Here is a 141843-nt window from a genome sequence, read left to right as displayed (position 1 = left end):
AACTGAGTAGCCAGCAGTTGGAGCCCCTTCATTCACTAGTGGCAACCAGTGGCTTATTTCACCTTTGTGAAGTCTAGTACCTCCATCTATCCATTGTTATGAGGAATGCATATATATCTATATCTAGATATCTAGATATAGCTATATTTGTCACTTGAAATACATTGTGTTTAAGAGCAATTTCCTTCCTGATCCTGAAAGTGAACGGTATATGTAAAGCACTAGCATAATTAGAAACGTTAACTATGGTTGTAAAATTATGGTATTTTCTAAATAATCTAGTCAGTGGGTGAAGTGACCTGGAGCCATGAGTACCAAAGTTTTACCTATGTGGATACTTAAAGCAGTAGTGTCTTTTATTTATTCTGTTATTATGCCTTAATTTCACAAGTAGCTCATTTGGCCTTTAGTTGAAATAGGAGATGCTTGCCATAATATTTTTACTATTATTAGAAACTTTAATTGATCTGCCTTTTGGTATTAATGATTTTATTTACTTATTTTTAAAATAAATTTTATTATTTATTTATTTACTTATTGGATGCGTTGGGTCTCTGTTGCTGTGTGCAGGCTTTCTCTAGTTGCAGAGAGTGGGGGCTACTCTTCATTGCAGTGTGTGGGCTTCTCATTGCAGTGGCTTCTCTTGTTGTGGAGCACAGGCTCTAGGGGCGCCGGCTCAGTAGCTGTGACACACGGGCTTAGGTGCTCCACAGCATGTGGGATCTTCCTGGCCCAGGGCTCGAACCTGTGTCCCCTGCATTGGCAGGCAGGTTCTTAACCACTGTACCACCAGGGAAGTCCCTAATGACTTTAATTTTGTAAAAATTAATCACTTTATTGTGAACACTACAGTGAGGTTAAGAAAATACCACCTAGGGAATTCCCTGGTGGTCCACTGGTTAGGACTCTGTACTCTCACTCCCAAGGGCCTGGGTTCAATCCCTGGTTGGGGATCTAAGATCCTACAAGCCACGGGGTGTGGAAGGAAGGAAGGAAGGAAATACTACCCGTTTTCTTTTTTTTTGCGCACGGACTTAGTTGCTCCGCGGCATGTAGGATCTTCCTGAAGCAGGGATTGACCCCTACCCGTTTTCTTAAAAGAGCTCATTTACAGATTGTGTGGACTAAAGTGAAACATTTATGCATGTTTAAAATATTAGATGTCTTTAAGCAATAAAGCCATGCCTTCATTGGCGAATGTTTGCTGACAGAATCATCACGTGTTTGAAAAGACACTGACAGCAGACATGGTTATACAAATTTAGTGGGGGGGTTTTGGGAGAAGTATGGGTGTGATTATAAACCTTCTCTAATCACAAAAATGTTTTTTTCTAACATTTCTAAAGACAAACTCTGTAGCCACACCAAGAGGTCTCTAGTAGTGTGAAAACGTCCAAGGAGGTGAAAAGCAGTGGGGTGTGTACAGAGCCTAAAGGTTTTCCAAATCATACTATTATGATGGCCATAAACGTAAATTTTTTCACTTTAAGCATTTCTGTTTTGGAAACATTTGTTGGTAATGTTTCTATCTAAAACAAGGATTTTAGTTTTATTGTGGTTACTGTGCCTGAAGAAAATGTGTCTGAGACAAACATTGTGTTTGGGAGACATCCATATCATAGCTTTAGGTTATTCAAATACGAAATTTGTATAGTATAGATGCAGCTATAGTCAGACTACACATCATCAGGTAATCTCCAAGTTCTGACACCTACCCAGGGGCACTGAGACCTAGGAACTACTACCTGGTGTCAAGCCAGAAACAAAGAAAGTCTTTTTTTTTTTTTTTTGAATCCCCATAAGGGACAAAGATATCCTCCAAGAACCAGATGGGCACTGGAAGCAGCAGGGGCAAGACATATCCCTGGAAACATTTCACTGCCTTCTCGTCGTGCTGCAGGCAGAGAATCTGCCATCGCCTGGACCATAGCATTCTTGGGCCATTCTATTGACTCCTTACCTTAGACTGAGGAAAACACCTCTCCAACTGAAGTTGTGTTTTAAGTAATGATTAGTAAAAAGAAACACCCCAAAACAGAATTAAAGATTGGATTTGGGCAGAATTATAAATGATAGTCAACTTTTCCTTATTTTGAGAAAACTGTGTCCCAAAGGTGGTGGTTAGCTAAAACATTGTAGTAAGAAGAGAAATCCATAGAGTCCTCGGAATAACAGGCAGAGATCAACACAAAGGTGACAGTGTTCACTTCTGCTACGTTCCTGGTTCAGCAAGCCTTGCGGACCCGCTGGGAACTTCACCACTATTTCCATGGGAAAATAAATCCCAGGTTCCAAGTAACTAACTTACAGTGATATTCCAGAACACAACCCATTAATGTTTGGACTTCCTGTACTGTAATATCTTTGCCATATATTTGTTACAGGCTGCCAGAATTCAATAGTAAGGATGGGGGGAAAGGGGGAAATCCTCTCATTCAATTAAAGTAAGGAATAACTACTTAACACAATTTAAACAGCTTGATTTAAATTCAGGTAAGGAAGATTATTGGAGATACAAAATGGTGAAGCCGGTTGTACACCAGGAAGAAAATGAGACCTCAGTCAAAAATAAAAATTGGACTGTGTACCTTAACTGTATACACTGGTGTTTCTGTTTTATACATATCTGGGTGCTGTATGGTCTTACAGTAGGTATTTGCATTTTGTTTTATTCTTAAGGAAAACCAGAAAGAGAAAGAAATGAGGGCACAGAAGTAGATGAGATTCTACTGACAGTTAGCAACCTAGCCTCCTATTAGGCTGATGCCATTTTGGCCCCACAGAGCAAGCCACGGCCGTCCTTGTCATGATGGCTCTGTTCTCAGCTCTGCCAGTTAAATCCCACTCTGCTCTGATACCTTGTTCCAGATCTTATTCCTGAAGCCTCCTGGTGCCAACCTGAGTGTACAGTGACCTTATTCTTACTTTAACGCCTTGAACTGTTTTCTAGAAATTTTCTTTCCCCACATGTTCCTTTTGTGCAGGAGGAGCTATAGTGGTTTAAGAGCTTAATCTCCAGTCCAGGCCACCTGGTTTAGAAACTTGGCTCCACCAGTTTCCTTGGTAGTGTGACCCTGGGCTATCTACTTAACCTCTCAGGGATAATATTAGTACCTACCTCATTGTATTGTTGAGAGGATTACAGGGCATAGTGCATGTAAGGCACAAGGTGGGGTCTTAGTGCCATGTAAAGGTCAGCTGCTCTCCCTGGTTGCTTGCCAATAAACACCTTACAGGCAGCACAGCCCAAGGTCAGGGAGTACTGTTTTGTTTGTGTTTTGTTTTGCTTTGTTTTTAAACACTACCAAGACAGTGGACTTAACAGCACTAGTCACAAGTTAAATTAATTCAGTACAGAAAAAAATAGAAGGCTGTGATTATGGCATACCAAATACCTACAGAAACAATCCACTGATTTTTTTTCCCCCAGATATTTTTGAATGCCCAGATAGTTGACAATCTGCAGCAAAGAATTTTAAGTTTAGCTGAGATTTGGGTGTCCTTCAGACTCAGTCGAGGTCTGGAAAAAAATACCAAGTGGGATACAGAAAGAGTACATACAGAATATACGAAGAATATACAAGAGAAATATTGTGACCAGTTAACACCTTTTCATTAGCCATTCTAAACAGAGAGAGATGCATGTAAATTTCAATACGAGCTGTTGACGAAGGCTTTAATGACAACACGGAATAAAAAGGCTTATGAAACATTTTCAAAACAGGGCATCCCACAAAGGGAATAGTAGGTGTTTGACATGTATAATATTTCCAATGAACTGTTTGATAAGGCAGATACTAGTTTACTGTTTTAAAATGCACATACAGTGGTAAGTAGTAGACAAAGTGTGGGGTTTAGGTCAGAAAACCACGTGTGAATTCCAAAGCTCATATTTATTTACTAGCTGTGCGAACTGAGGCAGGTTCCCTAGCCCCTCAGACCTCAGTGCCCTCATTCTCAACACAATTGCTTGAATAAGATGATTTACAGGACCATGTGTAGTATACTACATGACACATAACAGCCGCCCCACAACTGTCCATTTCCATTTTTTGTCACTGAATTCATAGAAAGTGCCTGGAATTAAGGTAGGACTTTAGAAAACTGTAAAAAGGAGTCTTGCTCTAGAAGCAATTTCTAAAGTATTAAAGAACATATCAAATTAATTAGAACCCTGTTTACATATTTACTATTTCCTTGCATGATTTGTGTGAGATTTCTTTTTGAGTAGTTACCAGTACTCTTGAGAAAATGATTATTTAAAAAAAAAATATGATCAAACTGTGTTTTCACAGTAAGAACAGGCTCAGTCAACACAAAACCACAAGCATTTATTCACTCAGCCATGTGCCAGACAGCTATGCATTTCCCTGGCACTTGGCTTTAACAGAAAATGATTACTGGGCCTTCTTATTCAGGGTACTGGGTGATACAGTGGCAAGAGACCTCATCTCAACTCTGTGGCATAGAGGGAACTTGAGAAATCACTTTGGCAGCGTATGACCTAAGAAGAATAGTGATATAAAAAGTATCCAAAGTCATTGTGGTCGAAGTATTATTTCACAGAAATGTTCTCTTCAGTTACAGTTGCATGTATGCTTATTTTTATGGTGGGTTAAGGCAAAAAGTTGAAAAAATACTGCTATATCTTATGAGGCTGACATCTGTAGCGCCCTACAGTGGTTAAGTAGTGAGCAAGACAGACAGTCCCTGTTCTCATTGGCTTCACAGTCTAAGTACAGGATAAGGGTCTGAACTGCCCTGGTTCAAAAATATAGGGGAGATGGGGTCTGAGAGGAACTTGGAGACCGCTGGGCTTAAAAATATTTTAAATTTCTTTTTTTTTCAACGCCTGGCCCAGCTAGACACGTCTGTGGCAAATTTGCTGGCTAATGAGAACATTTGACCCTGGACAGGTTATCTCATCAAAATACAGCTTGTCCATGCAATTTAGCTTGCTGTACCTCAAAGGCACGAAGGAGTGGTTCTGTGGTCAGAAGAATGAAAGAGAACCTGGAAACACTAGGTCTTCTTTGCTGGGAAAAATAAACTGAGCAGGCTTGTGATTCAAGTCAGTGAAGGAAGTAGATCAGCTGAACATTAAATTGTTTACCTACAAGTCAAAGGTAACTTGAATCTCAAATGAAGTATTTATGACTAAAAGGAAGTATTTTTTCACACAGCAGGTTCTGACCATATAGAACTTAATTCAGAAGACAGAATTTGTCACAAAGGTTAACTTTCTAACAGTTGAAAGTAGGAGACTTAGCCCGAGTTGCTTAACCTTCTCAGTTAGCAGGGTATTTATTGAGCGCTCAATGTGCATGGTACTTGGTTAGGCTCTGCAGGGAAGTGAAAGAAAATATAATACACGGTTGTGCACAGGGAGCTTACCAGCTAGTTGGAAAGGTAAATAACATCCGGGAAGCCCTTGGAGAACAATCAAGGGCTCCTAGTAGGGACTGGAAGGGGCAGCATAAGAAGAGAAGGCTGCCTTGGGTTACTGTGGGAGATCTGCCCCAACTCAGTAGCTGAGGGACCCTGCCCTGCTCTCAGAATTCTGAGCTTCTCCCACTCCTTCTAAAAACCGATGCTTGTGTAGATTTAAGAAGATCCGTGTACATCTCTAGCACAGTCCTGGCACATTTAAGATACTAGACTAGACCAGTATTTGCTGAATCTAGATGGAGAGAGTTTTTTATTTACCTGGACAAAGGAAATGGCATTTGGTAAAGCAGGAGTGAGCATGTCCCAACAGAAGGTGTGTGCGGAAAGATGGAGGAAAAGAAAGCAGTAGGGTAGGGCCTAGTTAAAAGGATTTTGAAAGCCAAGCCGAAAAGTTCAAACAGATGTAACAGGCAATGAAGAACCATTATTTGTCCTTAACAAAATGATCTGCTATGTAATTATTCAAGGAGTACCTATGAATCATTCACAGCGTGCTAGGCACTGTGGTTAGGATACTGGGGAGATGGCAGCCCCTGCCCACAAGTGGCTTAAGTCTGGCAAGAAAGGAAAGAATTATTGTTTGGGGGATGTTTTATTTTTTTAAAAAGATCTTTTTTTTTTTTTGTACTTTATTTATTGGCTGTTGGGTCTTCGTTGCTGTGTGTGGGCTTTCTCTAGTTGTGGCAAGTGGGGGCTACTCTGCAGTGTGGTGCACAGGCTTCTTATTGCAGTGGCTTCTCTTGTGGTGGTGCACGAGCGCTAGGTGCACAGGCTACAGTAGTTGTGGCACACGGGCTCAATAGTTGTGGCTCGAAGCCTCTAGAGCACAGGCTTAGTAGTTGTGGCACACGGGCTCAATTGCTCCGAGGCGTGTGAGATCTTCCCAGACCAGGGCTCGAACCCATGTCCCCTGCATTGGCAGGCAGATTCTTAACCACTGCACCACCAGGGAAGTCCCCAGATCCTATTTTTAAAAATGTAAACTCTGTGAAGACTAGGGGTTTTCTCCTTTTTTTTCTCTCTTGATCTATTTTGTTGACTTAGCATCTAGAACAGTGCCTAGCACAGAATATGCACCATAAATATTTGTTAAATTAATGAATATTTGAGATTTTGAATTTTTAAGCAGTATAATCTCTTTGAGACTGTTAGATAATTAAGATATGCCCTCTGGTTAGGTTAAATGAGAAAGGTTCTAAGGAAGCCAGTATGGACTTTCTGTTGTCAATCTCAGTACAGGAGTCCAAGAGGATTAGTAAAATATGTGCACAGTTCCAATTACATCAACCTTTCAGCATTATATTCCATTCGATCAGGTTCTAGTCCAGCTAAAAAAACCTGGGAGTGGTGTTAAGTATTCTACTTTTTGTTTTTTGTTTTTTTTTCTTTGGCTGCATTAGGTCTTCATTGCGGCACGTGGGATCTTTTTTGTTGTTGCAGTGCACGGGCTCAGTAGTTGCGGTGCATGGGCTTAGCTGCCTCTCGGCATGTGGGATATTAGTTACCTTACCAGGGATCGAACCCACATCCCCTGCATTAGAAGGCAGATTCTTAACCATTGGACCACCAGGAAAGTCCCAAGTATTCTACTTTTTTCTCTTGGCATATTTCTGTTGTACCTTTTTTTTTTTTTTTTTTTGGCCACACTGTGCAGCTTGTGGGGCTTGCGGGATATTAGTTCCCTGACCAGAGATCAAACCTGCACCCTTGGCAATGAAAGCTCAGAGTCCTAACCACTGGACCTCTAGAGAATTCCTTGATTGTTATACATCCTTTATTGCTAAAAACACTTAAAATGTGTGCTCTATTTTTATTTATTTATTTTCTGTATACTCTATTTTTAAATGACTAATGTCACTTAATATCGAAAACTCGGCAGGTTAAAAAATAAAAAATACAATGTAAGAGAATCACCTGAAGTAAAAGGCAAACATACTAGAGGGGAAAAATATGGCTTTCATAAAAGCCTTTTGTGTGGAAACTCTCAAGCATATTTGAGCAAATGTCTTCGAGTATTCCCTTCCTCCGTTTTGTAGGACTTGATCAATCATACCATCTGCTCCTCCAGGTAACCTGGCAGCTGTTAATTAACTAACATTGTTCCCTGAGTTTTGCTGTCACCATAGATGGTTCTAGAACATAAGAACAAAAGGTTTGTCAGAATAGCTTTCATAATACAAGTTTCCTTTAAATTATAGACAGGGGAAATCAATATTGACCACCTGGGAAGAATTAAATAAATATTTGCATAGTCATAAATCATTTCAGTTTTCTCAGAGCTTATTACCATGATGGTTTATATAGCTAAATGTTTTAGGTGTGCAAAGCAAGAGGAATTAAGTCATTTAATACCAACAGAATTTATACTTCAAATGGGGAAAGAGTGGATCATCTCGGTTTGTGGTAAGATGCACAGATGCTTCCTGTTGCTCCGTCCAGGAGGATGTTAACATGAACCTCAGAGGAGGCCGTTAAGCCAGCCTTGAGCGAGATGGTAGGCACTAAGTTTCTCTCTATGGAGGAAGGAGGGAAGAATTACATTGCCTAAAATGTATGAGTAGCAAAGTCAGAGTACTTCATGCAATAATAACTGATGTGGTGATACATTATCACTCAGTCTCTATAGTATGTGTCCAGTTCTCTGAAATGTAGCTAAGAAAAAAATTATAGGGAAAGGAGACTCATGATACCATTCTTAGAAAACTCATGTAAATATTCCATGCAGGTCGTTTGTCCTTTTTTTTTCTATTGGAAGGGCATTTCTATCGTGTCTGAATCACACTGTTCAAATAGTGTGTTAGTTTTCTTGCTTCCCTCTCTCTGTCTTATCTTGAATTCAGAAAACTTCTGAAGTGTTCATTTTTTTAAGCTGTTGAAAGGATTTTGTGTACTTATAGTTTTACATGCTAACTCCTTAATTTGAAATAAAAGTAAAAAGCAAACTTCAAAGCAACAACCACAAAATCGTCCACAACATACTAAGTTTTCTAATTTTTCATTTTTGAATCGCATCCACTGTATTTGCTTTCATTAATCTATACTGTTGCACCAAAGCCATTAAAATGTTGAAGCGTATTGAGTCTTCCAAAACACAGCAACTCTTCCAAAATTTAGCCATTTTAAAGGAAAGTAGAAAAGACAAACAGCAAGCAACATAACTGTTACTGTTTCAGCTAAGAATCTTAAAGCACACTACAAACGCTTTTTGTGTTACTTAATAATCAGAAAAACATTCTAGAAGTGAATTGCTTAAGATGACACAGAGTCCCCCAATTCTACAGAGAAATAACTTTGGGTATGTTCTGTTGCAATTTTTGTTGTGAACTAAATTACAGACTTTATGCTGATTGTGCCGGTTTACCACTAATGTCCTTTTTCTGCTTCAGATACCCAGTCTTTCCTTTGTCTTTCATGACTTTTGAAGAGTACCAGTCAGTTATTTTGTAGAATGTCTCTCAATCTGGGTTTCTCTGATATTTCCTCATGATTAGATGAGGGAATGTATTTTTTGGCAAGAAAATTTCAGACGTGACTATATCCTTTTCAGAGCATCCTATCAGGGAGGACGTTACATATTACAACTGGTTGTATAGTTTTGTGCTGTTGCTGTGACACATCCCCACAGACCTAGCACCGCAGAACAACACCCAGTTTCTTATCTCACAGATTCTGGAGGTCAGAGGTTCAAGCCAAGTACAGCTGGGCTCCCTGGTCAGGGTCTCCCGAGGCTGACATCAGGGTATCAGCTGGGCTGCGTTCTCATCTGAAGCTTGTGGTCCTCTTCCAGCTCATTTATGTTGTTGGCAGAATTCAGGATGTTTTCTTGCTGGTTGGCAGCAGGAATCACTTTCAGTTCCTAGAAGCCATTCTCAAGTTCTCACCGGTGGCCCCTCCATTTACAAGGGCAGCAGGAGAATTTCCCTCCCCTACAGTCCCTCTCAATGCTTTGAGTCTCTGACTTCTAGACCCAGATTTAAAAGGCTTATATGATTAGGTCAGGCCCAAACCCATAATCACCCTTTTTTAAAGTCAACTATGTCACGTAATATAACCTAGTCACAGGATTAAAATCTATCGTATTTATAGCCTGGATGGTTATGAAAGGCATGTGTCCCAAATGTGGGGAGGAAAGGGAGGAAGTGGGTATCTTAGAATTCTGCCTACCATGCTGTAGTACCATTAGCGTGATTACTTGGTTTAGCTGGTGTCTTCTGGTCTCTCCACTGTAGCATTACTGTTTTTGCCATTTGTAATTAAAAGATATCTTGGAGGAGATCCTTTGAACTATGCAAATATTTTATTTCTCCTCAAACCCTCCTACACTATATTTTTTTTACTTATTTTTTATAAATTTATTTATTGGCTGCATTGGGTCTATCATTGCTGTGCGCGGGCTTTCTATAGTTATGGAGAGTGGGCGCTACTCTTCACTGCAGTGTGCAGGCTTCTTATTGCGCACGAGCTCTAGGCGCTTGGGCTTTAGTAGTTGCAGCGCATGGGCTCAGTAGTTGTGGCTCATGGGCTCTAGAGCGCAGGCTGAGTAGTTGTGGCGCATGGGCTTAGTTGCTCCGTGGCATGTGGGATCTTCCTGGAGCAGGGATCGAACACGAGTCCCCTGCATTGGCAGGTGGATTCTTAACCACTGCGCCACCAGGGAAGCCCCCTAATTTTAACATTCATCAGTAGAATTGTCCATTCTCCTCCATTTGTGTATCTGCTTGTTTGTTTATTTCATTGTGGACCCATGGATATATATTTTATTTGGGGAATTATAATCCAACACTATCATTATTTTGTTCTCATTGTTCCAGCTTTGGCCATTGGGAGCTCTTTTAGGTTAGCTCCTGTGCTCTTTCCATGTGCCCTGATCCTTTTTCAGCATTTCTTTACTTTCTAGCACCATAAGACACTCTAGATTCACCTTGTATTTTTCCTGCCCCAGCCCCGGAATAAATCACTTTTTCATGGATAACTCCAGTTTTAATCCAAGAGAACTAGAAGTGCATTTCAATTTGTACTGGGTACAAATTAGTTTCTCCACAAGTTAGGTGCAGATTAATGAATGTATTAGTTTCCACTTGCTGTCCTAACAAAGCACCACAAATTTAGCAGCTTAAAACAACACAGGTTTATTATCTTACAGTTCTTCAGGTCAGAAATTCGAAATGGGTTTTACTGGGCTAAAATTAAGGTTTCAGCAGGGCTGTGTTCCTTCTGGAGGCTCTAGAAGAGAATCTGTTTCCTTGCCTTTTCCAGCTTCTGGAAGCTTCCTGTGTTCGTTGACTCCTGATTTCCTTCCTATGTTTTTACCTTTTGGCCGCACCTCGTGGCTTGTAGGGTCTTAGCTCCCTGAGCAGGGATTGAACCCTGGGCCCTCGGCAGCAAGTGTGTGGAGTCCTAGCCACTGCACCACCAGGGAATTCCTCTTCCTGTGTCTTTAAAGCCAGCAACATAGTGTCTTTCAGCCTTCTCTGACTCTTGCCCTGCCTTGCTCTTATTAGGATCTTTCTGCTTACTTTGTGCCCACCCAGATAATCCAGAATAGTCTCCCTATTTCAAAATCCTTAATTCAATCACATCTACAAAATCCCTTTTGCCATGTACAGTAACATTCACAGGTTTGGGAATTAGAACATAGACATATTTGGGGGCCATTATTGTGCCTACCACATGAATATATTTGGACTAATGGGACCATCAGTGTACATAAATCAGGCAAAAGGAAAATATCCCTTTAGTAACAGGTCCCTTTTTACTTTTTCTTCTTAGCCCAATAAGCCACTTTTTAAAAAATTGCAATGTATTTGCACACTTGTCTAAATCCTTTGTAAAAGTAGATATCATTAATCCTCCATCGGTAGGACATTGGTTTTGATTTGTCCTCTGGCAGCAGTGAAGAACTCCTGTTCATCCATCTCTCTCCTCCTCCTTCATTGTTTGTCACCAACAGCACAGATTTTACAGGATCATACCCAGTTGTAAAAGCAATGATTATAATTTCCCATGATGCATTACTCTGCTGTCCAAAGAGATCAGTTTCTATAACCTGTATGCACATTACTGGTTAGAAATTAACATTGCCAGAGATAAATGAAAAAAATTAAATGTTCTCGTCATACTCTTGCCTATAACTGTGCATTTACTTTTTATTTATTTATTAAGCAAATGTTTATTGACTATCTGACTGTGCAACACACTAGGTAGATATTAGTGATGACCAGTAAGATATAATAAATCATAGTTCAAAATATGGGGATATTGCTTTTAGTAGCTTAACCTCAGGGAGCAATTCAAATATCTAATTTTTAGATACTTATTTTCTGTCTGGGAGGTCATTTCTAAATGGGAAGTTTTTCTCATTCTTACTACTTTCAACAAACTAGAAATAAAATTTTTGATGTAAAGTATTATATGTGAGAAGCCATTAATGCTTTGTATTCTAGTACTAAACTATAGATTGGTTGCATACTAAATCACAGGCTTCTAGGTATACATTTTCAGTCTTTCTTTTTAAAGGATAAAATATCAACAACACCTTACACTTATTAGGCACTTATTCCTGCCCAGTGCTTTACAGATGATGAGTTACTCAGTCAACTCTGTGAGGCAGGTGTTACTATCACCATCACCCCCATATCGATAGGTAATAGTAATAGAGATGACAGCTTGCTAAGCAGTAGAACCAGGACTTAAATCTAGGGAATTGATTCCAGAGCTTTCTCCTCTAACACACAAATCAGTGTGTACAGTATCACATAGTGTTGCCCCCCAGTTTAAAAAAAAAGAAAATGTTGGATGTAATGATTGCTTCAAATTCTGCTCATAACTGGATCATTTTCCCCAACTTTGGCATATAGTTGAAAAACTATAATCTCAATAGATTGTGATAGATACATAGAGTGAATAGAAATTTTAGAAACAGCCTAAATGCTGCAAAGACTTAGTAAATCCAAGTCCTACTGAATGCACATACAAGGACATTTTAGACTCAAGTTCATCATTACTGCTGTTGAAATCATCACTTTAATTTGATGGCATGACTCAGGGAGAATGTAGTCTGCACCCTGGAAGAGAGTCTTCACCAGAACTGGACCCCAGCCCCCAGAACTGTGAGAAATAAATTTCTATTGTTTATAAGCTACCCAGTCTGTGGTATTTTGTTATCGCAGCCCAAACAGATTAAAACAGTATTATTTCTCCAGTTCTTGAAAAAATCCTGGACAGAAACGTAGGCAAATACATTTTGGCTGCCTCATGATAGATTCTTAACAAGATATTCTATTCACATCTAGTAAAAAAGAATGCTTCTCATGTTTACACATTTGAGTACTTATATATTTCATGCATAGAAATGTATAAATTTTCTATTCCATAACACCTGAATACAAAATATTTTCATGTTGAAGTCTGTAGATATTTCCCCAACCTAGTTTTTAAAATGTATAAGTCTAGATAAATTGAAAAGGGGGAAAATGAATTCAATTTATATCCACATTTGTACAAGTCTTTGAAATATGGATACACTCAACAGGAAGGAACATTATTCAAGATAATTGAAAGTTTGGCAATAAGATAGATGAAGTATACGAAATGTGATGTATATAGTCCAATAAAATAAACATAATCTAAAATATACTCAATATAAGTTTATATTATAATCTGAAAGTAAGTTTTGTCAGCATATATATGACTACACATGACAAATTTCTACTGAATTGCTAATCACTTGAAAGTGATTTTCATAAATAGGGTTGTCTATCAATAACTTTAAAGAAATAGAGGGTACTTTCCTGAAGGACCAATAAAAATTACACAGCATGAAGAAAGGGCTACTAAGTCAATAAATGGATTATTTTTCTACATTTCTGTATTTTCCAAATTTATAGAGAGGCAGTTACTCAACATTTGACAAACTAGCTAATTTCAGAATTTTTGCTCTGGATCTTTTGATTTATTAGCTTGCCTGAGATCAAATTTTAAGACTTTAACTATATTATGAACATGGCTCTCTTGAAGAAGAAACAGATATTTATTATTTATGGGTAAGACAAAGTTTTGGTTTTTTAAGAGAAGACATTAGTTTTAGCTTTGGAAAATTGATGCCTGGCATTGAAAACTTTATTAATTTATTCATAAAATATTTATAGTGAGCCTACCTAATGAAACTGTACTAGGACTTATACAAATGGTCACATTCAATAAGGGGTTGAGAAGTTATTGTCTCTGTTAGTTTCTGATGCAATAAAGCACATGTATGCTTTTAGTGACCAAAAAGATACCACATCTCCTCAGTTTCCTACTGGGCCCATAGTTCTTTCCCTGGTCCCTGGATGGGTAACCTTCCATTATGTGTTCTCAGTGATACATGTGAACAATGTATACATTCATATTTGTGCCTCTAAATCCACAGGTGATAGATAAAGTAGGTGGTGCTTAATATCCCCACTCTATAGATGAAAAAATACATGTCAAAGAATCTAGTCATTTAAATCAATAACTGAACTATCATGACCCAGGGCCTATTTGCCTTAGTTTCCCTGTCTCTACTCCTATTTAATAACAGAAATGATATGAGAAAAGAACCACCTAGATGGTAAAGGACTAAGATGACTTTCTAGTACTTTTGCAAGTAAAATTTTAAATGTCTCAAGAGGATGGCTCTAGTAAAATCCTCCCTCCTCCAAACAAATGATAAATTTGGAGGAGAAACTTTTTCTGTTCAAATAAAAATGTGCTGTTCTTTGATCCCATGATGTCATTTCAAGGGATGTGTCCTAACAGATGTACTTAGAAAAGTATGCAAATGTTTATATACAAGGATATTTATTACTACATTACCTATAATAGGGAAAAAAAAAACAGGAAAGCCCTAAATATCCCATCAATAGGCAAGCAGTATAGCATAGTGGTTAAGAATCACCTGGATTCAAATCCCATCTCCACAATTTACTATGTGATCGTGGACAGGTCTCTCACTGTGCTGTTATTTTACCCATCTGTAAAGTGAAGCTAATAAAATTTACTCCTCTGGGTTGTGATAGTATTTAGAACAGTGCCTAATCCATAGTATATGCTCAATACATTTTAGTTATCATTATTGATAGGGAACTGGGATATATTTTGGTAGAGGCACACAATGGAATGAATACTAGGCAACTTTTTAAAAAGACAGCTGTATGCACTACTTAACCAGAAGGCAATCTGTTGTTGACTCACTATGTGTCCCTCCCTCCAACATCCCCCCAAAAATGTAGCTAGAGAGGGGCAAAATTTGGTGTGTATATGTTGAAGAACAGAGAGTAAATTTGGCGGGGGGGGGGGATCTGGTGGAAAAGTAAATTTTGAGGGTTTGGGGGTAAGGAAGGTAAGAGGCTATGGAGCAGCATGGAGTGGGAGGAGATAAAAGACCAGCCAACTTTTTTTTCTTTTTTTTTTTTAAGCAAAGAAAATTTATGTTTATTAAAATGCTTGTTAGGTGGCACAGTTTGCTACTAACTTGACATGAGTAAATAATTCCATTTAGTCCTCAGAGTAACCCTACAGGGGGGTGTTCTTGTTGGTTGACCACACAATTATACAGGTGAAGTGGGTTGGTTAAGTCACACATGAGGCTTGACCAGGATCTGTGAAACTCCAAACTTGTATTAACTTCACAACTTCGAGATGCTTTTCTCAACTCAATGCTCTTCACTTAAATGTCCTCTCTAGGTGAGGAGGCGCATGCATCAGTGCCTCCAAATAAAGCCTAAGTTCTTTCATGAAGCAAACTACATGGTCTGGCATCTACAAACCTTTATGGCACCATTTTGCCAGCGCTGCTCTCTGTTTTCCCAAAAGGGCATGCTTTCTCACATCTCTGTGGCCTTGCTGGCTGCGTTCCGGCTGTCCACTTGGCTTACTCCTACTTGACCTGCAAGCCTCCTCACAGTAAGCACTTCCTCTTGGAAGCCTTCCCTGATAGCTGGATACCCTCCCAGTCAGGGCTGTCATGAAGGTGCCTTCCCTGCTGTTCCTGGAGCACCTTGTTCTTGTTCTGTCACAGCACTTGCATGCACATATATGCAATCATCAGTGCCTTGTCTGTCTTTGCCACTGATGACAGGGTCTGTCCCCAGCACCAACTGAGTAGTTGCTCAATTAATGTACAGGCACTAGGGATGGACATTATCCCTAGTTATCACTCTTCTTGAGCTTTTTTTTTTAATTGAAGTATAGTTGATTTACAATATTGTGTTAGTTTCAGGTGTACAGCAAAGTGATTCAGTTATACATATATATTATGTATATATCTATGTTCTTTTTTTATTCTTTTCCATTATAGGTTATTACAAGATATTGAATATAGTTCCCTATGCTCTACAGTAAATATTTGCTGTTTATCTGTTTTATATGTGGTAGTGTGCATCTGTTAATCCCCTGCTCCCAATTTATCCCTCCCCACTCCCCTCCCCTTTGGTAACCATAAGTTTGTTTTCTATGTGAGTGTGTTTCTGTTTTGTAAATAAGTTCATTTGTACTATTTTTTAGATTCCACATATCAGTGATATCAGATGATATTTGTCTTTCTCTGTCTCACTTAGTATGATAATCTCTAGGTCCAACCATGTTGCTGCAAATGAGCAGCCAACACTTTTGATGTATTAGTTTTGTGGGTGGGTTCGGGGGAGAACAGGGACCAGGGAAAGAATTATAGGCCCCATAGGAAACTGAGATCTGGTGGTCTTTTTGATCATTAAATGCATACACATGTTCTACTGCATCAAGAACTCTAGCAGGAACAATTTTTTCTCAACCATTATTGTGTGTAAGCATGCTGAGTCAGAGGTGAGTCAACCCCAGTCTCTGGGAGGGAGGTGCTCACCAGGGAAAAGGAATGACTTCCTGGGCTGTCGGGCTGATTTAGGAAAATCCCTCGCCCAGTGCCCTAATCAGTATCTTGGTGCCTGGGAAAAATTAACAGTTATTCCCAGGGGTGAGCAGTTGACTTGCTCCACTCAAGCCTGAGGATTAGGCATTATAATTCGAGTTAACATCACAATGTTCAAATTTAAGAGCACACTGGGTACTGCCCAGGGGAAAAAAATTGAGCAGGCACAGTCCTTGCTTAGTAGCCGTAATTGTAAAGCTATTAAGGATAATAGCACATTGGTGTATTAGGAGCATAGAAGCTCCTAATAATCTCTTTGGTAGTTTGCCTAGCAGAAATGTCTCTGCCCCCTTTTAGGATGGTTTTCATTTTCCTTTTGAAAACTGCTTTTCTTGCACAGGGACTTAATGAATTAAACCAAAAAATGTGAAATGGAAGAACCAATTCCAATCAAAAAGATCCTAGTGGAATAAGATGTGGACTCTTAAGACTCAAACAGGTTATTTAAAAAGATGAGGTCTCTTTTCTGGCAATCAGTAGATTTATACAGGATATCACACTTTCCTAAAACCACTCCCTTACAAGATATTTATCCTAATATTCCAGTTTTGGATGAGAATCATTCCGGTTTAACCAAAGGGCAATATATTTTGTATGCTGAGTCACAATGAAGGAAAGGTACAGAATACATGAGATGACAATGACAAATGTGAACCTGTAGAAAATGCATATATGACTGGGAATGATGTGAGAGGAAAGTATTAGGTAAGAACATTAGAGACAAACCACTAGAGATATAGAGAGGGAAAGGAAGGAGGAGCACATCCCACCTCTTATGGAACAAAGGTTTGAAGAGAGAATGGACACATGCGTTTGCCTAGAAAGTGAAGGGTAAACAAGGAGAGGGCACAGGTCACAGAGTAAAGACACACAAGTTACTGAGGAACAACCCCAAATTCCCAAGGGAATGCTACTGCCCCTCCCTCCTCATTCCCTCCTGGTTTGCAGATACAAAACAAGCCCCATCCCACTAAGGGGTGTAGCTGTTTCGTTCTGGCTACTAAGCAAACCATAAATTTCCACTTTATGCTTTATGGGAATTGTAGTTTAGGGTTTGGGGAGCTACTGGAAGGCTCTATTATGATTTAACTTTATCCACATAATAGCACATCTCAGATAAAGACCAGGTTGCTTTCAGTCATAAAAGAAAAAAAAGGAGGGTGCTTCCCTGGTGGCACAGTTAAGAATCTGCCTGCCAATGCAGGGGACATGGGTTTGAGCCCTGGTCGGGGGAGATCCCACATGCCACAGAGCAACTAAGCCTGTACACCACAACTACTGAGCCTGCGCTTTAAAGCCCACGAGCCACAACTACTGAAGCCCGCGCACCTAGAGTGCGCGTTCCACAACAAGAGAAGCCACCACACTGAGAAGCCCGAGCACTGCAAGGAAGAGTAGCCCACCGCTCTCTGCAACTACAGAAAGCCTGCGTGCAGCAACTAAGACCCAATGCAGCCAATAAATAAAAAATTAAATAAATTTTTTAAAAAAGGAAAAAAAGGAGAAACGGGCAAAAAAAAGTTGGCCTTTATTTTTCTTGGCAGGGGAAATTGAGATTAATGGAATTTAGTCATGTTTTACTGCCCCTTTTAGATTTCCAACATCATCCCGGGGCTTCCCAGCAGCAAAGTAGATGCTTCTGCTCTAGAACAATGGGACAAGGTCACCCTAACCCTAGGAACATGAGGCAAATCCTCAAGTCTTGGAAGAGTTTAAAGATCTCAATAGACTTAGTTCCTGTCCTAGTTTGTCCTCATGACTTGCCACTTTTTTTTCCAATTCAGAAAATAATTTATATTAATAACATACAGTACATTGTCTGTCAGGGAGGTTACTTACCCTGCTGAAGAAGACAGTAAATCCTGTAAGTGGGAATGGAATAGAAGATTCTGAAAAACTACACTTTTGGTTCTACTATTGTACTTCATTTGGCCTAGTACTTAACCCAATCTATAGCAACCTGGGCTGACAATCTGTAAGCAACCCAACAAAGGCTCATTCCCTCCTCTAAATAGCCCTAATTCCCCAAAAAGCATTTCAGTTATAGCTGCCAAGGTTCTTGAGTTTTATTTACTTATTTTAAAATATTTATTTAATTTTTGGCTGCATTGGGTCTTAGTTGCATGGGATCTTTCATTGCAGCATGTGGGTTCTCTAGTTGTGGTACGCGGGTTGCAGAGTGTGTGGGCTCTGTGCATGGGCTTAGTTGCCCTGTGGCATGTGGGATCTTAGTTCCCAACCAGGAATCGAACCAATGTCCCCTGCACTGGAAGGCGCATTTTTAACCACTGGACTACCAGGGAAGTCCCTTGAGTTATATTTAAAAGCTTAAAGAATTTGAGCCAAAGGGAAGGGCCTTAACTCTATCCTATATATGAGAGGGGACTTACCAACTCTATACTGGATACAAAAGCAGTCGAATTGTGGTAAGTAATGAGAAAATAGCTATAGGTTAATTGGTATACTATAGAAACCTCACTTTGTAGTTTATTAGTCTTTTTTTCCTGTGTATCTCCCTCTTCATTACTGCAAGATGTATCACAGGGCTGATGGCAGGAACTAATTGTCCCCCAATATGTATTCTCCCTTTGTGGTGGTTTTAATTATTTGACCCTCCTCCCATCAAGAGGTGGGATGCATGCTTCCTCCCCTTGAATCTGGGTGGGCTCTGAGACTGGCTTGACCAATAAAGTACAGTGAAGTGATGCTATATAACTTCCGAGGTTGTCATAAAAGGCCTTGAAGCTTCCTCCTTGGTCTCTAGGAACGCTCTGCTCTTGGAGCCCTGAACCACCCCATGAATAGAACTATCCTGAGACTGTCATGCTGAATAGGCCACAGGCAGATGCTCTGGAAGACAATCCCACCTGAACCTGTCCTTGCACTATTCCAGTCCAGGACCCAAACAGGTAAGTGAAGATGCCACCTGAGGACTGACGGTCCTCCAGCCACACATGCTGCATTCCCCAGCTGTTCGTGTCCTCCCCTAATGCTCATCATCCAGCTGTGGCTCCGTCTCTCTGTGCCCTTTCTATATTTTGGATCCATGGAATCTCATGAGCACAATAAAATGGTTGTTGTTTTACACCACTAAGCTTTGGGGTGGTTTGTTACACAGCAAGATGAACTAGAATACCTCTTAGAATCTCTCTTTTAGCTAAGTGGATGGCTGTCTAGCTGGAGGCTATATTTCGCAGCATTCTCTCTTGCAGGTGAGTGTGGCTGTAAGTCTTGCCTATGGCCATGTGAGTGGAAGTGATGCAATTTACAACTCATGTCAATAAAAATTAGTGCTTGTCCTCCACTTCCTCTCCCTCACTCTTCTTGTTGACTGATACTTAGTGATAATTGGAGCAGCTACATAGGATCCAGAAATTCCACATGGCTGTCACGGTTTAGGTTCCCCAGGTAGCACACTCTGAGCAGAATTCAATGTGCAAAATATTTATTAAGGAGTTCCATGGGAGTCAACACCAGTAAGGGAGGGGAAGAAGGCAGGAGTGGGCAGGAGGGAAAAGTTGAGCTGCAATGTAGGTCCAATGACAGCCTCAGCCAGGGAGCACTTGGGCACTTGAGAGCTAAACAGACCTTCAGAACTGTCCTCCATGGGGTCTAGATGGGCAGGCCTTTATATTCCCACGAGTCAGTCATTGGATGTGGGTCACCCTGGCATATGACTTTGCCTGGTTGTAATCGTAGTGTATCATCTATTACTGCATAAGAAAATAACCCAAAATTTAGTGATTAAAACAACAAATATTTATTAGCTCACAGTTTCTGTGTGTCAGGAATCCAGAAATATATGCAGTTGCAATTAAGCTGTTGGCTAGGGCTACAGTCACCTCAACTCAATTAGCAGCCAGGATTCAGCTCACTGATGTGGTTGCTGGAAGGCCTCTTCCTTACCACATGAGGCCTCTCCATAGGCTGCCTAAGTATCCTGACAACACAGCAGGTAGTGGTCTGAGAGGGAGAGAATCAGAGAGAGCCCAAGACAGAAACCACAGACTGTTTAAAACTTCATCTCAGCAGAGACATCCCTGTTCATTAGAAGTGAATCAGGAAGTCCAGCCCACACTCAAGAAGAGAAGGTGACAGAACAGTGTGAATCCCAGGAGCCATCTTAGAGGCTGCCAATCACACCCAGTATGCATACAATTTGGTATCCTATTTTTAGTTTTCATCAACCTAAAAGTTTTGTCTTGCTAGTCTTCATTTAAATATATTTTAAAAATTTATAAAAGCAATGCATCCTTATTGTAAAAACCTTCAAATGTTCAAATGATAGAGGTGTACAATCCTTTTCTTTATGCTTTTCCTCAGACGAGTTGAACTACCCAGAGGTAAGCACAATTTTTTTTTTTTTGCATCTGCTGAGACACTTTTCACACATAAACATATATATGTGTATTTCTTTATAGTTCCTAATACTTAATATTGTACTTCACACACAGTAGATACTCTGCGAATGTTTAATAAATGTCGGAGTTGAATTTAAGGCTTTGAAATGTCACTCAACCAGGAGTCAGAGAGCTGGTTTGAACCACAAGAACTGTCCCTAATTTACCCCTTATTCTCTTTGGCCTCCATTTCCGTAATTACCAAATACATGTGAAATACTAGATTTTTTCCCTACAGTCCTTTTCAGATCCAAAATTATATGCATTTAAGAAGGAAATTAGGGACTTCCCTGGTGGTCCAGTGGTTAAGACTCGGCACTTCCACTGCAGGGGGCGCAGGTTCCATCCCTGGTGAGGGAACTAAGATCCTGCATGCCATGCTGTGTGCCTCTCCGCCCCCCCCCCCAAATAAATAAGAAGGAAATTAATGTTATTCATCTTATGATCTCTTTACATAGCAATTCAAATTAAATATTGCAAACTAATCACTAGTCCCAGACCATGCATTTCACCCTATTTTTTAATCCCAACCTATGCTTTTCAGTGTTATTTAAAAAATATTAAGATGTCAAAGATTTTGAATATCATAGTTTATCAGTCATAGGTAAGTAAATCTTTAAAATTTTTCAGTGATAAAAACCACAAAACAGGGGGGAGTCAAGGAAGGGAGGGAATACGGGGATATGTGTATAAAAACAGATGATTGAACCTGGTGTACCCCCCCCCAAAAAAATAAAAAAATATAAAACGGGAAAAAAAAATAATAATAAAAATCTAGACCAATGTATTATATGCAAATTAAAAAAAAAAAGTAAATGTACTATTTAACTTGAAAAAAAAAAACCACAAAACACTTTAAGCAAATGGTATTTGGCTCTGAGATCCTTGTTCTCTTAAAATCTAGATCTGAGGTCTAATCAAATTTCTTATTAACATTCTTGCCTCTTGGGCTAAATGAAATAAGCAAACTAATTAAAGTACTGTGCAAACTGTTAAAGACATTTAAAAATACTGGTTATTAGAAAATTATCTGGGGATTATCAGCTATCTTCATCTTTTTATAAAAGGTGGTGATATATATGTGTATATATATACACACACACATACACACACACTTTTTTGGTTCCAAAAGGTCTTTATCAAGGTTCATTTTTTCATTGTGTACTTGTTTCCAAAAGTTGGGTCAATCACAAACCTAAGGTCTAGCTATGCTAAGACAGGATTAGCCTTAAAAAACATCCTAAAAAATTGTCTTACTCATGCATATCATTTATTTCTGCTTGAGCTCTTTCCCAGACACACTGGACCTTTGGTAACAGGGATTTGTAATGACTTTGCTAGTTACATTTTTACAGTGGTCATGAATGACACTGTTAACATTAAAACAGAAGAAAAAAACAAACCCACTTCTTACCACTGCTTCATTGCTAAGCTGCTTTAGTTTCTCTCTCCTTGGGAGCTTGAATCATGGTGGGGTAATTTGTTTGGGCAATAATAAAACTGACAGTTTATATCAGCCAAAGGTTCACGTTGGCAAAAGAATTCACCTGTGCCCTTTTACGCACATCAATAGCTCTCACCCTCCTTCAGTACCCTTTCTATCACTAGCATATAGCTTGCCCTCTTCTGATAACACTGCTTTATGTTTTTGTTTTCAGAAGTAATCTCTTAAGGGTTAGAATCCAACAGACTCAGTAAATCTTACTGTGACTAGTAAAAATTCCATCAAAATATGCAGAGCTCTGTATAATAAATTAATCTTCACAACCCTAAGGGCTAGTTTGTAGTAGCAGTATTCTGTTGATTGGGTTGACCTTGGACAAGTCATTTAATTCTCTTGAGTCTTAGGAAAGAAATACATTTCTTTAGGAAAACAGAAGCTAGAGGTTACATTAGGCATGACTTTCCCTCACAATCAATGGAATAGAGTTTTTCACACAATTCACTTAGAATGGGGACTTCAAGGACTTGGATAGTTAGCTGCAACCTCCTGAAACATCCAGCAAAGTTCTGAACACACACATTTTCCTATAATGACAGTTCTCAGTTATTAAGCACATTGAGCATTTACTACGTGTCAGGAAATAGGCCAAGAAAGTTTTAGAGGCTTTCTGACTTACTCCTCATAAGAACCCTATGAGGTTGGAGGTAGGTACAATTATTAGAATGTTTATCCTCATTTTACAGATGAAGAAACAGTCTTAAATTTTTTCTAAGTAACATTTCCAAAGTTGAACAAGATCTGCCTGACCTGGCAAGAAATGGTGTTTAACTCAGCACCAAACAATAATAAATTATTCTATACTGAGTATTATTAATAAGGCATAATACTTTTTATTGATGCATTTATTATAATACAATTCACAATACATTTGAGGGGCATTCTTTTTTTTTTGAGGGGCATTCTTTATGAAGTTTAGACTTAAAAATTTTTCCTGTATATCTACTTAATTCTTATAATGGTCCACAAGGTTCTTTGAGGCAAAATGGGACAGTAAAAATATGTCTAATTAAACATTCTTACCTTTAGTTTTTAACTGGGTAAAAATGGTCAAGTTCTTGGCTCTTAACACTGATCGTTAGCAGGCTTTTTGTGAAAATTAGATGAATGTACTTAAAGCTTTAATGGCCATAGAAAAGAAGGTCTTTTCTAAATGGTATTATTATTCCAGGGTCTTTCCAGATTGCCATCTTCACCTAAAAGGACTTGGCCTTGATCCTTTGTAGATTTCTCATTCTTGACTCCCTCATTGCTTAGAATCAAAATTCCACCAGCCATGTTATTCTTCTCATCTGTATATATTCTTCTTCTATCTGGGTCTCTTCTTCAGAAAGACTTGCAACCATCTTCAATGTTTATGCTCACAATAACCTTAATATTTAGCATTAAGGAACTAATAGGTGCCCATGGGACAGACTTTCATGTTTAGTATGTAAAAACCAACAAATTTTATTAGCCCAGACAAGGTATTCTTTATGGAATTACAAGTTCAACACATGCTGCCTAGGTGGCAGCCCTAGGATCCTGGACCATCTTAGTCATATATCACCTTTTCTCCATTTGAATGCAATATTCCCTCACCAAGAATCCTATGAAGTCTACACTCATTCATCAAAGAGTATGGTGTAAAATACAAAACTGAAAGTGTTTGCCCCCTTGAGGCCAGCAACAGTGCTAAGGGATAAAGAAGGAAGAGAGAGATAAGAAGTTTGTATTAAATTCAAAGACTTTCAGCAGGAATTTATACAATTTATACAATTTCAAGCTACTGAGAATTTTAAGCAAAGTACTTTAAGCAAAGTACACAACTTCATGACTGAAGTGAATAAAATAATTCTGAAAAAGCTATTACAATAGGTAACAAATAAACAATTTTTGAAATTAAAGTACTAATGACATACTATATTCTAAAAATTTTGTCCTTTATTATATCAGCAAAATCACAACCTATAGTTGGACTAAGTCTTTGGTGAAAGCAAAAGGAAATAAGGATTACAAAACAAAGGATATTAAACACAGACTTTGAAAAAAAAAATTAACATAGCATTATCTCCTAGATTAATTGTAAATTTTTTAATTTTTTTTTGACAATTGAAAATTATAAAAGCTGTTGATTTTATCTTCTATCACTGGAATAATTTAGTTGACTTAATACTACAGATGGTATTAATATAATAAATATGGAACATCAATGAGGACCTAAATTATCTCTTGAGACCTCCCTCATTCCAAGGGTGTATGTATGTGCAATCTATTATAAAAAAAAAAAATCCCATAAATCACCATGACATTATATAGAGTCAAGAGAAAACAGAGAAATATGTTATCCATTAAGCTTCTCAATACTAATTCTTAGAAATAACAACCTATGGAATCTGTATTAATGGGAGGAAATCATGTACAGCAGTTAAGAATAATGGGCTCTGAAGTTAGAGAACCAGGCTTGATTCTATGACTTTCTTGGTGTGGCCCTGGGCAAGTACCCAATATCCCTGGGCTTCAGTTTCTTCATCTGTAAAATGAGATAATACTGTCTCACAGGGATGTAACAAGGATAAAACAAGATAATATATATAAAACCAGAGTGCTTAGTACACAGAAAATGCTGAATAATCATTAGCCATCATTATTATGAATATTAGAGTTGTCCAAGATACATATCTGATGTATGATTATTTTATATATATACTATTTACCCAGCTTGACAGAATATTTAAATCTTTTCTTTAGCACTAGAAAAAAATAGGTCCTAATGGAAGCTATTCTTATTTCATCCATTTTACAAACATAAGTGATCAATGAGGATAACAAAAATTCATATTTTAAGGATTTTTTTTATGTCACATAGATTATCAGTGCTTTTACATGAAAGGGCATCTATATAATGTTTATTAAACTATTTAACATTTATACACAATACATAAATGTTTTGAAACCTCAAAATTCTTTGATAATTGCAATATTGTTTTCAAATAAAGCATGGTAGAACCTTAAATATTACATCATTTAGATTATTTTTATAAAGATACACCTCTAAGAGAACATGCTGACATAACTGTCCTTTAACTAACTGGGTCCTAGTAGATGTTTCAGCATATGGATGGTTCCTCTACTGCGTGGGCACCCTCTGTGACAGCTTTGACACATTTAGCCATTGTCTGTGAGGCTCTGCTAATTGAATCTGAAAGATATCAGGAAAATGTACGTTTTGATAATACCACTTCAAAAGAAGCACACAGTAAAACTTTCCTGTTGCACACATTCAGGAATAATAAAAAAGAGACTTTAAGAGTCTAGGTAACATTCTGTAAATACTGTAAAATCAATCAATAAGTTCAGAAGATAAGCCCCTTAATAGCTAAATACTTTTAATAAGTACTCCTAGGAATGATTGAATAATTATACACAGCCATACAAAGGGCCAGTAATGCAACCATTAAAAATATTATAGAAAAGTATTAAAGATAGGAAAAGAACGTGCATATATACTGTTATTGAAAAAAGGTTATAGAAGTGTACTAAAATCCATGAATTATACACTTTGTGGGTGAATTTTATGATATGTGAATTATATTTCAATAAATCTGTCCAAACCCTCCCACCCAGAGTAAATGAATAATCTCAATTTTATTTAAATAAATTAATATATGTGTATATCTCTGAATGACTGGCCAAAATGTTAAACATAAATGCAGTTATTTCTGGGTAGTGGGATCATAGTGATTTTTCCTTGCTCTTGTGGGCTTAGGTATGTATTTTACAATGAACATAACTTTCATAATACAACTAAAAAAACCTATTAAGAATAATCTTAGATACAAACAAACCCCACCAAAAACTTAAAAATATACTTCTGCTTTTAGACATAATTATTTTAAATTGTCTATCAACTATCTTATAACCTAGATGTTATATCAAGTGTTGTAAAATCTGTACTAAACAAGTTTGTTAGTCTGCGTTCCTTAAGAATATTCTTAACAATTTACATCAGAAGCACCATTTAACATGTTTCACATTTTAGTGTTCTGATTCTCCTACTGTAATTCAAACAAAAACCTTCACAGTTGTTTGTCACTAGAAAATTCTCCCTAAATTGCTACACAGTAATTCTACAAACAATAGTAAAATTTTATATTTAAAATCTGTTAATTTTTGGATTTTCAAACTCTACTTACATTTCAGAAAGAAAAGTAAAAATAAATAAATAAAAAAGAAAAGAAAATAGAGTAAAATCAGAAAATATAAAGTTACATTAGTTCTGAAAAATCTTCTGAGATTAAGAACATCAAATACTACCACTAGCAGGTTGGAATGATAACACTAAATTAGGTGATTTTACTCCTTCCCACCTTTCATGTTTGGCAGTCACACTGACAACTGCATACCTGTCATGTAGAAGTCTTTTATTGTTAGCTGAGGTGGAACAAGTGGATCAGCAAGAAGTTGTTGGTTCACTAGCTGCAAAAAAGGAGTAAGAGATCATTAATAGTATTGAAAACTAGTACTGTTACACCAGAGGATACATTATTATAAAACTGCATACAGGCATGTTTTTACCTTGGAAAGCTCATTTGCTTGCTGGAAATAATTAGCTCCTTCGACATCATCATAGCGAACAAGATTAGGAGAGACTTCTTCCAGTCTGTTCCTTACTTGATCCAGAGTATCATATGGAAGTGTCATACCTGCAATCTATAACATAACACGTTCCAAAACTTGACATACAGCATTAATACTTAAAAACTTCAAATAATACATCACTGCAACTACGGTAAAATAACGTAGTACTACTATGAAAATATATTGGTGTCCATTTGTATGTATATTAAGCGGTTAAGTGTGGAATACTAACTGTCAATAATTCTTCTAATTCATAAACAGCTGTCAATACATTAGTAATTTGTTTTTAGAAAATAGGCTGGTTATGAAATACAGAAATGCTTTGCTAAATCTGAATGCTTTGGCTAACCTGTTATTGCTCATATATAAAGTTTACAGACAACTGTGTATTATTATTTAAAATCTCATGATGCTTCTTTTTACAGTCAAAGAGTTAAAAAGACAAATCAAAAATAAAAATACCAATTTCAAATCCCCATTTTCTTTTTTTCTTTTTCTTTTGGCTGAATCACACAGCTTGTGGGATCTTAGTTCCCCCACTAGGTATAGAACCCTTGGCAGCGAAAGCACGGAGTCCTAACCACTGGACCGCCAGGGAATTCCCCAAATCCCCATTTTCTGAGCATGTTTTTCCTAAAGAGATTATTCAAATCATCTCTGCATTTCAGACTTGCATCTTCCTTGACTTTGAGATCATTCTGACAAGTTAACATGTCAAATATTCCATTAGCAGCATCACTAAGGACAAATACCTCAGAAAGGGCTCTTATAATTTTCCAGTCTTCTCTTGCCAAGCCAGGAGGTGTCACTGCTACTTTAGTCTGCTGAGCTCGGCCCTCAGTATTGACATAAGTAGCAGACTTCTCTGTGTAAGCAGCGCCGGGTAGAATAACATCAGTTATAGGAGCTCCAACATCACCATGATGTCCTGTGAAAAGAGAGAAAATGGCAAACCATGTTTTAGCACAAAGCTGATTAGGTATTATACATGAACACACTACATATTCTTTCAAAATTCCATTTTTATAATTACAAGTGTTTTAAAAATTAAAACAATATAGTACTGAGTATTTGGAATAAAAGTTAAAGCCCACTTTGCCCACAGTTAAACTCCCTTACCAAAGAAAATTACTGTGAAAGCATCTGGTATGTGTCTTCCCAGATTAATTTCTGCAAATACATCAATACATATAATAGCACACACACATAGTGGGGAATCAAGTGTATCATTTCTCTTGATGATTACAAAGTGGAAATGCTCAGATGTACATCAGTGAAATTTGGTAAAGTAAACTGAAATGGAGGAGGAACAAAAAGTACATAACAGGAGTATGACAGTAATAATACTAAAAAAAGCATAAAGTGAAGATTACAGAAAATAGTATGCTGAAAGACTATCACATTAAAAGTTTACCAGAAGTTTTGGGAAAAAAAAAGAAACAAGTGAAAGAAAGCTTTAGAACAATATACAAAGTTTGATCTCATTTATGTACCTGTTTGTATATGCATAGAAATACATATGAAGCATGCATATCTAAACCGTCATCAATGATTATCTCTGGATAGAACTAGGACAGGATTTTATTTTTTTATTTTAATTTTTAAAAAATTTTTATTTTTTATTTTTTTTACATTTTGGCTGCTCTGCATGTGGAATCTTAGCTCTCCAACCAGGTACAGAACTCATGCCCCCCGTGGTGGGAGTGCAAACTCTTAACCACTGGACCGCGAGGGAAGTCTCTAGAACAGGATTTTAATTTATGCACTTTGGTTTAACTTTATTAAACTAAAGGTACGAAATATTACATAATGCTTTCTCTGTGGCAGGGCATAAAAAGCCTAGTAAGTGTTTATGGTGTTTATGTGTAAACTGAAGCGAAAAGTTATATAATTCTTTTCTCTGTAAAATATTCTCTGTAATAAGTTATATAATACTTTTCTCTGAATACTCAGGACTCAATTTATTTCAAAGAAACCTGATTACACTTACAATGAGTGAGAGTTCAAGAAAATGAGTCAAACACAAAAAACCAAAGGAGTACTATTACATATAATTCATTAAGTGTCCTATGATAAGGACTCATGATTTTCTAACTTTTAAACTGTCTATATAAAAGTGCTTCCCCTTGATTATTAACAGTAATTATTCTTTGAAAAACTGATTTTAATGTTATGTAATATTTCATAATTTAAATTACTGTTACTGGCAGCATTTAGGTTTCTTCTAATTCTTTGTTATTAAATAACACTAGGTGATAATTCTTAACAGCAATAGCAACTATGTAACTAATAAAACCTATTTTTTAAATACAAAGTCTAAAACATTTAAATATCTATAAAAATACGTATTAACAAATTTTTTTTTAAATTGGTGTGTAGGGAAATTCTCAAATGACAAATATTCAATCCACTAAATATAATGCCATACAGTTTCTAGCGTACACAATGTACTATTCTATTTCCAGTGCCACAGATGCTACTAACCTTGATAAATAATGAAACAATCCTTTGGCAAATCCTGTCTAGTGATACAACCTCCATCTGCTCCCAGAAGAAACAGCACTTTGGGAGGGTTCTTCCGAATTGCTTCTACCCCAGGTTTATAGCCAAGGTCCAAAGCAGCTACTTGGCTTGCAATCCTGTAAAACAATTACAAGTTTTTAGCATACCTGCTATGTTTTCATTATAAAAAATTAAATGTGATTCTTGAAATGATACCTAGTCTCTTTTCTATTCAATGCTGTCAAAGATCTTCCCTCATCTTTTTTATCCATTTGAAATAGATGTCAAAACCAGAAACATCAATCTTTTACTGTTTTAAGAATGGCAAACAAAGAAGTAAGATGCTTAGGACACTGCTTCTTCATGAAATAATACTTAATGGACTAAATCTGCAAACTTTATGCCAACTGTAATTGTCTTAAGTTGATTTTTATTCAATACAGTAAGACTTGATAAGTCAAACAGTCATTAGAGAAAAATTAGATGATTTTGAAAACCGAAAGGGAAAAATTTAAACACCATTCATAAAACTGTAATTCAGAGAAAACTATAATTAGTACACTGGTGTATGTCCTTATGAATTTCTTCAGTGAACATATGTTACTGTTACAAGCAGATAATAATCCTCTAAAGAAAAGGTTTCAAATAACTACACTTTGAACATTTGGGGGAGTCTCTGGTCTAGTTTGCTATTGTTAATTTTCTTTATAGAAATAGTAGCCATTTCAAGGACCTACTGTGAATAAAGCTAGGTGTGTTTTACCTATTTGCTAAGGGAAGAGGGCAGGTCCAATGAACTCCCAATAGATGCTGCTGCTCTGTCAAACTCTAATGGGACATCAAAAGAATAAAATACCTTGAAAAAGTTTAACAACAGAAGTGCAAGATTTGTAAAATGAAAATTCCAAAACAACTCCAAAGGAAATTAAAGACCATAACAAATGGAAAGACATCCTCTGGAAGTCTTAATATTGTTAAGATGGCAATACTTTCCAAATTCATCTATAGACTTAATGCAATCCCTATCAAAAATCACAGCTGACTCCTTTGCAGAAATTGACAAGCTGATCCTAAAATTCACATGGAATGCAAAGGACCCAGAATAACCAAATCTTTTTTTTTTTTTTTTGGCTTTGCTGCATGGCTTGAAGGATCCTACTTCCCTGACCAGGGACTGAACCTGGGCCCACGGCAGTGCAAGTGTGGAGTCCCAACCACTGGACCCCCAGGGAATTTCCAACCAAATCTATCTTAAAAAAGAATAAAGTTAGAGAACTCATACTTCCCAAGTGCAATTTCAAAACTTAGCTCCCCCTGCCACCCCACCTACACAGTATTTTAACGTCTCTCATAGATCTGAGCAAAGACTTACACTAACTTATGACAGAGCCCACCTCATCTTGGAAAATAAACTGAGTAACCTAAGTTTGCCTCTGTGTGAATGATCAATAAACAAAAATACTATAGGGCCGATTAAAAGATTCTCTAAGAATTACAAAATATGCTTTACTCTGAAATAAACTTACTATAAGAAATAAAGAAAAAGGGACTTCCTTGGTGGTCCAGTGGCTAAGACTCCACAGGGGACACGGGTTTAATCCCTGCTCAAGGAGCTAGATCCCACATGCCACAACTAAGAGTTCGAATGCTGCAACTGAAGATCGTCGGTGCCTCAACAAAAAAGATCCTGCATGTCGCAACTAAGACCCAGCAGAGCCAAAATAAATAAATAAATAAATAAAAATTTAAAAAAAAGAAATAAAGAAAAGGTTTTAAGACATCTGTTTCATGTTCTCAACAAGCATTAAAAGGTATGTCCTAATAAACTACAATAAATTTTCATGAAAAGGAAATCTCAGGTAAGAATGAGATGAAATAAAAAAAAACAAGGTTAATCAATTAAAAATGACAATGGTGTCAGTGATCTCCATAATGAAAACTCACAAATGACAGAATATAAGAAATTCTACCTAAACACAGAAAAAAGGTGAAAAAAATTATAAGAGAAAAAGATAAAAGTCTGAGGGGCCAACCAATGCATAACAAATAGAAGCTTCCACATGAGAGCAAATAACAAATGTAAAAGTAAACCAATTGGCTTTTTCTGAACCTAAAAGGAAAAACGAAATCAAAAATTTCAATTTGAAAATGGAAAGCTCTATGATATTCCCAGGCAAAGGTAATGTCAAATGAATGTCACTCAGTTATATTCTAGTAGAATTTTTTAAAGTAAAAAATAAGGAATCCAAAGGGTGGGCAAGAGGACAAAAACAAATACACATATAAAATCAGGCTATCATCAGAGACAAAACTCAAATTAGAGGAGATTCTCTCTAAAATGTAAAAGAAAGGATGAAAAACATACTGAATATTAAAGAAAAAAGCTTGTGATCTTTGTATCTAGCCAAATGGTCACCTGTGAGAAGGAACCAGAAAGACATTGTTAGACACTCAGAAATTTTTCTTAAAAAGTTACTAAGTACCCATTCAGTAAAAACAAACAAAAAAAATTAATAAAGACATGGATTCAAAAGTGAATTAAAAATAAGAAAATATCTAGTCTCTCTTTTTTTTTAAATTTATTTATTTATTGATTTATTTTTTTGGCACACAGGCTTGGTTGCTCCGCGGCATGTGGGATCTTCCTGGAGCTGGGATCGAACCCGTGACCTCTGCATTGGCAGGCAGATTCTTAACCACTGCGCCACCTAGGAAGCCCCTCTAGTCTCTTTTTATTCTAAAAATTCTAAAATGCTAAAAATTGCGGCTAGAAAGGATCTAGAGGTGGTCAATGCAAATAAACTATTTAAAAAATATAAAGTTTTAAAAAACATTTGCATGATGACCTGCAATGCCAAATTAAACCAATAAGAGGGAAAGTATAACAATGAAATTAATGTTTAAGAATGCATCTGAGGGACCTCCCTTGTGACACAATGGTTAAGAATCTGCCTGCCAATGCAGGAGACATGGGTTCCATCCCTGGTCTGGGAAGATCCCACATGCCTCGGAGCAACTAAGCCCGTGCACCACAATTTCTCTTTTTTTTTTTTTTTGCACCACAATTTCTGATCCTGTGCTCTAGAGCCTGGGAGCCACAACTACTGAGCCCATGTGCTGCAACTACTGAGGCCTCCACACCTAGAGCCTGTGTTCTACAACAAGAGAAGCCACGGCAATGAGAAACCTACACACTGCAATGAAGAGTAGCCCCCACTCACCACAACTAGAGAAAGCCCATGTGCAGCAATGAAGAATGAACACAGTGCCCCCTCCCAAAAAAAAAAAAGTACTGGGAAAAAAAAAAAAAGAACGCATTTGAACATTTTTAAATTAAAAAAAAATTGCCTATCATACTTAAAAGTGTTTAGCCCCAATCCTTAAACAACTATGAAGATTTGAAAAATAACACTTAAGGTAGAAAGGATTATGTGAAATTGGAAACTCACTCATTAATGCAAAACTGGTATAACCTTTCTAAAACAAGTTGGAAATATGCATTAAAAGCCTCAAAAATGTTTATCCTGTTCACCCCAATAGTTCTACTTTCAGAAATCTACCTTAAGGAAATAAAGTTCAGAGATATCTGTGTATCACTGCATTATTTACAAATGCAGACTAGCATCAATTTACATGTTAAGAATGAAATGGTAAAAAATTACATATATTCATGATATTATATAGCCATTAATGTTTATATTTATAAAGAATTTCTAATAACAGGAGGAAATTCTTGTTTGGTAATGAAAATTAATCAAAATCAGGACACAAAATTGCATACACAGTATAACTTAAACTATAATGACTAAAAAAATACTTATACACACACACACAAAGAAACCTGGAACAAAGTATACAAACATTGCAATAGTAATTAATTATCTACAGATTGTGAATTATGGATAATTTCCATTTTTGTATTCTTCTCTTTCCAGCTTTTCTAAAATAAATCTGCATTATCAATATTGCCAGAGAAAATCTCACTTCATTTGAATTCTCATGTTACCTTACATTTTTATCACTTAAAGTCAGAGGACTTATTGCAATTTCTGAACCACAGTATATTAATAATGATACAGATTTTTAAGATTTTCTTGGCACTTACTGCAATTCGGATTCTTTTTTTAAATAAATTTATTTATTTATTTATTTTATTGGCTGCGTTGGGTCTTTATTGCTACACACCGGTTTTCTCTAGTTGCTTTGAGGGTGCTACTCTTCTTTGTGGTGCATAGGCTCCTCATTGTAGTGGCTCCTCTTGTTGTGGAGCACAGGCCCTAGGCGTGTGGGCTTCAGTAGTTGCGGCACATGGGCTCAGCAGTTGTGGCTCACGGGCTCTAGAGCACACGCCTAATAGTTGTGGCCCACGGGCTTAGTTGCTCCGTGGCATGTGGAATCTTCCCAGGGCAGGGCTCGAACCCGTGTCCCCTGAATTGGCAGGCGGATCCTTTACCACTGCGCCACCTAGGAAGTCCTGGATATTTTTAATATTATTTACTATCTTGGCTGCTTCTCAGACAAAATAAAGGTTTCTGTTTCACATCTGCTGCTGCGATAATGTCGCTAAATATTAAGTTGTTTATAAATCTAAATGTGACAGTGTAAAAGGAACACATATACACAAAATTACACATTATAAAACAACTACTCAACTTACCTATGAAGGATATTCATAACTTTCCAATCACCAGTAACACCACTACTCATCCGAATCTTTTGGGCAATGTTGGAAACAGCTGCAAGAATTGCTGCCCCGTCACTTCGTTGGAGTGCAGAACTGCCTAAAACCACCATTGGTTTTTTAGCTTCCTTTAGGACCTATTACAAAAAAGAACTTTGATTTAAAAAAACATTAGAAGTGGGAAGGAAATCTAAATAAAAGGGGATATATGTATATGTACAACTGATTCACTCTGCTGTACAGCAGAAACTAACACAACACTGTAAAGCAACTATACTCTAATAAAAACTTTAAAATAAAATAAAATAGATAAACATTAGAAGTGACTGAATCTAACCAAATCTGCATCGATAATATGCTGTCCCAAGTTTTAGTTCTAACATGAATGTCTTGATTTGCTAGTCAACATATGGATAAATACAACCAGATTTACTCAAAAACTTCTTGCCAATCCTAATGTTAGCTACTGTGAAATAACTAAATGAGTATCCAATTTTCAAAAAGGAAGCACTGGGAATGAAAACCCTAGCCAAACATCCTTTGGTCAGAATGACTATGGATAGGTCCCAGAAAAAACTGGGGAATGTTCACACAGAGGTTCAGATGATACTGCGTTAACAGGAAAAACCATGCTGAAGTACCATGTCTACTGTATTCCATCTACTCTTTATGCACCAGACAGGGAGGAGAAGGTAGGGAACACAAGGATCACTAGATCACAATGCAGAACACCTAAACTTTAAGGGCTTTGTTTTAAACCACAGTAACTACCTGAATACCAAAAACTGAGAGGAAATGCATTCCAAGTGCAAAAGAAACTACACGTGGGGGAAGCTGGAAAAATCAGAAGCAAAACTATACACTATAATAGCTCACTCTCCTGCCCATATTCTGTATCATTCTTCAACAAATAGCTGGACCCAATCAATCCAATCAGCATGAGAATTATGCCTAGATACTACAAAGAGGAGGACATTCACAAGAGGAATTTCCCAAAGAAATGTCAAAAAAATCAGAGTTCCAACCGTCTCAAAGAAAATGAAAAACAAAACATTTCTTCAAGTAAAAAAAGAGCTCAGAGAAGTTACATAATAGAGAGTATTATGGAAGATTTTCAAAGGGAATTCAAGAAAAAACTAGAAGAGAAACAAAGCAGAGATGAACATCATTACAGAAACAATAAAAAAAAAAAATTAAACATGACATATACAGAGGCAAGAAAGACAGTTTATAAGAAATTACATGAAATAAACTGAAAAACAGCAAAAGAATAAAGAAAAAATGACAGAAAAGATATAAGAGGGGATCCAATATCTGCACTGTTAAGAGTTCTTAACAAAAAGGGACTTCCTAGGTGGCGCAGTGGTTGAGAATCTGCCTGCCAATGCAGGGGACATGGGTTCAGTCCCTGCTCTGGGAAGATCCCACACGCTGCAGAGCAACTAGGCTCGTGTGCCACAACTATTGAGCCTGTGTGCCACAACTACTGAAGCCTGCAACTAGAGAAAGCCTGTGTGCAGCAACAAAGACCCAATGCAGGCAATAAACAAATAAATAATTTTTTTTTAAAAAAAGGAGTTCTTAACAAAAAGAACAGAACTAATTAATGGAAAATACATTTAAATCTATTATAGAAGAAAACCTTCTTGAAGAACACTCATAACCTTCTGGGGCATGGGGATGGGAACTAGAGAGAAGAGGATTCTTCTCAATACATCTTTAAAAAATATTTTTTATCATAGTAATAATAATGATGTTGTTCAAAACCGACAAACAGGGCTTCCTAGGTGGCACAGTGGTTAAGAATCTGCCTGCCAATGCAGGGGACACAGGTTCGATCCCTGCTCTAGGAGGATCCCACATGCTGCAGAGCAGCTAAGCCCGTGCGCCACAACTATTGAGTCTGCACTTTAGAGCCCGTGAGCCACGGCTGTTGAGCCCATGTGCTGCAACTACTGAAGCCCACGCACCTAGAGCCTGTGCTCCACAAAAAGAGAGGCCACGGCAATGAGGAGCCTCCACTCATCGCAACTAAAGAAAGCCCACGCACAACAAAAAAGACCCAACACAGCCAATAAAATAAATAAATAAATAAATTTATTAAAAAAAAAAAAAGACGACAAACAAAGGAGTTAGGTTTGGCTGCTTTGTCCCTTCACACTTGATTTTCTCCGTGCCTACACCTGAAGCTGTAAGTAAAGAAACCATCTTGGAACCATGAGAGGCTCACACACAAACACACATGAGTGAGCAAATGCACTGAGCACAGCAAAGCAGGAAGGCAGGTTCCTGCCTTGATGACATCCTTGGACAACTGCACCATCTGTCAAAACTGCCTACCTTCAGAACCACTGTTATATGAGAAACAGAAACCTTTTACATTTTTTTTAACAATCACCAGCCCACACACCACATACACACACGCATACACACAACTTCTAAAATAGAATCTTGAATCTTCAGACTGAAAGGTGCAGCATGTTCCATTAAAAAAAAAATGGTAGAGAACCACCGTCATTAAGATATATTCTAGTGAAATTACTAAATTTCAAAGATAAAAAGTCAAGTATGAAATAGCAATAAAAAAGCATCTACATAACAACAACAACAAAAATAGGACAGGATTGGAAGAGACTATGGCTGATCAGGCTTCTCCATAGTAAAAAAGGCAGTGTCTATAAAGTTCATGGCGGGGGGGAAAGGATAACCCTAGATCTTTATATGCTGCCAAGGCTCTCTTTAGGAATAAAATAAACATTCTCAAGTAAGAAAGAACTCAAGGAATGATGCACCTACATTTCCTCTTGGGAAAAAAAAAAAGCCAAAAACAAAACCAAAAGCTCTAAACTCCACATGGCAATTAAATAAATGTAAATAAACAACTTAGTAATGGGGACTCCCCTGGTGGTGCCACTGTAGTGGCACTTCCCCTGCAGTACCAATGCAGGGGACGCAGGTTCGAGCCCTGGTCCAGGAAGATACCACATGCCGAGAAGCAACTAAGCCTATGTGCCACAACTACTGAGCCTGAGCTCTAGAGCCCGAGTGCCACAACTACTGAAGCCTGCGTGTCTAGAGTCCGTGCTCCACAATAACAGAAGCCACCACAATGAGAAGCCCACACACTGCAACAAAGAGTAGCCCCCACACGCCGCAACTAGAGAAAGCCCATGCGTGGCAACGAAGACCCAATGCAGCCAAAAATAAAAAAATAAATTAATTAAAAAAAAAGAACTTAGTAATAAAAAAGTCATGTAAAAAGACTGGTGAAATTCAGGAATAATAATTCTTACTGTAAAGAAAGATTTCACAGAAGTTTAAAGTTTAATTCTTTTAGCTTTACTTCATTTTCTTTTCTGATAACTTCGAGAAAAATTAAACTCTGGTAAAAAAAAAAAATGTACAGTATGACTTCATCTTTGTTTACCTATCCATCCATCTTGCTCTATATATGAGTAGAGAGATGACTATATGATGTTTCATCAATACTTGTTTGGGGTAGTGAGATTTTAGATAATGTTTACTTTCTTATATATTATTTTCTATATTGCTATTTAGTTTTTAACAGCAATCACATATTATTACAAAAATAATAAATTTAAAAAATAATACTTAAAAATCAACAAAGTAATGTGGCTACATTGAGAACACAGGTTTTGCTTCCAACACTGTAATTTTATTGCAGTGGTGACAAGGAGACCTGCAACATTTTTTTTTTTGCTAGGCTCATGAGTAAAATTGGATATAACAAGGCTTTTCAATATTAGAAAAGATGAAGGAATATGTAGCAACATACTAGCTATATTTAATTTCTAGGGTCCTAAAGTAAATTGCTTGAGGAAATTGGATCCCAAAGATTACAGAAATGTTAATAAAGGTTTTGTTGCATGGCAGCAAAAAAAAAAAAAATCAACAAAGAGTAGATACATATAACTTAAGAGTACCTGGCTGAAAGGATGGCTGCCCGAAGCAATGTCTTGAAGAATTTTGGGAGACTCTCCCAGGTGGTCATATGTGTAAGTGAGATCAACCGGGCTGCCTACAAGGGCCACTTTTAAGTCATTATGAAGCCAGCTGAAATAAAAACAAAGTTTTTAGAGTTAAATCACTAAGTTAGCACAGTTACTGGTCTCTTCAATGCTATGTGCTACATCTACTTAAATTACAAAACGTTAAAAAGCACTAAAGCCCTCCCAGAACATTTAACTTTAAGAGACATTAATTTGAACCTTTCAAAATAAAGTGTTGTGTAAGTACAGGCATACTTTGGAGATATTCTGGGTTCGGTCCCAGACCATCAAAATAGAGCGAGCATCACAAGAAAGCAAGTCACACAAATCTTTTGGTTTCCCAGTGCATAAAAAAGTTATGTTTACACTACAATGCAGAATATTAAGTGTACAAAATCATTATGTAAAAAAATCAATATATACACCTTAATTAAAAATACTTCATTGTTAAAAAAAATGCTAACCATCACGTGAACCTTCAGTGAGTGGAAATCTTTCTGCTGGTGCAGACTCTTGCCTTGGTGTTGATGGCTGCTGAATAATCAGGCTGGTGGTTGCTGAAGGCTGGGGTGGCTGTGCCAATTTCTTAAGATAAGACAATAATGAAGTTTGCCGCATGGATTAATTCTTCCTCTCACAAACAATTTCACTGTAGCGTGCAATGCTGTTTGATGGCATTTTACCCACAGTAGAAATTCTTTCAAAATTGGGAATCAATCCTCTTTAATCTGGCTGCTACTTTATCAACTTAAGTTTATGTAATATTCTAAATCCATTGTTTTTATTTCAACAATTTCTTTACAGAATCTTCACCAGGAATAGATCCTATATTATGAAACAACTTTTTTTGCTCATCCATAAAAAGCAACTATTCATCCATTAAAGTTTTATCATGAGATTGCAGCAATGCAGTCACGTCCTCAGACTCTACTTCTAATTCTAGTTCTCTTTCTGTTTCCACCACATCTGCAGTTACTTCCTCAACTGAAGTCTTGAGTACCTTAAAGTCATCCGGGAGGGTTGGAATCAACTTCTTTCAAACTCCTTTTTAACACTGATATCTTGACCTCTTCCCATGACTCAAGAATATTCTTAATGGCATCTAGAATGGTGAATCTTTTCCAAAGGTTTTCAACTTACTTTGCCCAGATCCATCAGCAAAATCATTATCTATAGCAGCTACAGCCTTATGAATGTATTTCTCAAATAGTAAGACCTGAAAATCAAATTACTCCTTGATCCATGAGCTGCAGAATGGATGTTATGTTAGCAGGCACAAAACAACATTAATCTCATTGTATATCTCCATCAGAGCTTTTGGGTGATCAGGTGCAGTTATCAATTGCAGTAATATTTTGAAAGGAATCTTTTTTCCTGAGCAGTAAGTCTCAACAACGGGCTTAAAATATTCAGTAAATCATGTCGCAAACAGATGTGCTGTCTTCTAGGCTTTGTTGTTTCATTTATCAAGCACAGGCAGAACAGATTTAACAAAATTCTTAAAGGCCCTCGGATTTTTGGAATCGTAAGTTGAGCACTGGCATCAAATTAAAGTCACCAGGTGTATTAGCTCCTAACAGAGTCTGTCCTTTGAAGCTCTGAAGCCAGGACCTGACTTCTCTAGCTATAAAAGTCCTAGATGGCATCTTTTTCCAAAATAAGGCTGTTTCGTCTACACTGAGAAATCTGTTGTTTAGTGGCCACCTTCATTAATTATCTTAGCTGGATCTCCTGGATAACTTGCTGCAGTTTTTACATCAGCACTTGCTGCTTCACCTGGCACTTTTACGTCATGGAGACGGCTTCTTTCCATAAATCTCATAAACCAACCTCTCCTAGCTTCAATTTTTCTTCTACAGCTTCCTCACCTCTTTCAGCCTTCAGAATTGAAGAGAGTTAGGGCCTTGCTCTGGATTAGGCTTTGGCTTAAGGGAATGTAGTGGCTGGTTTGATCTTCTACCCAGACCACTCAAACTTTATCCACTTTACCAAACTTTACCAGCAATAAAGGCTGTTTTGCTTTCCTATCATTCACGTGCTCATTGGAATAGCATTTTTAACTTCAAGAATTTTTCCTTTGCATTCACAACTTGGCTAACTGTTTGGCACAAGAGGTCTATCTTTTGGCCTGTCTCAACTTTCAACATGCCTCCTTCAATAAGTTTAATCATTTCTAGCTTTTGATTTAAAGTAAGATACGTGCAACTAGTCCATTCACTTTGACACTCAGAAGCCACTATAGGTTATTAATTGGCCTACTTTCAATACTGCTGTGTCTCAGAGAATAGGGAGAAAGACAGAGGAGCAGCCAGTTGGCAGAGCAGTCAAAACACACCAATATTTATTAAATTCACTGTATTAAAAGGGTATGGTTTGTGGTGTCCCAAAACAATTATAATACTAACATCAAAGATCACTGATCAGGGCTTTCTTGGTAGCACAGTGGTTAAGATTCTGCCTGCCAATGCAGGGGACACGGGTTCAATCCCTGCTCCAGGAAGATCCCACATGCCGCGGAGCAACTAAGCCCATGCACCACAACTATTGAGCCTGTGTTCTAGAGCCTTCAAGCCACAACTAATGACCCCATGCTCCACAACTACTGAAGCCCACATGCCTAGAGCCCATGCTCTGCAACAGGAGAAGCCACCGCAATGAGAAGGCTGCGCACCACAACGAAAGAGTAGCCCCTGCTCTCTGCAACTAAAGAAAGCCCCAGTGCAGCAACGAAGACCCAATACAGACAATAAATAAAAATTAAAACATTCATAAAAAAAGATCACTGATCACAGATCACCATGATAAAATGTCATAATAATGAAAAAGTTTGAAATATTGTGAGAATTATCAAAATATGACACAGACACACAAAGTGAGCAAATGCTATTGGAAAATGGCACCGAAAGACTTACTCAACTGAGGGCTGCTATAAACTTTAAATTTGCAAAAAAACACAATATATGCAAAGTACAATACAGCAAAGTGCAACAAAATGAGATGAACCAGTACATATCAAGGAAATTCAATGAATTAATTTGCTGTTAGAATGCTAACTCTAAGCTAGCTATAAACAAAGACTAATTTTAGAATAAATGATCTGTAGTTTTTATTTTGCCATATTTATACAGCAGAGTCAATTACCTCCTAATTATCCATTAAGGCCATTTAAATAAAGTTCATAAAAAACAAACTACATCATTCATATTTATTCTCTATGACAAGGAAGTATGGATCCGGCTCCTCCAGAAACAGTTATAAATGCGGTGACCATATATTCTGGTTTGTCAGAGACAGTGTTGGTTTTTACCTGTCATCCTGGAGTAATTAACAACTCCCCTTTCTACTCTCAACAGTGTCCCAGTTTAGACAATCAATTATATGGCAAATCTATTCATAAGTCTCTAAGATATAACAAGATGGAGAGGCATTCTACAAAATAACTGGCTTGTACTCTTCAAAAAAATGTCAAAAAAGGAGACTGCAGAGTCATGACACTAATTGCAATGTGTAACTCTGGACTGAATCCCGGGCAGGAAAAAAAAATTATCAAAGAAATTATGGGGACTTCCCTGGTGGCACAGTGCTTAAGAATTCGCCTGCCAATGGAGGGGACACAGGTTCAATCCCTGGGCCGGGAGGATCCCACATGCCATGGAGCAACTAATCCTGTGTGCCACAACTTCTGAGCCTGTGCTCTAGAGCCTGTGAGCCACAACTACTGAGCCCATGTGCTGCAACTACTGAAACCCGTGTGCCCAGAGCCTATGCTCCACAAGAAGAGAAGCTACTGCAATGAGAACCCTGCACACTGCAACAAAGAGTAGCCCCTGCTCTCCATAACTAGAGAAAGCCTGTGCACAGCAATGAAGACCCTACGCAGCCAAAAATAAACAAATAAATAAATAAAACAAATCTTTAAAAATAAATTATGGAAAAATCAGTGAAATCTAATTACAAAATATAGATTAGATAATAATACTGTATCTACAGTAAATTCTTGGTTAAATAAAGAATCAAATTCTTAAATGGAGCATATCCCTGGTTCTTAGGAAATCCACACAGAAGTATTTAGTGTTGGATAAAAAGAGCATCATGTCTACAACCTACTTTCAAATGATTATGTTCACACAAATATATACATGAAGAGAGAATTCAAAAAATATAAAACACTGATTAATCTGGGTGAACATTACACAAAAATAGGCAGACCAAGAACAATTCAAGTATCTTGAATTATTTCAAACTAAGAAGATAAAATAAAAAGATCAGCATGGGGAGAAGTGGGGAGTGGACCTGTTATAAACTGCCCTCCAATCACCTACTGGAGTTTCACTCCCACTAACACTATTAAGAATCAGCTAAAATAGTCATTTTTTTCATATATAAAACATTATCATAGAAATGTTTTTAAAACCCTGAATATTATTACTAACCTCTTTCGAATTCTAGCATTAAATAGCGGTGCCTCAAAACGTGGATTTGTACCAACAAGAAGGACAACATCTGCCTCTTCCACACCAGCAATTGTAGTATTAAGAAGATAATTGGAACGTAGATCTGTGCTAGAAACATGAAATATAAAATGTTAAGTTTACCTTAGACGATCTATGAAATACTCTCCTGTCATCAAACCCATGCCACTCCCAGACAAAAAAATTTTATGAAGTATTCTTAAGTTACATCAAAGGTTCACATACTTATTAATAACTGGATTCTCTAATAGCTCATGGTTTGACTTTGGTCTATATGTGAAAATAAACTGGCAGGTATGTTGGAGTATCCAAGTTGTCAAATAAAAGTCACTGATGCCATAGATGTGCTGTTTTAAACACAACTTGTAACTGGGAAAAAAAAAAAAAAAGAAAGAAAGAAAAAAGAAAGCCTAGATCCTAGCTTCAAATTTCTCACCCAGCTCCTGCGGTAGGGAAGACCTCTTCGGTGCACAGGGTGTCAGAGTCCACTCTATTTAGTAAATCTTTGAGAGCAACTAGGGCTTCAGCATCCACCAAGCCACCTGCAATTGCTGCCACATCGTTGCCTTGAAAACTCTGCAACTAAAAATGGATGAAAAGGCTCTCACCAAGAAACCTTCACTGAGCAAAAGACCACAATGAAATGTTCAGAAGATAAAACAATAATATCATTTTCAAGTACAATAAAAGCAACAAACTTCTGACTAAAAAGTTTTTACACCAATTATTAATCTGAAAGTGAGAAGAAGTGTATGTGGGGCCAAGGTTAATAACACCAGCTTGGAATAAGCTGTATGTATGTATGTATGTATGTATGTACGCACGCAAGCATGCATTTTATTTATTTTTGGCTATGCTGCATGGCATGTGGGATCTTATTCCCTGACTAGGGATCAAACACTTGCTCCTTGCAGTGAAAGCAGAGTCTTAACCATTGGACAGCCAGAGAAGTCCCTGTTTATTTTAAATTAGGAAAAAAGGGCCTCAAATTGAGGTCTGGAAGATGAAGACTGTGGAGTTACAGTTAAACACAACTTCTTCTGAAGCATCTGTCATTCCTTCAAGCCCCTTATGTACGTTGCTTCTCTCTGACCAGAAAGCCATCCCCCCATTTTTGCTCTTGCAAGTTTGTATTCATGCTTAGACTTTGCCTAAGGAATCCCCTTACCCAGGTAATATGACAGCCCTGGTTAGGCATCCCTCCAATGTGCTCCCTCACACATTATTTTCTGCACAACTACCCAAAGCAGCATATGATAATTGCCTAATTATGCATCTTTTCCTAAAAGATCGTGGGAGGTAGGAACCATGTGTTAGTGGTCTTTGTATCCCTACATCTAGCATGACATCTGTCATATGGTTCTCAATAAGTGTCTGTTAAATGGAAGGTAATCTTGGCAAGAGGAAAGAAGTGAAGAGAAACATATCCCCTCTTCATTAGAAAGATGTGCTTTGGAAATCACAAAAATAGTTATTCTATATTTCAATTTTTTACCATTCCAGCTACACGAGAGAGTGCATCCTCCCAGGTGGTATATGTTAAAAGCCCCTTTTCATTTCTGACCATCGGTTCGGTAAGTCTTTGACGTTTTAGCCCATCATAGGCAAATCTAGATAACAGAAATTACACCGTTTGTGGAATCTTGCTAAAAAGGCAACTATGATTTTCAAGTTTAAAATCTAAAAGAAGTGTTATTTAAATACAGTACTGGTGAAAGGTCAAACAAAATAATAAATACTTGGACACAAGTAATTATTCCAGGTTTTTTTGGAGATGAACTAATAAATATTTTACAAACATCATCTAAAACTAAAATACCACCTAAAATGTTTGAGTTCTTATAATTTATTTTCAGCTACCTGAACAGTCTTAAAATTGCAACACACAAAAAAATCTGGTAGCTGAAAAACCCCAACCATTCATAAAACTTGAGTATCTCTACATATTTCATCAAAATTATGTTGTGCAAATTCTAACTTATATTTAGCTTCTATTCTCCAATGAAACAGAGACAAACTGAAATAGATTAAATATCTTAATTACTTCAACTTCTCCATCTGGGAGGAAAAAAACATATTTCTCAATATGAAAGCCAGTTAATATGAAAGCCAGTGATATACCTAGGACTATTAATGTCAGTTTTGTACAATTCTCTATATAAATAGTCCAGATTTCAATAGTCTATATACATTAATTTGCAAATATAAAACACAGTTCCTTAAAATGAAAATTACTATAAAATTTCCTTTAAGTCAATTGCAAAAGTTAAAGAAAACAATATAGCATATACCTGGTTTTATCAGAGATCCACTCTTCATTGATGTCCTCATGCATCCTTGGCAAAATCCTCATCACCTCTCCAGTTCTTGTGCTGACAACAATATTACTTCCAACTGCATCCATTACATCAATGGATTCTGTCTTTCTAAGAAAATAAACACATATATTTACTAATTAATTTTGAGAATAAGGACAAAGTTTCTGTTACCTGGTTTACCAAAGACAAAAAATTTTACAAAGACTTTCCTTTCTGAATTTCTAAAAATAATGGAACTCAGAGGAATAGTGATTTAAAATATATATATACATATACATATATATGTATATATACACGCTCTCATATTTGAACAGACCGTAATGCAAGGATGAAGCCTTTAAAACTGTTATCTAAAACAAAAGCCAACTGGAAAGGCTGCAAACAGCCAAATCTGGGACAGAGTATCAAAATAAATAATAAGAGGGGCAAGATTTCGCAGTATAGCTGATTAAGGAGCTTGACAAATCCTCCCCCCAAAAGCAAAAATAAAGCTAGACAAAACTGACAAAAGCAACCAATTCAGCTCTTTGCAGAGCTAACAAAAGCATACAACATCATGAGAAGCTTTTATGTGTGGAAAAACTGATACTAAACTTCAAGTAAGAACAGTGGAAATCAGTGTTCTGGCTTTGGACTATTTTTATCCCCTTTCCCACCACCCTGAACTGGGTTCTGCCAAGATGGGGCAAGCTATGAAGACAGCAGCTTCTTTCCTACAAAGCACTCATTTGATTCGGAGAAATGGGAAAAGTTGTCTGTAGAAGTAATATCTTGGAGGTCGTTGAGCTCAGGAAAGTCAAGGGTCTACTAGCCAGAGGCTGCAGTCACAGTCAGGGCAAGCATTCCTAGCGGAGGCTGCACATATGTACAACAAGACCAGAGACAGCTCAGGCTATTCATACTCTCCTGGACAGCACAGAGACCCTAAAGACCTGGTGTAAAGTACAAACTGGGCAAACTTGAAAACAGCCTTATCTCTGAATATGCTTTTCTATCCACATATAGATCCACTGGCAGAGGATGGAAGCTTTACTGGTTCAAAGAATTTGAGCACCATCATTATCTGACTACTAATCTATGCAGACATACAAGCAACTCATAAGAAGCCTTGCTTAAAAATAAAAGCGAGAATATTAAAATATGTTCAAAGAAATAAGGAAAATCATGTTTAAAGATTAAAGGGAAGTCTGAAACCATGAATTAACAAGTAAAGATTCTGAGTAAGGATACAGAAACTATAAAAAAAGAACCAAACAGAAATTCTGGAGTTGGGAAGTATAACTGTAATAAAAAAATCACTATAGGGGTTGAATAGCAGATTTGAGATGGCAAAAGAATGAACAAACTTGACGATAGATCAACAGAATTCATCCAATCTGAAGAACAAATAGAAAAAGAGATTTAAGAAAAATGAAGTGTCTCAAAGACCTGTGACACACCATTAAATGTAGCATTATATGTATTATGGAGAGGAGAAAAAACTCTCTACTTAAGCATTTCATTTATGTACTATCTCCTCACTGCCCCCAACCCCCTAAACCTTCTGTATACACAAATACATGTTTTAAAGCCTGGAATTTTAAGATACGCCCATATACTCTGGTAGAAGTTTAAAATTAGAGGGCAATTTGATATATTTCTAGAAACTTAAAAGTATCCAAACTTATTGCAACAATCTATTTCATTTCTTAGTCAGAAGAATCCAAGATATATAAAACTTATAAATAGGTTTATTATAGATTTGTAATTCTAAAGAAATAGAAATAAACTAAATGTCTAATAAGAATTGACTGAATAAAGTATGATATGTACACATGCTTGAGAATATAATATACAATGAGAGGAGATTATAAATTTTAAAAAATCAAGACAATCTTACCCCTTGGAAGAATAGGTGAATAAAATAATTTTGTGATTAAGTACTTTGGAATTAATTTCCAAGGAAACTACAATTAATTTGCACAGGTTCATCCTATCCTTCAATCTAACAACTTATCAGGACCTCCCTGGTGGCGCAGTGGTTAAGAATCCACCTGCCAGTGAAGGGGACACAGGTTCAAGCCCTCCCACATGCCACAGAGCAACTGCGCCACAACTGAGTCTGTGCTCTAGAGCCCGTGAGCCACAACTACTTAGCCCACGTGCTTTAACTACTAAAGCCTGTGCTCCTAGAGCTCATGCTCCGAAACAAGAGACGCCACCGCAAGGAGAAGCCCGAGCACCGCAAAGAAGAGTAGCCCCCGCTCGCTACAACTAAAGAAAGCCTGCACAAAGCAACAAGGACCCAACACAGCCAAAAATAAATTAAAAGATCAAGAACTTATCTTCCATTAAAAGGATTTTACTTAAAGCAAACAAAAGCTTAGCAGACCAGAACAATTAGAACTCAGGAAGAAAATGAATCTTAAATTTTTCTGAATAGTACTGAATTAAAGTACAAAAAATACAATGATGAATACCTTGTTTCCCAAGGCCGAGCGGTAAAGGCATAGGGCTTAGAGGTCAGGGCACCTACAGGGCAGATGTCAATGATATTCCCGGAAAGTTCAGACATGAACATCTTTTCAATGTATGTGCCAACTTGCATATCATTTCCTCTGCCTGTTGTTCCCAAATCATCTACTCCTGCAATTTCACTTGCAAACCTGCAAGATAAAAATGTACCACTGAATGGTCAAACCCAGCAAAATCACCTCCTTTCCTATTTATTATCACATACACAAATGATTTTCAGAACACTAAAAAGATATATTTTCAATGGTTAATGTAGTCCCTGAATAAAAATTAATAACAGATGTCTGCATTTAATTGTAGGTATAACACACATACAGAAAATTGCACAAATCATGTGCACAGCTCAGCAAGTTATCACAAAGTTAATGCTTGTAGATTTTGATTTTTAAATTCAACTGAAGTTGATATTAACTAAAAGTGAAAACTTAATCATTTTACTGGCTTATGTAAAAGCTTTGAATACAACACTGCTCTTCTTCCACCAAACAAAAGTTGCCATCCTTTCCAGTGTTGTTATTCCACCAAATTTTGTGAATATTAAATAACTAAACAAATGATATTCCAGAAGAGAGAAGGAAAAAAAATTACCTGATGCAGCGGGTACACTGTATACATCTAGTCATAATGGTTTTTACCAATGGCCCAATGTTCTTGTCCTCCACAGCACGTTTCCCCTCTAAAAACCGGCTCCTATCAGTTCCAAACATCATGGACTGGTCCTTAAGCAGATTACCAAAGAGTTAACCTAATTTTGCTAACAAAATTAAAACTTGAAACAAAAAGATTTAAGAAATTAGACTACATACCTGCAGATCACATTCACCTCCCTGGTCACAAATAGGACAGTCCAACGGGTGATTTGCTAGTAAGAACTCCATCACACCTTCTCTGTACAGAAAATTGTAATATATAAAATTACATAAATTGCTAGCGTTCAAATTGCTTTACAAATAGGCTATTTAAATAACTGTCACAGATGTATGCTCTCAAACAGTCAGTATGGATTTTACGTTTACTATCAGAAATGCCAATGTAACTATCCTAAGAGTAATATTAAACACATAATCTAAGAAATGTTTATAGGATCCAGAGTAAAATACTATTAGAAAATCATGAGTTTTAACAATACAGAATTACCAAAAGTTGCTGAATGGTCCTCAGAAAACACTGCCATTAATTCAAAAAAACATGAATGCAAAGCAAAAACATACACAATCAGTGCCAGTATAGTACAGTACAATATCACTGCAATAATCTCAGTTCAGTAAGCCCCAAACTCACTGTTATCACAAGCTGCATTAAAATGCCTTCTAAACAAGGTATTTTAATGCAGATTCTGCTGTAGGCTCAAAACCATAAATGCCTGATTCACCTCCTCTATGTGTACTCACTTCCAACTGCTCCTAGAAGCCAAGCATGACAACTTCTCAGAGTTTGATACTGAATTTCTTATCTATGGAAAGGTCTACATATTGAATACTGAAACGTGCAATTTTCTGCTCTAAGAAAAGTCACGATGCCGAGTTAACAATAAAGTACCTGGCTTTCTTAGTTTTCTCTGAGTTTGTCAGAATATTCCAACCTTTCATTACTGGCATGGCACAAGCAGCTACGACCTGGAATTTCAATGCAAAAATCTCTAAGTATTTGTATTTATTTGTAATTATAAGTAACCCAATACATAAAAATATCAAATTATACATCTGAAAACAAGGAAAGAACAGAGTATTTTTGAAGACTGAGTTTTTTAGTTTTCATATTTATAATATGATAATCTGACACTTTACATTTCTCTTAGAAACTAGACATCTTCTTAATTTTATTCTAATAATGAGATGTTTTTAATAAGGGGCTCTGAAAAACAACATCAAATAACTGTGTTTTGATTACCAGGCACTACTGAACAAGCCAAAACAAAATTAAACTGAAAGTGAACCTCTTCACTGCAACCCTTTCCTCCAGTGAAAATGTCACAGCATAAGCACTTCTAATGTGCTGCCTGGCAGCTCCACATCCTAGTTGTGTCATATAGCCATTTGGAAACACTGACTGCTCTAAGAAGGCCCCTTTAATTTCTAAATGTTACAATTATATGGCACTTGCATTTATAAAGCACTTTCTTCAATGTGTTTCCAGTTTTGAAATGAAGAGAATCAGTCACACAAAAAATAAATTTATAGACAAAAGTAAACAGGACCAGATTCTCGACTACAACAATACTGATTCTAAATAAAGTTTGCAGCAAGATTTAGAGTTTTCTGCCTTCTACAGCATGGTGTGGAATTTTAGATATCATGTACCTTAGGAGCTTTCTCAATTTCAACAAGGCACATCCTGCAGTTTCCAGCAACAGACAACCTTTCATGATAACAGAATCGAGGGATCTGCATTCCAACCTTCTCACAAGCCTAGAAGACAAAAAGTGTTTGCACTAGAATAACCTGACCTCATCCTTATCTTGTGTAAAACACAGGAAAAAGAAAAAACAAAAAAACATGAGGCCATCCCCTACCTATCTTATTACTCCTACCTACAAGTATCTCTATCATTCTAATTTCATCATCAAAGAGATTTCCCTCCTTTTCTTTGCTCTTGATTCTAACCCATCTGCCCTGAAGCTACCTCTTTAAAGATCCCACTGTGCCTATAACTAATGCGGAAGAAACTGGATAAAGTATCATCAGACTATGCTAAAGGCTTGACTCCCCATTTCTACTCTGAACCATTGTCTACATAGGCTCCTCCTTCAAATTCTGTCCCAGTGGTTTCATACCTGGACTTCCTCATTGACTAGCTCTCCAATTTAGATTAGACTCCATTTCACACCATACAGCTGACTATAATCTGGATCTATCTTTGGCCCCATATACCCCACCAAGGACTCTCACTCCGTTCCCAGTTCCATTTGCCTAGTGAGGGGATTAGTTCTGCTCTACCAATTATCCTTGCTCCTTCTCTGAGCCTATAAATGTACTCAAGTTTCCTCTAGAGTTAGATCTTCCACCCTTAGCCCTCACTCTAAAGCAATCTCATCAATTTTCAATATTTTAACTACTTAGCAGAAATGTATTGAGTCTTCCTGTGTGCTAGATGCAGTGGGTCAACTGTCCCAGCATTCACACTAGCTCATTTTACATATGATTATATCAAAAATGCCATTTGCAGCCCTGACAGTCTGCAGCGTTGATAGTTCTCCACTTCTTTTGATTTAAGTAGGCATTCGCTCATCTATACACAGGTAAAATTCAACCTATTTCTGTCCCCTACTATACATCCCCAAACAAGCTAACACAGCGAAAAATCACAAATACTCCTCTGCTCTTCATCATTCCTAAAGGCCTGTCTCTATCTCATTCTCCCTTGTTTTCATTCCCATTGCCACTATTTTAGGCCTTTTCATTTCCTGCTCCACTAATGCAAGACATACTCTTTCCTTGTCTCATTCCAATCTTATTATTCTCCAAACCACCATCCTCTACAGTCACTGTCATACTGCTTAGTAGCCATGAAAACTCTCGATGGTCCAAACTACAAGCTCTTTAACATTGCAGTATGTTGTCTTTAATGACTAGACCTTCTCTACCATAATAATCTGATTTCCTCTACACATATTTTATGTTCCATCAATACCAAACTACCTGAAGCTTCCTTGTCCACATATAAACACATACTCATCCTTTAAAATCGTCTCAGGGATCACCTGAGATATTCCTGACATCTCTTTCTACCACCTCCTACACATGCCAAAATACTCTCCACTGTACACTGAACATACTTTTGTTATATATTTATTGTTTACATGTCTATGCCCGACAGTCTAGAAATTACTACTAAAATGAATAAAGAGCATTTAGCTCTGCAATAATTTACAGTGCAATGAAGCACTGCTTCTTCACGACCAACTTTGTTGGTTCTGGAGGAATCTGGATAAATTAAATATTTAGGGCATAAATTCGAGAACCTACTACCCTCCATTTATCTGCTTTGTAGGACACATTCCTAGAAATAGTATTAAAAATAGAAAGGTTACATAAATGTGAAAAGCATCAAGCAGGCTCACAAAGGTTACCTTTCCTCCAAACTTACCTATATTAACTAATAATTTATTTAGGTAACTTAAAATTTCTAAATCAGAATCTATTTGTAAGGCAGAAGTGAAACAAAAGAATTGCCACAGTTCACTAAGAAAGTCAGAAACAGTAATGATAGCTCACTCTGAAATGCTAAGATTTCAAATCAAATTTATTTTCATTTAGTTTTAGTATCTATAGCTCTTTAACGAGCATTTGTCAAGGAATCTTGAAAGTTTTAAAAGTAAATGAACAGCATAAAGAAAACAAATTGTTTTTGTTTTTTTTAGTCAGAACATACACAAAAATAAAGAATTAAGATGAATGCGTACTTGGAGGACGGTAGTTCCTGGTTCCACCATGACAGACTGACCATCGACAAATACTTCAATCAAGTTGCTTGCTGCTGTGGCAGTTGTTCGAACTGGCCATCGAAAATATTGAGGTGAAAATGAAATTAACAGAGTTCAAGTTATTATAGCAGAGGATAATGGATTAATTAACTAACCTACACATCTAAATCTTTTCCTCATTTTATACTATTCCCTTCTATTTTTCTAGACATAAACTTTTAAAATATTGAATTAGAGGAAAGCTTTTCAAATCCTGAATACCAAACAAAAATGGTTGCCTATTTTTAACAGCAGTTTAAGTTGTAACTTTTTTTTTTTTTTTGGCCCTGCCTTGAGGCAAGCAGGATCTTAGTTCCCCAACCAGGGATCAAATAGTGTCCCCTGCATTGGGAGTGCATATTCTTAACCACTGGACAGCAAGGGAAGTTCCAGTTGTAACTTTTAATACCACCAAAAATATGTTCCTGGGAAGACAGAAACATAATGCTCAAAAACAGAATGCTGCTTTTTCCACTCTGGCACTGATGGGCAATTCCCACTACTTTCTATTCCATGATAATTTCTATAAACTGTTTAAAGTTGTATGATTCTATTCAGCTTGGGTCACTGTTTCTATTTTTATTTAAAACATATTATGGGTTTAGGGTCTTTCAAGAAACATTCCACAAACCTAGGAATTTACAAAGACAGAAAGTCTAGTACCCACAAATGCAAATTAAAAAAAGGATACTCACCAGATCCTTTAGGAGACTTAGAAAGGCCTACTAAGGCCCTTCTTACAAGTATCCTTAACATATTGCTAAGAATAAAACAAAGAAGAGTTATATTATCATAGGAAAAATAATCCCAATTACAAACTTTTTAGTAACAGTTTATGGTTTTTAAGCACTTCATATACATACATCATTTCATTGAACATTTCACAAGTCCTGATATTTCTCCTCAAATTCCAGAGATGAGAATACTCCATCTCAGACAGATTAACTGACTTGCACATTGTCAAGAAGCTAAGAAGGAGCAACTAGTATATAAATTTGAGCCTTCTAATTCTATGTAAAGGGCAGTTCTATTGTTTTTAATTATAAACAAATGATCAAACTGAAAATCCTACTATGTAGTAAAATAAGTTTCAGGAATTAACAGTAAGAGATTATTATTGTTACGTAAAATAAAATACCTTTCTGTCTTCATTTCCTGCTAATAGGCATTCTAACATTCTATGTTCTGAGCAGTTATCTACTAAATGCTTCTGAGATATTCTAAGCTGGTTCACAAGCCCAAGCCTTAAAAAGTCTGGAGTGCCATTTTCTGTATGGAGTAGTACGTTTATCTTACAGATTTGTAATTATCTGTTTATGTGCCTGTTGTACCACCAATGCATTACGAACTTCTTGAATCTTTCTATCTCAGTACCTACTACCCCCAAGGCTGGCACACAGTAAGCTCTAAAACAGTGGTTCTCTACAAGAGACAATTTTGCTTCCCAGGGAACATTTAGCAATGTCCAGACAAATGGTCTGTCGTCATGACTAGGGGAACACTATTGGCATTTACTGGGAAGAGGTCAGGGTGCTACTAAAGATCCTACAATGTGCAGGACAATCTCTCATAAGAAAGAAACATTAAAGTGTCAACAGTGCTGCAGTTGAGAAGTCCTCTCTAAAGGATTTGCTGAATTACTAAAATAGATGGAAGTGGATTATAGAAGTTAACACCAACTAAAGGTATACATAAAGGTATACACAAGCTGAGAAAAATTATCTGATCTTTTAGATTTTTTTGTCCATTCACTAGATCCTATGGACAAAGCATTGAACTTTCTGTCTACTCACATGATTATGTGGGATAAGCATGGAATTTTTCATTTGGAACTCTTAAAAACACAAATTATGTGATTCACATGTATCACAGAAAGAATTTCAAAGGTTATAGTGGAAAACAGTATATATACATAAGTTTTAAGCATCAAGTTTCATGGAAACTTCATTAATTCAATAAATAATTCAATAACTCAAAAAATTAATTAATTCAGAATTTGTGACTGAATTTGCAGACATCTGCCACCTACTGGTGAGTGACTTTTTTGTAAATCACAGTTTCTGTTTCTTTATCTGTTATCTTTATAGAAGAAAACAATACCTCTTAGGCTATGTGTTACTAGTAGGAGCTCAACAAATGTCAGTTAAATCTGAATTCAATTCAATTTAGATGGTACCAGCCACTGAACATCAGTTTTAAAGAGCTCTTCCCTTGTACCCCTTCTCTTTACTATCAATACACACTGTGTATGTGGCTTCCACACTGCTCCTAAAGCCCCCTCCCATCTTCCCAGGAGCTGTGACCTCAGACTAAAATGCTCTTCCCTCAGATCTTTTTGGCCCCTCCTCATTCTTCAAACATTGGTTGAAAAGGGATTTCTCAGGGAGGTTTTCCTTGACCAGCCTAACTAAAATATCCTAGCTACTCCCCAGTCATATCACCCATTTAATTCTTCCCTGTGGACTCACTTCTAGCTTATAGCAGACATTTAACAACTACTTGCTAAATGAATTCTATCTCCACTCTCTGGCCCTCACTTCCACTTTCCTGGTTATTAAAGAGTGCAGGTGCTCTGGCAGCCTTATAACACCCTGCTTAAAGATGCACACACAATTCAGTGCAAAAAAAGACATTCCGCAAAAAACCAACTTGATGTTTATTCATCAGAAACAGCTCACATTTCATTTTCTATAACCCTCAATTCGATTTTGAGCAGAGATGTGTCTGATCCACGCTTTCACAGTACATGTACATGCATCACATCCCCCAAACTTTTAAACAACGTAGCTTGATTATCTGCACTACGACCTTGGGCCAAGTTTTTTAACGTCCTTTTTCTTCCGTTTCCCCACCAGTGAAAAGGATAAGAAGTGCTACTCAAGGCAGTCCATGCACAAAACCAATAAAAACAAAATAGAAGCATGGACGGTTGCTAAGGCAACAGCGTTCAATGATGCACCATACCAGGTAGGTGTTAATTTGGAGATAAAGGCTCAGTCTTTAGGCCAAAGTCACTTGACACAGGTCCTCTCCCGGGGAACATAACAGCCTCCTCCTCCCCAGGAAAGGGACTGTCTTGCATTCCCCTGCAGAGGGAAGGTCACCTACAAGGCTGCACTCGGGCCAGCGCTCCCCAGGGCCTCCGGATCTCCTCCTCCTCTCTGCTCTATCAGACCAGAGACCTTGGCTAACAGTCCTCACCTGACGGCTCCCGGGGGGTTCCCGAGGAGGCGGGGTGGGACGCGGCGCCCAGTCAAGGGCAAGAGGAGAATGAGTAGGCTGGGCCAAAGGAAACAGCCTCGTAAACAAAAAAAGCTGGGGACCGAGGCACCTCAGCCTTCTCACCCAAACACAGTCTCACCTTCTCCCTGGAGCCGCCGAGGTTGCCCTGCAGAATTGTCTACACCACACTAACCCCTTCAAAGGCCGGGTTGCTCATTCAATATGGCGGCCTTGGGTATCTCCGTCAGCTGGGCCTGGAAGAACGGAAAGCCGAGAGGGACCAGAATCCCCAATTCGACAATTTCCCGCTTACATTGAGCTCGGCAACTTCCGTCAGTTCGACAGAGGGCGGGCTGGAGGGCGTAGCAGCCGGAAAGAGGCGGGGAGGGGTAAGGAGGCCGGTTCGGACCCGCAGTTCCGCCGGAAGTGGCCCAGCGGTCGAGACCGAGCACCTTCGGTCATCTCCGGCGCTTCAAGGGGTGGTTCCTGTAGTCTTAGGAAACGTTAGCGGTAGTAATTTAAGAAATACATGTTTTCTTAATTGATTTCCGAGCCCAGAGGAACACCGGCGGATAATTTATGGGCCGATAACTCAGAGCCCTTGACTTTTACGTTGAGGAATCTTAACGTACTTTGACTTTTAACCTTTACCCTGCGGCCGGGGGCACTGGAGAGAAACGCCTCCGTCTCTATATAAGGCATTTCCGGCGTTTTTGCGGCCCCTTTTCTCTCTTAGCGCTCGGCGGCGAGTGCTTGCGCTCCTCTTTTCCTCAGGTGCCGCTCAGTTCCCGATTAGCCGTCGCCATGGGTTTTGGAGACCTGAAGAGCCCCGCCGGCCTCCAGGTGCTCAACGACTATTTGGCGGACAAGAGCTACATCGAGGGGTAGGCGGATGGGCCGGGGTCGGGGCCGTGCCGGGAGCAGTGGGGCCACGTGGCGCGGCCTTGGCTGCGGCTGGAGGCAAGGAAGCCCGGCCCCAGGGCTCTCCCGGGGGAGGGGGCTGCGAGGGGAGAAGGGTTAAAAATGTGCTTTTTTTCCCGCTTACTTTACTCCACCAGGTTTTTCCGCGTCTTTGCTCATTTAACAAACGTAAGCCTACTGTAGGTCCACGTTAGCGACTGCAGTTTCTGAGGTCCAAATGTCAGGCGTGTCTCAGGATAGCGCGGAGAACCGAATAAATGATCCCTGATCCTAAAGAGCTTATTTTTTACAAAAAACTAAAGCTGCCTAGGTAGCTCGGTAACAAAAGGGCGCCTTCCCACTAATTAATTTGATGGTCGTAGCGTTTGTCGTTTATTTCTTGGTGTTTGTAGTATCTTTTTTTTTTTAAGGCGTGTGTAATTACTTTTGTATCATTGGCAGGTATGTGCCGTCACAGGCAGATGTGGCAGTGTTTGAAGCAGTCTCCGACCCACCACCTGCCGACTTGTGTCATGCCCTACGTTGGTATAATCACATCAAATCTTACGAGAAGGAAAAGGCCAGGTAAAATTATCTTAGTGTTTATCTGAAGAATAGAATGCTGTCTAAGGTTAAATTCGGGGCTTTCATGTGACAAATTAGGGTTCAGGCTACTTTAGTTTTGTTTGAATATTATCAGCTAAATTTCTCAGACTTTAGAAGGCCAAGAGACCAGAATCCTCCATTTTTTCACGTAACAGGTAAGAGCATGACAATTTCAAAGAAAAAAATTAATGTCAGTGTAAGAAACAGAAAATTTTATTCAAGCTATACTGAGGATTATAACCTGTGAAAAGCCCCTCAGAAACCTCTGAGAACTGTTCTGTCCATATAAGTTTTGAGACAAGGCTGTACATTAAGTAATATATCTTTGACAGTTTATACAATCCAGATCTACAGGTGCAAAGCGAGTAGTGGGTCATGAAAGAAAAATCCTGGCCCAAAATTGAGAAGGAATGTTATCTCCTCAGGAGGGTTGGTTAATGCAGATGCACAATACACTAGAGGAGAGAGAGGTGGCCCAAACAGGCAAAGAAAAATTTTGCTTAAATTTTTCTTGTCTTGCCACAAAATATAGATTTTACTTCATTAACAACAGCAGTTCAGGCCCCCCTGCCCCTGCTGCCACTAATGTACCTGACTCTGGCCTGGGGGACCCACCTCTGGGGTGAGCGGGTGGCTCATTCTTTCAGTCCTTCCCCATTCTTCTGAAACTAAGAAGGATGGAAGTTTGGGAGGGTGGGGGTGGACTCCAGGTCATTAAGAATGGAGCTGAGTATATTTATAAAATCTCAAACAGAAATACTCGTTCCGAAAGTAAATCACTGTGCATATTGAAAATAATGTTTCACATGCTGCTGATGTTTGTTGGGTGAGGAGCTAAACATAAAAGCATTTACCTGGGAGTGTTGAAGGGTAAAGTACAAAAGTGGTCTATTAATAAGTTGTAATGGAAACAAGTTCTCATGTATTGTCTGAAAAGGGACATCATACCTAACAGTAGTTGATTAAATTTTCTTCAAGCTTGCCAGGAGTGAAGAAAGCTTTGGGCAAGTATGGCCCTGCTAATGTGGAAGACACCACAGAAAGTGGAGCTACAGATAGTAAAGATGATGATGACATTGATCTCTTTGGATCTGATGATGAGGAGGTATGGCATAAATTGACGTATGTGCATATCGTTGTGCTTAAGCACAGGCTTTGTAGGCAGGTTGCCTGGGTTTGAATCCTGGCTTCACTTTATTACCTGCCTTTTAAAAATTCTCACTGGCTACATGATGAATAAAATCAAATCACCATCTTTCGGCTGAGTTCGTGATGGATTTGCTTTTTTCTGATAAAGCTGGTCTCTCCTATGACCCACCACACCAGTTTTAAGTTGAGAAACAACCAGCTTTGTGACGTATATTAAATTTTCTTTACAGGAAAGTGAAGAAGCCAAGAGGCTAAGAGAAGAACGCCTTGCACAGTATGAGTCAAAGAAAGCCAAAAGTAGGTCATTTTATAATTTGTGTTTATTTAACTTAATTGCTTTCATAATAATGTGAATAATCTTTTTTACACTTGATCTTAGCCAAAAGGCCGAGAAGCGATGAATAATCTTTTTTAAAGACTGATCCCCTAAGTAACTTCCTTTCCTTCACATTCATTGAATATGTCAATATTTCAGAACCTTCTGTTGAAGTAGAGCTTCAAAACCTCCACAGCTACTGGTCTGCAGCTGTTCTTACGGTAGCAGCTGTGGCATTCCTCTGTGGGAAAGAAACTGTTACACAACTAAATACCTCTTTCTCAGCAAAATAGAAAGTGGGCATATGTGTGACAAACAAGGTGTACATTCTGTAGTTTTATGTGGCTAAGGAGATGATGCGTTTAGAAACAAATTTGTTTAGTGTCTTGGAATAGGGCAAAAGTAATTATTTGAATAATGCTGTTTCTTGTACTCTTTTAGAACCAGCACTTGTTGCCAAGTCTTCCATCTTATTAGACGTGAAACCTTGGGATGATGAGACAGATATGGCAAAATTAGAAGAGTGTGTCAGAAGCATTCAAGCAGACGGCTTAGTCTGGGGCTCTTGTGAGTTTAGTCTTTGCTTTTTGACACTGGCATCTGGGATTTGCATACAGTTTCAATCTTTGTCAATCAACAGGACTTTTCTAACAGATTTTTCTTGCTGCTCTTTTCAGCTAAACTAGTTCCAGTGGGGTATGGAATTAAAAAACTTCAAATACAGTGTGTAGTAGAAGATGATAAAGTTGGAACAGATATGCTGGAGGAGCAGATCACTGCTTTTGATGAGTACGTGCAGTCTATGGACGTGGCTGCGTTCAACAAGATCTAAAATCCCTCATGGATCAGTGCCCCTAAATAAAAACTTGAAAGACAACCCTTGGCTCTTGACTCCTAGATAAGGTGGTATTCCTTCCACTATGAGGGAAGAAGTTCCATGGACAGATGTTTCATAAATAATGTAAATTTGGGCCAGCATTGTCATTCAACATTTAGCCCAAAAAAGGAGGGAACTACCTGTTACAAATACTGTGACTATGCATAGATGTAGATTTTATAAACAAATTAACAGACGTGGACCCAGTACAACTTCTCTACCCATTAGTGATGTCTTCAGTGCGTAACAATAAAACTTTTACTGCAGTATTTCAAGTGTTTATATTTGTCTTGTTTTTTAAAGGAAATTGGGGGAGGAGGCAGGTAAACTTGACTGAAAATTTTGTAGTAAGGGTTTTGTTTGTTTTGACCGCATCACTTTTGGGACCATCCAGGGGTCAAACCTGGGTCCAAAGCAGTGAAAGCATGGAATTCTAACCACTGGAGCACCAGGGAACTCCCAAGAGTTTAGATAATTGGTCCCATATATAATAATGGTTCAAGACCTTGCCCCTTGAAGGGGTTACAAAGTTACTTAATATCTGAGCTGGCTTTCCTCAATGAGAATGTTGGGAGTTTCTTAAGGAATCATAAGAAATGAGTCAAAAACAAAGTGCTTAGGGCAATACCAGGCACATTGTGCATAATGGTATTTTGTAAGATAGTTAATAAAACACTTGGAGATAAAGGAACTAATTTATAGTTAGTAACCAGTGACTTACGATGGCTGACTCCATAATTTGTTGTGACCTAGCATCTTCAAGTTAGGGGTTGTGACTAAAAAAATTCACACAATTGCAAATCCCACCTAAAAATAATGTTAAGAGTTGGGATGTGCGATTTACCAAAGGACACCTAACCCTTAGGAGGGGAGGATTCCCAGTTTGTCATGAATTATAAGCCTTTGTCAAGGCAGATGTTGCAAATTTAAGTGATGCCTCCTGTACTGTTCAGGGAGAACTTGTGTTGAGTGTGTGGTTTTGAGTAGTGGTGTGTCCCGGCGGGGAGGCTGTGTGGGTGATTGATCCCTAGGCTGTGGTTCATGAGCCTGGCTCAGGTGTGGAGGTGGGACATTGTACCTGGGTTTTTAAGTCTGAGCCTGTTGGGGTGGGGGGAACTTGCTGAGGTGGTGCTGCAGGTGGCTGTGCTGAGAGGAAGGCGTTCCTGTAGTCAGGTGATAGTCCAGTATTGGAAACAGCTGCATCTTAACAGTTAATTTGGGGTATATCAAACACTTGAGTATATATATTTTACAGTAGTTTTCACAAAAGTAGAGCTTGGGAATTGTAGAATTTTAAACATCTTCATTTTGTAGTCTCTTCATAGGTCAAAGAGATTAAATGTTTGAGGTCAAAGTTTTCCTAGCAAAACCAGACAATGCTGTTTTCTTTCCTCTCAATCTGATTTTCTTTGTATGTGACCACCTTGAATGTGGGAAATTTTTTAAATTCTAAAGAAAATGTACTCAATTGGACATGTATGTACTGATGAATAAAATCACGTTCAACATTTACTCTTACAGGCCCAGTCTAAAATCACAGGGCAAATTTTCAGGTTGTCAGTATTGTGAGAGCCAGCAGAGGGCAGCACTTTATTTTCTGGAGAAGAGGAGAGCCTGGGGGGTTCTGGAAGTGCTATGGAAAAGTAGAGGTGTAGTGGCTAGTCAGTAGCCAAAAATAATTCACAATCACTGACATGAGTATCAGATAGCTTAATTTGGTACCAAAATATTAAAATTAGTATTAAAAATTATTGGTGATAAAGAAAACCTAATGATTAAAAATGTGGTTGAAAGTAAGAGTTAAAAAATTTAGTCAATTCAAACTACACCTGTCTTGCAAATTTTAAAATAATGAATGATGAAGCGTGTGACTTTAAGATCTTGACTCCATGGCCTTGAATAAAAAAATGTATTTAATGGTATCTTTTAATGTCATTTTAAAGGATAATATATTAACATCATTAGAAATTCTAAAGGTTATATAGTGAAGACTCCCCTGTCTCCCAGGTCTCCCATTCACTTCCATAAAAGCAACCAATGTCACCAGTGTCTTAGGTCTTTCCAGAGCTAGTCTAAGCATTACATATAGACTAACTAGCATATGACACAAACTTCTGCATCTTAAGTTTTGTCCATAGAAACAGACTTGGATATCTTGGAGATTATATCTTGGATATTCTGTATTGGTACATAAAAGACTTTCTCATTTTTTAACGGTTACATAATCTATTGTCTCGTATTTAACTAGTCTAGTTATTGGATCTTTAGTTTGCTTTCAATTTTTTGCTATTAGGAGCAATGTTCACATATTCATGTGAGCCAGTATACTGAATGAACTGTTTTTTGAACCAATGGGTTCAGAAGGCATAGGTATACATAGAGAAAGATTTTTTTTTTCTGTTTCTAGCTTTGGAATAAGAACCCACCTTTTTTTTCATGCTCTGTAAGTGTTATACGACCCTGAAACCTTGTTTCTTTTTCATATTCAGCCATCTCTAGTACAGGACTGGGCACAGTGGGGGAATTCAAAACTGATATATTCAGTGTCACTATGTTAGATGCTATAAAAATACAAAAGGATTAAGAAAATAACCATAGGGAGGTGGTTAAAACATAATTAAAATTGTTAAGAATAAAAGTCATTTTGTGTTTAAACAAGTAGTCATCCCTCAGTATCCAAGGGGGGATTGGTTCCAGGAACCACCCCCAACCCTCGGGTACCACACCACAATCCTCAGATGCTGAAGTTCCTTATATAAAATGGCATAGTATTTGCATATAACCTACTAACATCCTCCTAGACTACTTATAATACCTAATACAACGTAAATGCTATGTAAATAAGTTGCCAGCATGTGATAAATTCAACTTTTGCTTTTTGCAACTTTCTGGAATTTTTTTCTTTTTTCAGGTATTTTTGATCTGTGGTTGGTTGAATCTGTGGGTGTAACACCTGCAGAGAAGGAGGACTGACGGTAATCCGAAAGTCCAGAGGGTCAAGGAAGGCTAGAATTGAATAAAAGTTTTTTAGAGGAGTTAGGACTTGAGCTGGATGGACCTTAATCAGTAATTCGTTTAAAAAAATAAAAAAGTTCCAGGACGGTATGAAAGGCAGAATGATAAAGGCAAGAATGAGAAGAGATTCGGGAGGCATTTAGACCAGTTTGGCAGGATTCTGCAGTGTCAGTTTGGGATTAGATAGGGTCAGGTTGTAGAGGCATCTGAATTACAGGCTGGCTGGTTCTTTGTGGGCAGTGGGGAGCCTTGTTGCCAGAGAAGAACAAAGGCAGAGCAGAAGTGGAGGTGGGAGTGGGTGGGAGGGGTGGGGATGATAAAGTAGATGAAAGGAATTAAGATGGGCAGACTTCCAGGCATAAATTAAGTCATGGGGATGGAATGTACAGCACAGGGAATACAGTCAATGCAATTGTAGTAACAACTTTGCACGGTGTCAGATGGTTACCAGATGTACTGTGGTGATCAGTGTTAATGTACATAAATGTCAAACCTCTATGTTGTACACCTGAAACTAATATAATACTGTATGTCAACTATATTTCAGTAAAGAAAAAAAAAAGGTCAGAGTGCTGATCTGGAGATGATGTGGATAGAAGCAGGGAAATAGGAGGACTGTTTTAACAAACAGGGCTAAAATTATGGCACATGTGAAACATTTAATAAATTTAATATATTTACTTTAGAAAGTAATGGAGACTAGCAACATTGAAAAATGCTTGATTTTTCATTGACTATAAATAACTATGAAAAGATAGGCTTAAGAACAAAGACAGATACAAAAAGAGTTGCATTAGTGTTTTGGTATGTATGTATAATTTTTTTCCAAACAAATACATTTGGTAATGGCAGTTACTGTCCTTAGAATAAAAAAGTAAAAAAAAAAAAGGCATGTCTCACATACATTGTCTAATGTGATTCCCACTATAAGCCTGTGAGATAAAGGCAAGCACTGTTCTCAGCACTTAAAGATGAGGAAACAACTCTGAAAGATGACTCCCCAGTTATTCACCTGGTAAGTGAGAGCAGAGGAACTTAAATCCAGGTCTTCATGGGCCAGATAATGTATTGGCAATAGCATGGGGAAAGTTCTTCATCCCTGCTTTCAGACAATTTGATCCTGTTTCATCTAACCCTTGCTTCATACCCTCAGTTAGGAAAAGTAAGATATCACACAAGGGTAAACTTAAAATGAAAATTGAGACAGACAGACAGATATTCTGTCAATACATGCCCTGTATAGATGATAATAGTTGCATTTAGAAAATATCCCAAATGGAAGTCTGTCATTTGGAATGTCATTGGCCTGAATAGCTTTTAGTGGTGTAAAAATCAAAGGAAACTGTCCCTAGACTTCTAAGTACGCATCCCCCAAAGAACTACTGCTCATATGTGAGAATATTGAAGAACTATGAATTACTATTCAAGTCTGATTCTAACCTGGGAATCTTCTGTCCTCATTTTGTCCTTGTAAAATGGGACTGGTCTCTTTTCTGAACACAGCCTATTTTCCAGCCTCTGAACATTTACTCTTGCTGTGTTACCTACCTGAAATAAGCCTGTTTTTTCACCTGCACTTGTTAAAATTATAGTCGTTTTCAAGATGCACTTAAATTACCTCTTTCCAGAGGTCTTTCATTCTTTTTCCTGCACCTTGCAGCCTCTCAGCCCATAATATCCTTTTATAGTATTTATAAACTTTAAAAATTTTTTTCTGTTTTTAAAAAACATTCTATTTATTTGGCCATACCTCGTGGTTTATGGGATCTTAATTCCCCAACCAGGGATTGAACCTGGGCCCTAGGCAGTAAGAGTGTGGAATCTCACCCAATGGACCTCCAGGGAATTCCCAATAAACTTAAGAAATTTTTTTTTTTCTTTTTTTTTTTTCTTTTTTTTTGTTTTTATTTATTTATTTATTTATTTCTATGGCACATGGGCTTAGCTGCTTTGCGGCATGTGGGATCTTCCTGGACCAGGGCTCGAACCCGTGTCCCCTGCATTGGCAGGCGGATTCTTAACCACTGAGCCACCTAGGAAGCCCGAACTTAAGAAATTTTTAAATAAAATTTTTAAGTTTTGGAGTTCTTTGTGTAAGTTCCCTTATTCTTCCTATGAGAACTTTACGTTCATTCAAGAGGAGGAAGGGATCTGACATTTACTAAGTAATTACTGTGTCAGAAGGTGCCAAAAATTTCACTGAATAAGTATAATACTAGGTAATATTATATTAATAGTAGGTATTTATAGGGCTAAGCACCACTTTAAGTGTTTTACCTGTGTCAGTTCATTTAATTTTCACAATAACCCTATGTAGCAGGTACTACTATATTGTGATTTCGTTTTGCAAATGGGGGAAACTGAGGTCTAGAAATTTGGATTAATTTAGCCAAGGGTCATAGAGCTAGAATATATTGGAGCCATAATTCAAAGCCAAATATCCTGCCTTTGGAGGCCCTTAAACTTGTCTTCTGTTTCGAAGAACTTCCTTCCATTGAGAAGGGGACAGGTCTGTCTTCTTTAGTTTATGCCCTAGTCCCTGGGATTCTTTGTTCTCTTGCCAACTAGGCATTGAGCTTCCCTGCAGTGCAGTCCTCTCCTCCAGCCCCTCTGTCCTTTCAGTCATTCATCCTGCTCATTAGGGGCCATTAGACCCCTGGAGAGCCGCACTATCCAGATTCCAGCTGCCAGGAGAGGAGGCTTGGAGTCTCCAATCCTAAATCCAAGCTTGGGTCCTATGCTATACTTTGGATCTTCCCTCAAGCTGAGAATAAAAAATTAACTCCTGTTTCTGCTGAAAAGTTCCTGCACTGGTAGCTACTTTCTACTAGTAGATTCCTGTAAGTTACATCTCCACTATCAGCTTTTTAAAAAGCCACTAAAACTGGAGTTTTTAGCCTGGGGTACAAGGACTCCCTGAAATTTTATTTAAAAGCATTTTTCTGGGGAAAAAACCCATAACTTTCATTAGATTTTCAAATAAATTCAGAGTATTTATTAATTCTGACTTTTCAAGTTTTTATTTATTTATTGGCCGCACTACACGACTTGCAGGATCTTAGTCCCCCGACCAGGGATGGAACCCAGGCCCCCAGCAGGGAAAGCACGGAGTCCTAACCAGTGGACCGCCAGGGAATACCCTCAAAGTTTCCTTTTTCTGTTCTAGAGCCAATGACATTTTTCAGGATCTCAAATATTTTCATAAGCCCTTGGAAAGCACGCAGGTCCTAGTTGCTGTGCCCATAGCCCAAAGTGGGGGAGAAATAGCTCTGCACGGGTTCCTAACTCACAACGCTTAGGAAGCAGGGCCCTGAAATGTAACTTCCAGACCACCACCTGCTCTGCAATGTAGTTTTGCCCCTGGTTGCTTAATCCCCTTCCTTCCTGCTCAATCCCCTTCCTTCCTGCTCCTCAGCCTTCCTCTTTCCCTCCCCAGCCTTGAGAGTCAGTCTCTCTCTTTGCCCAGACGAGGGATGAACCTACAGAATTCTCTTTTCTTTCTTGGATCCTCCAGCTTTTCTCCTGGTCCTGGGAGCCTATCCCTTGAGGGTCATGGGGGACCCCAGAGTGGAATATCACAAGCCCTGGTGGTGCAGGGGTAGGGTTCAAGGGTGCACAAGGGCTGGAAACCACAATGAGCCTTTCTCTCCCTCTCTTCCCTTAACCCCTGCTGGGTATGGAAAAAGCCAGGAAGCTTGGGAACAACAGAAATTTGGGATATGCTGAGCTATGCCACACATTTTTTTTTCTTGGAAAAATTTCCAAACCAGGTCTGATTGTTGCATGGGGCTAACAGTAAAGAACAGAGCCGATAAATGATCTGATATTAGCATTTCTAAAAGCTAAGATGAAATAAAAAAGGATACTGATTCAAGAAATGACATAGCTCCCCTCACGACTTTCAAAATAAAACTGGGAAATTATATAGAAAATTAAATGTTTTAAAAATTGCAGTAAGTAGCAGGCTTTCTATTCATAAAAGACAAGGGTACCAGCAGAGACATGGAAAAGGGGCAGGATCTTTAGGAAACCCCAATGGCAAGGACATAGATTTCCAATGTTTCTTCACCTGCACACTGGAGGCCATCTCTTTCCTCTCTGAACAGTCTATTCTTGGCTCTCTTATGGCACTTACTACTCTCTGCCTTGTTTTAGGATTGTTTTTAGGCAAGTTTAATCTCACCCCCTATAACTACCTTATGCATCTTGGCATCACTCACAATATCCATCTACCATGGTTCTGCATAACACTTACTCATCTATTTGCTAAAGGGACAAATACTATCACAGTCAAAATACTATTAGTCTTAAATGCAACAGATGTGCACCATGAAGAGGTCACTGACTTAAAGGTATACCTTGTTGGTGTTATAAATATAGAAATAGAAGGTAGAAATATATCAATATATCATACATGTTTTATTTTTCTGAAATCATCCTGATATTGAGCTGGCGTATCTACTATCTGGATGTCAGTGTTTCATGTTTATAGCAATCTTATACTTACTTGCATACATACATACTCAGAATTTTCCAAAAACATTTATGTTTATAATGATATCATGGGGGAGTAGAGATGGGCATATATCCCCACTGAGAGGTGGGGTCTATGTCCCCTCCCTTTGAATCTGAGCTGGCCAGGGACTGCTTTGGTCAATAGAGGACAGTGGAAGTGATACTGTGCCAGTGTCTGGCATAGCCTTTAAGAGGAGTAGAAATTTCCACCTTGGTCTCTTAGAGTCCTACATTGCCATATAAGTCTGGTACTCTGAGGTGCCATTCTGGAATAACCATGTAAAGAAAAAGGAGAAGAGAGGAGGGGAGGGGAAGAAGGAAAGGGAGGGGAGGGGGAGGAGGGAAGAGAGCTGCTCAGCCAGTCCCCAGCTAAATCTCAGCCAGTTGGGTCATCCCAGTCCAGCTGAGGCTCCAGATGTGAGGAGAGAGGCGAAACTCCCTTCTGAGCCTTGTTTAAATTGCTGATCCTCAGAATCGTGAGGTAATAATAATAACAATAATAATAAATTGTTATTTTAAGCAACTAGATTTCGGGGCAGTTTACCAAGCATTCATAGTTAACTGGAACAATTTTAACCTACTATAATCAACTATTATTTTAATTCATAAATGCACAAATACAGATTACACGAAATAAAGAAATTAAGCACATATGTTGCATTTTAAAGCTAGGTCTAATAGGTTACTTGTGCAAAATTAAAGTGCGCTTAAGCACACATATTTTTATATTTTTGAAATTAGTCATATTTAATATTAAGATTTAGAACTTTTAAAGTCATTAAAATTGAGAAAATAGTGTTGATTAATCCATTAATTAATCCACTTGCTAATTACAGTATAACTAGCAAGGATCACAGATAATTTAAGATTTAAGTTGCTGGAAAAAAATGAAGATCCTTCTTATGTTTATATCAATAGAAAAAAATGATGCCAATAAAATGACCGGCCTTTCTCACCATCTGAGATGCCCATGCTCTGTATGTGGAGTGTGTTTCTCTCTCTAAATAAATCCACTTCTTACCTATCAAAGAAAAGACCCAAAACAATAAAGAACATACAGTCAGCTCTATGTCTTGGAACCAAATAATCTGAAAGCATGTCAGGAGACCCACACAAAAGCTGTATACTGATTCATGGAAGAGTAAGAATTCATTGGGCTGTTTCCAGGAGACACAGATTCTTGGTTTCAGAGTTCCTGAGCTGTTCACTCACTGTGCCAGAACAGCTCACTTCCCACAGTGTATATTTTAGTATCTCAGCAATTGAGGCCCGAAAACGTGCTTGAAACTTCTTACTAATTAGGACATAAAGGATGGGGTTCAGGCAACTATTGAGAAATGCCAAGCCAGTGGAGACGGGGATTCCAGCCTGCAGCACCTGGTGGAAATAGCTATTGTGGTGAATCATGAGCTCCCAAATGCTAAACAGGTGAAAAGGAGTCCAGCAAATCAAAAAGGCAATGACCACAGCCAGGATGGTCCAAAAGTGCTTACTGGAGATCAGGACACTTCGCTTCTTCACCTTGAAGATGAGGCACAAGTAGCAAATGCTCATTGTTAGCAGAGGGAAGAGGTACCCAACAATAACTTTCACCCAGGTCAGAACATGATGCCTCATCAACGTGAGGTCAGGATCATGCTCATGGAAGTTGTTATAGCAAAGAGTGTGGTTATTGAACTCCACGGTTTCCCGGAAGAACAGGGCTGGACCACCCATTAGTGAAGCCAAAAGCCAAACAACTATAATAACCATCAGAGAGTTCCTTAGGGTCCGGTATCGATGAGATAAGACGGGATGGATCAGGTAGATATAGCGGTCCAGGCTTATCACCGTCAGGAAGAAAACACTGGCAAACATGTTCAACTGGGCAATGAAGGAATTGGCTTTGCACAACCAGATGCCAAAGGGCCAGTGGAAATTCATGGCCACGTAGGAGATGTACAGGGGAAGGAAGAGAAGGAAAATGAAATCTGCGATGGCTAGATTGAGGAACCAGAGAGTGGTGACTGTCTTCTTCCACTTGAATCCCGTGAACCAAATAACAATGGCATTTCCTGGAATGCCCAGAACAAATGCTAAACAGTATAGCACCAGAGAGACCCAGTGAACAGCTCCCAGGTGTGCTTTCTCCTCCAAATCAGTCTCCAGGGAGTAATATTCCAGCGCATAGGAATAGTTCTCAAATTCTTCAAATAATATTTCCTCTAGATCTTCCATGACCTTGCTAAATGCAGGATGAAGAAATCTATGGAAGCAAATTTAAAAAGAAAGAAAACAACTTTAAAGAGAAATGTTTAGTGAATGATACAGAACATATGGATAAAAATATTTATCTTAATAGGCACTAATAACAATTTAGGGCCAAAAGGGGGACATAACTACAGAAGTACAGATTTTTTTTAATTAGAGGAAGCTATGAAAAAAGATACTTATTTGAAATATTTGGCAAAATGTTTCCTAGAAAAAAAATCTACTCTTTCAAAATGGATACAAGCAGAAACAAAACCTGAATAGACTGACAACCGTTACAGAAATATCATGCATTAAAAATTTTTTTTTCATCTTATGAACTAGAAATAGTATATTTCTTGGTAGGACTTGTGGTTAACACTCTAGATGTCCAAGTCTTAGTGGACCTAAGTTTCGCTATAATTATTCTCAAAGCTGTGAGAGTTTATTTTTGTAAAGTATTCAGTAAGTGCTAAACTAAAATGATTGACTCTATAGGTGCAATTCCTATGTTCATAATGGTTGTAGGGCTGACTAGAGAGAATCTAACATTCAACAAGTATTTATTAAGTTCTTGCCAGGCATTATTATTTTATGGAAGATGCAAAAGAAAACAGATTAATACTTATGTGGTGATGACTTCCAAGTCCTTATTTGTACCCTGAATTCTTTTTCTTTTTTTTTAAATGTATTTATTTGCTGCACTGGGTTTTTTTTTTTTTTTGTAATTGCTGCACATGGGCTTCCCCTAGTTGCAGTGAGCAGGGCTACTCTTCATTGTGGTGCGTGGGCTTATTGCAGTGGCTTCTCTTGTAGAGCACAGGCTTTAGGTGCATGGGCTTCATTAGTTGTGGCACACAGGCTCTACAGTTGTGGCTCACAGGCTCTAGAGTGCAGGCTCAGTAGTTGTGCACGGGCTTAGATGCCCTGAAGCATGTGGGATCTTCCCAGACCAGGGATTGAAACCATGTTCCCTGCATTGGCAGGTGGATTCTCAACCACTGCACCACCAGGGAAGTCCCTGTACCCTGAATTCTTAAGATCTGGACAGAGTTCCAGTTGCTTCTTTGGCTCATCCATGTGGATGTCATTATTTGCACCAATGGATGTTTTTATCCTATGTTTATGAATTTAAATACGTTCATCAGAATTATATCAATATGCAAGGCTTTTCAACTACAAGAGATATTTTGGAATGAACTTGACTATGACCACTTAATTTCTAAATTAATTTCCTATATAGTGCAATTAAGCTTTAATTAAATTTTTATTTTACTGAAATTTCTTTGTTTTGAATTAATTTGAATTCTTTTCTACATTGCAACAAAGATTTGATTTATTCATCTTGTTTATTTTTTATCCATACCAAATGTTATCTATTATAATTTCATACAAAGTAAGTTTTCTTTTGTGGCCTTTTTTTTTTCTGCTATCAAGTCCAGTTTCCTGAGTTAAGAAGACTTGAATGTCAATTTTTCAACCAAAACAAAGTTTACTGGGTGTAATTCTAGCTTCATCAATTTATTTTGTGTTATTTCTATCTGTTGTATTCAAAATCAAATAGAAAAAAAGACTAATAGTTATGTTCATTTCATGGAGCTATAATCATTAATGGGGCAAATATGTAAGATTTGAGATTATAGTAGGGCTAGAATAAAGAGGTCAGACCATCTTGTGCTGCTCCCAGCCAGCAGTTAGACTAACACTAAATTCACAGCTCTACCTAAAATCACTTGAGGAATCTAGTAGAGCAAAATGAAAAACAAAAGCAATTTATTAGCATCCTCCCAACCCCAGACCCAGCTAACTTCTCTTTATTTTTCAATATTCAGCTCAAATGCCACCTTTTCTTGGAAACATTTTCTGACATTACCTTCCCCCAGATAATTATAATACAAAATAATAACTATTATTATATACAATAGTCAGTGCTATTGGGAATTTACTAGATGACAGCCATGTATGATCTAATTTGATCCTTGAAAGAATCATATAAAGTGGATAAGTACTATTATTATTATTTCAATCTACAAGAAAAAATACTGAAGCTTTGAGAAGCTTAGTGACTTTCCTAGTATCACACAACCTATAATTGGAGTCAGGATCTAAACTCAAATCCACTGAACCAAGATCCTGAACTCTTAACTACTACTCAGACCCCTCTTCTGCCATACTTCTCTTATTGCACTTAATATACTATAATGTCATTGATTTCTCTTTAATTTCTGCCCTACCAAACTATGAACTCTTTGAGAACGACTATAATCTCTGTACCCCACAGTGCCTAGTACAGGTCTTAATGTATTACAGGTGCTCAACATGTGCTCAGTAAGGGACTGACTTTGCTACGAACGCTGTTCAGAACCAAACGTAATTTTAAAGCCTCAGGTAAGAGTCTGTGAGTTCACCCCTAAGTCACTGTCATTACCAGACTCTCTCTGACCCTGACCTACAGTACTATCCTCAAGATCTAGATTTGTTCCTTGTCACCAAATCCTTTCCTTCATGTGTCCAAGAACTGGCTTCTTTCCTGCTGCCCTTTTCTTTCAGGTCTGGGACCTTACTCTGCCCTTTTCACTCCTTCTGGTGTGAACTCCCTCATGTCAAATCCTTTCCAGTCTAATTTCCAACGCCCTGTCTTGGTTTTCTGCCTATATACTAGGACACCCTTACCTTCCTGGTGCCTATGACCTATTCTTTTAGGCTATTAGCAATTCTGAAGTCAAATGGCCCTTAATCACCTTATAAAACCATAAGCAGTGAGTAGATAGAACATTATTCCCCAAACATAGAAAAGTCAGTGGAGGACCTCTAATTGCACACAACCACTATCCTCACCGTCAGGAGCTTACAATGTCATTGCTGACCCTGCTGGGCCAGAATGGTCACAGGGCCTGCTGAAGGATACTAACCATCCCCCTTCCCAGTTCTCTTGGGGCAGGGGGAGATACCTTGAGGATGAGTGATCTTTCCAAACAGAATCCCTTCAAACAGAAAGCTTTGTTCCAGAGAAATTCCTAATCTTCCAGAAAGCAGAGAGGTAGGTTAGATGCAATGACCAGTTCAGCCTTGGAGAAAGATCTTCAAGAGGAGCTGAATACTGCCCAGCTGAATCCTTCACAAGAAATATAAGCTAGGAATTCCCCTATAACTTAGAGCAGATGTTTTTGTATGCTGGTGATGGTGAAAGGGGGGTGGGTAGGATGGAGAAAAGAGAGCAGTAAGGCAGAATTCAACAACTATCCTAGCAAGTCCGTGGCTAGACACAGTTAACCCTTGAGGGCATATTCTTGCTTAAGTATTATACCGTGTTTGTATATTGCTTTACAGTTTACAGGCACCTTCAGATTGAATTGTTTCCAAACTTTACTTAGACCTACCCAAACATCTAGAGACTATATCTAGAGACTAACCGTAGGGCTGCTGTAACAAAGCTTAAAATAACAGAAATTTATTGTTTCAAAGTCTGGAGAAAACTGAAATCAAGGTGTAGGCAGGGTTGTTTCCTTCTGAGGGCTATCACTGAAAATATGTTCCATGCTTATTGTCTAGATTCTAGTGGTTTGTTGGCAAACTTTGGCAGTCCTTGGCTTCTACACGCAACAAGATGTTTTGACCTCTTCATTCCATGCCAAAGTTTCAGGCCTTCCCCTACCCTCTTTTGCTTCTTCTCAATGGCTGAATGAGAATGCAGTGATGAGCCACCATGTACCAGGTGGATGAAGAAAACATGATTGTTCACAAGATAGAAGCTTGGGTCCCTGGATGACTTCATGGAGCAGAGCTGCCTACTTCTCTGAACTACATCCTTCTGGATTACTAAGTGAGAAAATATTTCCCCCACTATTCTTTTAAAGCAGCTGAACCTGTATCCTAACTAATATAGCTTCTCTAGGCCTCATCTTTAAGCACTGTGGTGGAGACCAGGCAGTGCTCACCTGCTGTGAAAAGATGGTATGAGAAACCCTTGAGGTGGGAGCTACTCCTAACAATTGTCATCGCTTCCAGAAGAGAGAGAAGGGAGCCTCCCTTAGGGAGCACAGAAAGAGGAAGAAGCTGGTTTGGTAAGGAGGATCTCGCTTACCCTAGCAGGGGTCAGGGAGCCATTTAAGGAACACCACCCTTTTTAGCCATCAAAACAGAATATGAGAGAGTTTTTGCAATTGACTATGGTGGGCTTATAGACTCCTACTTTATAAGGAAATGAGGGGTAGATCTGGAGTTGTAATAGACCTGTTATTTGGGCAGAGTTAAACAACTTCTGCCCTTTATTTCATAAATTAAATGTCCCGAGGGCAGGTAATTTTAACAGGTGCAATAGTCCAAGTTTGCGGAGACAATGGGATTTGGGTGATCCAAAGAGAGCTGGACTTGCTTTCAGTGGAGAGCCAACTGTTTGCATGTGGGAGATGAGGGCTTAGTGTTGCCAGACTTTTTGACAAATGGCTGAATATCTATATTTTTAATGTGAAAAGTTTCCAACTCCTAAACCACTGTTTTAAAACAAAATACGCGTAGTTGTGGGCCATATTCAGCCCAATTATAAATTTGTGACCTCTGAGGAAGGCAAACTCTTTGAAGACTCAGTGTTTCAACAGCAAAGGAGGAAGCTATACGTTAAAATGGAAATAGAAACTCTGAGTTGGCCTCTGAGAATGACTTGCCTCTTTGTCCTAGCAAGGCGACCATAAGATTTAATGCTGCTCGGGGCCTCTCCATAGATCCTCATTTTAACCTTCTCCAAATTGATATAAGAGATTGACTATAGGAGCTGAGAAGACACTTTTTTCCTCCAGGAAAAAAGATTCTATGGACAAGTTCCAGACTTTACTGAGTTTCTGTTAGTTATTAAGGAGGACCATGATAGGCAAAATAGTGGATCATTACCTAGAACCAGAGCTATTCCTTGGAGCTGTAACAGAGCTCCTGGTTCTCAAGAGGGAATGGTGAGTGACTTCCCTGGTGGTCCAGTGGTAAAGAATCCACCTTCCAACGCAGGGGATGCAGGTTTGATCCTTGGTCGGGGAACTAAGACTCCACATGCTGTGGGGCAACTAAGCCCATGCGCCACAACTACTGAGCCTGTGTGCCACAACTACTAAAGCCCGTGCTCCACAACAAGAGAAGCCACTGCAATGAGAAGACCCTGCACTGCAATGTAAAGTAGCCCCCACTTGCCACAACTGCAACTAGAGAAAGCCTGCGCACAGCAACAAAGACCCAATGCAACTAATAAATAAATAAATACATACACAAATTTATTAAAGTAAATAAATAAAATTTAAAATTTTTAAAAAAGAGGGAATGGTGAGTCAACTCTCTGATAAATGACCCCCTTCCTGCTTTCTGCCATCTCTCGTTAGATCCCTGTGTCCCTGCCTCATCATTGCTCTAATTCCCATAGCTTAGGCCTTTCAACTCCTACCTGTAAGCTCTGCTCTGCCCCAGCCTTGAACTCAACTATGTTCCTTGCTCAGAGTGTAACTTGGCAGCCATCCTGATCCATGGCTCTATTTCTACTTCATTCTCTGATTTGGGTAACTGGGTTATTGCCTTGTTCCAAGTTCTTGCTCCCAGGTTCCAGTTTTGGATTGCTATACATTTGGTCCCCTAGAGAACAGTGACCTCTGTTACCGTATTTCCACGACTCTGCTCCTTTGCTCTCGGAGGATCCATGCTTCTCTCCTACCTTGGTTAGACTACTCACTTACCACCCTAGGAGGCACTGCTCTGACACCAATTCCCACCCCTTATTACCACCAACATCACCAGCAGTGGTGCTCAACAGGGGACAATTTTACCTCCCCGGGGATATCTGACAATGTCTGGAGACACTGTTGATTGTCACAACAGGGGATGAAGAATGAGGGGGAAATGCTACTGGCATCTAGCGGGTAGAGGCCAGCAGTGCTGCTGAGCGCCCTGTAATAGACAGCCCCCATGACAAAGAATTATCTTGCCCCAAAAGGCAAGGATGCCAAAGCTAAGAAACCCTGATCCACACACACAGAGCTCAGTCTGAACTCCTTTCTTCTGTCTCCTGCTGAATCTGCTGTTTTCCCCTGGGCACCTGCATCTAGCAGTCCTGTCTTGGCCTGCTCTGCTCTATCCCACTACCAACCAACTGTGCTTTATTAGAGGCTGAAAACTGTTGGTCTGTGTGTTTAATTTGGTTGAAAAAGTGCTTAAAATGTTTGACGTAGATGTTAATATTAAACATTAATAGACTTCACAAAAATATTACAGTTTTTAGCTTCTTTTGATAATTTGTATCATCTGGTAACAATGGGCCTGTATTTCCTAGAGCAGCATTTATACTCCTGTTCAGACAAGGCATGTACTCGCTGCCTTGCCAGGGTCACCACCACTCCCACATCACTCATTTATGACACCTTCCAGGATGCCAGCACTTGAACTTGCAGTCTTTGCTGACACTATGCCTCGTAGATAGTAAGAAATAAAATTATTGAAAAAAATAAAACTATACACATGTGAGAGTGCAAATGAAGTTTGTGATAATGCAGTCTCAAGATCATATATGCAATCTCAAAGTAAAAATGTGGTCTACAAAGAAAGGTTACTGCCTTGGGCATTTCTGCCAATTTAAATTTAAGGGCCTACATTTAAGAACATGTATTTTTAAACTTTTAAAAACTGGCATTCTGCTGTATCATCAATCATGCTATGTTATACTCATCTGTTTAGTCTTAATGAGATAAGAGAGAAAGAGCAAGAAGACATTCAGAGAGAAAATATGGGGAAATTAGTCCTCAGTTTCACCACGTGGCTATATATATACATACACATGTACATACATGTGCATATTTATACACACATATACATATATAATTTTTTTGAGAAGTGATGGGAGGGTGTGAATAAAGACTCAGAGGTGAAACTAGAGGGCTATCTGGGCAATAGAAAAAAGTCTTGCTAGGCAGTAACCAGAAATGAAGATGGGTAGCAGGCAGACTTAGGTCTTTAAATCCAGGTTTAAAAGAAACACTGTCATTTATTAAACAGGAAGAGTCAAACTGTCTTGGCTGGCAGTTACTTTCCATTGAGATGTCGTATGTTTTTCTCAACTTGGAAGAGCACAATAACAATGCCAGGATGAGGCTTTTAGACTTGACTGAAAAGAGGAAATAGCTACTGTATTTGTCTTAAGCCATATATGCTACTCAAAGGCAAATAAATAATTTCTGACTGAAATAAAGACTAATAAAGACCTACGTGATCTTAAATCTTTGAAGTAGCCACTGAAGTGAGTGCCAAGCTGCACTGTAGACATGAACATAAACAGGTCCACCCAAGTCCATTAGAAATGTGTCAAAAATGCTTGGTGTGGAGCAAAGTTCAGAGAAGCATCCCTGAGTTTGTGGTTTGGTTTCCAAAGAATGTGAAGGGGCATATTTACTAAAGGGATTCAGCTGCTGTGAGAAACCAAGTTATCACATTCCTGGATTATGTTTACTTCGACACTCAAGTGACAAGTGTCTAGTTCTGGAGCACAGAACTGTTTATTGAATTTAACAAATTGCTTTCTGATCCGTGCAGACTTAAGAGATGGTGAAGCTGAAACTCTTTTCTGAATAAGTAGATTTCACAACAAGAATTCTGGCAGAAAGAATAGTGATAAATAGTCTATAAAATCCAGATGATTTGGAGAAAGGACATCTGGCAGAAATGTGTATCATTAGACTTTTAAATGTGGTTCTAAATGAGGCTTGACTGCAGAGGGAAGCATTTTATCTACCTTGACAAAACACAGAGATTCCTTCTGGCAGAATATTTGGTGAATGCAGAAGGGTTCAATTTAGTTCCATATTGTTGAGTTACATGGGTTTTCATGGACCACTACAGAGATGTAAATCTAATAGAATCTTAAGAAATTTTAGGCTCTAACCTGCTTTGAGCAGAGAGAAGGATGCAATGTTGCTGACCGTTGTCTATGTCGATTGCCTTTGTAGAGTTCCCCATACATTCGGCTAAAAAGGAACTCCAGAATGTATCTCCTATGAAAACCATAGGGGCTCTTGAGAGAACCTGTACTCAGCTTCTGACTGAATGACAGTAATGAGTAGAAAGAATCGATGGACATGAGAGAAACTCTTCCGTGAAAATCACAGATCCATCAGCTAGCAAACATACCTGGTCAGCAAACTTTATTTTTCAAGAGCTGTCTACTTAGGGAAAAGAGATTTTGTTGAAAAGCCTATGTGAGGGTGGGGGGTAGGGGGGGTGCGGTTATTTAAGGTCATTGCTCTATATTTTCCACTAACTGTCAAATATAAACTATATACCACACCCCCGTTTGTGCTCAAGATGTTTGGCACCAGCAGAATATTTTGCTGCCCTTTGGAAAAATGATCTGTGCTTGGAAGGTGTTGGGGCACAGCAGTATTTTATAAAGATTCCCTGTTTATTCACCCAAAAGAAGCAAGGGAGTTTTAAATGAAAACTGAAGGTTGAGTGTGATATTGATAGTTCCTGGGGTTGGGAGGTGGTAGAAAGCTAATTGTTGGATTGCACCTTCCACCACAAGCCTTGGCACAGCCTATCCTTGAATAAGAGAAGCATTTTGCCTATCTGTAGCTCCCATGTCATTTATTGCTTAATGCCATACAGTAAGACAAATGACAACATTCCTTGGCATATCAGGATAAATGGAAGTGTTTTGGTTTGGCTGAAAAAGACAACAAAAAAAGGGAGTGTTTTGGTAATGAAGGCCTTTGAAGGTCATGCTTAAGCATTTGAGTTTTATTCTGTTGTCAGTTGGGAGCAAATAAAAATGTTTGTAGTGGGGAGTGGCGCTGCTGAATTTTTTTTTTTTGTAAAGATCATCTGGTAGCAGTTTGGGAGATATTGCCACAACTGAAGTCAAAGATGGAAGGGCCTTAGGCAGTGAGAGTTAGAATGGAGATGAAGGAGACATATTTGAAAGACATTCTTTTAGGAAATTAATAGGATCTTTCAGGAAGCTTAGCTAAGTTAGGATAACCTTCATAATAACTTTTTAAATTGAGTTGTCATTGAAAATCAACCCTGGATAGGAAAACTAGTTTCAGGCATACAAATGTTTTATTCAGTTTTAAAGGCAATGGGGTTAGGAAAGAGAAAATTTTTTCTTTATGAAAAAAATACAATTGAATCAAGTGGACATGAAATGATACCTATTTCCACTCTGCTGGGATCAAGGTCTTTTCATAAAAGGCACTTGCAGGATGATTTGCGTGTCTAACCCTCATGCTTCACTAGGACAGTTTAAGAGAAAACAGCATACACAACACTGTAAAGCAACCATACACCAATAAAAATTAAAAAAAAGAGAGAGAACACAGTGCATATTTGAAAGATCAACACCTACTTACATAACAGTTGGTTTAATGCTCCACCCAGAAGTTTGTGTCCCGATTTGTACAATCTGTATGGCTCTGTTGATAGTGAGGAGGGAAACAGAGTGAATGGTTAACCTCGGGTCAGGGAGAAACCTTCAGGCTTAATTCCTTTGCAAGACTTTAAGATAATTAATACATGAGTATAATTTAAATATCAGGCCATAAAGTGGTCTATAGCCTCTGGAATCAGAATGCCTGCCTTCAAATCCCAGACCTATTTCTTCCTGGCTGTGGAATCTTAGACAAATCACCTACTACCTTGAAACCTCAGTTTCCTCATTTGTAAAGTGAGAGTAGTAATAGTTCTAACTCAGAAGGTTGCTATGATGCTCACCAAAGGAAATCCTTAGAAAGCGGTTAGCTCAGTGCCTGGCACAGAAAGCATGCTCAATAATTACAGCTATTGATCACTACCAGTTTAAGACTAAAAGCAGTACACAATAGAGGGGAGTGGAGGGAAAGTAGAGAGATAACAGGATTTCTTTGTGTCACTTCAGGAGAAGAATGAGAAGATTTAAGTAAAGATTTTAAAACTCCGTTTAGTTTGGTGTGCTTTATATTTTGAAAAATATTGAATCCATATTGGGATCACACATTGTTAGATGCCTGCCTTCTAGGGGACCCATGTGTCGAGCCCCCAAAGGCCACTATCCCCATATCTGACCAAGACTGGTGAGAAAATAGACACTGTAAAGCACTATATTTGTCTTACTCTTTAAAAAAGCTATTTTTCACCTTTTGTTAAAGGTCTAGGTCTTTATCTCACTTTTCTGCAAATTTTATCTAGAGTCTGGGAAAGAATCACCACCATTAACAATGTAATGTTTCAAAGCCTTGGTCAAAGCAGAAAGAAATACCTAAATTTCCTTAAAAAGGGATTTCTGTGTATGCAAATAATTTTTTTTAGCAAGAAGCTGGCACTTAATTTGGAAACCTTGATGCCATAGTACTTATGTAACTTTATTTTTGTAGGGCGTTTAGCTAGATAGCTACTGGCAATCTGAATTGTTCAATTTATGTCATGGATATTTTCATCTATATATGCAGTCAAAACTAGAGCTTTAATCCTTTTGAGTGTCTTCTGGGCAATGTTATGTCTACTGAAGAACTAATTTTGGAAGCAATAGCCGCAACAGAGTACCTACCAGATTACAAAATTTCTCAAAGATAGATACTACCCATGGTTTAGACAGTAAAAAAAGATTGTACATGACTATGTTGGTCTGCGTCTAGAATCTTTAACTATGACCTGAAGTCTCTGCAGACAAAGATATTGTTCAGAAACCTCAGGGACACAGTGGAAGTTTGTGCTGCTACCATAATATATCTCTGTTTTCTGTTTCATCACTACTTGGCACTAAAGATGTTTTGGTCTTAATCACATATTGTCAATAACGTTGATGGAAATTTAGGAGGAATACCAAGTTTAGGATAGAAACTGAATTGGCAGCTATTATATGCTTTTTTCGATTTGTATCAAAATATTTCCTTTCTAAAAAAAGAGAGAGATAGAAGGCTAATCTCCAAAAGGAGAAGAAACAACACTCAAGTAATTTGCAAAATACATTGAAGTTGCAGCCACTTCACGAAACAATACTATTCATCATCCAGAGATGTAGTTAGTGAACTTGGTAAAGTGGGTGAAAGGGAAACTTGTTTTGGTAGCAACAGTAATGTTTTTTCAAGACAGCAGCAAAAAGTGGGGGAAGGAGGAAGAGGCAACAATTCTAGAACTTCCTCCCATTCATACAAGATTACGCCTGAAGATATTTCTGCCTTTTTTTTCACTTAGAAGGAGATATAGGAGGGAGTATAGTTTCAACCCTAGTAGTGGAAGATAAAATAAAGCACCAGTTGAAAGATCTGTCCACTGATAATAACCAAACAGTTGAGTACCAGAATCATTATTGCAATGGTTTAGAGACATCCTTCATGAACACTTTTAATTATTTGACAGTAGTGGAAGTAAAGTTAGCAGGCTCAGCATTCCACTTTATCATTGTCAATCTATATTAGGTATAGTTTGTTGAGGTCTGCCAAAACAGATTTTGAGAAGACCATTGGGAAAAGAAGCAGTGCAAAAGAAAGGATCCGAATACTGAATTGTATCTGTTGGAATGGTTGGAGGAATCAGTGAGAAAGGAAGACTAAAGGAGTCTGAGATTGCAGCGCTGTTTACAGTAGCTAAGATATGCAACTTAAATGTCCCTTGATAGAGGAATGGATAAAAAAGATGTGGTACATGTATACAATGGAATACTACTCAGCCATTAAAAAGAGTGAAATAATGCCATTTGCAGCAACATGGATGGACCTGGAGTTTATCATACTAAGTGAAGTAAGTCAGAAAAAGAAAGACAAATATCATATGATATCACTTATAAGGGTATCTAAAAAACAAAGATACAAATGAATTTACTTATCAAACAGAAACAGACTCAGAGAATGAACTTATGGGTATGAGGGGGGAGAGGATGGGGGAGGAGAGATAGATTGGGAGTTTGGGATTGACCTGTACACATTGCTATATTTAAAATAAATAACCAACAAGGACCTACTGTATCACACAGGGAACACTGCTAAATATTATGTAATAACCTAAATGGGAAAAGAATTTGAAAAAGAATAGATACATGTATATGTATAACTGAATCACTTTGCTGTACACCTGAAACTAACAACTATGCTCCAATATAAAATACAAATCTTTTTTTAAAAAAAAGGAGTCTAAGAGCTGTTTTCTGATACTTGAAGATTAGGAAACAGTAAAACATTTATTCTGTGTGGTTCCAAATTTGGGGCTAGGGCAAAAAATTAGTTGGCATAATAGCTAGGAAAAGTTCAGCTTAGTAGAACCGAGAACTTATAGCTGTTCAAAACCTACCAACCAACAACCAAACAAAGAGATACATTGCACTGGGTGGGTACTAAGGGGGCTTGGGCACAGCCTGAATAGCTGCTGGTGGGGACACTCTTGAAGGCATTGACGCCAGCACTTGGGGGGTCTTCTACATCATCCAGTAAGGACAAGAACCTATGATAATAGGTGTTACCTCTGAGCCCTTATTCTCTATTTACTGATTAGGAAACCGAAGGTGGGGAAACAAGGAAATTGCGAAAAATATTCAGTTGGCAAGTTGGCGTGGTTAGATTCTTACCGAAGCGTGAAAGTGCCCAAGTTCTTACCCCCTAGGCACTCAAGATACAAGAATCCTTTCTCAAGAGTGTTTAAAGCAATAGTTTCTGAGAATAACACTGAATTTAGAGAATAATTTTACTTTCCTTTTCTAGAGCCATACCTGTGGCTGAATAAAAAAGCAAAACAAAAATAAACCTGCAAATGAGGAAGACTAGATACGAGGAAACACAGAATGATAGAAGAAAAAGAAAGGTACTTTGGGGACTTCCCTGGCAGTCCAGTGGTTAAGACTCAGGGCTTCCACCACAGGGGGCACGGGTTCAATCCCTGGTCAAGGAACTAAGATCCTATATGCTGAGGGGCCAAAAAATAAAAAAAAAGCTACTTTGTTTTTTCATTAGACCCTTTCTCACCGCTCCTCCCCCAACCCCCCTCCCACCTCCAGGCCCAGCAGATCCAGCTTGTGAGAACAGTTATCTTTGGGCTTCTGCTGTGGCTGTGCATTAGTGCTATGCTGGGGGCCGTATTTACCCAGAATCTCTTCTATTCCTGAGCCTGGTTCTAACTCTGCAAAAGTACTGCAAATGTGGAAAGTGAAGAACCACATTACCAGACCGGGATCCTAAACCAACTCCCATCCAGCCATGACAGCTGGATTCTGAGGACATACAGGCAAATGCATCGTCTTTACTGCTCCACAGCAGGTTAAGTCTCAGGTCCCCTCATGCTCTCTCATGGCAAGCTGGACCGCATATGGACTGCATTTGCCCAAGAGCCTCTTCTTTCCTCTGGCACCCCACTGTGATTTCTTCCTGTCCTACAAAGGGCAAGGGTACTTTCAAATGGTTCATATCTAAGTCCTGGCTTAACACTTCAGGCACAGGACATGGGGTGAGAAAGAAGAAAATCAGAAAGAGGAAGGAAAATTTAACCTAGTTTCTAGTTCCAATCAAAGCCCTGCAACCAAACCCCACTGTGAGGCTCTGAAGACTTCATTTTGTCCTCACCTAGCAGAGCCCTGGAGGGGCACAGGGTTTTTCATGGGCGCATGGGCGCATGACCCATTGTCACATCTCAAGATTTCCTCTTGTCTTCAATATGCTTCTTTTTTTTTCTTTTTTTTTAAAGTTAATTAATTAATTAATTTATGGCTGCATTGGGTCTTTGTTGCGGTGCATGAGCTTCTCATTTGTGGTGGCTTCTCTTGTTGCGGAGCACAGGCTTTAGGCACTCGGGCCTCAGTAGTTATGGCTCGTGGGCTCTAGAGAACAGGCTCAGTAGTTGTGGTGCATGGGCTTAGTTGCTCAGTGGCAGGTAGGATCTTCCCTGACCAGGGCTTGAACCCATGTTCAAGCATTGGCAGGCAGATTCTTAATCACTGTGCCCCCAGGGAAGTCCCATTCAGTATGTTTCTTATTAAAACAAATGAGAGCTATTTTATCTCAATACACTACTGTGGATCATTTGTGATCCATCTCTGAACATCTGGACATCTTTATCTATTCCAGGAGTCCTTTACAATTTAATTATCCCAGTCCCAAGGATATTTTCTTGTTGGTTTTCCCCATTGGTCCACCCACAAATTCAGATTGCATGACGTAGGGCCAAGATTAGGGTGAGGCAAGAGAGGTTGGGTCATGCAAGTACAGGGTCAGATCCTGACTTCACTTAAAATTTTGATATTTTCTTTAGCATGGACTTTTTGCATTCACTTTTTTTACTGAGATTTTTGGTGCCATGACACTTGACCCCAGTGACGTCCACGGTACTAGGTAGCCTGGCACGTTGAAAGAGCTCTTGAACTCAGGAGAGATGGCTCTAAGTTTTTGCTCTACATTTCATTAGCTGCATGACTTTGGATGAGTCACCTTCCCACTTGGGATCCCAGGTGCTGAATCGGAAAAATACAGGTGACATTTAGTTTAAGCTTTTATGAGAAGGTCAGAGATGGCAGGACAATGTATTCTAGCTCTTTTACTCTCTATGTCTCCAAGTAGCACCAAACCCAGTGCTTTGCACAGAGGGAGTATTCAAAAAATGCCTTCTAGTAAATGTTTTTTTGAACATTGGAACAAAAATATGGACCAAAGTCCAAAACAAAAAGCCCACACAAATTAAAAACATTCTGCAAATGAAAACAAAACCTCCTCAAACAAGAATGTCGTCCCTCCCTCATTCCCTTCAGAGAAAAAAAATGGATTTGAAATCATGGGTCTCTCTGATTCAAGTATGGCAAAGTCTTGCCGTTTTTTTCCCCAGGAAATATTCTATTCAAATATTTCAGGTTTTGAGTGAACCAGAATTGTGTAATCATCCATCCCTCAGAGATTTCTTTCCATCTAAGGACACCAGTACCACCCTGATGAGTCACATTTCATAAAATGTAACATCTGTGAGAAAAGGTTATAAACATGCAGCAGTGCCTAAAGCAGTCATAGAACTGCAGAAGAAACAAGACCTCTGCTTCCTAACTAGTTCTTCATACAGTATTTAAGTTTGCATAATTAGAAAGTAGGGAGAGACTGTACTTGTGCATATAGCCCAGACTCCTTTTTATTTTCTCCACTTCTTTCCTTGACTAACGAAGGAAGGAAGGAAGAAGGGAGAGAAGAAGGGAGAGAGGAAGGGAGGGAGAAAGGCAGAGAGGCAGGAGGGGAAAGAAGAGGGAGGTAGGAAAAGATTCTAATAAAACATATGATTATATATTGAGAGCTCTTTTCTTTATTCTTAGCTCATTTTATATTATGGCATCTTTTTCATTTACTTACTCTCTGACCAGTGGTAGAAATGTGAGGGAAGAACCACTTTTGAGACCTCAACTATGTTATTTTGCAAATTTGTTCTGAACACAGTAAATATTCAGTAAATAATTTTAATTTATTTCTTTCATATTTAATATTACTCACCTTGCCTCAGAAACAGGTCTGGTACTTCAGAAAAATGAAAGTGACCTTCTAAAGGTCATTAGTATGGTGGTTCATGAAGAAAGATATAGGCATATATATGCACTGTCCCTATGGTCTCAGTACAGATCTTTCTCGACTAATGATGAGGGGTTACATTCTGATAAACCCATTGTAAGTTGAAAATACCATAAGTCAAAAATGCACTTAATACATATAACCTCTGGAATGTCACAGCTTAGCCAGCCCACCTTAAATATGCTCAAAACACTTACATTAGTCTACAGTTGGGCAAAATCATCTAACATAAGCCCATTTCATAATAAAGTATTGAATAGCTCATGTAATTTATTGAATACTGTGCTCCAAGTGAAAAACAGGTGGCTGTCTGGGTACAGAATGGTTGCAAGTGTATCGGGTGTTTACCCTCCTGATCACGAGGCTGCCTGGGCGCCGTGGCTGCTGCCACTGCCCAGCGTCAGGAGAGAGTGCATCGTTATATCACATACTGCATATTGCTAGCTCGGAAAAGATCAAAATTCAAAATTCGAAGTACAGTTTCTACTGAATGTTTTGCACAATCATAAGGTCAAAAAATCGTAAGTTGAATCATCATAAGTTGGGGACTGTCTGTACTTTGGATAATTCAAAAGCCAAGTACTTCTCTAAGAACTCAAGCCCAAGAAAGCAGTCAGAAAATACCCTGGCACCTATACAAGGAACACAATATAGTTTCATTAAAACATAACGCAGTTTATTTCCTGACAAGGAACTTGGAAGAAACTCAGTAGCAAAGCACTTGATACAACAAAATTTCTTTTTAAAAATTCTACTTTTAGAACAGTTTCCTGTATCTTTTCTGTTCATTACAGATTTTCTCTAACAAGACAAAGTCAGACAAACCACTACAAGCCTAGTCTGATTCCCTGAAACTATGTTTAACAACTCACATGACTGCTTATTAAAAGAAAAAAGCTTGGCAATTCTAAGCTCAACTTTAAAGCCACCCTAAGAATAGTCATATTAATAGTAACCATAGGTATCTTGAGTCAAAAACACTTTAGTTTTGCTTGTATTCAAGATAAAGTTTAGAAGGTTCTGGAAAGAGATATTCAGAATTGTCATTCTATTACTTCTAAAGAAGTCTAATTCCACCATATTACCTGGAAAATTCACTGGAAGGCAGCATTCAGAATGTTCTTTAGAATTTACCTGTCTTCTTTCACTTTGGAACTCACTTATTAAGCAACACCTGCATTGAACTTTATGCCAGTTACAGTACAAAGCAAATCATCTTCTCAAACAGGTTTTCCCAGCTGTAATGTGCTTAGGCAGCAGTTACAGGCCCTGAATTATTACCCTAAAATAGATTTGGTAAGCCTACATTAAAGAGATACAGAATATGAACTAATGGTGTATTCAGTGCCTTTCAACAGCCAGGAGAAAGCAGTTGATGTAATGCACCCAGAAGGTATCCTAATCAACTACTTCCATCTGCATTTCCACGGGATGGGCACCATTCATCAAAGGTACTGAGATTGGTGCCCTTTGGTGGCCTCTTCTGACCTTTGGGCATGCTAAGCTTCAGCCCAATACAAGCTTTCTCCTTGACCATGAGCTCAAGTAAGTCAAGAAAGGGATGTGGCAGCTTAAAAGAACGGTGTGTGTGTGTGTGTGTGTGTGTGTGCATGCGCACATATGAATATGCTAGTTTCAACAGAATTGCTGTTTTAATAGAATTAGGGGGGTATTCGTCCAACTCTGCTTGAGCTAGTCAGAATGCACCTGAGGGTACTGTATTTTTATCTTGGAATAAAATTTATGAAGAACAAGGATAAACTGGAGCATGTCCAGAAGAGAGGGAACAGAATGAAGAGAAAGCTTAAAATGACATCATGGGAAGAGTGTTGAATGAATTGGTACAAGCTATTTATCCTGGAAAAGAAAGAGCAGTATAACTTTTTTCATGCAGAGGAGAGAACTGTTTTATCTGGCTAGAGAGTAAAGCTAAGAATATGAGGGAAAAAGACATTTTAGCTCAATATAAAGCAAAACTTTCTAAATTATGGTTGTTAAAAATTGGCATTTGTTCATTTAACACATATTTACTGAGCATCTCTGTGTTCTAGGCCTCAGTGAAACAGTAGTGAAGAGCAATGAACTGAAGCCACGGAACTCAGTCTAGTGCAAAGCTTGGAGAGATGACGGCGCATTTCTCATACTTAGAGATGTTTAATGAGACCACCATAAGTTGAAGGGTTTTCCAGCATCAGATGTGACTGGACTTAATGTCTAAAGTTCTGCCAACCCGGAAACTCTGTTTTGGTTACTCTAATGTTTTGTTTTTTGTTTTTTTTTTATTTATTTTATTGGCTGTGTTGGGTCTTTGCTGCTGCACATGGGCTTTCTCTAGTTGCGGCGAGCGAGGGCTACTCTTTGTTGTGGTGCATGGGCTTCTCATTGCGGTGGCCTCCTTTGTTGCAGAGCACTGGCTCTAGGCGTGTGGGCCTCAGCAGCTGCAGCACATGGGCTCAATAGTTGTGGCTCACGGGCGCTAGAGCGCAGGCTCAATAGTTGTGGTGCATGGGCTTAGTTGCTCCGCGGCATGTGGTATTTTCCTGAGGCAGGGCTCGAACCCGTGTCCCCTGCATTGGCAGGTGGATTCTCACCCACTACGCCACCTAGGAAGTCCTGGTTACTCTAATGTTATACTTAATGCAGTCTGATGGCTTTCCTGGCCCATAGGTCAGGAGGCACTGTTCTGATTCTGTGGCTTAGCCATGGTCTTCTATCAATCAATGACTACAGCATGCAGTGCTGCCTCTGCTACGTGCTTTATTTTAATTTTATTTATTTACTTATTTATTTACTAAAATTTATTTATTTATTTTTTATTTACTGGCTGCGTTTGGTCTTCCTTGCTGCTGCTTCATTGCGGAGAGCAGGGGCTACATTCATTACAGTGTGCGGGCTTCTTACTGGTGTAGCTTCTCGTGTTGCAGAGCACAGGCTCTAAGCGCACGGTCTTCAGTAGTTGCGGCGCACGGGCTTAGTTCCTCTGCGGCATGTAGGATCTTCCCGGACCAGGCCTCGAATCTATGTCCCCTGCATTGGAAGGCGCATTCTTAACCACCGCACCACCAGGGAATCCCTATTTATTTTTTAAATAGTCTTTTGTGTTCATTTTTAAATTTATATTTATTTATATTTATTTATTGGCTGCATTGGGTTTTTGTTGCTGTGCACTGGCTTTCTGTCGTTGTGGTGAGCAGGACTACTCTTTGTTGTGGTGCGCAGGCTTCTCATTGCAGTGGCTTCTCTTGTTGCAGAGCAAGGGCTCTAGGCATGCAAGCTTCAGTAGTTGTGGCAAGTGGGCTCAGTAGTTGTGGCACACGGGCTTAGTTGCTCCGTGGCATGTGGGATCTTCCCAGACCAGGGATCGAACCCATGTCCCTTGCACTGGCAGACAGATTCTCAACCACCTCGCCACCAAGGAAGTCCTATTTTTATTTTATTTTCTGCTAAGTGTTTTAGAGGGATGGGGTAGCATGGAGAGAAAATACTATAAAAGTTCTTTTATATGTGATGTACAGTGAAGGGAAGCAATTTTCTTATGTCCCATATTCAACCCCAAAGATCTGGTTGTCATTTCTATTACTTTTATTCTTTTTCAACTTGCCATTATTGCTTGGAGAATGGGAGTTCTTCCTTTACAGACCAGTTTCAATTCTTTAATCTCTTTGAAGGAGGATAGAGTCAGGGTGGCTAAAAACCATATAATCATAATCCTTAAAGTAAGATGAGAAAGTAGAGATAATCTACTCTAGTCCCTTCATTTTATGCACAAGAAAACAAATTTAGCAGAACACTTTAGAAGACCTGAATATGAAAGACAGAAGCACCAATAACCACTAAAAGTGTAGGCAGAATATCAACTTTGGGTAAAGAAAGTTTTATAAAAAAACAAATAAAGGGATTTCCATAGTGGTCCAATGGTTAAGACTCTGCGCTCCCAATGCAGGGGGTACAGGTTCCATCCCTGGTCAGGGAACTAAGATCCTGCATGCCGCATGGCATGGCCAAAAAAAAAAAAAAAAAAAGGAATCAAATAGAACGTCTAGAAATTACAGAGTTAATCTTGAAATTTAATTTAATGGATGCATAAAACTGTAACTTAGACCCAGTTGAAGGGAGAATGTAAACTAGAAGACATATCTGAAGAAGTTTTCCAAAATGCAGCACAGAGAGACAATGATATGAAAGATAAGAAAGAAAGGCTAAAAAATGAGGAGCAAAGAGTAAGAAGATCTAACATATATCAACTCAGAGCTTCAGAAGGGGATACAGCCTTGTATTAACCAGGTGGTTAAAAGTGGGTCCACAATCAGAATCTAGTTTATATTCAGATGTTTTGATCACATAATAGAGGATTATAAAATAATGTCCATAATAAGTCCTAATCAGGACAGGGGATGGCTGATTTGAGTACCATTCAATCTGGTGAATCTCAGAGGTGCCATATATTCTCTGGAGAGGAGAGAGTCACCAATTGGTCTGTCTTGATAGCATCCACAAGCTCTTATATCTGTGGTTTAGGAGGAAGGGTCCCTGTGGTCTTCATCTAACTATAGAACAACTCTTTAAGAGAATAAAATTGGAAGACAGAAATCATCCTAGAAGGAAATTAGGACCATGATTTGTAAAATTATGAAATGCCTGTAAATTTCTCATATAGATCATGTTTCTGCTATCTAATTATTCTCCTCTAGTGAGTAATAGTAAAGGCCTTAAGATAAAAATAAATTTTTTTTGGAGCAAAGAATAGAGAAGTTGGAGAGATCTATGACAAGAGAAGGGGACAGAGTCAGCTACTGAGGGAGAGGGAAGTGCTGAGTTCCTGGGGCCCCTCAAGGATAAGAAGAGAAAACGGCAGCTTTTTCAAGAAGGCTCTAAGGTTGGACACTAGAAAAAGACAAGCAGGATTCCCTAACAATGTATCACTGCAGTCAACATAATAACTTTTTCCTCCTCACCATAGTCAGATAAGAAATGACAGTGTAGGTAGAACCTTCCTAAGGATGACAACAGGAAAGTAATATCTCAAAAGCTGGGTGGAGTTATGTTTCTGGCAATATGGCATTCTAGATATTCTTTTAAATCTTTTCACTATAAAACCCCTAAAAATCACTGTACTAAATGTAAAAATCATCTTTTTAAATGTATGGCTGAGCTGGCAAGAAAGTAAGGAAAACCCTTGTGACCTGAACTGAAATGGGAGCATGAATCTAGAGACACCAGTTATTGGCTCTCCCATGGCCCATATGATCTTTCCTTTGTTGTTACCTCCGTGCAAAGCTCAGAAGGTATAATGTAGGACCTGGAAATTTGCTTAAATGCCTAGAACCAATAAGTATCCTAGTTTTTGGTGAGAGGCTCTGTGTGCATGTTGGGGGTACATTTTCAACTCTGCCTTAGCTTTCACTTTCCTTGCAGGGAATCTCAAGGTCATCCAGAGATGAGAGCTTAGGCCCTTTTCAGGTCTTTCTTGGCAATGTACAGAGCCCTGGGCATGAGCACAGCCCTATACATGCATGTGGCCTTCTTGATTCGGAAGCGTTCCAAAGCCCCTGTGTATGTCACATTCCTGGTTTTTAATTTTTTGGTCAGTATAATGTTTTCCCCCAACTGGTATCCATCACCTCAGGCAGCTGCAAAGTTAAGTAATTGCCTGTAATTGTTTCTGACAAATGCTTATGGGAAAAAAGTTTTCATACTGAATGAGTGCTGGGTTAAGTCAAATAGACGGTCTTGCAAGTGAGATTTTCCAGGAAACAAACAGGTCATAGAGTAATCCTCTGGGGATGACACTTTGAAGGAGCTCCAGTCCCTTTCTGTTCCTTCCAATGGCTATCAGACTGCTCATCTTCACCATGAATGCAGGCTATGGGTTTTCAAGAATATCACAAAGCAAGAGAGTACAAGATGGGACATGGGCAAGTTAAAAATGCCACAAAGCTCATTTCTTTTACTGAGATTGAACTGTTTTTCCCCTCCTCTTCCTCCTCCTCCTTCTTCTTAGATAAACACTCCCCACATTGTTGCAAGCCTCTGGGTAATTTCCAGAGTTCTGAAAAATTTGATTGTGACCATTTTGCCAGTTTCTTGTTGCTTCTGTGGAAGAGAAAATTTTCTGAGGTACTTACTCCACTACTTTTGCTGATGTCACCTGGGTAGGGAGTTTGAATTGGCATACTTTGTCTGGAAACTACTTGGCCCAAATAGCATAGTGTTCTTTTAAAGATTAGGCTTATGGGGACTTCCCTGGTGGCACAGTGGTTAAGAATCCTCATGCCAATGCAGGGGACATGGGTTCGAGCCCTAGTCCGGAAAGATCCCACATGCTTCAGAGCAACTGAGCCCATGCTCAACAACTATTGAGCCCATGTGCCACAACTACTGAAGCCCACAAGCCTAGAGCCTGTGCCCTGCAGCAGGAGAGGCCACCACAATGAGAAGCCTGCGTATCACAATGAAAAGTAGCTTCCACCCGCCACAGCTAGAGAAAAAGCCCGCCTGCAGCAACGAAGACCCAACACAGCCAAAAATAAATAAATACATACGTAAATACATACATAAATAAATAAATGTTTTTTAAAAATTAGGCTTATGAAATCTAAGAAGAGGAATATAGAACACTTAATAGTTAAATTCCTATGGAAAAATGTATATTTTCCACTATTTCCTTCTCCTTCCTAAACTTGCTTTAGCCCTAGAGACTATAAAAGCGAAAGAATAAATAAATGAGTTAATCAATTAAATTTGTGACTCATCAAAGGGTCCAGTACAGGCACTTAAACATAACAGCTACTCAAGGAATGGTGCTAAACCAAAATAGATTGTCTCCAAAAAAGGCAAAATTGACCTGTTCTCTATTATATCTTATCCTATTCAGAACATTAAATATTTAGTTTTATATTTATCCCACATAAAATTGTATACTTTTTTATATTGAGGATTTCCCACTTTCTTTAATTTTTATGGGATATATCTTAGTTTGGGTAAAAAGTCCTATAATATAGTTATAACAGTAAATTCTTTCCATTAAAAAAAAAGAAGAAAGGAGAAAGGAGGGAGGAGACAGGAAGATATTCTTGTCAGTTGTCAAGGTGGTGGCCACTGACAAATTCTGCAAGTATTTCAACAAACACTAGCAGAAATACACTTATTTTCCATCAGAAAACTCATAACTAGCTCAGTTGAAGGACATCAGGTGAAGAAGCCTGTTTGGAAATAATCTGAAAAGATTCTTGTGTCTCATGTCTTTCTTAATTTGTTATAATGCATGAGTCATAATATTTTAAGAGGATTAGAGCTTATAATGAGAGTGCTACATTTAAAGGACTAAAAAAGCTTTAGTAATTATATAATATGATTATGAAACAACATAATATGATGGGATAAGAAAATATGATTCTTTCATTTCTTGTTCTCACTAAAATTCCAAAAAAACTAAGTGGCTTTTTATTTTGCTTTATTCTTTTGTTAGAGAAGATGTGAAAGTTAAGTAGAATCTGGCTGGCCATGTTTTCACACACAAACACATATGTGCACAAATATTGACTTATTTTTATAAAAATGTAATAAAAATGGTATAAAAGGGACTTCCTAGGTGGCGCAGTGGTTAAGAATCTGCCTGCCAATGCGGGGGACATGGGTTTGATCCCTGCTCCAGAAAGATCCCACATGCCACGGAGCAACTAAACCCATGAGCCACAACTATTGAGTCCGTGTGCCACAACTACTGAAGCCCATGCACCTAGAGCTCATGCTCCGCAACAAGAGAAGCCACAGCAATGAGGAGCCCATGCACCACAATGAAGAGTAGCCCCTGCTGGCCACAACTACAGAAAGGCCGAGTGCAGCAACAAAGACCCAATGCAGTCAATAAATAAATAAATAAATAAATAAATAAATAAATAAATATTTTTAAAAATGGTATAAAAACCATTTTATATTTTTACTTCTCCTTGAATGTCCTTAATGAATAATGGATATAAAAGCAGGCCTTCAATTATTATTCTAACAAAGATAATACATGTCTTTAAAAATTATTTCATCTGTATTAACACAAAATCATCTAAGAAAAAGCAAATGATATTTTCCTCAGTTCTTGTGACATTAAGTCTTATGCCTTTCAAATCTGAAAAAAAAGGAAGGTTCTTCAAGACATCAGACCCAGTCTTCTTAGAAAGTCTTTGTCTCTATAACAAAAGAGGCAAGGATATACAATGGAGAAAAGGCAGCCTCTTCAATAAGTGGTGCTGGGAAAACTGGACAGCTACATGTAAAAGAATAAAATTAGAATACTCCCTAGGACCATACACAAAAATAAACTCAAAATGGATCAAAGACCTAAATGTAAGGCCAGACACTATAAAACTCCTAGAGGAAAACATAGGAAGAACACTCTTTGACATAAATCACAGTGAGATCTTTTTTGATCCACCCCCTAGAGTAATGGAAATAAAAACAAAAATAAATAAGTGGGACCTAATGAAACTTAAAAGCTTCTGCACAGCAGAGGAAACTATAAGCAAGACGAAAAGACAGCCCTAAGAATGGGAGGAAATATTTGCAAATGATTCAACAGACAAAGGATTAATCTCCAAAATATATAAACAGCTCATCCAGCTCAATATCAAAAAAACAAACAACCCAATCAAAAAATGGGCAGAAGACCTAAATAGGCATTTCCCCAAAGAAGACATACAGATGGCCAAGAGGCACATGAAAAGCTGCTCAACATCACTAATTATTAGAAAAATGCAAATCAAAACTACAATGAGGTATCACCTCACACTGGTTAGAATGGGCATCATCAGAAAATCTACAAACAGTAAGTGCTGGACAGGATGTGGAGAAAAGGGAATGCTCTTGCCCTGTTGGTGGGAATGTAAATTGATAGAGCCACTATGGAGAACAGTATGGAGGTTCCTTGAAAAACTAAAAATAGAGTTACCACATGACCCAGCAATCCCACTACTGGTCATATACCCAGAGAACACCATAATTCAAAAAGACACATGCACTCCAATGTTCATTGCAGCACTATTTACAATAGCCAGGACATGGAAGCAACTTAAATGTTCATCAACAGATGAATGGATAAAAAAGATGTGGTACATATATACAACGGAATATTACTCAGCTGTAAAAAGCAATGAAACTGGGACATTTGTAGAGACATGGATGGACCCAGAGACTGTCATACAGAGTGAAGTGAGTCAGAAAGAGAAAAACAAATATCGTATATTAACACATATATGCAGAATCTAGAAAAATGGTACAGATGAACTGGTTTGCAAGGCAGAAATAGAGACACAGATGTAGAGAACAAACATATGGACACCAAGTGGGGAAAGTGGGGAGGGTTGGGGGGGATGAACTGGGAGATTGGGATTGCCATATATACATTACTAATAAGAAAAAAAAATACCAAATTGTACATTAAATATATGCAGTTTATTGTATGTTAACTGTATCTCAATAAAAGTTCTTAAAAAAAAAAAAGAAAGTCTTTGTCATGGAAAAACAAATAGAGGGGTTGTTTCAGTTTAAAAGAGAAAAGACAAAAAAGAAGGGGGGAATTTAATGTGACCATTGATTAGATAGTGATTTTAAAAAGCTATAAATAGTAAAAACACAACATTGTAAAGCAACTATACTCCAATAAAAACTTACCTACACACACACACACACACACACACACACACACACACACACACACACAGAGCTATAAAAGATATTGGAGGATAATAGGGGGAATTTGAATGAGTTGAATGTCATTAAGGTATTTTTTCATTTTCTTAGGTATGTTAATGATATTATTTTGTAGGAGAATCTTTTTTATTGTTGGTGTATGCTGAAGTTTTTAGGGCTGAAGTCTATAATTTAACTTTCAAAAGATTCAGAAAAATATACATTGCCCTGGGATAAACCATGATGGAAAAGAATATAAAAAAGTATGTAGTATATACATGTATAACTGAGTCACTTTGCTGTACAGCAGAAATTAACACAACATTGTAAATCTACTATACTTCAATTAGAAAAAAGTCCTGCATCAATTTTAAATTTCCTGTAATAAGTAAATATATCGTGGCTGTGTAAGAGAATGTCCTTTTTCTTAGGAAACAGACACTGAAAAATATAGGGGAAACGGGGCATAACGTATGCAACTTCCTCTCAAGTGGTTCAGAAAACCTACATACACACATACATAGAATATAAAAGCAAATGGGGCAAAAGTTTAAAAATTAGTGAATCTACATAAGGGGGATATGAGATAATTCTTTTGATTCTTCTTGCAACTTTTCTGTAAGCTTGAAATTATTTTCAAATAAGAAATATGTGTGTGTGTGCATACATATAGATATATACACACATAATTACAGATCAACCAGATATAGCAAAATGTTAACAACTGATTTAGGTTATAAGTCTATGGTTGTTCTCCATACTATTCTTTCAACTTCTCTGAATGTTTAAAATTTTTCATAATGAAAATTTGGAAAGAAAATACAGGCCAGAATGTTTGCTATGGCTTACCTCTTTAAGACTTGCAAGATTATGGCTTTATTTCAGGTTGCTGCCAAGAGTTTTCTAGTCACTCTATCTGTGATTAACTTAGAGAACATAAATTAGCATACCAATTAGACTCTTAAAATTTCCCCCTCTATAAAGCTGAATTCTGTAAATCATTGATTATTTACCTCCCCGCTCTAAGAAACCCTGTTATATGTACAGTGTAAACTCTGAGTACCAAAACTTTGTCTTTTTTAATTCTCTGCTACATCCTTAGTTGCTAGATAAGTTTCTAGAACAAGGAATATGCTCAGTAAATATCTGTTAAAGGAACAAGTGAGGAAGATATAAAATAAATATAATTTTGGTATAGATTAATAATTTTACCTACTAAACATTAACTCCTATCATTATGGCCGAAATTAAATTTGGTTTTACTGTTTTTGCTTACTTTCTCTTTCTTACTTTAAGTTGGGAGAATCAGAGTTCTGTAATTTTTAAAATACATTTATTTACTTATTTATTTACTGGTTGCGTTCGGTCTCCGTTGCTGGGCACGGGCTTTTTCTAGTTGCGGAGAGCAGAGGCTACTCTTCCTTGCGGTGCTCGGGCTTCTCATTGCGGTGGCTTCTCTTGTTGCAGAGCACAGGTTCTGGGCACACGGGCTTCAGCAGTTGTGGCTCGAGGGCTCAATAGCTGTGGCTCACAGGCTCTAGAGCACAGCCTCAGCAGTTGTGGCACACGGGCTTAGTTGCTCCACGGCATGTGGGGTCTTTCTGGACCAGGGCTCGAACCCGTGTCCCCTTCATTGGCAGGCGGATTCTTAACCACTGTGCCACCAGGGAAGTCCCCAGAATTCTGTAATTATTTCAGCAACCAAGTAGTTAATCTGGGTGAAGCTGAGCTGGGAAGTATCAATAGTTTGAAGTAATGCTTCTGGGTTCCTGGAGGGAGGAGCAGAGGGTCTTTTGAATGCAAACCCGTTAGGGTGCTCAGGTGCAGAGTGACCTTGAGGAAAGAGGTGCAATGGCAGCTAAGGGCTTAGGAGTGGAGGACCCACCACACAAGGTTGAGCTGACTTGAAACCAGGAGAACCAATGCTCCACTACATGTGGAGGAATGAAGTCAGAGAATATAGCCTATTTATTAGCAAACTGTCAATGTTCACTCAATGAGATCGGAAATGAATACAGCTGCAGTAGACAGAGTAGCCAGGAATCAGAATGCAGAAATCAGGATTGGAGCAAAAACAAGGGAAAACTAAACAGATGTGGAAATAGGGTGCAGCAGCCGGGGGGCATCAGTTTTGTCCTGTTTGGATGTTTCCCCACATGGGCCTGGGCGGAAGTGTTAACCATGAAACAAGAGCCTTCCCATAATCATGACCTCCTGGCAAACCACTGGGGCTGATGGTGCTGGTGACTAACTGGGGCTAACTTTTCCCCCGGAGGCACACACTGCTATTGTTTCAGGGCACCCTTTATATTCTACTTTACTATCTTTACTATTTCTACTTCCAGCTCAGAATTAGAGAAAGTCAAGCAAAGTATCACCAAGAATCTTCAATTTTTCATTTTCATCCTCCCGTCCAGCTCCCACCTTCTCATTTTCAAATCTAGAAAGCTGCTTGCTCCCTAGGCCAACTTTTATTCAATATATTTGTTTAAATTTATAATTTTTTTGCAATGAATAATTTAAAATTATCCTTTAAACTAACAGATCATCAAATTATCTGAAGTGTTTTCAAAGTGAAGTCTTATACTGTTTAAAAAGGACCACACTTCTCAACTTCTTGACACACTGAAGTGGAACACTGGAAGTAAAATCAGTACAGTGGTCTTAATACAGAGGTACACTGTCAGACATGACATGATATTTAGACATCCTGAAAAATATGATTTATAGTTGGGTTTTATTTCAGGTTCTCGCCTCTCTGCTTGTCATTGTCTTTGTGTATTTTAAAATTGTGCAATAATCTCATCCAGAGAAATACAAATGAATTGTGTCTAATGGAATGCAATCGATGATTGCCCTTTAAATATTGACCAGTTTTGCTAGTTTTGCAACTATTTATAAATACATTTCAACATTCCTGATGGTCTATACATGTATGAGACTGAATTCTCCTTTTAACCCATTGTAACATGTTAACTGATTCTATCATTAATTAATGAGTTAAATAAAATCTTTGAAACAGGTTAACTTTCTATTTGTATGTGAGTCATGATTTACCTGTTTTTTAAAAAATGGTCTTTTAGGGGCTTCCCTGGTAGCACAGTGGTTAAGAATCCGCCTGCCAATGAAGGGGACACGGGTTCGAGCCCTGGTCTGGGAAGATCCCACACGCTGCAGAGCAACTAAGCCCGTGTGCCACAACTACTGAGGCTGCACTCTAGAGCTGGAGAGCCACAACTACTGAGCCCACGTGCCTCAACTACTGAAGTCCGAGTACCTAGAGCCTGTGCTCTGCAACGAGAGAAGCCACTGCAATGAGACGCCTGCGCAACGCAACGAAGAGTAGCCCCCGCTCGCCACAACTACAGAAAGCCCATGCCCAGCAACGAAGACCCAACATAGCCAATAAAAATAAATAAATAGATAATTAAAAAAAAATAGTCTTTGAAGACTTCCCTGGTGGTCCAGTGGCTAAGACTGTGCGCTCCCAATGCAGGGGGCCCTGGTTCGATCCCTGGTCAGAGAACTAGATCCCACATGCCATAACTAAGAGTTCACATGCCGCAACAAAGATTCTGCATGCTGCAACGGAAGACCCATCGCAGCCAGAAAAATAAATATTTATAAAATGGTCTTTTAATAGGTCTTCAGTCCAAAACTATTGCTCTGACCCTGGGAGGACAAATGAGTGTAGGGAGAGGTGGGTAGGGATGTGGTAAGGTTTTTTAAAAAGTGTATATGAAGTTTCTTTCTGGCCCACTCAATCTCCAAAACCTAAATTTACCTTCCATTCCTAGGATGATGATGGAACCAAACATCAGAACAGCAGAAGGCACTCATTTAGGGGAAGGGGTCAGGTGGGGCTGGGGGCTTGGTTTAAGTGCAACACCAGGCGAGCAGAGAAGGGCTGAAGGAGAGAGAATTCTGATACCACCACAAGTTTGTCCTGCTGAGGCAAATTCTTTCTTTAGGGATCCCAGATTCTTTTCCCTGCATCCTTCATTCCTATCTGCTCTCTTTAAGGACAGTATGTGAAAGCCAGGCCCTTGATGTGACTGTTGGAATCGAAAGACCAATGAGCAAGATTAATACAATTGTTTTACACCGCCAAGATATTAACACAGAACTCAAACATGTGCAGCTTTCCTTTTATCTCTCTTTCTCTTTTTTTGCAGTCAGACTGAGGCCTCTTAATCCCTTTGGCTGCTACTCAGAGGAAGGGAGCCAAGCCCATGTTCTAGCCATCCCCAAACTCCAAAATAATTGGTTAGATATGGCACTTTGCCTGATGAACGCTGCAGCTGGAGAACACAGAATGCCTTCCTCAGCCTGAGGATACACTGTCTGCCTCACCAAAGCGGGATGAAGAGAAGTCCCAGCAGCCACCCAAGAAATTCCAGTTCTATCTGATCGGCACCTGCCCTTGCCTCGGCTCTCCCTCGGGATGACTAAACCCATCAGGGTGTTTCTGTAGGGTGGACTTTCATTTCTACATTTGCTTCTCCAGCCCTCCGTCCTTGTCTGTCTTCTTTCTCTTCTGTCACTCTGGTTAAACTTCCCTCCTCCCTAGCAGTCCCTCCTCACCACGTGCTACGATGTAATCCAGAAACAATCTCCATCCTCTCTGGGCAGTATTTTATGGCTGCTAAGAACGAGAGCCCTGGAGTCAGACAGGTCATGGTTTCTAACTGCAGTGCTGCTTATCACCTACCCGTATGGCCTCGGAAAGTCAGTCAAAAGCTCTAACCATCAATTTCTCCATCTGTAAAAATGATTCAGGGATAATAATAATATCTACTTTATCGGACACCTGTGAGGAGGAAATGAGGCAATGGAGTGAAGCTCAGTATCGGACAGTCATCCATTACTACTATAATTTTCTTCTCAGTCTCGAGTCTCCTATTTCCTATTTTCCCTCTGTTTGTAGTGTACTTCTATTTCCTATTTTCTTATTTGTAGGCACTTCACATCTTCCCCCTCAACCCAATATAGATACTGATGAGAGTCAAGACATGCCAGCCCCAAATATGGCACCTTGGCATATGGAATAGCTCAAGCTGAAGAAATAGGAGAAACAACAGGTACAGGAAGGATTTCTGACCTTCCCTTGAGTCAGGACATGAGATCCTCATGCGAGAGGTGCCTTCCCTACCCCCTTAGGAAAGGAGCATCTTTATCTCCAAAGAAGGAGGGATGCTGAGAGGAATCTGAATGAACAGGCCTTGCTAAGTTTCCCCCGATTTACTATCCTTAGCTCATACCCCTTTTGCCCTATCACACTTCTTGATGACTCTCCACTTTTCATGCAACCTAGTTCTCATAAAAACGCTCAGCTTTAACTATTTCCTCGGGTCTTCATTTCCTTATGAAAGCTCCCATGTCATGTAAAACTTTTATTTAAAAATTTGTATGTTTCCCTCCTGTTAACCAGTCTTTAGTTATAGGTGCCCCAGCCAAGAATTTAGAGAAGGAAGAAAAGATATTTTTTTTCCTCCCCTACATTAGTAAATCAATGACAGTGGTCACAGGTACCATATTTTTTGATTACAGGCAATTTCAGTTTCCTCATCTTGATGTGGGGAGAAACACCATCAATAAGCCATTGTAAGGTTGTTGTAAGAACTATACAGGATGATGTATATACGTGCCTAGCCCAGTGCCTGGCTCATAGTAAGAGCTCAGGAATTGTGAGATATCATTGTTATATCTTATTTTATTAATCCTTTTATTAGGGTATATTATGAAATAATTCACATAACTAACATATGGCTTTGTTGAAAGGTACAAATTCTTGGGCTTCCAGCTAGTTTAATGATCACGGGCTCTAATCAGAGAGCTCATTTAATGATATTATTTGTAATTAGTTTAGATAACATTTTGGATTTATGTTTCATCCTAAAAGAAAACGTTAGCTGAAAGATACCACTGTGAGCAACAAAATAATGATTTCCTGCTGTTACAGTAAAGCTACATTATATTCATTCCTTCTTTTCCAAAGGGGAACACTTTGATTCTGTGATAATGTTCTACTTAAAGGAGTTTATTTCATTTTACATCAAATGATTCATGTAGATAAGTTCATGTCTTGTGATGAAGATGGGAACGAAGTAGCTGAGCTTCTTGCTGTAATCTCACTGACTTGCTGTGATCCAGCTGGCTAGAAAATACATCAATTGCCTGGCTCAGAAAAAAAAAAACAAAAACACAGAAAACAAAAAACGAGCTTTTCCAAAGAAATTATTTGGGCATTCTCATAAATTTCATGAATGAGTTATTTACTGACTGCTTGAGAAAAGTGTAAAAAAGAAGAAATGGTCATTTTTAGAAAATTATTGAAGTGCACTCAGTGAATTTGAGCAGATTCCACTTGACATGGCTTGAAAATAGATCTAGTTAACTAAGACAAATAAATGGGTGTGAATATTCCTGTAAATAATCTAATAAAAAGTTAAAATAAAGAGAGACTCTCCACAATGATTTCCTCCACCCCTCACCCATGTTCTGGGGATAGAATACATTTCTGAGGAAATTTGAAAATACCACTTTTATATAGTGTTTGGTGTATTATAATCTCTCCTCAGAGATAAATAGTTTTAGGTGCATGCTGAAGTTCCCCCTTTCCTATTCAATCTCTCAAAAACCAAAAAGCAAACCGAGGAGAAATGCCATGCTTATACATGAAATATCATTCCAGAGCAAGGTGTCTTTCCCACACAAGGAAGGAATAATTTAGTCATTTTACTATCTTCTAAGTTTTTCCATCTTCTTGGTTGGTGCACATAAAAAACTGAACTAAATACATTGTGTGAGTGTGCTGATAATGATAAAATTACCCCAGAGGTGAATGGTCTCATTTTGAATAGAGTTAATGAAATGAAAGCTCATTTGGGGCAGAATGGCAGTCAAATAGAAGACTCTAGATTTCCTAGGTGGTGCAGTGGTTAAGAATCTGCCTGCCAATGCAGGGGACATGGGTTTGATCCCTGGCCCAGGAAGATCCCACATGCCATGGAGCAACTAAGCCCGTGAGCCACAACTATTGAGCCTGTGTGCCACAACTACTGAAGCCCATGCACCTAGAGCCCTTGCTCTGCAACAAGAGAAGCCACCAAAATGGAGGAGGCTGCACACCACAATGAAGACTAGCCCCTGCTCACTGCAACTAGAGAAAGCTCGCGTGCAGCAATGAAGACCCAACACAGCCAATAAGTAAATAAATTAACTAAAAAAAAAAAGAGTCATGCGTAGTATTATCTATATACAGTTGGGTAATAGAATAAACAATTTATATAAACTTAGGATTTCCCTTAAAGTAACCAAACAATTGATTTGACTAAGCTCTTATTTCCTGAACTTGCTGACAGTTTGGAATTAAGGAGAAAACCACCAGTTCTTCTAAAGGGTAAGCTGTGTTTTTAGATATTACTTTCCTAAGTGATTTCTCTCCTGACCTCCACAAGCCTATCCCCAACCTATACCAGGGTCCCTGCTCTACACTCTTCACTTAGAATTTTTAGTTTTATGCATATATATATATTTTTTTTAAACTGAAGGTTTCCTGTTTTGTTTTTTATTTATTTATTTATTTATTTTTGGCTGCAGTGGGTCTTTGTTGCTGCGCATGGGCTTCCTCTAGTTGCCGCTAGTTGGGGCTACTCTTCGTTGCAGTGCTTGGGCTTCTCAGTGCGGTGGCTTCTCTTGGTTGCAGAGCATGGGCTCTAGGTGTGCGGGCTTCAGTAGTTGTGGCTTGCAGGCTCTAGAGTGAAGGCTCAGTAGCTGTGGCGCATGGGCTTAGTTGCTCCATGGCATGTGGGATCTTCCCGGACCAGGGATATTTATTGACTGGCAGAACAACTACTCAGTGGGTTTTGATAAAAGGCATTCATGTTCACGGGCATCTCAGCAACAACTAGCATTTATTTATATTTGTCTGAGAAGGCAAAGGTGAGTTTGAGAAGGAAATTTAAGCTCTTAATTACCATCAAATCCATTAGTTCTAGTTCTCAGTTCCTCTTTCTTATTAAAGGTGTTAAAAGAATGTTGACACTCACTCCTTAGAGATGTATCAAATCTGTCTGGCCACTAAATTAGACCAGGACTTTTGAATGACGACACGTCCCACTTACAGGGAAGGATGATGAGAGTTTTCTCTAAACTATTATCAGGAGCAAATTACTTTGCTATAAACCAGTTATTTAATAATATATTGCTTATAATTAAGACCAGTTTACCTAACTATGTTCACAATGAGGAAGCAAATACCAAAGATACCTAATTATATAACACCGTTTAACACATTACAGTAATAAGGTAACATCTCTTGAGTACTTGTTAAGTACACTACAATGCTAAGCAACTTTACATGCATTTTCACATTTCATTCTCACAACAACCCTGTGAGGTACTATTATTATTTCTATGAGGCTAAGAGAGGTTGGGCAATTAGCAAAAATGGTGAAGCCTAGACAAGACTTCTGGGTCTGTCTGACTTCAGGGACTTTCTTCTTAATCCTTGTATGGAACCTCTCTGTAGTAATCATCTGTTAATGTGTTTATCTCCCTTGCTAGCCGGTGAGAGCCTCAACGGCAAGGTCTAAGTTTTACCCATCCTGTATCTCAAGTACAAAACAGAGTGCAGGAAACATAACAAGTGCTCAATAAAAGTTTAGTGATTGAAGGAGAAAGTGCTTTCTCCATCCTCAAAACTATATTGTGTTTGGTACGGTTTTAGCGTTAAACATAGTTAACTAATACATAATGTGCATACATAAAATATACAAATCAAACAGGTACTTATGTAATAAAACAAATACTATATGAATATATCTTACTATTTTTATTAAGTTAGTAGTCGATATTTTACGTTGAAGCATAAGACATTGCCATTTTGTTAGGTCAAAAATGGTCAAGGTCAAATAACAGCAATTTTATATGATACAACCTCATTAAAAAAAAAAATCTGGGCTTCCCTGGTAGTGCAGTGGTTAAGAATCCACCTGCCAATGCAGGGGACGCCTGTTTGATCCCTGGTCCAGGAAGATCCCACATGCCGCAGAGCAACTAAGCCCATGTGCCACAACTACTTAGCCTGTACTCTAGAGCCCATGAGCCACAACTACTGAGCCCACACACCGCAACTACTGAAGTCCACGTGCCTAGAGCCCGTGCTATGAGAAAACCCAGGCACCGCAATGAAGAGTAGCTCCCCTGCTCTCCACAACTAGAGAAAGCCCACACGTACAGCAACGGAGACCCAATGCAGCCAAAAATAAAATAAATAAATAAATAATAAAATAAATCTTAAAAAAAAATCTATGTCAACTCTTAGTTACATAATTAAACAGAATGCTCCGTTACCAGATGTTTTCCACTGAAGTAGCAGTTTATCGTTATAAACTGCCAAAGAGAAAGTGTTATGAAAAATTAAGGATGTCGTATCTATAAGCGCTTTCTTCTAGGTCTAATGATCTAATTTCACATACAAATTATTTCTCAGGCCCTTAAGACCTAATGAAAATTCAAGCACATATTATTAGACTTGGCTTGGATTCTCTCTTTTCTAAGCTGCCAGGTTGCATACCTCCTTGCAGAAGTCCTTCTTCATTAGCTCTGCCTTTATCCCAAGCCCTGATGCACCCCCTAGTGTTCCTCAAACACTTCTGTAATGATTATATGTGTTTATAATGATCACTTTTTGTTGAATGTTGGGGTCTGTTATATGCGATTGTGGAAAGCATTTAAAATGGAGGAACTATACTGAAAGGGAGCAAAATATGCCACCCCCAAATATGCCACTTTGGCATATTGATTATTTTGAATTAAAGTTAATTGAGAAACAGTTGGTAAAAGTAGGACACTCTGACCCTCCCCTTTGTCTCCCTGAAAACAGGAAATAAATCTCTTATGTGAAAGGTACCCTCCCTGTATCAGAAGGGTAGAAGGCATCCTTAGCACCAGAAACAGGGAATTTAGGGCCAAGAAGACTGTATAAACAAAACTCGTTACTTCTTCACTAATTTACTACCCCAAACCCAAACTTCTTTGTCCTGTCAATTCTTCACAAATTTCTTGTTTGTCTAAAAGACTTAAAAGCTGCCTGCCTTGGTTACCTCTTTAAATTTCATGGACTCCTGTACATATAAAATTAAATTTGTTTTCTCCTGTTAATAGGCTTTATGTCAACTTAATTATTATACCAGCCAAAGAACTTAGAAGGGAAGAAAGGAAAAGTTTTCCACCCCTACAATACCCAACTGATTCAGTTATTATACTAAGTGACTGGGTGGTTGACCATGGACAGTTCTTAAATAACTTTTTTGTTTCTTGCATAAAAAGAAACACAGAATAAGAACTTCAGAGAGTAATCCTTTGAGGCCTTTTAAAGCACACATGATAAGCTTTGCTCTGCATGATTCCTGAGAAAAGGTTATGACCTCTCCTTAGGGAATTCTTTATATGTTAAACTTTATGAAATAAAGTACTCTCTTGGCCTCGCCATGCTTTGAATGCTGTTATCAAGTGGCTGCATTTTTGCTAGCAATACTAACAAGTTCTCCTGGTTTTGGTGTTCTAACTTGGTCCACCTAACCCACTGGTGGGCCTGAATTCTTTTTCTACTCCAGTTTTCAATTTAAAAACTACACCCCAAGCAAAGTCCAAAGTCCACTGGGGAATTTCCTGGTTCTAGTTAGGTGAGCCTGGTTTTGAGTGAATCTATATTATTTGGCTTGGTTAAATTCTGGAATTCCGTATGTAGATCAGTAACACTGGTACTATAGATTTTCAGGACTTAAGTGAGAACTTTCATTGCAGAATTTAATTAGCTGTGGATTTCCGAGAGAATGGAAGTTGCAATGTGGTTAAAAATAGCACAGTGAAAAATGTAAAGTGCTATACAAGTATACTTTTATTTTAACCAGAAAATTGACAGTGGGCACAAGTGGGGTAGTATTTAGAGTAGTATTCAGGATTCACTGGGGTGTCCCCATTGGCTGATGCAATATCCACTATATTTGCCCAATAAAGAGGTCATACTTGAGAAGAGTTCACTGAAAAGTATTTGCAGGGCCTCCAGAAGGTGAATAACATGCGTGGGTAGACCAGCTTGCTCCTCTTGTGCACCAAGACTCTATCAGGTGTGCTGCCAAAGTGCTGGGCTACTTGCCTTGTCAGAGTTGAGTAGAGCTTTGGGCTGAAGTAAGGGTAGTGGGCTGAATTCGCTTCCATTTGTTGCTGTTGTTGTTGTTGTTGGAGACCCAAATAGAACTGCTTGTATCCTGATGTTTTAGTGGAAACAACTCTGCATTTTTAATTGCATGCTGCTCTTATGCCCCCTCTCCTCTCAGAGGTCAAGGACTGTTCTGGGCTCCTGCGTCCTAGCAAGTTCTTCCACAAGCCTCCTCAGGCCAAGAAGGACTTTTGGTGGGTATACCCCATCAGTTGCTCAGTCAAGTCCAAATCTTGTCATCTCATTTTGACTCATGATGGGACACCACCAGTACCCACTATCTCACCTCTGTTAACTTGCATCTATTCCTCCCTTTTCTGAACTCCATACACTGTAGGCATTACATACTTTTAAAACTTTTTAGTTTAATAAGTTAATTCCGTCTCCCAGGTAGCACAAATCTAAGCTTACCGAGGATAGGAACCTTCCATTAAAATCCTTGTGTCCTCTCCTACCAAACCAGCCAAAGGTTCAGTCAATATTTGCTTGCCTGAATGTGACATGTAAGATGGCTGCTCTCAGTTAATGATAAACAACTTCCTTCATCGCCTCAAAATGGAAAATAGCATCTTTCAAATAAGTAACGAACTCTCTACCTCCCATCTTCCTTTGCTTGAAACTGAGAGTAGAACAAAACAAAACAAAATTTAAATTATTCAGAAAGACTAAGAGATTGTTCAGAGATTGGATCAAGATGGCAGAATAGGAGGACGTGCGCTCACTCCCTCTTGCAAGAGCACCGGAATTACAACTAACCACTGAACAATCATCAACAGAAAGATACTGGAACTCACCAAAAAAGACATCCCACATCCAGAGACAAAGGAGAAGCCACAGTGAGACAGTAGGAGGGGAGCAATCACGTTAAAATCAAATCCCATAAATGCTGGGTGGGTGACTCACGAACTGGAGAACAGTTATACCACAGAAGTCCACACACTAAAGTGAGGGTTCTGAACCCCCTGTCAGGCTTCCCTACCTGGGAGTCCAACAACAGGAGGAGAAATCTCCAGAGAATCAGACTCTGAAAGCCAGCGGGATTTGATTGCAGGACCTCCACAGAACTGGGGGAAAAAGAGACTCCACTCTTGCAGGGCACACAAAAAGTAGTGTGCTCACCAGGACCTGGTGGAAGGAGCAGTGACCCCATAGGAGACTGAAGCAGATCTACCTGCTGGTGTTGGAGGGTTGCCTGCAGCGGTGGGGGGCAGCTGTGGCTCATCAAGGAGACAGGGGCACTGGTGGCAGGGGTTCTGGGAAGTGCTCATTGGTGTGAGCCCTCCCAGAATCCGCCATTAGCTCCACCAAAGAGCTGTGGACTCCAGTGCCAGGTGGCCTCAGGCCAAACAACCAACAAGGTGGGAACACAGCCCCACCCACTGGCAGACAAGCAGATTAAAGTTTTACTGAGCTCCGCCCACCCAGCCCTACCCACCATCAGTCCCTTCCATCAAGAAGCACAGCCGAGGCTCCGAGATAGCTTCCTCCACAAGAGAACAGACAGCAGTATCAAGCAGTATCAGCAGTATTTCTTCTTGTGGAACTGAAAACCACAGCCACAGAAAGATAGAGAAAATGAAAAAGCAGAGGACTTTGTACCAGATGAAGGGACAGGATAAAACCCCAGAAAAACAACTAAATGAAGAGGAGACAGGCATCCTTCCAGAAAAAGAATTCAGAATAATGATGGTGAAGATGATCCAGGACTTTGAAAAAAGACTGGATGCAAAGATGGAAAAGTTTCCCAAAGACCTAGCAGAATTAAAGAGCAAACAAACAGAGATATGCAACACAATAACTGAAATGAAAAATGCACTACAAGGAACCAATTGCAGATTAACGGAGGCAGAAGGGTGAATAAGTGACCTGGAAGACAGAATGGTGATAATCACTGATGCGGAAAAGAATAAAGAAAAAGGAATGAAAAGAACTGAAGACAGCCTAAGAGACCTCTGGGACAATGTTAAACGCACCAACATTTGCATTATAGGGGTCCCAGAAGGAGAAGAGAGAGAGAAAGGACCCGAGAAAATATTGGAAGAGATTATAGTTGAAAACTCCCCTAACATGGGAAAGGAAATAGCTCCCCAAGTCCAGGAAGCGCAGAGAGTCCCAGGCAGGATAAGCCCAAGGAGAAACATGCCAAGACATATAGTAGTCAAATTGACAAAAATTACAGACAGAGAAAAGTTATTAAAAGCAACAAGGGAAAAACGACAAATAACACACAAGGGAACTCCCATAAGGTTAACAGCTGATCTCTCAGCAGAAACTCTGGAAGCCAGAAGGGAGTGGCAGGATATATTTAAAGTGATGAAAGGGAAGAACCTACAACCAAGAATACTCTACCCAGCAAGGATCTCATTCAGATTCGACAGAGAAATCATTACAGACAAGCAACAGCTAAGAGAATTCAGCACCACCAAACCAGCCCTACAACAAATGCTAAAGGAACTTCTCTAAGCGGGAAACATAAGAGAAGAAAAGGGCCTACAAAAACAAACACAAAACAATTAAGAAAATGGTAATAGAAACATACATATTGATAATGACCTTGAATGTAAATGGACTAAATGTACCAACCAAAAGACACAGACTGGCTGAATGGATACAAAAACAAGACCCATATATATATATATATATGCTGTCTCCAAGAGACCCACTTCAGACCTAGGGACACATACAGACTGAAAGTGAGGGGATGGAAAAAGATATTCCATGCAAATGAAAATCAAAAGAAAGCTGGAGCAGCAATACTCATATCAGATAAAATAGACTTTAAAATAAAAACTGTTACAAGAGACAAGAAAGGACATTACATCAAGATCAAGGGATCCATCCAAGAAGAGGAGATAACAATTATACATATATATGCACCCAGTATAGGAGCACCTCAATACATAAGGCAAATGCTAAGAACTATGAAAGAGGAAATGCAAGGCAGAAATAGAGACACGTAGAGAACAAACATATGGACACCAAGTGGGGAAAGCAGGGAGGGTTGGGGAGGAATGAATTGGGAGATTGGGATACCAAACTGTACACTCTAAATATATGCTGTTTATTGTCTGTTAACTGTATCTCAATAAAAGTTCTTAAAAAAGAAAGACCTAACATACCTTCTTTATTTAATGCAATAAATTCCTTTATCACAAGCCAAGTCTTTGTGCTCCTCCTGCAAACACTTGCTGTATGCAGTGTTTCACACACTGGAGTTCACATGGGCTGGTTGATTGTGTTTGTTGAACAAGGGGCCAATGAGACTACAGTTGGGTGGTTGGCTCTTGCCTGGGTCAGTGTGCTTCACACAGAGAGAATCTCTTCCACAGGCAAAGCCAGGCCCCATTAATCATCTCACCAATTATATTCATTAGGCAGAAGGAAGGACTGCACAGTTTCTAGCAAAAAGTTTGTGCCCAACTCATGTTTACTTTGTTCCTACCGACACCATTTTCTTTAACAATGAAGACCATTTTTCAACTTATTTGAGTATCATGGAATAATCAGAACACACTATCAATATGATAACTGAAGAATATGAAAACATAGAATCTGAATAAAAAATTTGTCCTACCAAATATTTATTAGGTACCCACTGTATGTGCTAGGAACCCATTACATATATCACACTGAGCAATGACTTAATAAGCAGAGGTTGAAAAAAGGAAAAGGGGTGAGACTAGAGTTCTGGAAGGAACCTAGCCCATCAGGTTAATTAAGATGAAACTGAGGCCCAGGAAGTTTGTTCTGCCTCAAGCCATGAAACAAGTTAGAGGCAGAGTTGGGATTAAACTCTGGGGTGACAGACAAAAGCAAAATAGCAAGTATAAAGATGTGCAACCATAGATTTGGGACATGTTTGGAAATTGTCCAATTTAAGAGAATGCTGTGTTATTTTTTATTATTATTATTTTATTTTATTTTTTTTGGGGGGTACACCAGGTTCAATCAACTGTTTTTATACACATATCCCCATATTCCCTCCCTTCCTTGACGCCCCCCCCTCGAGTCCCCCCCACCCTCCCTGCCCCAGTCCTCTAAGGCATCTTCCATCCTCGAGTTGGACTCCCTTTGTTATACAACAACTTCCCACTGACTATTTTACAGTTGGTAGTATATATATGTCTGTACTACTCTCCCGCTTCTTCTCAGTTTCCCCTTCACCCCCCACCCCCTCCCATACCTCGAGTTCTCCAGTCCATTCTCTGTATCTGCGAGAATGCTGTGTTATTAATCTTCATTTAGCTAGTTATGCTTTTTCTGTCTTTAAAATTGTTATACTATCAGTTTTTATTGTGGTCTTGGCTTTTACTACTTTCATTAGAAGTTTAATGAGGCAGTGGGGGTAGGGGAGGGAAGGATTGGGAGTTTGGGATTAGCAGATGCAAACTATTACATATAGGATGGATAAACACAAGGTCCTGCTGTTTAGCACTGGGGACTATATTCAATATCCTGTTATAAACCATAATGGAAAAGAATATGAAAAAGAATATATACATGTATAACTGAGTCACTTTGCTGTACAGCAGAAATTAAACACGATATAAGTTAACTATACTTTAATATAACTTTTATTTTTAAAAAAAGAAGTTTTACGAGGCAGGAACCTTTACTAAAGTTAATGCCACCAAAGAAACCTGGTGAACTCCTGGGCATATACCCGGAGAAAAGCATAATTCAAAAAGATACACGTACCACAGTATTCATTCCAGCACTATTTACAATAGCCAGAACATGGAAGCAACCTAAATGTCTAGGTTGACAGATGAATGGATAAAGAAGATGTGGCATATATATATATATATATATATAAAACAGAATATTACTCAGCCATAAAAAGGAAGTAAATTAAGTTATTTGCAGTGAGGTGGATGGACCCAGAGTCTGTCATAAAGAGTGAAGTAAGTCAGAAAGAGAAAAACAAATAACACATGCTAACACATATATATGGAATCTAGAAAAATGGTACTGATGAATCTAGTGGCAAGGCAGGAATAAAGACGCAGATGTAGAGAATGGACTTAAGGACACAAGGCGGGAAGGGGAGGCTGAGACAAAGTAAGAGAATAGTATTGACACATACACACTACCAAATGTAAAATAGATAGCTAGTGGGAATCTGCTGCATAGCACAGGGAGATCAATTAAATGATTGGTGATGACCTAGAGGGGTGGGATAGGGAGTGTGGGAGGGAGGCTAAAGAAGGAGGGGGTGTGGGGATATATGTATAAATACAGCTGATTCACTTTGCTGTATAGCAGAAACTAACACAATATTGTAAAGCAATTATACTCCAATAAAGATGTAAAAAAAAAGGAAAAAGAAAGAAAGAAAGAAAGAAACCAGGTGAATTAAAACTGAAGAGCCCCCACCAGACTGAAGGGTTTGACTTTTTGTGGTTTATATGAAAATTGAGACCTGAAGAAAAAAAATAGATGCGGGACTTCCCCGGTGGCGCAGTGGTTAAGAATCCGCCTGCAAATGCAGGGGACACAGGTTTGATCCCTGGTCCCAGAAGATCCCATATGTCACGGAGCAACTAAGCCCGTGTACCACAACTACTGAAGCCCGGTGCCCCAGCAAGAGAAGCCACGGCAATGAGAAACCTGCGCACCGCAAGGAAGCAAGCTCCCACTGGCCACAACTAGAGAAAGCCCGTGCGCATCAACGAAGACCCAATGCAGCCAATAAATAAATAAATACATAAAATTTTTAAAAAATGAATGGGACTTTTCAAAATTATATAGTTTTAAAATTATACAAGTAATGGACTATTAGAGAAAGTTTGGGAAAAAAGAAGGGATATATCATCTGAAGGGGTCCAGCATATGTCACTGTGGCATAAAAATTATTTTGAGCAGAAGGCATTTGAGGTTCCAAAAGAACTTAATTGTCATAAATCCCCTCCCCAGGAGCAACAAGGAAAGGTTGACTCTTATCGACATAGATGAGAAGTATCCACATCAGATCTAAACTGACAATGTCACAAAAACTATCATACCGTCCATCTATTCTCTTAAAGGCCCATTTATATTTCTAAATAGTCATTTGTTTTCCCATTAAGTGCCCTTTCTCCTCCTCCCTTTCCCTTATTAAGAAGTCACTTGTTTTCCAGTAAGTGTCCTCTCTCTTCCTTTCTCCTTAAGATGGTATATCAGTCTTAAATTCTAGCCGTCTCTTTGAGTCACATTTTTCTGTGTGTTCCCCTATGTATGTTAATAAAAGTACATGATAAAATTTTGTGTTAGCTCTTGCTAAATCAGTCATTTGTTAGTTTAATTCACAGGTCTTCAGAAACGGAGCTTAATAGGGTAGAGGAAAAGTTTTTCCTCCCTGATATACCATCAGTTCATCGTCAGCTCAACACAACTATTTTCAGTTTTGTGTATTTTTCTTAAGTTTTTTTCAACTCCATTTACTTTTTACATAATTATAATCGTTGTTAGTATTATAATATGAGCACTCATCCATTATGCTACATATCCCTCCAAATTATGATTGCTTAATGATGCTAAATATTTCACTGAGATAATATGTAAGAAGTTTCTTAACTAGCTTCCTACTGTTGGAAAATTAGATTGCTTCTGACTTTTTAAAATTATAAGTAATTTGAAAAAGGTCTTTAAGCACAAAACTTTTCTTTTTTTAAAATTACTTTTGTGGGTTAGCTTCAACTGCTGTAGCCTTTGAAAGGGGAATGTTGGGTTAAATAGTTATCTCTTGAGGAGATGACAGTTAGTGGTAAAGTAACATAGAAAATGTATGACATTCTTTTATCAACTAAAGGACTTAAGTCTTAGGTAAAATCCTTTAAAAAAGTCCATGAAAAAACTTAAAAATCATTTAGAGTCTGGAAGAAGTACAAACATGAAGAGAATTATTCAGAAAAAAGAATTACTTTAGGTAACTTGAGATTCAAGAGAGGTCCCTTGGCTTTTTCACAAAACAAAACATACTAGTAGATTAATTTAGCAACAAGTTTGTGGAAGCTTGGGCGAATGAGTTTTTTTTTTAAGTGAAAAGTACCAATTTAAGAGAATAATTGCTGGTGAAAGTTTCATTATCAAATTTTCACTTGGTTTTCATTAGCTTTCATTTGGAGGGAAGGATAAACTATCAGACAAAAAGCAGTTGGTGCTCACAGTTATCTCACTACCAAAGGAACAGTCAAGTTAGCTGAACCTTTTCTCCCGTGTACTTCCCTTCACTTAGCCATTTGTCCTTCATTAGATGAGCCCAGATACCAGTTATTCTAACAGGTGACTGATTATGACATTTTAAAAACACAGCAACAACAAAGAAATGTTTGTTTTGAAGTACCACAAGCTATTCATCTTAAAAAGATAGGAGAAATCAAGCCACATTACAACTCAATTTAGAATTTTTTTCCTACCTTGTAATCGAAGGAGGGCAAAATTAATTTTCATTTCGAGAACCGTTTCCTCCTACTCGATTTCACTACAGTGGGCTTTCTACTAACGATGTTTGACATTTCTGAGTCACGACTACATTTATGAGCTGTAATTTTCTAGGTAAAATCTGAAGAAAAGACTGAGAATTCATTGCACCCTCCCAACCCCCACCCTAGCAACCTTCTCCTGTTCTCTCTTTCAGTGTTTTAGATTTAATCACAGCTGTTGCAAATCCTGTTACGATCTTCCTAAACACTTTGGACAGGACCAAAAATATAAATCTGCACAGAGAGCTTTCCATAAACTATCAGGAGTCCTTTTCCTTTTTTGCCAGCTGGTAGTTAGTCCAAATACTGCTTTGTAAATAAATCATCTGCAGGCATCCTCATCAGGTCAGTTGCAAACATGTCAGTGCGAGGAAAACAAGAAAGCACTTACCAGTTAACTTTCTGCCATGAGAGAAGCTTTGGGATGTGTGGTGTAACCTCCCTGCTCCAGAATGAAATGGATGGTGGTTTTCAGAACAGCTACGTTGGACACTCTTTTCCCAGCCTCCTCATTTGGCTTTTATCTGGCTTTTGAAATGACACTGTAGAGAATGATGCTGGGTTTCGCTTGAATGTGGTTCTTCCCTTCCTCCCCTACCCTCATAAAATCCATCATGTACTCCAGGAGAAAAGTAAGCAGTGAACACACTGCACAAATTCTTTTGCTCAGCATGTACACGTGTGTAACTGAGGTTTGTTTTTTGAATGGAAATCACTGCTGTTGGCTGCAGTGCTGCAGGCTGAAAACCAGTGATGGGGGAGGCACCAACCCCTCCTTTGTTCGGGTGGGCTTTTGCTTATGAAAAGTCAATTTAAATTTCATTCCAACCATGGGATGAAAAGAACCTTAGAATGTCAAAGGAGAGCTCCTCCAATGCTCAGGGGCTCATTAGGAGAAAAATTTTATCTCCTGGGTTTCAGTGTATTTCTGGTAGGGAAGAATCAGAATCACACCTTAGTTAAGTATGTAGTTTAATTTTTACTTAGGAGGTTGAGAGAGAATTTTCCAGCCTTTGAGGAAATTAAAGGTCTGATTCTTATCTCTTATGTCACCTGTGGCCCTGTGTACCTAAAGCAGGACTCAGAATTCTGAAACTCATCAGATGAGAAGTGTGGAGGCTGGCGGGAAGCCAGCCTTGATGTGGCTAGCTTGTCCGTCTGCAGAGCTAATGTGATTTTCATAACGTCTAACATCAACTTGAGAAACTGAACATTATTAGGTCATAAAATGTCGTTAGGCAAGCTAATTGAACACTGGTAGGTGAGCGGCCAGAACACACAATTTGTATTTGCTGTGAATGCCAAGGGCTTAGCAGAATGTGCCATCCCGAAATATGCCTCTTTGGAGGGTAAGAATTATTTTGAGCTGTTTATTTTAAAAAACTACAGGTGCAGAAGCTCTGAAAGCAGAGTAGAAGTTACCCATTTGGAAGGGAAATCTTACATTTTTAAAGGAAATTTACATTAGAAAGGGGGCGTTTCAGGAAGACAGCTGTTACATTTTTTCATCTAAGAGACTTAACTGCTTGATCCGGCCAACTTTGTTTACCAAACATTTCCTCTTTTCGCCTTCTGGTGAGTTGCCTTCCCCTACCTTTAAGCCCCAGACCCTGCTATGTGTTTGAGGAGCTCCCCTTCAACATCCTAAGGCTTGCCTTATAGCTGATCCTTTATTCAAAAGTAGTTAAAGCTGAAGTGCTCAGGTGTACTAGACATAACTTACCTACATTGGTTAAGCTGGTGAGTCAGTTCACTGGAGGTCTAGTTAAGAGAACCTCTCTTGTAAGTTGCAGAGTTGGATTCAGTCCTAGGCATTCTGACTCCAAATACCATGCTCTTAAGACACTTAACTATTAGACTATTCATATCTCTATGAGAAGAGATGTTTCCAGAACTGAGTGACTAGGAGGAAGTGGCAGGAATGACTTCTGCCAAATAAAAGGCTTTCAGGACAGTTCCAGCACTTTCCAAATCACTGCAAGTTCTCTGAAGCCTGTTGTGGTTAGGGTTTCAGGGGGTCTTTCTAGAGGGGTACATGTTTTATAAGCAGGTCTACAGGGCCAACTGGGCTCAGAGGGAAAGATACACAGTACCTCTATCATATTGTTTTGGGGAATGGGATCTTTCTTTAAAAATAGCTTTTCTCCACTGATGCTAGAAATTTCACTGTTAGAAAATTGTTAAGAGATTCCATTTTAAAAGAGGAGATTTGTATTAATTAAGTGACGCTCCAGTGGTTAGAATGGATTGGGGATTTTAAGATGATCATCCCCTCTCCCTACCCCAACCCCTCCAGAAAAAACTGGGGTCAGCAACTCGGCCTCCCATCTTTTAATATGATTAAGAATATCTTTATTCTTTTCCTTTCTTGTTTGATGTTAAAATAGCATATTTGCCCCAAACACCTAAATATGCTGATGATAGAAATTTCAGAAATAGACGTTTGGGAGAATACAGTCAGGTCATATTGGTTTTTGTTAATGGTCATTTCTAATTTTTTGTTGTTGTTTGTTAAAACTTTTTTAAAAGTCTTAAAAAAGGAAAAAAAATTGACCCAGAGCATAACCATTGGAAAAGAGATAATATGATATAGATGGACATTTTCTTTTAAAAGAAGCTGATTTGTGAAAAAGGGAAAGACTTCACTTCTTTTGAGTTTTTTCCCTCATGTCATACGGGGAGATGACTGTCTCCTTGTGTAAATGCCCTCCTTAGGCCTGTTTCTTTGGGGTAGGCAGAGTCGGAAATTAGACCTGGGGGCCTTTACTGGGTTAACAGTGAGGCCTGGGACCATGCAAAGCCTTTCCTCAGGACTCACAGCTGCAGACTCATGTCTTTGGGTGGTCACATCGAGGAGCCGTGCTCACCGGGCCATACAGGGCAGCCTCCGTGCAACTTAAAGCAGAGAATTCTTGACGGGCACAGAAGACAAGGCCTTCTTCAAATTCTTGTTTTAAATTATGTTTGGCCCCAGCAGGAAACCAGCCTTGAGGATACTTAGTAAATCTGTTAAAGGATTTTGCATATAGCTTTTTAATCAAGATAAACAAAGCTCTAATTACCTGTGGAAATGGAGGGAACAGCTTCTATTGTTGTCTTTTATTGGAAAAAACCCTTCTCTTTTAATATGCCAAATGCCAAATCAAATGAAATCTACAAACAGGGATTTAGAATGATGTTCTTAACTATCAATCTCAGATGCTCAGGGCTTGAAGCTTTGGGGGCTAAGCAAACACTCACCTCTCAGAAGGTGCCCATGCGGTGCAGCTGCAGGGAGGCGGGCGGGCAAAGGCTTCTGGTCTCTGTGCTCGGAAGCTTTGTGGTAAATAATTTCTCCGGGAGAACTGGCCGCAGCTACCACAAGTCTTGGAAGAAGTATTTCCTCTTTTTGTAACCAAGGGAGGTAAATAATCTTTTCACTTATTGCCCTAGGAAAAATAAATGCAGTTTGCCAGTGGTTAAATAAATCCGGTGTATATCTCTTAGTCAACAGGCATCTGGGTGACACCATCCTTGGCCCTGACCCAAGAGAAAGGAGGGTTCTGGAAGTTCAGGCCACTCCCAACTATTTACTCTAATTACACCGCTTTTCTCATTAAATTGCAGATTATGGATATGAAGTAAGTGTATCTGGATTTTTCTAAAATGTCACATTTGGGGAAAGGAAAAGGATCAGAGAATAAAACATAGTTTCTTGACTTCTGTAACTGGTTCAATTACTACTTGCATTTTTCATTAGGAAGTTGGTAGCCTGCGGGCGTACTGCAGCTGCGGACGTGTTTTGTTTGCAGTGCACAGTGTTTTCTAGGGTTTGAATTAATTTTCATCATTTAAAAATGAAGGGATCTTACACAGACATCAGATTGTTGGCTCCTCATGAAAAAATTGCCAGATCTGGGCAACCATGGACCTGCATGGTTGGAGGATGCTGAGTAGAGGCCACTTCTCGTGCCACATGGCCACTTCTGGCAGGGCATTTCTTTCCATTTTGACACTTTTCTCCCCTGCCTTAGTCACTCACTCACAGACCACATTCATCTGGACCTTCTGGGAGTTTGCACTTGCAACTCTCACATCCCTTTCCAATTCTTTTCCTGTTGAGTTTCTTCAATTTAGGACAATTGCGTACACAGAAAGATAAGTCATTGGGCAATCACTTTTATTGCATAAGGAATTTTAGGTTTAGTCATTTAAAACATGAACTCCCAGTGCTTCCCTTGTAAAACCTGACTGCATTATAAAATATGATTAAATCAACAAAACCATCTTTGTAAAAATCATCTAACACAAAGCCAATTTTTTTAACATCTATTTTATTTTGGGTTTTTTATTTTTATTTTTATTTATTTATTTATTTTTGGCTGTGTTGGGTCTTCGTTGCTGTGCTTGGGTTTTGTCTAGTTGCGGCAAATAGGGACTACTCTTTGTTGCGGTGCGTGGGCTTCTCAGTGTGGTGGCTTCCCTTGTCGCGAAGCACGGGCTCTAGCTGTGCGGGTTTCAGTAGTTGCAGCACATGGGCTGAGTAGTTGCGGCACGGGCTTAGTTGCTCCGTGGCACATGGGATCTTCCCAGACCAGGGCTCGGACCCGTGTCCCCTGCACTGGCAGGCGGATTCTCAACTCCTGGGCCACCAGGGAAGTCCCACAAAGCCAGCTTTCACTAGCTCTAGCTTAACTATGGAACAGTGGTGGGTGAAAAGCAAGAGCAATGGGAGTAATCTGACCCGTGCAGACAATAATGGAGTGCTCTGTCTATAGTGAATTTCAAACCAATAATAAAGCCAACTAAAGCCCTTCTGCTTTTTGTGATCACTGTGTGCCAGCAATTCTAAACAAGTGAAAAAAAAAAAAAAACTAAGTTCTTTAAAATCTTTAAGTTCTAAAAAAATTGCTATGATTATGTTAGGGGAACCACTGACCAAAACTACCTGTCCTGGCCAGGCACAAGAGTAATCACTTGAACGAGTTGTCTTACAGCAGGAGGTCCTGGTAAGGAACATGGAACTAACAAGCTACCACCAACCAGAATAATTCGGGAAAGATCAAAAGGAGAGAGGAGATGCCAGTCTATATGTCCTACCAAACTCCCAGAATCTTTCTCACTGGAATCCATCTTGGCTGAACAATACATGCACCATCAGGAAGGACCCTGAGTCAGAATGATTGGCCAAAGACAACCCAGAAATTAATCCTATTACCATAAAACCTGAGACTGCAAGCCACGTGGCAGAGCAGTTCTCCTGGGTTCCCTTACCCTGCTGCTCTCCCCCCAGGCGCCCATTTTCAATGGTCTCTTGCTTTGTCAGCACGTGTCTCCTTGGACAATTCATTTCCAAGTGTTAGACAAGAGCCCACTCTCGGGCCCTGGAAGGGTCCCCCTTCCTGCAATAATTATTCTGAGGTTTAATTACATATACATAATTATGTAAAATTTATTTTTTAGTAGACAATGTGTTTTATATGAAATTATTCTTATTTTAATTTTTGTTACTTATTCTTTAATACACAATGTGTTTTACACGAAAATTAAGTGAAAAAACTCCCAACTGTAGTGTCATCCCAGTATCCACGCATGCGAGGACTCAGTTATGCTTCCTTTTTTTTTATTTAAATAAATGTATTTATTTATTCACTTTTTGGCTGCTTTGGGTCTTTGTTGCTGCATGTGGGCTTTCTCTAGTTGCGGTGGGTGTGGGCTACTCTTCACTGTGGTATGCAGGGTTCTCATTGCAGTGGCTTCTCTTGTGGCAGAGCACGGGCTCTAGGCGAGTGGGCTTCAGTAGTCGAGGCACGTGGGCTCGATAGTTATGGCTCACAGGCTTTAGGGCACAGGCTCAGTAGTTGTGGTGCACGTGCTCAATTGCTCCATGGCATGTGGGATCTCCCTGGACCAGGGATGGAATCCATGTCCCCTGCATTGGCAGGCAGATTCTTATCTACCACACCACCAGGGAAGTCCCTAAGCTTGCTTTTGAAATTAAGTTGGTAATGGTTCCAACTCATTGGTGCTGTTTGTGTTTTCCCACTGTGATACTGCATATGCCTACATTTAAATGATAGATTTGAAATACACAGTGATAGCACCATCACGGTAAAGATGAAGAAACAGTACTTAAGGCATTTCAATTTCTTTATTCCACGCCACCACCTGGAATTTTTTAGTTATATTTAAAATGCACATGGACTTCCCTGGTGGTGCAGGGGTTAAGAATCACCTGCCAATGCAGGGGACATGGGTTCGAGCCCTGGTCTGGGAAGATCCCACATGCCACAGAGCAATTGAGCCTGTGCACCACAACTACTGACCCCACATGCCACAACTACTGAAGCCTATGAGCCTAGAGCCCGAGCTCTGCAACAAGAGAAACCACCTCACTGAGAAGGCTTCACGCTGAAATGAAGAGTAGCTCCCACTTGCCACAACTAGAGAGAAAGCCTGTGCACAGCAACAAAGACCCAGTGCAGCCAATAAATAAATAAATATCTTTCGAAAAGATCACATTTAAAAAAATAAACTTTGAAAATAAAATGTAAATTGGTAAAACCAAGGGAAGCTGCAAGATGTGCTATTTTTTGTTTGGCAAATGTAAATTTTAGTCCACAGTTTTTGGGTTTTTTTTACTGAATTTGAATAATATTTTTAAAATTTAAAATCATTTAAAAATTGTTTGTTTTGGGGCTTCCTTGGTAGCACAGTGGTTAAGAATCCGCCTGCCAATGCAGGGGATACAGGTTCGATCCCTGGCCTGGGAAGATCCCACATGCCGCAGAGCAACTAAGCCCACGTGCCACAACTACTGAAGCCCGCATGCCTAGAACCCAAGCTCTGCAACAATACAAGCCATGGTATGAGAAGCCCATGCACCACAATGAAGAATAGCCCCGCTCTCCACAACTACAGAAAGCCCCACACAGCAACAAAGACCCAATGCAGCCAATAAATTAAAATATATAAAAAAATTTTTTTTAAAAAAACCTCTTTAAAAAAATTGTTTTAAAATGACTGATTCAAGAAGTAAAAAGCATTACAACAATGATGCGACTTACGGGACTTCCTAGGTGGCGCAGTGGGTAAGAATCCGCCTGCCAATGCAGGAGACACAGGTTCGATCCCTGTCCCAGGAAGATACCACATGCCGTGGAGCAACTAAGCCTGTGTGTCACAACTATTTGGCCTGCACTCTAGAGCCCGTGAGGCACAACTACTGAGCCCATGTGCCACAACTACTGAAGCTCACACACCTAGAGCCCGTGCTCTGCAACAAGAGAGGTCACCACAATGAGAAGCCCGCGTACCACAATGAAGAGTAGCCCCACTCGCTGCAACTAGAGGAAGCCCGTGTGCAGCAACGAAGACCCAACACAGCCAATAAAATAAATACATAATTAAATAAATAAAATACATTTTAAAAAAACTTAAAAAAAAAACAAAAACAACGATGTGACTTAGTTGCCTAAATTGTATCTTCTGCAGACATGTCAGTTTTATTATAATTCAGCTACTAATTGCTGATGTAGGGCGGGAGAAGTATCTTTTCCCCAATTCATCTAAGTAAGGCCCCAAAACAAGAGACAGATTGACAACAAAAAGCATACAAATTTATTTAAAGTTTTACATGACTTAGGAGACTTCGTAAGAAAATGAAGACCTATATAAGCAGCTCATGCAGCTTAATACCAAAAAAGGCAAATAACCCAGTCCACAAATGGGCAGAAGACCTAAATAGACATTTCTCCAAAGAAGACATGCAGATGGCCAACAAACACATGAAAAGATGCTCAACATCACTAGTCATTAGAGAAATGCAAGTCAGAGCCACCATGAGGTATCACATCACACTGGTCAGAATGGCCATCATCAAAACATCTAGAAACAATAAATGTTGGAGAGGGTGTGGAGAAAAGGGAACGCTCCTGCACTGTTGGTGGGAATGTAAGCTGGTACAGCCACTATGGAAAACAGTTTGGAGGTTCCTTAAAAAACTAAAAATAGAACTACCATATGATCCAGTAATCCCACTACTGGGCATATACCCAGAGAAAACCATAATCCAAAAAGAAACATGTACCATAATGTTCATTGCAGCACTGTTTACAATAGCCAGGACATGGAAGCAACCTAAATGCCCATCAACAGATGAATGGATAAAGAAGATGTGGCACATATATAGAATGGAATATTACTCAGCCATAAAAAGGAATGAAATTGAGTTATTTGTACTGAGGTGGATGGACCTAGAGTCTGTCATACAGAGTGAAGTAAGCCAGAGAGAGAAAAGCAAATACCGTATGCTAACTCATATATATGGAATCTGAAGAAATGGTACTGATGAACCCAGTGACAGGGTAAGAATAAAGATGCAGATGTAGAGAATGGACTTGAGGATACGGGGGCGGGGGGGCCTAAGGGGCAGCTGGGATGAAGTGAGAGAGTAGCATAGACATAGATACATTACCAACTGTAAAATAGATAGCTAGTAGGAAGTTGCTGTATAACAAAGGGAGGTCATCTCGATGATGGGTGATGCTTTAGAGGGCCAGGACAGGGAGGGTGGGAGGGAGTCGCAAGAGGGAGGGGATATGGGGATATTGTATAAATACAGCTGATTCACTTTGTTGTACCTCAGACTGGTACAAGAGTATAAAGCAATTATATTCCAATAAAGAGCTTAAAAAAAAGAAAAGAAGCAGTTAAACCTGAGTGTTTTTATGCTCGGTTTGATGAAGAGTGCAAAGCCTTGAGAAAATTAGATGGGGTAAAAGAAGAGTGTGAACTTAGTGTAGTAAACTGGGGGGAAAAGCACGGCCTATTTGTTCAGATTCCCCCTGGTGTCTTGGAGATGAGAATGCTCCTTTCATCAGGTATAGGAAGGGGACCACTCACATTATGGTTTTATGACTGGCTTTAGGGAAGCTCAGAAGGACATACTATTGAGGCAGGAGATAGATGGGCTCCAGGCTAGGCATTTACAACTGGCCTCCCGTTTACATTTCATGAGGCAGAGAAGAATATGAGCTCCAGGCTGGACATTATCAGCCCCCTGTTTACATTTCCTGAGGCAAGAGACAAACAGGCTCCAGCACTAAATATTTATGACTGGACCCCTGTCTGTATTTCAATATCTGCACTTTGATATAAGAAAGAGCAACAGGAATAGGGTAAATAAGTGGACACTTTTATGGCAGGGACAGAGAGGGGCCAAACCCTGTTAAGAGATCAAAGATGAAGAGGTCATACACTCCCCATCCTTGGGAAAAGGGAGACATTACACACGCACAGAAAGACTCCTTGGAGGTCAAAAAGGAGGGGGCACCACCCCATAATATGTCATGCTAAGCCTTTCCCATGGGCCTCTGGGCTGAAATCCATCTTGGAAAAAAGTTGCACACCCATGATGGGGAGGGTCCTAGGGCAGGTCAGGTGTGGAAAAAGAGACCAGATAATTGGCCAAAGGTGAACAAAGACCCGGAAGAACCGCCCTATACAAATGACTTAACCACCTCTACTTCGCTCCTCCTCATTAGGGGGGACGCCCACACCCTTTCCCTCCAGTGTGCATCTCTGCCTTGCTTCTGTCTTAGCTAAACAAACTGTTTCTCTGTGTACTCTCCCACTTGTTGTTATGCTCTATCTCTAATAATAAACTTTGTACCCGCTTTTACAGTTTTAGCTTCTGTGAGAAATGCATTTTTCAGTGGGGGCAAGAGCCAGAGAACAATAGCTTCTAGCCTCCTAGCCCTTGCTGGTCTGGTGGCTAGGATTCCTGGTTTTCATCCAGGTTACCCAGGTTCAGTTCCTGGGCAGGGAATTAAGATCTCGCGTCAGGCCACTTCTCACCGCTGCCCCTCCGAGATCATTATTTCTCAAATTCCTTCAGCCTAAAATATTCAATATGCCAAGGTGCCACAGTTTGGGGTAGTGTATCCTGAGCCCTGTCACTGAAAAATTATTTGCAGAAAGGAATTTTATATCAAACTGTAAGCGAGGAATCTATAGTCAAATTGTTAAATATAAAAACTTGAAAAAAATAGTTCACTTTTCTCCTTTTGTACTGTAAATATGTATTATTTATTTTTCATTTTCTTTCCTGGCATAACTATATAGCCAAAATTCAGTAAATAAAAAGTCTCACTATCTAAATTTCTTTTTGTTTCATTTCATGATATTACTGGAAGTAATTTGGTCACATTGAGGAGGAGATCACTAGAAATTGATCTGTTCCTGGGGTTAATGTGTGCGTGCCCTGCTGCCGTCCACACAGGGACCACCAGGGTAATGTAGGAGAGGAAAAACTTTTCTCTACCCTGTTAGGTTTCTTACTGAAGCCTGTGAAGTAAACTGAAAAAAAGATATAACAGGAGGAAAAGTTATTTCTCATGCACACAGGGACTTCACAGAAAAGAAGTGTAAGCCAAAAGTACTTCAGCCTGGGAGTGTAAAAATTTTTTTCCCCCTTTTGGTCATGCGGCATGCAGGATCTTAGTTTCCCAACTGGGGATAGAACCTGCACCCCCTGCAATGGAGGCACAGAGTCTTAACCACTGGATGGCCAGGGAAGTCCCATATATGTCATTTTAACAAAGGGCAATAAATTATGGAGAAGTGACTAGGCAAAAAAAAAAAGGGGGTAATTGTGCTTTTGATGGTGATACATTGAGGGAATTTAACTAGGAAACATATGATAGATAAGAACTGTTTAGTAAGTGCTATGATCTGAATGTTTGTGTCCCCCTAAAATTTATATATTTAGTCCTAACATCCAAAGGTGACGGTATTAGGAGAGGGGGCCTTTAGGAGGTGGTTAGGTAATGAGGCAGAGCCCTCATGGGTAGCACTATTGCTCTTATAAAAGAGGTCCAGAGGGACTTCTCTGGTGGTCCAGTGGTTAAGACTTTGCCTTCCAATGCAGGGGGTGTGGGTTTGATCCCTGATCGGGGAGCTAAAATCCCACATGCCTTGTGGTCAAAAAAGCAAAACATAAAACAGAAGCAATATTATAACAAATTCAATAAAGACTTTAAAAATGGTCCACAATCAAAAAAAATCATAAATAAATACATAAGTAAAATAAAAGCAGTCCAGAGAAATCCCTTCTTTGTCGCTTCTACCTGATGAGGACACAGCAAGAAGGTGGCAGCTATGAACCAGGAAGGGTGCCCTCACCAGAAAGCCACCACACCGCCACCCTGATCTTGCGTTTCCCAGCCTCCAGAACTGTGAGAAATAAATGTCTGTTGTTTATAAGCTACACAGTCTGTGGTCTTTGTTACAGCAGCATGAATGGACTGAGACAGTGAGGTTTATTATGCAGACTCAAGTCAGTGTCAGCGCCAGTGATGAGCGTCATTCTCTTCCTGGGATGGGAGAGGGAGACACCTTTACAAGTGGGAAATTTATGCCTTGCTTTTAGGCAGAAAGAGGGAGGGCAGAGAGTTCCTCCTGTGCCTGCTGTTTCTTAATTATCTTCAGGTCAAAATAATCCTTATGCCAAAGTGGCATATTCTGGGGTGGCTTATGCTGATCCCCTTCAGTAACCTCATGAACTCAGCAAAATGTGTCTACATCCACTGGGTTTATTCTGTTGTGTTGGAGCTCTCTGTACTAAATTTAAATTATTTTCTTTTTTAATCTTCCAAATGTGCAATTCTGTACCCAATAAACAAGAATTCCCTTTTTTGTAGTGAATTTAAAAAAATTTTTTTAATTTTTTTGCCACACCATGTGGCTTGCAGGATCTTAGTTTTCTGACCAAGGATTGAACCTGGGGCCACAGCAGTGAAAGTGCTGAGTCCTAACCACTGGACAGCCAGGGAACTCCCCATGAAGTTTTTCTGTGCGTGTGTGTGTGTGTGTGTGTGTGTGTGTGTGTGTGTGTAAGAATCTTTAAAAGAAATTTCAGGACCTCCCTTGTGGTGCAGTGGTTGGGAATCCGCCTGCCAATGCAGGGGACACGGGTTCGATCCCTGGTCTGGGAGGATTCTACGTGTGGCAGAGCAGCTAAGCCCGTGGGCCACAACTACTGAAGCCGGCACACCTAGAGCCTGTGCTCTGCAACAAGAGAAGCCACCACAATGAGAAGCCCGTGCATCACAAGGAAGAATAGCCCCTGTTTGCCACAGCTAGAGAAAGCCTCACAGAGCAATGAAGACCCAACACAGCCAATAAATAAATAAATAAATAAATAAATAAAATTTTAAAAAATAAAAGAAATTTCAACTGACCGATTAAGTAGAGGAAGGACCCCGGGCTAAGTAGCCAGCATGGGGAAGGGAACCAACCTCACACAGTGGCAGTGTGGATAGAAAGGGCAGTACGAGCAGCTCCTGGCAGGGGCAGCCTGACTTGCAGGAATGGCAGCTGCCCAGGTGCAGTTCTTAGAGGGGCTAAAAAGGGGCCAAGGCCGCTATTTTCACCACAGTCTCTGAAGAACCTTAGTGTCCTTGCCCGGAAACCCTTCATGGAATGAGATGTCAACTGCTTGTTTAGGCTTTATTGCTCTGCCGTCAATGTCATGCCTGACACCTGACACCCACCCATTCAAAGTCACTTTTAAAAATAACAGCATTTTGGGGCTTCCTAGGTGGTGCAGTGGTTGAGAATCCCCCTGCCAGTGCGGGGCACACGGGTTTGATCCCTGCTCCAGGAAGATCCCACATGCCATGGAGCAACTAAGCCTGTGCATCACAACTATTGAGCCCACGTGCTGCAACTACTGAAGCCCACGTGCCTAGAGCCTGTGCTCCACAACAGGAGAAGCTGCGGCAATGAGGAGCCCACACACTGCAAAGAAGAGTAGCCCCTGCTCACCATAACTAGAGGGAGCCCATGTGCAGCAGCGACGACCCAACACAGCAAATAAATAAATAAGTAAATAAATAAATAAATATATATTTTTTTTAATTTTTTTTGGGGGGGTACACCAGGTTCAATCAACTGTTTTTATACACATATCCCCATATTCCCTCCATTCCTTGACGCCCCCCCCTCGAGTCCCCCCCACCCTCCCTGCCCCAGTCCTCTAAGGCATCTTCCATCCTCAAGTTGGACTCCCTTTGTTATACAACTTCCCACTGACTATTTTACAGTTGGTAGTATATATATGTCTGTGCTACTCTCTCGCTTCTTCTCAGTTTCCCCTTCACCCCCCGCCCCCTCCCATACCCCGAGTTCTCCAGTCCATTCTCTGTATCTGCTTCCAAATAAATATTTTTTAAAAATAACATTTTTCAATTAAAAGAGTAGTATGCTTATAAAACATTCGGAAAATACAAGAGCATAAAATGACAATGAAAATCATCTTTAACTTCACCATTTCAAGAAATCAGACCCTTGGAATTTTGGCATAATTCTATATTTTAAAAATATATATGTGATACAGTCCATACTCTGCAACAAAGAGTAGCCCCAGCTTGCCACAACTAGAGAAAGCCTGCACGCAGCAAAGAAGACCCAACACAACCAAAAAATAAATAAAATTTTAAAAAAATTATGTGAGACTGATTGTATTTACAATTTTATAACCTGCCCATTTTGCTCACACCATGAGCATTTTTCCATGCCATTAGAGGTTATTCAAAAATATGTTTTTTTAATGACTGCATAATATCACATTCTACAGATGTTCTTTAAGGCATTTTTAGAAATGGCAACTTTATTGCCATCATATCACACAAAAGTTGCAGTACTGTCAAACCTATCTTCAAAGCAATTTCTCGTACATCTTATACTGAAATAAAGTTCTATCAAGCTGGATCCCAAAGATAAGGACATTTTAAGAAATACTGAAGTGAAATATAAAACCTTAGCACAGGCTGCAATTTAGGCAAATAGAAACAGAATTTGGTATTATCTGTCAACAAACAACTTAGATTTTTCCTGAAATTAAATAATTATGTGATTTTATCCACTACATCTGTGGTAACATAATTACAGTAATGAGACATATTTAATATAATGAGACTTTATATTTTTAAAATGTTAAGTCATGCCAAGCATGCTATTTGGTGGGGCCCAGCTATTAAACCATTTAATATTTTCCATTTAAATGTTATGAGCAAGAGAAGCAAAGTGGGGAGAAACGCTGAATTACAAGCATATTGAAATGGACAAATGAAAGCTTCTCTATCACCCTCCAGAATCAGTTAGCAACAGAGCTGCAAGTTTATAGCTTCAGTTAGAGTTCATGAGCCCTCTCCAATGAAGGCAAATTTATGGCGATTTAAAGCATAATTTAAAAAGCATACTTAATATTTCAGTTTCTTTCCTGTCATATCATCTATCAAAATGTTGCAATAAATATTGCACTTGGAAATTTACCTGAAAAAAAATTATTATGGTATTAATACGCATAAGGATGGTAAATGCAAAGACCAGGAAGGACACTTATGGCCAAAAAAAAAATGGAAATGGCACTGAGGAAATTACTCACTGGGAGAAAAAGCAGAATCAGACTGATTAACATTGCACTTTGAGGTAAATGGCCCAGTCCTGGAAAAGGTGCTGACCTCACGTGTTCTAGAAGTCTCTTCCTCTCTAGGACAAAGACTCGATTTTGTGTTTAGTCACTTGTTGCAGAAGAACAGTGGAACCCACCACATACTGACTGCAAAATATTGGGCTTTAGGAAAAGATTCTTTGGTTGACCAAACTTTATTCCATCGCCCCTGAACCCGCTCTTCAACAAGGATTCTTTCTTGCAAAATCTAGTTCTAGCACGAGTCCTGCTAAGTTGGTTTAGGATAACTCCCACAGCAGGCCTGATACACATGCTAAATTAGCAACATCTTTCTCAACCAGCCCCAAAATTTAAGTAGTTTCCAAGATTTTGGAATATGCCCCTAGGTCCCATTCCAAGGCCCTACTTGGTGGGATTTTCATCCTCCCTTGAGGAAGAAAACTTCTTTCACACTTTTTTTTTTTAATTGAAATACAGTTGACTAACAATGTTGTATTAATCTCTTCTATATAGCAAAGTGATTCAGTTATACATATATATAAACATTCTTTTTTTAAAATATTTTTTCTCCATTATGGTTTATCATAGGATACTGATATAGTTCTCTGTGCTGTACAATAAGACCTCGCTGTTTTTCCATTCCATACATAACAGCTTACATCTGCTAACCCCAACCTCCCACTCCATCCCTCCCTCAACCACCTCCACCTTGGCAACCACAAGTTTGTTCTCTATGTCCATAAGTCTGTTTCTATTTCATAGATAGGTTCATTTGTGTCATATTTTAGATTCCATATATAAGTGATATCATATGTTTTTTGTCTTTCTCTTTGTGACTTGCTTCCCCTAGTATGATAATTTCTAGTTGCATTCATGTTGCTGCAAATGGCATTATTTCATTCTTTTTTATGGCCGAGTAGTATTCCATTCTATATATGTACCACATGAGGAAGAGTACTTCTTTAGGATGACTCTGAAGGAAATCATAAAAGAGATCTACATGGCTCAAATAGCAACTACAGACTAAGAAAGAATTGGATGAGAGATAGCTGGAGGTTTGATCCACTTAGACGGACTTTGGAAACACCAAGATGGTTGCTTGGTTGCTCTTAAGTCTACCTCTTGAGTCACTGTATACGGTTTACACATGACTCAACATGGAAAGGACAAATTGTGGGATGTATTAGACAAACACATTTTTCTGTGTTTTCAGAGAAGGTTTTCATGTATCTTTTCACAGGAATGAAAGCAATTGCAGGATGAGACCCTCCAAACTTTAGGAAGTGTATAGAGGATTTGGTAAGCATTCAAAGAACATGTTTAAGGGAATTTCCTGGAGGTCCAGCAGTTAGGACTCTGCACTTCCACTGCAGGTGGCATGGGTCTGATACCTCGTCAGGGAACTAAGATTCTAGAACTCGTATGCCATGTGGCACAGCCAAAAAATAAATAAATTTAAAAAACAAAAACAAAAAACACAGAACATGTTTAAGGCAAGTAAAATAGTTGGGAAATTTGACTCAGTCCAGGCCTGGAAACTCTAAACCAAGCATAATGGAATATTAGGAATATCTTCCCCATCTTCATACAGGATCTGAAATTTGTTATTTGCCTTAATCTTTAATTAATTAATTAATTAATTGGCTGTGTTGAGTCTTTGTTGCTGCACACGGGCTTCCTCTAGTTGCGGAGAGCAGGGGCTACTCTTTGTTGTGGTGCATGCACAGGCTTCTCATTGTGGTGGCTTCTCTTGTTGCAGAGCACGGGCTCTAGGCGCGTGGGCTTCAGTAGTTGTGGCACTCTGGTTCAATAGCTGTGGCTCGCAGCCTCTAGAGCACAGGTTCAGTAGTTGTGGTGCATGGGCTTAGTTTCTCTGAGGCATGTGGGATCTTCCTGGAGCAGGGACTGAACCCGTGTCCCCTGCATTGGCAGGCAGATTCTTAACAAATGCGCCACCTAGGAAACTCCTATTTGCCTTAATCTTGATGTCATAATTTAGGAACTGCAGTGGTAAAGTATCAGCTCTCCCAGTTTTCCCTCTGTGGAGCCCCACTGTGCAGGAATGCAATTAATTTGCCCACAGCATAAAATCCCAGCTAATGCCTCAGAGGACCGGGCTTTGTCTTAGCAATATTTTCCAGTGAATAGAAAAACAGCTCTTTCTGTTTTATGGCTCACTGCCTGCTCTGTTCCTGAGAGTGTCCACGGAACTGCTGATGCAGAGGTTTACTTCAGTGGGGTGGAATTAGGTGGCTGCTATGAGGGTGAGACTGACTACCCCTGCCGAGTCTCTGACTAATCTCTTTATCCAAAACTTTATTCCCTTTCTTTTCCCACCCGTGTTCCCCTCAGGACTGAGAAGTAGCAAAGAAATAGAGGGGTTGAAACAAAGCAGAACCGGGGCCTTCTCAGGTACAAAAGCCCCTCCATGTCTCCCATTTCTTGTTTGTAGAAAAAAGCCATTAGTCTCTTAGGTCTTTCCCCAGTTCCAAAAAGCAGACTCAAGCAGTTACTAATTTGAGAAATGAAGGAATGTAAAAACAAAGGAAAAGCAGTTAAACAAGAAAAAGTAATGATAGCTGAAACAATGTTCAGCGATAAAAGGCGTGCTACATTACAATCTGATGCACATCTTTGAGTTGTTCTGCAGGACCTAAGACCCCTACCCAGGTGGAGGATGGTGACTACATGCTGATCACAGCCCAGACTGGCTAGAACCAGAAGGTCGATGATTAAGATTCCCTAAACATCACCCTGTTACCTCACTACCAACCAATCAGAAGAAAGTCCATGAACTGCAACCCAAATGTTGCCCTGAAAGCTATTGAGGCATTTGAGTCTTTTGAGAAGGAGCTGTTCCTTCTCCTTGTTTGGCTTTGCAATATTTTCCTTCACCAGAGTCTGGTGTCAGTAGGTTCGCTTTGCTGCGCAGCATGTGAGAGGACCCAAGTTCAGTTCCATCAAAATTTTGGTGATTACTAAGGGACAGCTATCTTGAATGAGTATCTTACCCTTGGCATCTAGGGTCCTGGCTGGTGGTGTCACTCGGATCCTCTCCAGCACTGCCGGAACAACTCTGCCTCACAGATAGTCCTGAGCACTTGCTGCAGACTGGCATTGTACTTGTGACAGACCGTCATTGGCCCATGGCGCCAACTCGATTCTGTGATGAAGGAAACAAAAGGTCCAGGTCTATAAGACACCTCTGGTAAGTGGTGGAATCTTATGTGGGATGACACCAGTGTATTCTTCCCCACTGAGTTGCCTTAATTGGAATTTTCCTTTTTCGGGGGTAGGGGGTAGGAAGAAAGGCACAGGATTTTGTCATCCAATTTTGAGTGGAGTGCTGGTGTTGCAGGAAGGGGGACCCTTCCAGGGCCCGAGATTGGGCTCTTGTCTAACATTTGGAAATGAATTGTCCAAGGAGACACATGTGCTGACAAAGTAAGAGACTTTATTGGAAAGGGGCACCTGGGTGGAAAGCAGCAGGATAAGGAAACCCAGGAGAACTGCTCTGCTCACAGCCTCAGGTTTTATGGTAATGAGGTTAGTTTCTGGGTTGTCTCTGACCAATCATTCTGACTCAGGGTCCTTCCTGGTGGCGCGCACATTGCTCAGCCAAGATGGATTCCAGCAAGAAGCATTCTGGGAGGTTGGTAGGACATACGGACTGGCATCTCCTCACTCCTTTTTTTTTAATTAATTAATTTATTTTTACTTTTTGGTTGCATTGGGTCTTCGTTGCTGAGCACGGGCTTTCTCTAGTTGTGCGAGTGGGGCCTAGTCTTTGTTGTGGTGCATGGACTTCTTGTTGTGGTGGCTTTTTGTGTGGAGCATGGGCTCTAGGTGCATGGGCCTCAGTAGTTGCGGCACACAGGCTCAGTAGCTATGGAGCATGGGCTTAGTTGCTCTGCAGCATGTGGGATCTTCCCGGACCAGGGATCGAACCCATGTCCCCTGCATTGGCAGATGGATTCTCAACCACTGTGTCACCAGGGAAGTCCTTCCTCTCTCCTTTTGACCTTTCCCGAATTCTTCCAGTTGGTGGTAGCTTGTTAGTTCCAGGTTCCTTACCAGGACATCCTGTTTTAAGATAACTCATGCAAGTGGTTACTATTGTGCCTGGCCAGGTTGTGTGGTTTCAGTCAGTGGTTCCCCTAACAATTCCCCACTGAGAGACTCCATACTCAAGATACTTCTTGGAAATTGGGGTGGAGGTCTCTTTCTTCTCTAATACTTCTTGCTGAGAGTGGGCATCATTCTGCCTCATAGTGTAGAAATCTCTCTCTCCTTGGTCTAAATTGAGGTATTCTACGTCAGAAACCAGCATCCACCCTTGTAGTAAGAACAATTTAGCCTGAAGTTGTTGGACCCTGTTGAAGATAAACTTTGTAAGCAGTTGAAGAGATGGGGCCAAACAGGAGGCCTAACAGGATGGTCATTGCCGGGCCCAGAAAAGGAAGGCGAAATTTGGCCTGAGGGCTCCAGGGTGTGTGACTTTCTTCTGATTGGTTGGTGGTGAGGTAACCAGGCAGTGCTCCAGGAATCTTGCACTCAGCCTGAAGTTACCATCCTCCACCTGAGTGGGGGCCCCAGTTCTTCAGAAGAACTCAAAGACATTGTTATGCATACTCCTTGAGGAGGAACCGGACCCTGCCCCAAGGCTGCACCACCATTTGATTGTTCCTTGCGTTTCTGTATCCCTCCCTTCCCTGATTAGCAACTGCTGGAATTTTTACTCCCTAACAGGCAAGGTTGATGCCCCTACTCAGCCTTGAAGCAGTTATAGAGGACTGACCATCACCCCTCTGCTTCCCATAAGAATATGGGAGTAAAGTCTCTGAGGGGAGAATGAAACATGAGGGGAGGTGGCAGGGCACAATTTTTAAAAGAATGACAGAGCCATAGGACATGACAAAAACTGGTTAGAATTCAACTAGGTCCAAGATGACAGAAGATTTGACTTCCAGCAGACCTTGAGCCTCATTTTGTTCATTGTAATACATTAGCTAAATGACACACCCACCAGAGCTACAATTGAGCACTGGCCCAATTCCTGGAAATCCCTGACCCTTCCTTGAAATAGTTGTAATAATTCTCCCACTCATCAGCCTATTAAATTACCCAGCTGATAAAAACTAACCATGCCATATTTCAAGGCTTCTCGACCTCTGAGATGGCCCACACTCTGTCAGGGAAGTGTGTTTCTCTCTAAACAAACCTACTTCTTATCTATCACTTTGTCTCTCACTGAATTCTTTCTGCAATGAGACATCAAGAGCCTGAGCTTCTCTAAGTCCTGAGACCAAGTGTGTGATCTTAATTAAAAGATCATGGGCAGGTCCCAATCTGAGTTGCATGGTTTCACCACTTTAATTGGATTTACCCTTCTGGGTTAAGGAGGTCCCTTGGCCATTTGGCACCACTTGAGTGGTAATTGGGAAACTCCCTGTTAGACCCAGGCTTGTTTGCACTTCTGTCTGGAATCGCAGGTAGGAAACTTTCCATTCTGGTGCTAGGAACTTGCCACTCTGAGAAGCTGCTGGATATGGATCTGCCACTGTTCCTGTCTCTAGTGATATCAGCCATGAATAGAAACAATTGTTCTATTCCATCTTGTAGGCCCCTAGCAAGTATTTTTGCAAAGCTGGGAGATCTTCAGCTATGTTTCCATGAAATTAAAAAAAAAAATGGTATTCTATCATAACACTGCTTAGCTTCAGTACTCCTTGGGATCTGGAGAACGACAGGCCCTAATGGCTCCCTAAATTATAACACCATCTTTCAACTAGAACTGTCTTCTAAAAGGGAAAGAAAATGGGATGAAATTCCTTATGCATAGGTTTTTTATGCTAGTATAACAAAATGAGCCTTTTGGAATTGGTTTGGCTTTTATCTTGAGTGTGTGTGTGAGTATCTCTGTACGTGAGGCTGAATTCTGTTTTCTCTTCCTGGTTTTGACCCTCATTAGGGGGTCCTGGTATTGACCTTCATTAGAGGATTCTGACAACCTTCATCAGGCTGTTGAATGTTCTCCTAGGCTCAACTGTGTACTTCCTTGTAAAGTCCAGTTTTAGCACGTAATCCTGCTAAGTAATTCTACCAAAACCTCCTACCCTCCTCACCTGATCACTCCAGATATCTGATCAGAGCCCTCATTCTTCACCATACCCCAGGTGATTAATCACTTTGGCCTGTCTTCAGCAAATTGTGTTAGGTGGGTTTTGCCATAACCTTCCTTATTCCTGATGTTTCTTCTGAGTAATTTCCTATCTACTGTCACCCCCGTCCTGCTCCATAGCAGTAAATTCCCCCTTGGCCACGCTGTATTGAGGGTTAAGTGCAGTCTTTCCTACACGTGAAGTCCCAGCTGGAGAGGTTCCTGTACCTTTGCTACGGCCCTGAATAATGCTTGTCTTTCCATTTAAAGAACCTGTTGATGAAAAATTAGTCTATCTAAGAAAGAAGTGCAAAATTTTATTCAAGTCAAATTTGAGGATTATAACCTGGGAAGAGCATCTCAGAAAGCTCTGAGAACGATTCCTCCCGTAAGCAGTCAAGGTACAGTTAAATAAGTTTTTTGAGACAGATGCTGTACATCAAATGACATTTATTGACAGTTTATATGATCCAGATCTAAGCATCATCAATGGTGGGTCATGTGATCCCCTTACAAGATCAAGGAGGAATGTTATCTTTAGAGGAGTTGTCTTGATGCTCGGAGAAGGTTGTTCTTTTTAAAGGTTGAGCAGGTTTGGTCCATGCATGATGTCTATACAATGGACAGTGGAGAGGAAGGAGACCAAGGGCAATGATGAATTCTTTCTTGTTCTTATTCTTGTTCTTGTTCTTGTTCTTCGCCAGTCCCTGCAACGTGCAGGATCTTAGTTCCCTGACCAGGGATTGAACCTGCACTGGACTACCAGGGAACTCCAGAGAAGAATTATTTCGTTTAAATTTTTCTTGTCTTGCCATAAAACATGAATTTTATTTCACAAAGCATCACTGAATATTCTTCTTCATGGCAGTACCATAAGGGACACTGCGACACCTTGCGGCTGAATTGCAGTGCTGCACGGACCTCAGTGATACTCTCTATCGCTTCTCCCTACTGAGTACTTCCTCCCTACTGAACCGCCCTGTACCTCCACTCATACATGGGGGCTTCCCCAGGCACTCTTTGGCGAGTCTTTGCTTCTCCATATTTTAGTTGGATCCCTGAAACTTCTCAGCTCGTGTGTACAATTCCTATAAAATTCTGTTCTGGCAAGAACCCTGCTAATCAGTTTTCACTAGAACTTTCCACCCTCCATAACTGATCACATTAGATATCTGGTCAGGTTTGTCATTCTCCAGCCCTCAGTAGGAGTCTGACCAGCTTGTCAAGTGTTTAAAAGAACCCGGTTAGATTGGTTTAGTTAGAACACGCCTTTTCTCTCTCTCTCTCTTTTAATACATCTTTATTGGAGTATAATTGCTTTACAGTGTTGTGTTAGTTTCTGTTGTACAACAAAGTGAATCAGCTATATTTATATATGTATCCCCTTACCCATCCCTCTTGAGCCTCCCTCCCAGCCTCCCCATCCCATCCCTCTAGGACATCACAAAGCACCCAAAGCACTGAGTTGATCTCCCTGTGCTATGCAGCAGCTTCCCTCTAGCCATCTATTTTACATTTGGTAGTGTATATACATCCATCCTACTCTCTCACTATGTCCCAGCCTCCCCTTTTCACCCTCCTGAAGTGCATTCTCTATGTCTGAACACACCTTTCTTGATGTTTCCTCCTCATAATTTTACATCCATTGCCCCCACCCCCCGCTCTTGGCTGTAAATTACCACTTCCCCATGCTGTATTCAGAGTTAACTCCACTGTCTTCCGCAGTGTAGTTCCAACTGTTGAGGTTCCTATCCCTAGGGCTACGGTCCTGAATGAAGCCTGTTTACCGCCTTAACAACTGTCATTGAATTTCTTTTTTAGAGCGACACTGCACACCACATGGTAAACTGCATCACTGGCAACACCAATCCATGGCAGTGCACGTGTGTCATGCTTGGCCACTACAGGCCGCCCTTTCACGGCACTGCGTGTGGCACTCTCGGGAAGAGCAGGAGGAGGGATCTCAAATTTCTTTTCCAGCTCCCTAATTTTTTTTTCAGGTAAAAATCATGTTTTCCTTTTAATTGATGCTGTTTGCTCTCTGGGCCACTACTTGGATAATACTTAGATCCCCACTTCTCTAGAACATTGCATCTGAACAGGGTGAGACAACAGCCAGTATGAACACTGGCCCCAAACCAGGGCTTTCGGAATAACAAGAACAGCGAAACCAGGAATAAACAGGTACAGCAAAACCAGTCTTTCTCTTCATTTACAAAGGGAGTCACTCACTGGGTCCAAAGCTCTGCTTTCCAAACGCAAAAAAATCTGTAGCTCAAGGTAAAACCGGATCAGAAATGGAACACAGTGCTTCCTCAAATACTCAAGGTCTGATCATCCTGTCTCTCTCTCTCTCTCTCCTGCATTGCGCGGCATGCAGCATCTTAGTTCCCCAACCAGGGATCGAACCCGTGCCCCCTGCAGTGGAAGTGCGGATTCTTAACCACTGGACCACCAGGGAAGTCCCCGTTCTGCTTCTTCTACAAGGAATGGCCCCACTCCAGCATTTTTAAAGGAAGATATTTAGTTTCTATTTCATTTTCCAACTGGGTATAAAATCTACTAAAATGGATACAATGGATCAGAATAAATCAGCTCAATCACAAGAGATACTCCCAGATAATGATTTCTGGTTGCTGAGATTATTCAGCACATTATTTCAAAGTGGAAAAATTCAGGACAATCTGAGAAAAGAACTCAAAAGTGGCAGCTACACTCGATGATAGGCTCATGTGAGACAAATGTACACACAATCTTATTTTTCAGTGTGTATGTCAAGGGGCCAAGACCCCTGATCAGCATGATAAGTTATTTTGTACATTACAATGCACAGGACAACAGAGGGAAAGACACCTTCTTGGAGAGTTTCATTTCACTCTGAAGGAGGCTAGAGTCCAGCTCCCTGGGGTCTTCATTAGCTGGACCACTTCTCTTCTTTGGTTGTGGTGGCCTCAAAGGCAGCAGGCTTCTCCTCCTCCTCCTCCGCTTCTTCTCTTCCTCCTCCTCCTCCTCTGAATAGAGGTCCGGGTACTTCTGTATGCTCTCCTGCATGGCCCGGAATTGGTCTGCACTGTCTGACCCCTTGACATCCTCCATGCCTAGTGGAAGAAGCAAAAGGCCGCCTTGCACTGTTCCCCCTGCACCTTGAACTGTTCCCTGCTGGGCATCCCCACAAGGCATGGGCTGCTCCAGTTGACATCTCCATTCAGCAGGATCAGTCCGAGCTCCTCTTAAGGATCACTGGGTTCGTCAGCTACCAGCCCCACATTGCTTGGAGTTTCATGGTCTTCTTTGGTCACAAATATGATTTGATTCTTCCCTTCCTGCCAGCAGTAGGCCATGGTGCAGCCTGGTTCTCCAAACTTCCTCGAGCTCCCTTATTTTAGCCTGGGAAATCATGGCAATACTGACAAAAAGCAACACAGTGCAGCAGCAATCAAGCAGCAAGCTAGCCAAACAGGGGGATGTGGGCAGGTCGGAGCCTTTATGGGACTCTTCTTGGGAAAGAACGAGTGAGCAAGGTGTGAAGCGTTGACCCTCGGTCCTGCAAAGCTTGCAACTTTCCAGTCTTGAGACTGAAGAAAGAACCCAGAGTCAGAGACAGGGGCATCAATGATTTATTGGACAGGGAATCTTACAAGTCAGAGGCAAAGGTCCTGGAGGGACACCTCATCGATGTGGTGTGCCTCACCTCTTCGGCCGATGGCAGGTAGAAAAGCGCATCAGTCTTAGCTACACAGGGGAGGAGGAGGCATGATGGCAGAGGGGCTTCTTGGTTGCGAGCGGACTGCTGGAACGCTTACCCCACAGCTCTCTGGGTTAGCAACTGCTGAGAAGGCGCTGTTTCCTGTTGATGACCGAACAGACTGGAGCAGTTCTGGTCTGAGGGCTAGAACCATCGTTAGCTGGGGGTTGGGCCAACCACGTAGGTAGTTATTGATTAAATTTTCAGCTTAGCTAACACAATATTGTAAATAGATTACACTTAAATTAAAAAAATTTTTTTTAAAAAAGATAACAGTAAAACAAACAAAAAAACCCGAGGATAATGTAAAGGAACACATTCAGTTTGTCCTTGTTATGGACTAAATTGAATCCCCCAAATTCATATGTTGAAGTCCTAACCCCCAATACTTCAGAACATGACGACATTTGGAGACAGGACCTTTAAAGCAGTAATTAAGTTAAAATGAAGACATATGGGTGGGCCCTAACCCAATATGACTGATGCCCTTATAAAAAGAGGAGATAGGGAAACAATCAACATAAACAGAGGGAAGACCATGTGAGTACTCGGTGAGAAGGCTTCTGCCACCAAACCATGGAAAGAGCACTCAGAGTGACTAACACTATCAATACCTTCATTTGGAACTTCTAGCCTCCAGAACTGTGAGGGAATAAAGTTCTGTTAAGTTAAAAAAACAAACAAACAACAAACCAAACCCAAACCCAAGCTTTCAGTTTAGGGAGGCACCTGGAGGCGCGCGCTGGGAGGCACAGGCGGCTGGGAGGCATGCCTGCGAGGTGTCCCTTGAGGAGAGGGAGGGTGGGTGTGTGGAGTCCATGGCTGGAGGCACTTCAGCTTCTTACTTGGAGGTGCCTAATGTCCCAGCAGAGCCAGACAAGCATCCTACTCAGGCGATGAGAAACGCTTCGTGCACCCAGCAGAGATCACTGCCACTGCAGGACACCTCCATGTTTTGACCATAACAAGGGCTGGATTCTCACCCAGATCTGCAAATCCAAGAGACACATCTCTCTGGAAGATAAGAGCTCCATGCTCAAGATAAGAAAAAGAAAGGAGACTGGAGAAATGTCTGTTTAGGTCTTCTGCCCATTTTTTGATTGGATTGTTTGTTTTGATGGTATTAAGCTGCCTGAACTGGTTGTAAATTTTGGAAACTAATCCCTTGTAGGTCACATCATTTGCAAATATTTTCTCCCATTCTGTGAGTAGTCTTTTCATTTTGTTTATGGTTTCCTTTGCTGTGCAAAAGCTTTTGAGTTTAATTAGGTCCCATTTGCTTATTTTTAAAAATAAATTTATTTATTGGCTGCATTGGGTCATCATCACTGGGCTTTCTCTAGTTGCTGTGAGCAGGGGCTACTCTTCCTTGTGGTGTGAAGGCTTCTCAGTGCGGTGGCTTCTCCTGTTGTGGAGCATGGGCTCTAGGCTCACGGGCTTCAGTAGTTGTGGCTCTTGGGCTGTAGAGTGCAGGCTCCATTGTGGCCCATGTACTTAGTTGCTCCGCGGCATGTGGGATCTTCCCAGACCAGGGATCAACCCTGTGTCACCTGCATTGGCATGCGGATTCTTAACCACTGCACCACCATGGAAGTCCCCACTTGCTTATTTTTGATTTAATTTCCATTACTCTGGGAGATCGATTGAAAAAGCTATTGCTGCAATTTATGTCAGAGAGTGTTCTGCCTGTGTTTTCCTCTAAGAGTTTTATAGTGTCTGGTCTCACACTTAGGTCTTTAATCCATTTTGAGTTTATTTTTGTGTATGGTGTTAGAGAATGTTCTAATTTCATTTTTTTACATGTAGCTGGTCCAATTTTCCCAGCACTATTTATTGAAGAGACTGTCTTTCCTCCATGTATAGTCTCACCTCCTTTGTTGTAGATTAATTGACAATAGGTGCATGGGTTTATTTCTGGGCTTTCTATCCTGTTCCATTGATCTATATTTCTATTTTTGTGCCAGTACCATACTGTTTTGATGACTATAGCTTTGCAGTATAGCCTGAAGTCAGAGAGCCTGATTCCTCCAGCTCCATTTCTCTTTCTCAAGATTGCTTTGGCTATTCAGGGATCTTTTTGTGTCTCCGTACAAATTTTAAGATTTTTTGTTCTAGATCTGTGAAAAATGCCATTTCTCCAAAGAAGATGTACAGATGGCCAAGAGGCACATGAAAGCAACATGTGCCTAATTAATAGATAAATGCAAATCAAAACTACAGTAAGATATCTCCTCACACCATTCAGAATGGCTATCATCAAAAAATCCACAAATAATATATGCTTGAGAGGGTGTGGATAGACAGGAACCCTCCTACACTGTTGGTGCAGCCACTATGGAGAACAGTATGGAGGTTCCTTAAGAAACTAAAAATAGAGCTACCATATGATCCTGCTATCCCACTCCTGGGTATATATCTGGAGAAAAACATGGTCCAAAAGGATACATGCACCCCACTGTTCATTGCAATGCTGTTTATGGTAGTCAAGACATGGAAGGAACCTAAATGTCCATTGACAGAAGAATAGATAAAGAAGATGTGGTACATATATACAAGGGTGAGTCAAAAATTATCCTCATTCTGGCTGTAGAACTTATAGAAGTTTTTATATAACTAGAATACAGATAATTTTTGACTCACTCGTGTACAATGGAATATTACTCAGCCATTAAAAAGAATGAAGTAATACCATATGCAGCGACATGGATGGACCTGGAGATTGTCATACTGAGTAAAGTAAGTTAGAAAGAGAAAGAGAAATATCTCATGATATCGTTTATATGCGGAATCTTAAAAATGATACAAATGAATTTATTTACAAAAGAGAAACAGAATCACAGACTTAGAGAACAAACTTGAACTTAGGGTTACCGGGGGAAAGGTGGCGCGGGGGGAGGGATAGTTAAGGAGGTTGTGATTGACAGTGTATGCACTGCTATATTTAAAATGGATAACCAACAAGGACCTACTGTATGGCACAGGGAACTCTGCTCAATACTCTGTAACAACCTCATTGGGAAAAGAATTTGAAAAAGAATAGATACAAGTATAACTGAACACTTTGTTGTACACCTGAAACTAACACAACATTGTTAACCAACTATACTCCAATGTAAAATAAAAAGTTAAAAAAAAAAAAAAAGAGAGACTGGTGTAATAATACCCACGTAGGGAATCCTCACAAGGAAGGACTGCTATACCTGGACCCAAGGAGCTTGCTTCTTGTTGGGGGGGGGGGGGGTCCTGTCTGATGTGCAGCTGACAGAATGGCACAGTGACTCTGCAAGATGAGACTCCAGGGACCGAGACCAACAAGCAGAATCTCACCCTCTGCTACAGCGGACACTGTGTAGTCCTCCTACAGGTGAGACATTTGACTTTATTCTGCAAGAGGAAGATTCCGGAGGCTTAAAAATGCAAATGTTTGCATCTTGGGAGCCCCTTGGAATGCTGACAGCTCAGGATCTAAAAGGAAGTTCTGTGTTAACGAGTTACATCATTCATGTGGAAGGAAATGTCACTTTATAATCAGTAATAATACTGAGTGAAGTGGGTGAGCCATGAAACTAGAGATGGGATTTGAAGGTAAAATTGTTACTTTGTGAATTTAAAAAAATATATATATTTATTATTTGGCTGCACTGGGTCTTAGCCTTGGCACGCAGGATCTTAGTTGTGGCATGTAGGATCGAGTTCCCTGACCAGGGATAGAATCCGGCTCTCTGCATTGGGAGCCTGGAGTCTCAACCATTGGATCACCAGGTAAGTCCCATAAATTTTAATCCAGACATCTCTGGATCTTGTCCTGTTGGTGCGCCAAGCAGTCCAAGGACCTACCATCTCCGTCTGGTGAAACCACTCTGCCATGCAGTGCCAGTTGTTCTAAAAACCTACCCAGATTTGTTTTGAGCATACATAGTAAGACACACATACAATGACAATAACTGTGATGAGGGAAGAAGTTCTGTACTAATTCCACAGTCCCCTAGAAACAGGAGGGCCGCCAGGGAGGCACTCTGCAGGATCAGCAGGCAGAGAGAGGTGACCTGGGGGCAGAGTCCTTTCTGGAGATCTTCTCCGGAAGGAACGGGCAAGGTAAGCAAGAGCGGGAACTATGATTGGAGAGTCTGAACAGTTACTAGGAAGCCTGGACCACAGATAGGGTTGGTCTCCAGTAGTCTCCTACCTGGCCCTGCAGCAGTTAGGGCAGGGGATAGAGTCTGGGACTACAGAGGTTTGATAAAAGGATTCGCCTGGGTAGGGGGTAAGGACTCTGAAATGGTTTGCTTACATATCAAAGTGTTGCTGGCAGGCAAGTTGTTTGTTATGTCTTGGATTTAGTTAATCCTGGAGAGTGGGTTCCCGGTGTTCACAGGCTCGAAATGCCAGAGCATCAGGAGTACATTAAATGAGATAGTACAGTTAATACAATTGACCCTGTGGCACTCAAGTGTTTCTCAGTGGCTTTGGCAGTACAGATGATACCTTAGTCACAGTAGATACAAAAAAATGAACAAGTTCTAGAGACCTGCTGTGCAGCACCGTGCCTACAGATAAAAATGCAGTATTGTATACCTCGCTATCGGTTAAGAGGGTAGATTTCATTAAATGTTCTTACCACAACAAAATGAAGTACAATAAAATAAATTTAACAGTAGGGAACCACATTATTACAATATCTTAAGAGGGAAATAAGCAGGAAATCGATCACTAATATACCTATTAGTAAAATTATGAAAAGTTTGAAAGGTTTATTACTTACAGTTTACCAGGCAGGGTAGAATATAGCAGGATCCTGGGTGAAGCAAGCTGGTAGCTCTGGAAAGCAGATGTCTAGTGGGTGATATTGCTGTAAACAATCCGAGAGATGTAAACAACCCGAGAGATGTTTAGGGTAGGGGTAGGGGAGG

At 39.4% G+C, this 141843-nt stretch overlaps 3 protein-coding genes, 3 non-coding genes and 1 pseudogene across 10 annotated transcripts; 4 read left to right on the top strand and 3 right to left on the bottom strand.

Moving 5' to 3' along the window:
* Window positions 1–25096: 25096 nt before the first annotated feature.
* Window positions 25097–55341, bottom strand: NDUFS1 (NADH:ubiquinone oxidoreductase core subunit S1). Of its 2 annotated transcripts, XM_057745112.1 has the most exons (19): window positions 55217–55341; window positions 52551–52615; window positions 51796–51887; window positions 49694–49801; window positions 48933–49009; window positions 48200–48281; window positions 47982–48112; window positions 47339–47524; window positions 44853–44987; window positions 44057–44171; window positions 42998–43143; window positions 42523–42651; window positions 38024–38153; window positions 34056–34216; window positions 29381–29535; window positions 27649–27824; window positions 26834–26968; window positions 26662–26734; window positions 25097–25457 (listed from the first exon to the last, which is right to left on the bottom strand). In XM_057745112.1, the coding sequence occupies exons 2-19, from the start codon at window positions 52609–52611 to the stop codon at window positions 25366–25368; spliced, it is 2184 nt and encodes a 727-aa protein (XP_057601095.1). In that variant the 5' UTR covers window positions 52612–52615; window positions 55217–55341; the 3' UTR covers window positions 25097–25365. The 2 variants fall into 2 exon arrangements, with proteins under 2 accessions (XP_057601095.1, XP_057601097.1); XM_057745114.1 differs by lacking the exon at window positions 48933–49009 and having other exon boundaries at window positions 55217–55314.
* Window positions 37649–37790, top strand: LOC130859727 (small nucleolar RNA SNORA1). The gene has a single exon (XR_009055283.1). It is a non-coding gene; the product is annotated as a small nucleolar RNA SNORA1 (small nucleolar RNA).
* A 175-nt stretch (window positions 55342–55516) lies between the features above and the next one.
* On the top strand, window positions 55517–58925 carry EEF1B2 (eukaryotic translation elongation factor 1 beta 2). Its single transcript, XM_057745119.1, has 6 exons — window positions 55517–55961; window positions 56440–56562; window positions 57562–57688; window positions 57963–58029; window positions 58490–58615; window positions 58726–58925. Exons 1-6 carry the CDS (start codon window positions 55882–55884, stop codon window positions 58878–58880), a joined length of 678 nt encoding a protein of 225 aa, XP_057601102.1. The 5' UTR covers window positions 55517–55881; the 3' UTR covers window positions 58881–58925.
* On the top strand, window positions 57805–57883 carry LOC130859721 (small nucleolar RNA SNORD51). The gene has a single exon (XR_009055277.1). It is a non-coding gene; the product is annotated as a small nucleolar RNA SNORD51 (small nucleolar RNA).
* Window positions 58237–58369, top strand: LOC130859724 (small nucleolar RNA SNORA41). The gene has a single exon (XR_009055280.1). It is a non-coding gene; the product is annotated as a small nucleolar RNA SNORA41 (small nucleolar RNA).
* Window positions 58926–60496: 1571 nt separating the features above from the next.
* Window positions 60497–115969, bottom strand: CMKLR2 (chemerin chemokine-like receptor 2). 4 transcript variants are annotated; one of them, XM_057745116.1, is made up of 3 exons: window positions 115814–115968; window positions 78056–78118; window positions 60497–68700 (listed from the first exon to the last, which is right to left on the bottom strand). In XM_057745116.1, the coding sequence occupies exon 3, from the start codon at window positions 68670–68672 to the stop codon at window positions 67605–67607; it is 1068 nt and encodes a 355-aa protein (XP_057601099.1). In that variant the 5' UTR covers window positions 68673–68700; window positions 78056–78118; window positions 115814–115968; the 3' UTR covers window positions 60497–67604. The 4 variants fall into 4 exon arrangements, with proteins under 4 accessions (XP_057601099.1, XP_057601100.1, XP_057601098.1 ...); XM_057745117.1 differs by lacking the exon at window positions 115814–115968 and adding an exon at window positions 112965–113091; XM_057745115.1 differs by lacking the exon at window positions 115814–115968 and adding an exon at window positions 85288–85368.
* Window positions 115970–136102: 20133 nt separating this feature from the next.
* On the bottom strand, window positions 136103–136529 carry LOC130859524 (mitochondrial intermembrane space import and assembly protein 40-like; annotated as a pseudogene).
* Between the last annotated feature and the right edge of the window lie 5314 nt (window positions 136530–141843).

The sequence above is a fragment of the Hippopotamus amphibius genome, chromosome 8 (assembly GCF_030028045.1).
Source record: "Hippopotamus amphibius kiboko isolate mHipAmp2 chromosome 8, mHipAmp2.hap2, whole genome shotgun sequence".
In the NCBI taxonomy this organism is placed as follows: domain Eukaryota; kingdom Metazoa; phylum Chordata; class Mammalia; order Artiodactyla; family Hippopotamidae; genus Hippopotamus; species Hippopotamus amphibius.
Note: the sequence above shows the minus strand (reverse complement) of the source record. Positions and strands in the feature narration are given on the sequence as shown.

What these genes read in the sequence shown, in the direction of transcription:
- NDUFS1 (XM_057745112.1), bottom strand. Translation starts at nt 52,611, where the DNA reads ATGTTAAGGATACTTGTAAGAAGGGCCTTAGTAGGCCTTTCTAAGTCT. An exon ending in GAGGTGAATGTGATCTGCAG is followed by an intron (nt 48,113 to 48,199) that starts GTATGTAGTCTA and finishes AATCTGCTTAAG; the next exon opens with GACCAGTCCATGATGTTTGG. An exon ending in TCTCTCGTGTAGCTGGAATG is followed by an intron (nt 43,144 to 44,056) that starts GTAAAAAATTGA and finishes ATCCATTTTTAG; the next exon opens with TTGCAGAGTTTTCAAGGCAA.
- EEF1B2 (XM_057745119.1), top strand. Translation starts at nt 55,882, where the DNA reads ATGGGTTTTGGAGACCTGAAGAGCCCCGCCGGCCTCCAGGTGCTCAAC. An exon ending in GACAAGAGCTACATCGAGGG is followed by an intron (nt 55,962 to 56,439) that starts GTAGGCGGATGG and finishes TATCATTGGCAG; the next exon opens with GTATGTGCCGTCACAGGCAG. An exon ending in TACGAGAAGGAAAAGGCCAG is followed by an intron (nt 56,563 to 57,561) that starts GTAAAATTATCT and finishes ATTTTCTTCAAG; the next exon opens with CTTGCCAGGAGTGAAGAAAG.
- CMKLR2 (XM_057745115.1), bottom strand. Translation starts at nt 85,313, where the DNA reads ATGCTGCCTTCCAGTGAATTTTCCAG. An exon ending in CCTTCCAGTGAATTTTCCAG is followed by an intron (nt 78,119 to 85,287) that starts GTAATATGGTGG and finishes CACTATCAACAG; the next exon opens with AGCCATACAGATTGTACAAA. An exon ending in AGCATTAAACCAACTGTTAT is followed by an intron (nt 68,701 to 78,055) that starts GTAAGTAGGTGT and finishes TTGCTTCCATAG; the next exon opens with ATTTCTTCATCCTGCATTTA.